Source organism: Coenobita brevimanus, chromosome 65 (genome assembly GCF_032717465.1).
Source record: "Coenobita brevimanus isolate Jiangsu-jjx chromosome 65, ASM3271746v2, whole genome shotgun sequence".
NCBI lineage: Eukaryota > Metazoa > Arthropoda > Malacostraca > Decapoda > Coenobitidae > Coenobita > Coenobita brevimanus.
In genome coordinates this window covers 41,321,950-41,466,128 of record NC_137018.1, presented here as the reverse complement: position 1 = coordinate 41,466,128, position 144,179 = coordinate 41,321,950, and the positions used below count along the sequence as shown (strand labels likewise).

Genomic DNA, 144,179 nt, shown 5'->3' with positions numbered 1-144,179 from the left:
AGGAAAAAAAGCGAATGAGAGGATATAATACGACACAAGCTGAAGAAAGTAAATAAGTACAGGTAAAATGGGCATCAGATCATTATTCAACAGTATGTCATGGGAAACGACGAGAACGCTATCATTACCGTATGCAACACTCTTATCACTCACCTCACTGGACAAGTACTGGTACAGAGAATCATTCACACTACTATGAAAATCAACTCTGGGTGTGGCATTGTGGGTATTCTTCTCATAAAGCGAGCGTTATCCTCTAGGGCTGGTTTAGGCAAGCCGGTAAACAAAAATATCCTGGCTTTGGTAATGCGTCCCAAACTATTTCAGACAACAGACTCGTCTTCATCTACAACTATATCTACCAAAACTAATCCAGCAAAGAAGTTATAATACCGCACTGTTTAGGATCTTACTGCACATCATCGTTATCAGTACCAAAGAACAGCCAAAACTAATCTCCAGTATGCACAAAAACAACTACACATAAGACTGAGCCGTGCAGTTCTCTCGTTCTCGCCACAGAACCTCACCCCACCCCATCTCTCACTCAAATCCTTTATATCAAAACTGAGAGCGCCAAGGTGTGAACAATCACCCAGATTTTGACGATAATTTCTGAAGCATGTGATGATACAACATACGGTATCTGACCTTTCTACTTGCCGTAAGGTGGGCCAAAGGCTGATTATATCTAGCAATTGCCGGCGTTCCATAAAAGATCGTCAAAAATTGGGGTCTCCTAATATTTTCGCGCACTCAAGTTTTACTAATAGTCACCTTACAATGTTCTCATACTCATCTCACCTTAAAAATCCTCTCTCACTCACTCACTTTTACTCAGATCTTATGACCCTAAAAATCTTTACAGGTCTACTCATATAGGAACAAAAATTACGGTACCTAACTCTTTCACCAGTAGCAACCCAGACTTACCGAACTTCATTTCACAACAGGCCTATTCCTCCCTCTGTCTTGCCTTACGCACTTCATTTTAGCACCACACTTTTCTTTATTAACAGTGCGATTAGGTTACTATAGTTGTATATAAGTTTATCTTCCTTTCTTGGTCTCTTAACATCCCAATCACTGTCGTTTCACATTTCTCGATACGTTCAATAATCATTCTATTCTATTTGTCTATTAATCCATCCGTTTACCCAACTACCTGTCATTATTATATTCATTAATCCATCCATCTGTTCAGTAATCCATCCATTTGTTAATCACGATATTATTCCACCTAGGCCTAAAACTTTTTCCCTTCCATGCCGTCAACAACTTCCCCTCCTCCCGCTTGTCTGCACTGTAGCCAGCACCCGTATCCTCTGATCCCTCATACTTCACTGATATCCTCTTACCCCACTCTCACTCACCATGCCTTCTCGTATTATAATACTAGCATGGCAAATGACTGATGTTGTTAACCCACTGAATCAGATGACGTCTTCAACTGATGTATTCTTTTAACCTCCAAACGATTTTAATTAATTTTGGGAACACCTTTTGTAGTGTAGGGATTATGTGAATGCCATAACTACCTACGGTTTGCCCTCCAGTTCGACGTCTCTTTAAAGTCACTAAATAAAACCGTCTGGAATAAACAAGCACGAAAACAGTCAAAATTACACCATCGCACAGACGATATTGGCCAAAGAGTACCCAGGACCCACACAATAACTTCAAGATAAATCTCTGACATGGGGGAGCCCACTTCATCTTTTTCTGTCCTCGTTACGATTCCTTTCTCATACACGATGGTCAGATCTTAGCAGAATTAGACTTTTCTTTTTTTCAACAGAGAACATTGTTAGGTGTCCATATGCCTCCTGTTATCTGTAATTCCTGTATAACCTAGTCCTACGTACTAGCTCACACCAGAAGAGAGTGAGAAGGCGGATATAGGAAGGTAGAAACAAAGCGCCATTTAGAATACCGGTATCTATCTTGATCACAAACGTTGCTATAACAAATGCCTTCTGTACTCTCAGATACACAGAAGCTGCAACAGGGTAAAAACTCTGAAAGGAACCAAACAGCCGTAGAAACAACAGCCAAACACCAGCTCAAAACACAAAGTCCACCTTCAGCATCTTGTTTCAGTAATACCCCGGCCTTCGGTCAGACTGGGAGAGCCATCAGGGCCAGAAGAAGCTTATAGAATTACCGCTAAACCTCCTCAAGCGGCAAGTGATTCGAATCCTCCTGGCCTGAGTCGTTCACCAACAGAGAGGGCCCGCCACTACCTGGAGGGCCGGAACCTGAAGTCAGTATTCGTGATACAAATAACACAATATTAGTGCGACTAAATATGCAAAATAAATCGCTAAAGAAGATGACCCAGTGAAGCTCCTACGTACAAAGAAACACAGCTCAAAACTCCCTAACAAGAACAACCATCCTGAAATATACACCATACTTATTCTACGTCCATGACCGCCCAAGAGAACAGAATTATCCCCATCCAAACACATTTACTACGAACATTAAACACGGCCAAATGAAAAATCGTCAGCGGTGTAAGTAGCCTAATTAAGAAGTTACGAGAAAGCATAGATACTTTACAATTTTACACTACAATATGCTGGAAAGTATTCACAGCTACAGTTAGAGCCCATGCTATACATATACCTCCGGGGATATTAACGCTCATAGGTAAAAGCTTCTCGTATCTTTCATTGTCAGAGAGAGAGAGAGAGAGAGATCGGACTAGGCTGTTCTGAAATGAGAGACAGAGGATGGAGGGAGGATCAAAGTTGGGATGGAGTGAATGGGATGAGATCAGGAGAGGATTGGGAGACTGGGAAGAGAAAGGGAGTGGAGTAAGAGGAGGGGGTGGAGTGGGAGGAAGGTTGAGAGGAGAAGGGGAGAGGGTGGATTGGAAGAAAGGGGTGGAATGGGAGGAAGGTTGAGAGGAGAAGGGGAGAGGGTGGATTGGAAGAAAGGGGTGGAGTGGGCGGAGAGGAGATGGAGTGGGAGGAGAGACAGGGTGGGTGGAGTGGCAGGAGAGAGGATGGAATGGGAGGAGAGGGGGTGTAGTGGGAAAGGAGGGGAGAGCGTGGAGTGAGAGAAAATAAGGTGAAGTAAGGTGGAAGAAGGGTGGAACGGGAGAACTGGGGAAGGAGCGCGTGGAGGTGGAGATGTGGAGAGAGGGGGATGAGAGGAAATAAAGACTGTGGAGTGGGAGGAGAATGGGGGAGGCATTTGTGGTCAGGGGGAGCTTTGTTGTTACTTGACACCACACACACACACACACACATATACACGGAAACACATACTTACATACTTGCACTAATATATACATGCACAAACACATATATATACTTTAACACATACACAAACATATAATCATCTCACAAATACACACACACACACACACACACACACACACACACACACACACACACACACACACACACGGAAACACAAACATACACAAACAATTATATATATTGATGCACGAAATACATACCGTATATACTTGAACACACACACACACACACACACACACACACACACACACACACATCCACATTTAACACTGACAATCACACTGGCCAAACAAACGTGCAAACATGGCCTAAACCTATACAAATACAAATAGGCCTACACACACACACACACACACACACACACACACACACACACACACACACACACACACACACACGCACACGCACACACACACACGTACACCACATACCTAACCGAAATTCAAGAGAACATGTCTTTTTTTCGCAACAGTGGCATGTAAATTTCGCACTAATATTGTTCTTTTTCCTCTTTGTTTCACTTTAAGCACTATGAGAGGAGAGGTTTTCAGAATCAAGCTAGGCTAAATAGAAATGTGACAGCTGAAGAAACCTAGATATATATACAAGGTGTCCACAAATTATCTTTACAACTTTAAAAAATATAAAAACTACAGATATTTAAATAATTTCAAGCGGTCTGTTGATACTAATGAAAAATAAAAAAAGAGAATTTAGTACACTTCTACGTGAGCACCATCAGTAGCACCAAACAAATGGTACATCTTTTCCAAACCAGCCTTTAGGAAATGTTATGTTTGAGACCTCACAACAGCCAGACCTCAGTGGTGTACCATCCTGCTTGAAGACGATGGTTGACGGCGGTGTTCAAAAGTGATAACAAAGCATCATTTAAAAGTGTCAAGCTAAACATCTGCTGCGTAGGTGTCAAGGTTTTTAATTTTGAGGACACCTTGTACACTTATGAGTACACACAACATACAGGCCTGTACCAGCAAACATATTGCTATAGCTTACCTATACCGGTACCGGTGCACATACACACACGATGGTAGCCTTGATACACAAAGCCTACAAGTACCCACGGTATATACAAACACGCAATAACTCTAACCAGATTACACATGCGCACTCTGAACTGGTGCACCATTTGCAATGTATGTATATATGTACTGTATGTATGCATGGCAGGAGGAAAGCAGACCTAACAAGAAGAAAGGTTACGATCGGTGACTAAATCTACCCGGCAATGGAATAGGATGACACAAGCGGGGCACAGACCAAGAAACGCTAAGAACGGCTAAGGTGGGTGAGAAAATACCCGCTAGCTATAGCTTATGGGAATTTGGATGCAGTGGCGGAAGAAGAAACGGGACACCAACAATGATGAGGAAAGCTAAGGGTGGATAAGTGAATATGAGGTACAGAGGAATGAGGATGGAGTGAAGAACCGCTGTCATGTTAGGTGTAAGGTTACCGTGCTTTTTTTTTTTTTTTTTTGTGGCGCGGTTGTCTTTGATCAAGCCTCAGAGATATCGCGTCAGAGAGAGAGAGAGAGAGAGAGAGAGAGAGAGAGACGACCACCAACTTGTCCTAGGCCTATCTACAAATTAAAACAAATCAGACAGGAGGCTATCAGTTTTAGATCCTGTCAAGATACACCTTATCCCTTGCATTCCGACCTGCTACCTTTCTATTTCATTCTGACTCGAGTTGTTGTTGGTGGTGTTGGTGTTGGTGGTGGCGGTGATGATTATTTGCTTTTTCTGACACTCTTTTTCTTTCACTTTATTCCGGTTATCCCCACACGATTTACTTGGGAAAAACTTGCTTCTGCATAAGTTTTCAGTGATCTTTAGTCAAACGCTTGGACTGTTAATTATCAGCTCTGTATTGTACTTGACTAACTCCGAACGATTTCATTCAGCTTACGAAAATTAGCCACTGCACAGGGTTTATCAGCTTCACTACGACGACAGAGTTTTCCATTCTCAGTACCGTTTAATGATTTGCATTCAGATGTTACTATGAGAAATAATGGAAAGGAAGGGATTAATGCAGTGTTTTTAAGTCCGACACTAAGAGAATAATGTAGTACGTCTGGTGGTAGCAAGACTAAAAATACACAGGCGTCTTCGTGCTGAACGGCTCAACAGCATCAAAACTATGAACAAAAGAACTAAACAACTATTCTTTCTCCTTCAATTGTACCGTCTCCAGGAACTTCTGTCCATCACGTCTTCATCACAGTTACCGGTACCTATCTCTCTCAGATCTCCACTCATCTTACTCTCTCCATCACTATACCAATCTCCCTCATACTTCTATCCATCTAAATTTCCTTTGATGCGTTTTTGTTTTGTTTTTTAACTTAAACTGTGTTTAACACTATTTGGATAAACTTGCGTCTCAACTCAAACAGCTATCATACACTTCTCAACCAAACTAGTGAATACTATATATATATATATATATATATATATATATATATATATATATATATATATATATATATATATATATATATATATATAAAATCACCACTGAAATATCTCAACATAAAATTTATCTCCCACAGAATCTCTCCGTAAAGACTATCTCCCTGCGAACCTTTGACCCTAACTATTATTACCCCTTTGCTTACTTGTACGAGTTAAGGGCCTAACCAGCTCATTAAGTCCCCTCACAGCCCTCCCTTCCAACCACACACTCCAGCACACAGACCACCACAACAAAAACACCAGCAGCAGCAGGACGTCCCAGAGAAGCACCTGTCACCACTGGTCACTTGGAGCCGTAACCATAAACTTTCTTAATCAGTTTTCAGAATACTGTACACTACTCTCCAAAGAAATTCGCAGTGATTTATTAGATATAGTTTCTTACTTTTTACAGCTTACTTACTCTAGTTTCCTTGTTTTGTGTGCCAGTCCTAGTTGTGTATGACTAATGACAAAAGCAGAAACCAGCAACCTTATACCAGCACATACAAGCTCAAGAAAGATCATAAATACTAGAGCTAGTCTATTCGCGGGTGGTGCGAGGGCGGAGGGGGAGGGGGAGATAGGCCTATAAAGATGAGATGGGGAGAGGATGAGGAGGTTGTGGGGGAAGGGGAGGGGGGTGGGATGGTGGACAGACGAGCCGCTGAGACATTCACAGTGGAAATTTAGGGCCGCTTTGCCTTAGGCCTGGACCCACTGGCACGTCTTAATTCCTTACCACCATACCATGTACTTCTGACTCCGGCAGGTTAATTTTCTGCTTAACATTATTTACGTAAAGTACTGTATGTCGCCAGGTAAGTACTAACTGTAAATATGACAACGGCAAGATTATAGTTATATAATAGGCGAGACGCATATGAGGAGCCCCTAGGCCCAAGGTCCAGACTTTTTTTTTTTTTTTTTAATGTGCCCGACTCTGGGCATTGGCTTCACAGCCTGCCCTCAAGGCCCAATAGTCCTCCTACATACAATACACCTCTACATGTCACCACTTCGGCGCTAACACCCACCGTCCATATTGAATACATGCTAGGGCTATCTCATACAGGACTGGTGTATTGGTATTAGCGGGGGTATTTTTACATGTCGGCGGGTCTTCTGGTAGATCAACAGAGTCTGATTTTAAGAATTCAAATCCTTCAACTGTTCCCTGCCCCAGCGGGGATTTGAACCTGGGTCCGATAGGACTGCAGGCCACCTCTCTACCGATTGAGCCACCGCTCAATTCTACACGGCACAGCCCAGGAGGCTTCGCGTTACCTATTCCTTAGTGAATTACTCTCTCGTACTGTATTCGTGACACAGCTACAAAGGGATGTTAAGGCACAACGAATATAAATCGCTCAGGAAGAACTGCTACGAAATCTCCACAGCCACTGACTGTACGACTCTACTGTACGCCTAAGTTATCGGTATTCATATGTGTATTCACATCGCACTTATACCGGTGCATATGTCACATGTTGCACACTACATACTGAATGCTGAGTTGTAACAACAGATTAATACTAGAATTTAATAACAGTCTCGAGGAAGTGCTGTGGACAGGAAATTGGGCCGTGGCATTATCCTCTTCTGACACTGAGTATGGCGTCTGGCTGTATAGACAGACAGCTGCGGGGGAAAACCGCTGCAAAAGGACGAAAATCTCGGCCAAGTCAGTGTGAAAGAACTATAGTTACACATATGACAAATACACTTACCGTACATCTACTATATAAATAGACTGCACACGTCAACACTCAAACAATGGAACACACACGTTGTACCGTAAGCAATAAAATCATCGATGACTATAAAATAAGAATACCGGTAGGCCACACTACGTGCTGGTATTTATCAACAAACACGTAGCGGTATGTGTGTATATACAGTATATATATATATATATATATATATATATATATATATATATATATATATATATATATATATATTCATTTATTTATTTATATCCATGATTATTAGGCTACACACAAAGTAACATGCATACTGTACACAGGCATAAGGTATTGGCATATACGAGTATAATATACTGTATATAACTTACGCATATAGCAATACAAGTCTTGGCGCGCGCGCACACGCACACACACACGTCACCTCGGTAACTCAAGGTTAAAACACGATCAAACATTTTTACACACTATGCATAAATTTCCATACACCTACACCCTTACAAGCACGTATACACACACACACACACACACACACCATACATGGATATGCACACAAGGCACCTGTATCCATATGCACACACACAAATAAACACATGACACTGGCCCAATATACGTTTACATGAAACTGAACACAACACTCATGAATATGAATACAGACCTATTCACAAAACACCTGCACCACACACACACACACACACACACACACACATGAGCAAAATGTACTACACGCACATAAAATAAAAAAAATATAAGGAATACAAGACAACTGGATTCACGTAATATATGTACCTACACGGCACTTACACCAACGTAGCCTACAGACATGACATGCAGACAAGGCTACACGAGAGAGAGAGAGAGAGAGAGAGAGAGAGAGAGAGAGAGAATTATCGCACCAAATTTTAAACTGCAGCATCACCGAAAATAACTAACGGACACCATAGCACTGCCTACATTATGTTACACCGGTTGATCTAAACTTAAAATTTATAGGAACCTTTGCTCTCATAGGAATTAAAACTTTTTTCAAATTAAGTACAATAACACGTAAACAAATAATAGTTTCTCTCTCTCTCTCTCTGAAGGTGAGGCAGTGGGGGGAGGCGAGAGACAGGGGAATCAGCGCCTTCCTTATCAATCATTAAAATATATCCTCGGGGGTCCAGACGGGTAACAAGGAATGCTGGTGGGCCCAAAGAATTAGCGGGAGATAAATTTTTCGACGTAGGGGGAATAAACTACTATCGCAGGTGAAGACAAAAGAAAAATTAAAAAAAAAAAAAAAAAAGTAAAGAAATACAGAAATTATTTAATGGCCGAAAAAATTTGTGGGAGCCGAATTTTCCAACGTAGGCGGAATAAATCAAGATCGTGGATGAAATGGACAACACAGGGAGGAATTAACCCTTTCCGGCTCCTTTGACTTACTCAACTGAATAAAATCGTCTGGCGTCGGTAGGAATGTACTAAAACTGTGCCCCCCATGCAAAGGGTAACTGGAGACCATATTAATACTTCCAGGTTCCTATCATTCACTCAGTTAAATAAAATCCTCTTGCGTGAGCTGGAATAGAATACCGATACTTGCATCGTCCCGACCATGAAAGTTTAAAAATTAGAGGAATAAATAACGGAAGAGTGTTATGATTATGGCTGACAAACAGGTTACGGTCGAAGAAATTGAAATACAAGGAGGAATTAAAAATAAATGGGGAAACGCAAAAAAAAGTACTAATTAGCCCTCTCACGGTGGTGTCAGCTCTAGTATTCTACGCCCACAAACGCCAGGGATTTTATTGCGAGTTGTAGGAGCGTCGGACAAGTTTAGTCAATGAGTCATCAGTGAGTCAGAATGTTAATGTCACCATTAAACCTTTCAACGTCGGGACAACTCCAGTATTCTATGGCCGCTAACGCCAGACTATCTCACTCACGCTAGTGAGTTACAGGAGCATTAGTGTTACGAAAGACGAAGTAAATAACCCATGTCGATGATGAAAGGGAGAAAAAAGTTAGGAAATACGAAAGAGGGGAATACAAAACTGAACAGCAGACCTATAATAATTAATACAGTATTAGGCGGAAAAGTCCGATTAAACACACACACACACACAAAAGAAAATTAATAAACTCCAGCGACTGAAGAACGTAAAAAAACAATGGAAGGGAAAACTGGCCCTGCACATATTAATCCCTTCAGTCTGATATTTTGTATTCTTGTCATCACCAGACGATTTTATTTAGCTCGAGACTCCTAACTAGAGAGGTTAGATACAGATACTCTGTACAACGATGTATGTCGTACGTTGGTATCAAGGGAAAAAGAAAATAAAGCCATCGAACTGAAGGGCTTCAAAGAAAATGTTAAATATATATATATATAAGGCCTTTACGTGGGACTGTAATGAATAAGAAGTGGTTAGGTAACACTGCAGTCTTTCGTCACTCCTCCCCTTCTGGTTGAGACTGGTTTTCAATGCCAATCCTGTCCCCCCCCCCTTTTTTTTTTATTCCGGCTACCTTCAGAAGATTATTTTTTATCTTGCTATTTTGACAAGAGGAAACCTGTCGCAGTGAAATTGAACACTCCATTAGAATACAATTAACCTCAACTCTCGTAGTGATGGGATTAACATTTTCCATCCAATGACACTTTTTTGCCCTCCACCTGACAAACACAGAGGATGGTGCTGTTATCACTGGGATCAAAAGGTGTCCGTCCGTAGAACTGGGGTGCACGGCGGCTGGCCGAGAGTAGAGATTTCGTTTCCGGGCGGCATATTCCCTGTCTATTGTTATTCGGAACTCGGAAAAATTAGAACCAATCAATGCCAGCAGTGAGTACAGGAGTGTTGGGGGGGGGAGGTCTAGTCAACTATACCCGCAAAAGCAAAGAAAACTGATTAAACGGGTAACTTGTTCCTTTAGTGGGCAGATATACCGTAGTAGGTTAGGTTAGGTTAGTGACTAGCTTACTGTAGTCGCGAACCTAACCTAACCTATTAGCGACTAGCCTAGTCACTAACCTAACATACTATATGTCCACAAAAGGTGCAAGTTACCCGTTAAATTATATTTCTTTACTTGTGCGGGGATGGCTGACTAGACCCACCCTACACCCCCGCACGCACTGCGTGTGCTGATTGGTTCTTAAGTTTTCCGGTTGCCGAATTGTAATAGACATCGGGAATATACTTCCGCGCCAGAACTCAGAAAGTATTGATTTTGTCATGAAATGTCAATTATGTGTCTTAGTGAGCTGATGCCTTTCGATGGGTAGAATGTTGTTTATTACTTTTTTTGTTTAATGAGAAAAAAAAAAAAGATTTCAACGCGACCTGCACAAGGAATCTGAAGGGCCCAGATTGTGTCTTCAAGGCGTTCTCCTTACACCCATCTTTGAAAGAAAAGATTGGTGGGGGAGGGGGCATTATGCGGTTGGTTAGGTGTGCAGGGAGTTCGAGGGGTCTGTGCTTGGTCAGAAAGAGTGTTGCAACAGCGTTTCGTTGCTTATGTTTTCTCCGTGTTATTACCAGACGATTTTATTCAACTTAAGGTAAGGGAAACGTCTTGCACTGAAGGGGTATTACAGGCTACAACTGACCCCTTTAGTTCTTATTCTCGCCTACGGTGAATAAAATTGTCTGGTAGCAAGAAAAAAAAAGGGGGGGGGGGATTACGTCACCGAACTGAAGGCCGAATTATTAAAATGAATAGACCAGAAATATAATTCCCGAAGTACAGTATACGAGCTGATTAGCCTACCCTCTCTACTGTATGCAGGCTGATCACAGCCAGCAGTTACAGATGTTTCATACATGGTTGTCTAAACATTGTGTCTGCCTGAGTGTCGCACTGTCACTTTTATTAACAGTACGGCCGTGACATCTAACCGAGGGTAAGTCAGGGACTTCTTGGCTTTGAAGCTTTCGTAACACTTTTTAATTTTTTACATACCTCAGTATTCTCTTGTATGTTGTTGATGCAAATTATGTACACATTAAAACAATTTAAATGACAATGTGAATGCTCTAATGTAACAAAAATAAATAAATCGCTGACGAAGAGGTGCAACGAAGCCTCCCTTGCCACATATAATACGGCCCTCACGATTCAACCAAGGGGCAATTTAGTGGCTTCAGGGGACAATTAAACCGGACATTCCTAGGGTGGGGCAAAACGACCTGGGTGAATATTGTTGCGTGGTATTAGGCAAGGGGCGGCCATTAACAGCTTCCTCTGGCCCCCACGTCGCCGCCTTAACCCCCCCCCCCTACCCTTGGAAATAACTTCGTTTTGTCGTATTTTTTCATTTTACTATTCACCCATTAGCTTTTGTTTGGTAGCCATACTGAATGACGATCAAAGTTTAACAATCAATCTTTAGCTCGGGACTTAGCAACACCGTCCCTAGTCTTTTTATCTCCCTGTTGTCATGGAGACAAAGGTAAGCTATGGACTTGTTCCCTGGCCGCAATCCTAAGTTATCCTTCATTGTCTTCCACTCACGTCGTGGTTAACCTCTTCAACCCCATGACGTATTAATTTCCACTTCATTCTTATTCACTACTTACTGACGACAAAATGTGGAGTAAGAAATATTTTTCGAACTGGAGGACTGAGATATCTCTTCCACTGTGTCACAGCAGAGGCACTCTCCTAAAACTGAATAAAATCATCTAGAGGTAGCCAGGGCAAAAGGTTAAAACGTCAGCGTATCGAAAAGGTTAAGGCCAAGGACTAATCGTTGTGGAAGTCCGGGCGAAACTTTCTGGGACGTTTGATGGAGTGGGGTTACCACGTGTCAAGGTATATGGGGGAGAGGGGCTATGGTCAAGACGGTATTTTTAGCATTTCCTGCCTAGGCCTCCTTCATGTAACCAGGATGTGAGCATCATCAAGAGAGGGGAAATGTTGAGGCGAGGAGATGCAACGGCAGACATGTGTGCGCTGGCGGGAGGAAGCTATCGCGCAATGACGGCAGCAAAAATGGCTAACACGTATACGCCTGCCATGTCCGAATGTATTTCGGCAGCATATGGTTGTACATTCGCTAACCGTATTTAGCATACCCCATTACGTGAAACGGTAAAAAAAGTTGAGTATTAATGCAACGGTGAATCAGTGAAACATGTTCAGCCCCTAATGCTCCTTGATATACATACGTAGGTGCCTAGGTGGGAAGTGATGCCACGCTAATGCATCAGGACAATCGCGCGCCAAAACTCAAGCTGTGAGAAATTGGCGGGAAACCAAAATAAACACGTCCATACCATACAATACACCGGAAACTACAACTCCTACACCACACAAGTCTACTGCACTGGAGATTCTTTATTAATGAAGGTAAAATGTAATGGACATGCACCAGTCTGACCGACAAGCTTGTGTTCCTGAAGTTTCCGACGTCAAGGTCAAACAGGGTGTCGGGGAAACATCATAAAAGTGAACATGGCTACTAAACCTCTAACATACGCCCTAAATCCCCTTCATCAAACCTATAATAACTTTCCCCATGTTATTTGAGCCAAGAGGAGTGTTGTGAGTGTAGGCAAGTGGGATGTTACGTAAAATATCTGGGGTTCTAAAAGCCACTGCCGAGCCTAGACTAGCCTAGCCCTCCTCAGCCTCCTAGCCTTGCCTCGCCCCCCTACCAAGCTGTTTGACTCACGGGCAGCATAGAGGCTCCTTGGGGTGGTGGTGCCTTCATTCGCCCGCCTCACAACGTCCGGGTGGGGTCAGGGGGGACATGATGGGGGGCGTGTAGTGTGGCCTCCCTCAGTCCCTTACGCCGGGGGAGCTGAAGATGTCGTCATATGGAGGGTCGCCGGCTAGCATGACGCACTGAAAACTGGTTGCTGCGTCGATTTATCACGTATATCATCTTTCTGCATTATTCGCAAACTACTTTTTGTTCAGATTATCCTTATCATTACCATTATCATCAAACCATATTTTTATCTGCATTCACATCATCTTCAGTAGCATATTTTTTTCAGATTATCATTCGTATAATTGTTTGCATTATTCTCGAGAAACTGCATTCATACCTTCAACATTATGCCATTCTGTGCACCATCACTATTGTCACAATGCTTGAATTACGAGCATCTTATTATTACATCCAAGTGACTGTTTGACATTCACTTTATTTCCATCATCTTACGTTGTTTTGTGGCGCCAAGAGAAGGTATGCAAACAACGGTTGGAATGCTCACACTCTCGTTGCTGCTGACAACTTTCACCGTCAACACTACTACCCCCACCCCCATCCCTTTCTTCGCTCACTCTCACTGCACCTCCCACCCCACTTCCTCTTCGCTGCACCCCTCACACCGCCTCACAGAACCCTGCTCTCAAATTACTCTCACAGATAAAACACACAGGGGTACTTTGGCGACTTTCACTGGTAAGGTTTTATTGCTGACCGCAAAAAAAGGACGAGTGACTTGCAAGTTTTTCCATTAACAGCATATTAATGTAAAGTGATATCGGATACTGGTTATTTTTTATAAAGTTATAAAGTACCGATGCACAATACCGATGTTGTTACTGTGTTTGTGCTGTGGTACCAAGACTCACAGCAGGCTCACTATTTACGAAAGTGTTGTAATTCCTTGGCAACACTAGCTAGCATCACTATCAACACTCCCGCGCGCTTATCACTCAGCCGCATTTCCTTTTCTTATCGCTGTTATCGTCATCCCCCGTACTGTCACTCCTCCGTTCCGCTCTCCACTGCTCCACCGGCGTCCTGGGCTTCCGTGGAATACCTCTTTATTGCGGAGCAATCGGGATTTGATATGCAAAGGGTAGATAAGCGGGGAGAGGGAGAGTGCAGCGTGGTGCCTTGCCGCGGGTCGAGTGGTGAGTGGCGGGACGGGCTGCTGGTGGTGGTGGTGGAGGAGGCTGTGAGGGTGGTGGTGGTGGTGGAGGAGGAGGCCGTGTCGGGTGAAGAGATAGAGAAGGCTTTGGCATTGGTTATTGTGTGCATAGGCTATGCAGAGAACTGCAATCATAAACTGAAAGCCTGTAGTACTGTATATCGCAACTAAGGATCAGAATGTATCGTTCAGAATCAGACTGAACAACTTCGTCTCAGAATGCATCATGAATGACCGTAATGAATAACAATATTAGGCACAGGGGATTACTGAGAGTTGATAGCAAAGGATATGAATGGGTAACTTAGGATTAGTAAATAAATGAGGATAAGAGCAAAGGAGACAAGAACGGCTCAGAATTTAGAATATTACTGATAGAAGTTTATTACAGCCAGATAATTTTGAGTGATTCAGTGTGTTGTAGGATGTTTGCTGAAGCCCTTGAGAACGAAAACTTCTTTTTATAATATTTAATTCTTAGTATCTTAGTTTTATTCACCCTAGGATAGATTTTCTAACTTGGAGGATATAGCCTTTCTTAAGACATTCACTCCTTGTAGTCCTTCCTATGCTGAATACAATCTGAATATAGCAAGAATAAAATAAAACAATCATCGTTTGGCGGAAGGAGTTAAGTACAGTCAGATTTGGCTTGCGATAACAGTGTGGATCAGGGTTATCATTTTGTGTGAGTTACCCCTCTCCTCCTTCTTTCAAAACACATGACACCTACCTGTATGTGTGGACGGGCAGCTGCTTCCTCACTCACCTGCAGTTTTGATATGCGTGTGTGATATCTTGGAGCGCCGGCATGGTTTGTGTATTGTTTTGTATTTTAACCCCATTACGACGATGAAACATATTTTCCTTTTATTCTTGGGTTTCAAAAGTGCCACTGTTCTTAAGCAATGTAAATTATGTTATTTCGAGGTTCTTGAGCGCTAGTGAGTTCTTTTAAAAACTAGGGCTTTTGAGGCACAACAAATCAACTACTGCTACTACCACTACTACTGCGACTGCATATAATAATAATAACAATAATAATAATAATAATACCACAACTACTACTACTACTACTACCACTTTACTACTACTACTGCTGCTATAGTACTATTATTATTACTTTTAGAGACTCCACTCCCTGAGGTCTTTCCCAGGTTGAAAAAAATCGTCCGGTGTGGCAATATTAAACCACAGATGGCTTAATCTGGCTGATGTTAACCTTAGTTTTTTACTTGCTGAATAAAATCGTCTGGCGTTGTCTGAAATGAAATACAAAAGTCCTTGATTTTCTCGTCCACAACATTAATCGAGTTAGTATTTAACCTTTTTGCTGCATTGGGTTTCTCTGAGCTGATTAAAATCGCCCGACATTAACCGGAACAAAATATAAACTTCTTTCGCGTCCAGACTTTCTGACTTGTTGACGGCAATGACCCTGAGCCGTATTTCAGATGGCTTTGGAGATTTCATAACACCTCTTCCTCGGCGATTTATTCTGGCCATCGCGCCTCAATACCAAATTGTATGTTAATGGTGCAAACTATGTCAATATTATGACGATATAAATAAACCAAAAGAAATATCAAGGTGTAACAGGCACAATAAACCTCTCAGAAGAATGTGCTATAAAGCCTACGGTGTTACTTTGAAGACAAGCCTAGGCTGACGAGTCAAGTGTCAGTCAGTCAGTCTGTTAACAGTTAGGCTCCTGTACACATGGAATCGTCTGGCGTTAGCTGGAACAGAATACCAGAGTTGTCCCGACCACAACAGAGTTAATCACCCACTATATTGAACTACGTGGAAACACACACACACACACACACACACACACACACACACCAGGCTACGTGGAAACAGAGAGAGAGAGAGAGGTTAGTTAAACAGCTCTTTCTATGCATGATTCGAGTACTGTGGATTTGACCCTTGTGTTCGAGAACATCTTAGAAGAAAACTGTCGTGTGGTTGTTGGAATGAATTAATGACGTCATCGTAGTGAAGGGAATGGTGGATATTTCTAACCCTTCTTTCCCAAAATGAAGAGAATTTGCTGGCCAAGATAGACAAGCAGTTTGGGTGGATGAGGCAGTAAGGATGGATTAAGCGTAGGGTTGATGAAGTTGTGTGAACAGCAAATGTAAGATGGATAGTAATGGATGTGGATAAAGTACTGTGGAAATGATAGTTTGGAAGGATAGTGTGGATAGCAATGAAGATGAAGTAGTAACGTGGACACCGAAATGTGGATGAATTAGGGAGGGTATAACAAAATGGATGTATGAAGCAAAATTAACCAAATGAAGCTGAGTGTAGAGTGGATGAGAGGGGTGGGGAGGATGAGTAACAGAGAGGTGGCTACAGTGACGTCCGCATCGTTGCCTCCATCTCATCCACTCTAGCTGGAGGGAGGGAAAGTGGTTAGCATGCCCCTCCACCCTCTCCCTCTCCATTCTACGCTCCTCTCCATCCCTCCACACTCCTCACTACCCCTCCACCCTCTCCACTCCTCTATACCTCTCCCCTCCCCTCCACCCCTCCTTATCGTCATACCGCCACATCTACTTAACTACCCTCCTCACCCTCCCCACCTCACCCATCATATTCTGCACTGTCTCTCTCCACACCCACTCCCCTCTTTTTTCCTCCTATCCTCACCTAGTACCCTTCTCTTCCCCTCCCTTTCCTCCCCTCCACATCCCACATCCTCTCTCAGCTCACCTTCCTTCTCCACTCATAACTCTTTGCCCTACTCTCTTCTCAACTCACTCACCGCCCTCTTTTTCTCCTCCACATCCCTCCAATCTATTGCTCATTCTCCCTTCCTCGTCTTCCCGAACTTCTCGCTCCTCTCCCCTCTCCACCTAATATCCAGTTTCTCCCCTTCTCTCGCCATCCACCCTCGGTCTCCCCGTGTCTACACTCCCCCCCTCCTCTCCCTAGTCTGCCATTCATCATCCCCCCTCCCTGTTTTCACCCCCACTCTCCTCACCGTTTTTTTCTGGGTTAACAGGAGAGATAAAAGGGCTGATTAAAGAAAAAAGAAGTGGAAATTTCCAGTTGCCCCGTCTTTTTTTTCTTTTGTGCTTTGTTTATTATTCATCAAGGGAGTTATAATGGCGGATTTTTCATTCTATAAACCCAGGCATGCAGAAGGCTTGTGTGTATGTGTTGACTCTTTGAAGATATTATAACGAAGACTAGTGCAAGCTAATCTACGGTATTTATATGATACTGTGGTGGCTCTGTGCTCCTTGGCAACCAGTTATATTATTGGTCTCAATTGTCTATATGGGTTTTTGATGTGATTATATTTAACAGCTTCACCAGACTCGAGATTTCACTATTTCGGTGTCACCTGCTAGATGCGTGGCTATGTGTCTCTCCCTTGGTAATTCAAGTTCTCTTGATATTACTAAAATTACTGACTAGTAGCCACAATAAATGATCTAAGTGACATCTTGGCATGCACTGAGTAAATATACTTTTAAATTCAATATTATTTACCACCGTTGCGTTTCTAGTTAGAAGGAAGTCACGTTGGTGCAATGTACCGTTTGTTATAACGAGCTGAGTGGTGTGGTGGACGTGATACAACGGCATGTTCAAACAAATGACTCCTTCAGGGGCCGAGAGGTCAGCCGTGAACGCAATAAAAAGTGCTGATGGCAGCACCACCCTGCAGGTGGATGGACTGTGATGTACTGGTGTTTATGCACACTGCCCGAACTATGACCTTAGAAGTTGCGTTCGTTCTATTTTCTCTGCTGTGCTCAGCTTATTAGTTTATAATCCTTTGTTTGTACTTTTATAATGTGGTAAAATCCACGCAGGTGGCATGTTCTTGTTGCTTCTGAGTCCATACTGATAACGACTGCGTGTGTTTGGTTTCATAGCCAAAGAACCAGTTTTGTCTAAGATGTACAATACAGTATCTTTCCTAGAACTTACTTTTGGGAGAAGATTCGATAACCTTTGAGATCAGGATATTATTTTCCTGGTTTGGGGACCCTCGTCATAGTTTAACCATTGTCTGACATCCAATCCTTCGTTACCAATGGTGACAAAAAAAAAAAAAAAAAAAAAAAAAAAAAAAAAACGCCATTCATCGCTACACACACGCACACACTCCAGGTCTCTCTTCAAACACCACTCCAGTCCATCTCACTGCTTCCTTCTCCTCTCCTTGTGTACCCACTGGATTTATTGCTATACACCTTTTCAATCTTCCATTTTCACTGTGTTCTGAGAGTCTCCAATAAGCTGAACCCCTTTCATCCACATAAATCAATCCAGTGACACTGCACTCATGTAGTATTTTAGGGAACAAACATGGAAGAATTGCACTGTATACGGTGAGATATTGGAATCCTCCAGCTGCCGGTACGACGACTAATGCAACCCTATCACTCATCACCCACCTCATCTTCCTTGTCTCACCATTACTGTCATTCATCCCATTTCCCTTCCCGTTCCACCTCAGTCTCTCCCCTCCCTGTCCATTACAGAGGTCCACCCTGCAACTTTCTCTTTTGAATACCAAGTGCACCGTCCACGCCAACATCTTGAGAACATTGGTGTGGATATTTCGTTCACCTACTCCAGGTGGACATCCATGGGGAAGAGCAATTGAAAAACGGAGCCTATTATACAAGGTTTTGTCTAACCTGTTAATTCCCAACCCAGTTTAGTCCAGTTGATGCCAAGTGTGCTTACAGTAGATCGGAGGGTTGATATGACTAGTATCCACTGAAACTCAGATCCTGTCTCGTACCAGTCTTGTCGAATTTCGTTAACCACAGCCTATAATTCAACTGTATAAGTGGCACAGTTGTATCTGGTGAAAACATCGTCTATAGGTCCGACAAGCCCAAGCCCTGCGTCTCCATCTTTTATTCACATCAAAGCTGAGAAAGTGTTTGCACGTAAATATTACTGGGCTCAGTTCAGTCTTTTTTTTACAGGTAATCAGAGCTCCAACTCACCACCACGAGTTCGCTGTAATTACATGTTGCCATCACCATTCCACCTCTTTATAGTCATCATCATCATCATGAGCCTGAATCACTGTACTGAAGGACATAGGCCTCTCCCAACTCATGCCCACCTAAAAAGATAACGTGAAGTAGAATCCGGAAACACTGGAGGGGAAAATGGGAGAACTAGCCACAAAATGCCCAGTGGCATGGGACACGGTCATTCACTCGCCTTTCAGGTCTTCGGAATCCTGGTTCCACCTCAGAAGCATACCCGTGTGTGTGTGTGTAAAATATATATATATATATATATATATATATATATATATATATATATATATATATATATATATATATATATATATATACACACACACACACACACTATACAATGTAGCACCACGTCAAGTGCAGCTTCTCGTAACGCATCGCCAACAACAAAAAACACAAAAGCAACCATAAAATACTTCATCTTTATTATAACAAAGAAAATAATGCATGACGACAGAACTGCCGGCAGTCTGTACAAGTCACTTACATAACAAAGTAAACAACATACATAAAATAAGCACACATGGAAGTAAAGCTGACCCCATTAGTCATCACAACACAGAAACTTGAAAATAATCTATGGACATGAAACTTTAAGTTTCGGCTAATACAAATACATACAGTCTCTGTACCTAAACTGTTAAGTAAAAACTTTGAAGAAAAATACTGTACTTTTCTTGGTGAAGAGGGAAAAAAAAGCGAAATGCAAATCACAGTTCATAAAACTCAGTGGTATTTAACAAAAAAAATTCGACAACTTAAAACAAGAAAATTACAGAAGGAGCAAGAGGATGAAAAATGTTACGTATCACCCCCCCCCCTCCTCATTGAGAGAGCGACTAGAGGTGGCCCAGGCACTACTCTCGCTGGCATAGGAAACTTCGTAGCGCTTCGGGATCAGCGATTTATTTTGCACATCACACCTTAGTATTCTCTTGTAGGTTGTTTATGCCATATTAACATCGACGTAGTAATGACAAATGGCTCAGGAAGAAATTCAACAAAGTCTGCCATGCCAACCAAAATGCGGCCCACTGTCTCACCATGAACATTATACAGCCACTTTATTGCGATACCAAGTAATTAATCTTATTCTCGCTACCACCAAACGATATTATTGAGCTAAGGCTTGACCTTTCTAAATGGAAGGGTTAAATACGGCCTTCACTAATCTCTTCAGTAAGAAAGTCTTTAGTAAGATGAATATATAATCGTGAGGAGGTGGCAAGAACAAAGCTTGAAAATAAAGTAAATGTACCGTACTGGAAAAGTGAATCGTTGACAGCAACAGAAGTGTTAGTACATTAATAACATTATATCCAAACATAACATATTGTTAGAAACTGCTTATGGCCAGGATTCACAAACTTACGATCCGTCTAACTGCTTTTTTCGCAAGAACAACAAAGAAGAGTCAGTGCAGAATCTTCACTAGTTTCCTGTTCTTCCTGAGCTGCGAAGAAATTTACTGTAGGTTTGATTTAGCAGGAAAAACAAGACATATGAAGACTGCATTCTCCTTCGCTCCCATTCCTGCAGAAATAATTCAGTTACAATATTGAACTAATCACAAATTTTTCTGAGTCTCATCCCTGATCACTAGATGTGGCTTCAATCTGACGTTTGTACATAAAAGGCACTAAATTCACACTTAGTTTGTAATTAAAACAAAAGCAGTTTATGTGACAAAGCTACAGTAACCCTTTCAGCCAGAGGGCTTTTTTTTTTTAATTTAAATTCTTATTACTGTCAGACTATTTAATTCAAATTAGAAACCTGAGTAATAAACGAATTGATGGAGACTATTAATCTCGTTCAGTTCGAAAAGTTTCTCCTATAAGAAAATTCGTCAGGTTAATCTTTTCACCGAGGGCACCGAGAGCCACTTTATTTTTTTCTTGTATGTTTGTTCCTCTCTTCCTTCCTTCCTCCTATGTCCTTCTTTCCATTCTTTCTTTCCTCTTCCTTCTGTCTACGGGTGACTCTACACTGAGTGACAAGCCAAATGGTTTCCTGTGCACCTGGAAACCATTTACTATGCTGGGTGGTAACCATATAACCAAACTACGGCGCCTGGTGATTTAATGGGTAATTAAGGGGCTCCAACTGGATCGAGCCGGTGTCGGCTTATATCCAAGGAATGGTTGGGGTTTTATGTTCACGTAATGCCACTTAGGGATGAGTGAGGCTGGTCACTCTCATCTTAAATGTCAGGACCAACTTGTCTAACCCCGGACCCCTACGCTCCTCATGGGGCAAAACAGGATTAGATATTGTATGCATGTATGTATGTTTTGTCTATTGGGCATCAACGTCCAGTCCATAAATAACATAAAAGACTATCAACGTCTTGTCTTCAAGAGAATAAAAATGGTAAGGAAGGGTCGGTCGTTTTACCGTGGGCCACCGAGAGCCACCTAACCTAACCTAACTTTGCCAGTGGCCCTCGGTGACAAGACAGAATTTGCTTGATGATAGCAAGAACAGAATACAAAAGTTGTCATTGTACTGAAGGGTTGCAAGGCGATTCAGACTGATTCTACAATATCTGCAACCTCGACTAAGCATTTAAGCTGCGTCAGGTACAAATAAGCCGACTATAACTCCTTCAGTTACGTCTTTTATATTTTCATTCTCGCTATCCAAGAAGTATTTTATTTAGATCAGGGTACCTGAAGTGTAAGAGAATGAACAACTTTTCGTCATATAGCAGACGTTCACCTTCAGTCCCATCATTTACTAAAACTGAATAAAAATTGCCTGATGGCAGAGAGAGAGAGAGATTACTGACCTGAATATAATTACAAGGTGGCATCAATAATGAAACGAGACGTCATCACATTGGCTGGGTTAATGGAAAAATAATGTGTGTGTGTGTGTGTGTGTGTGTGTGTGTGTGTGTGTGTGTGTGTGTGTGTGTGTGTGTGTGTGTGTGTGTGTGTGTGCGTGCGTGCGTGCGTGCGTGCGTGCGTGCGTGCGTGCGTGCGTGTGTGTGTGTGTGTGTGTGTGTGTGTGTGTGTGTGTGTGTGTGTCAGTTTACCTACTGCAGGTTTACCCATTCACTACAATGACATTTTACTAAACTATTCTTGTTTGCTCCAGGCGATTTTAATCAACTGTGGAATTATTTCCTGCACTTGAGGGCTTAGTGATGGCTATATATAACCCTTCCAGTTTGAAAAGCCGCCAATAAAATGAATAAAATTGTCTGGTGATAGAAGGAAAAAAAATCCTCCAACTGAGATTATCAGTGTTTTGTGACAAGATTACGACAAAGACCTTCCGAGTACTCTACAGTTTTGATCGGCATAAGGAAAAATTACACTCGGTCAAGACATACACACTTCCTCACCTAACCATACTCCCTCGCTCTTACCCCATCATCTATAACTATAGTTCTAATTTGGAATGAAGAGTAGTTACAGGTGATGGAGTTAGAGTGAAGGAGTACGAGCTGGTGTGGAAGGGTGTGGGTTGTGGTCGTCCGTAATTCTAATCTGGAATACTCTCGGATGGGTTTGTTTCCCCTTGTCCTGTCCACCTTCAGTACAAATGGTGCCTGGATGTACAACAGCTGCTGCGGGTTGTATTCTACAGGCAGATCTGGATTTTCAAAAGAAATTATTATCTGCCTCCTTTGTGCAGTCGATAGGCATTAATCCTTAACCTTTTCCCTGGATGTTAAACAGGTAATGCACTGAGGCTCGTAATCTAGGAGTGAATTTGGACTTGTAGAAAAATTAGTTACCTGACTTTATGACTCGATGTACTCGACTGACATCAATCCCAAGCCTTCTTGTCTTTCTCTTATGGACATCAAGACCGACAGTACGAGCGTTGTCAAAGTGGAACTGAGACCTTCAGTCCAAGTATGTCATACTCATTTCATTCTTATCTCCTAACGATTTTATTCACATTAGGAGATACTTCTAACTGAAGAGGTCAATTACGTCCCATATTAACCAGGGTGGCAAAAGCCCCTTCAGTGTGAATACCTTATATATTCTTGCTATCTCGCAATAGTTATCTTTTCCCCTTAGCAGAGAGTTTTCTAACTTGGGGTGTCACAGCCTTCATTACCCCCTTCACTACCGGGGGACTCTATTAATGTGCATATATCGTCTACTGGTAGCAAGAATATAATAAAAACTACGCCCTCCGACTGCAGAGGTTGTCTAACTTTAACTTAAGTAATTGTGGCATTTGCTGCCTTTTCCAACAGTTACTGCTTTCCATTATATAATAATTCTGGATTTCCAGAATATTTGGGTTTCATGACCGTTATGCTGAGCAAAATATCCCTTCCATCAAACATTATTCTATGTAACGCGATGCTATTATAACAGAATTCCTAACCACTTATGGAAGGTGTTCAACTCAAGGTTTTGGAGTTAAAGAATGAGATACATCACACACCCCAATAAAAAGGTGACATTAAACCCACTTTCTAGTAATACATAACCCCCGCAACATACTCATACGGACAGTAATAATAAGGCTACTGTTTAAAGGAACACCTCATTTACATCAAAAACTGTTCTGATGGCAGAGCGGTTTAGCACCTGCTGAGGATGACACAACAATTGTATCCACTGCAGGTATGCTGATTCAGTGAGAATGGGCGAGATCAGAACGCCTTCACACTTTGTAAACTCTGATTGATTTGCCCTAGAGGCAGCCACAATAAAATACCTAAGTGGGACAACGGATCTGCAAGAAATTAAGTCATTTCTCCTTATTATACTCCTACCGTGATGCAAGTTACAAGATAGTTACACCATAGTTAAAGATGCAGCTGATCAATATTGTATAGCTGTGCTGTAATTTATATCAGCGTTGTATTGAATTAATTCTAATTAGTGTTTATTACTCCCACCAGTCAAGCTTCTATAATTTTTCTCACTCTTCTCACACTATTCTAACTGTCCCTTGTGTTCATCTGGTCTTGCCAGACACGGTGCTGAAGGCATGGAAAGAGGAGTCAGGAGGAAAGGTGGATGCTGTGGATGGGATGGTGCGAACGCGAATACAGAGCACGGCGGTGAGGGCGGAGGACAGCACTAGGATGAGTAGTGACGTCACCAAGGCAGCCACGAAACCACCAACACTCACACACATCTCATCATCCGAGGAACCATCGCTCTTTTCTGTGGGGAGTGAAGCATGATTATAGATGATGCCATGCACGAGACGTGGATGGGGATTTTGTAGTTAACAACATTATTATATGTTTTTATCCATCCTGTGGGTGGAAGCTTAATAGTCATAATAACAGGTCCACGAACAAACCCAAAGAGATGTGATTAACAAATGACACTGTCAAAGGAATATTTCAGACATAAAAGTTAACAATTATTTGTATACTGCATGATAAGTGCTTTCATAATAAGCAAGTATGAACTCACAGAATCGTCTTTGAACACCACTGTGTAAGCTTATTACACATGCCTATATTTTCGTGACAGAAGGACCTCTAAATTTCTGTATTTTGCCCTACATTACATGATGCCATTATCTGTGAAAGGCTTTGCTGACTGAGTTTACATTTTGTAATTACTTTCATGCTAGAAATAGTTATAGCGACTTGTAACTTAGAGATTAATATACTACAGGTGATCAAATAATGTGATAAGAATGTGTATGGTAGCTCATCAGAGTTTGTGTGATTTCAACAGTGCTTAAGTATGGATTACTATGGGGTCTGGTTAGGGATCAGGGGTTGGATATACAGTATACTTGAGATCAAAAATAATACTATAAAAAGGAGTACAACAGTGGGATGGGAATGTGTGGGGATGGTCATCTGTGTCTGTGAGCATAAAAATGATCGAGGATGAGTTTTGTTAGGGATGAAGGTATTAGTACTTAAAATTTATTTTTTGTGCATTATAAGTTGGTTTCCTGTCTCTGAAGCTATTCTAACGAATCTGTGGTAGGTGGTTAAGCCCATCACCAACTCATTAGGTGTAATGCTACCTTCAGGTGATTCAACACCTTTCTGATAAGCCATATCATTTCATGTAGCCCAGGAAACTATTTATTACAATAAATGGTAACATATAATTAAACGGACATGACAGCATAAGAAAAGAGGATAACTACAGTAGGCCAGTTGGGTCATGCAAGGCAGCCCCTACAAGAGTGTGACTAAACTACTAAAATAAGACAAGGATGCTCGGTGCTCTAATTGGTTTAAGCAAACAACCGGATGTCGTCCACAAGGGTAACATCAGAGATGTGTTTGGGGCTCACTGCCTACGTAATTACCGCTCAGGACTTAGTGACAGGTTATTGTCTTATGTCTGAATTACTGTAAGTAGCCAAATGCAGCCCCTACACTTCTGACGGGGCAATAAAGAACTAAAAGATGGATATAGTAACTTACCAATCTGTCTATTTATAGACAGGGTGCCAAAGAAGTTAGTTGGGGAGTGAAAGATAAAAATGGTAGATTACTAGTGGAGAAGGGAGAAAAAGTGAGCAGATGGAGAGAACACTTTAATGAATTGTTGAACACAGAGAATGAGAGTAATGCGAGCATAACTGACTGGGGAATGGCTGGGAGAAGAAGGGATGTGAGAAGAGAGGAAGAAATCAGTAGGATGGAAGTCGTGGAAGCAATGAAGAAAGTTAAAATGGGGAAAGCCCCAGGAATTGATGGAGTGTGTGGTGAAATGTTGAACCACGGGGGAGAGACAGTAGTGGAACGGCTATGGGAGGAAGGTAGAGTCTCGGAGGATTGGAAGTCAGGTATACTTATTCCCTTGTACAAAGGAAAAGGGGAAAAAGAAGTGTGTGGTAATCATAGGGGCATTTGTCTTCTTAGTGTAATAGGAAAAGTATATGGTAGTATAATTACTGACAGAGTTCGTGAAATTTCAAAGGAATTAGTTGGAGAAGAACAAGGAGGTTTTAGGACGGGAAGAGGTTGTGTAGATCAGATATTCATTCTTGGAGCTTTAGTGGAAAAGTTTCTAGAGAAGGGAAAGAAGTTGTATGTGGCCTTCATGGATCTAGAGAATGCATATGACAGGGTGGATAGACAAGGATTGTGGAAAGTATTAAGAATATATGGAGTAGATGGGAAGTTGCTGAAGGCCATGAAGAGTATGTATGAGGGTGCTTAGACTGCAGTGCGTGTGGATAGTGAACTGAGTGAATTTTTCTATTTGAAGGTTGGATTGAAACAAGGATGTATCATGTCTCCATGGTTGTTCAATCTGTTTATGGATGGGGTTATAAATGATATACAAGGTTGGGCAGTGGATGTTGGAGCGGCTTTAATAAGAGAGGGCAGTGTTTGGAAACATCCTGTACTGTTCTTTGCAGATGATACTGTGCTGTTAAGTGAAGACGAAGGCGAGCTGCAAGGCTTGGTGGATGAGTATGGAAGAGTGTGTAAGAAACGGAATCTAAAGGTGAATGTTGTGAAGAGTAAAGTTATGGTCTTCGAGAGAAGTGTAGTCAGTGAATGTACATGAGGTTGGATGAGGAGGAAATGGATAATGTGAGTACGTTTAAGTGCTTGGAGAGTGTGATGAGTAAGGATGGAAGTTTAGAGGGTGACGTGCTTAAAAGGGTACAACAAGGAAGAAAGTTTGCTGGTTCTTGAAGACAGTGATAGGAAACAGGGAAGTGAGTATGGAAGTGAAAAAGCTACTACATGACAGTATTGTGATATCAACTTTAACGTATGGAAGCGAAGCTTGGACCTTGTTGGAGGGACAGAAGTCAAGAGTGACAGCAGCGGAAAGGAGTTATTTGAGAGGAGCATGTGGAGTCACATGGAGAGACAGACTGACAAATGAGGAAGTGAAGAAGCGTTGTGGTGTGGATGTGGATGTGATAGGAAGCGTTAGAAGAAATACACTGAGGTGGTTTGGCCATGTCGAGAGGATGGAGAGCGAGAGACTGACGAGGAGAGTGTACATGAGTGAGGTGGAGGGGGGAGAGGGAGGGAGAGGACAAGGATGAGAAGGAGGGATGGAGTGGAGAGGTATATGAGGGAGAGGGGTGTGAAATGGGAGCAGGGCAATGAAATGGCGGGGGACAGGGCGATATGGAGGCGATTTGTTTGTGGCCACCCCTTACGGGATTAAGGCGTCGGGCAACAGACAGATAGATAGATATATTAATTTATTTATTCAATATATGTTGGGATGCTAAAATAATGTGGAGAATAAAACAAGGGAGGAAAATTATGTACGTGGATAGTCATCTGGTCAGAAATGAGGGGCTGGTGATATCGGAAGGGAGAGTAAAACAGTACATGAAAGTTGTCTATGCAGATAGTAGCCGGAATTCATTAGATTATAGGGACAATGGGGTTAAATGTGGAACATGTGTGCTGTATTTGTATGGCAGGTTGGAATAAATGTAGGCCTTCTCAAAAAAAGTGTCTGGGATCGTGTTTTGCGTCGACCCTGCAGCCCACCATCGTCACTGAGGAGGGTGGAGAGAGCTTAGGGAAAGAAACTGGAAAACCAAACAACAGGACTCTATCTTGAATGCTGATCTGTAATAAGAGATTAACACTAAAATATGGTGCTAGTCTCGAAGAAGGACTAAGAAGAGGACGCTGAGCTGTAGATATCTTAAGCAGTCACCGAGCTACGGGAAATAAGCTGCAAAACGTCGAAAACAGCCATATTAAAATAAGTAAACTATAATAACGAAAGAACGAAGGCAACGGGGAAAACCAAAGCAGAGAACTCACTAGTAACGAGAGTGATGGGTGTATCTCGGACGATGGAAAAATCCTCGGGCGATATCACTCTGAGTTTCCTAGCCAGCCTCACTCCCTCCCCCACCGTGTCGTTCCTCCTCCTGCTCTTCCTCACTTCTTCTTCCTCATCCTCACTGCTCTTGTCCTCTTGGTTTCCCCTTACCGGCGTTGGTATGGCCCTCCTCCTACGACCTGCCTGCATGGGGAAGGGAGAGATTAAGGTAAGCAGCAAAAGGCAGTCCCATGCTACTCACTTCGAGGTTTAAGGGTCCAGGGCGAGGCTACCATAGTCCAATACATTTAAAGGCAGAGGATCAGACTACTTCCCTAGGTGACATTACATGACTGAAAAACCTCCACTAACCTGCTAGGAATCTACACTAATCAAAGCCGCCAGTGACTGGGGCGTTCTAACCACTAGACTATCTACCACCTAAATTTAACAGAAGACTGAGATGTTTCATGGCTGGAGCTGCTGTTTTGCTCAATCCCATCTCTCATTCTCTCAGCCTCACTGTTCGGTTAAAACACTAAGGTGGGTTGACTTAAAAAATAATGAAATCAATACAGATTGATAAAGAAGGCACATTCACAGGCACACGACAACGTTAATATCTCCCACTCTCTCTGGATAGGAAATATTATACATATATATATATATATATATATATATATATATATATATATATATCATCATCATCCGGACCTCCTTTTCTACCCTAGGGCAGGGTGAGGAGAAGTAATGTCCAGACAACCCAAATTTGCCCACTCCAATGGGCCACGCTTCCATTCATTCATCATTCAAGCCCCCGGAATCCTGGCTCTCTCGGATGCGCCAAAAACATTCACCACGTACTGTAGCTTCACATAAACGTATCCGACTGAGTCAATCCGGACGCGCTGCCACGTTAAAAAAGGGTGCCAAATTCCTGATCATGCACGTCTCTTCACAACATTCATCCAGCCAGCTCGATCATCTCTTGTCAGTTCCCTAGCCTCGCCAACTTCTAGACCTCTCTTCCTCACACACTCATCCATTATCTCTCCACCTTCTCCTTGGCCTACCTCGCCTCCTCCCTCCTTCAAATTCGCTCAGATACCTTTTCACCACTCTATTGTTATCCATTCTCTCCACATGACCATACCATCTCAGTACACTCTCTTCGATTCTGGTGTCCATCGACTTCCTCACTCCACACCTTTCACGAATCACATTATTCCGTATCCTATCCACCCTCTGTACTCCACATACATTCCTCAGCAGTCTCATCTCCACTGCTAGTACTCTTGACTTTTCATTTTCATGCTACACCATAGTCTCACATCCGTATGTTAAAATTGGCACTAACACTCCTTCACGTAAGCCTCGTGCAGCTGCAACACTCAAGCCTCTGTTTCATATCAAGGCCTTCATTGCCCCAGCCACCCTTCTTCCCTGTGCCACTCTCCTTTCAACTTCTTTTGTACATTTTCCTCTCTTTTCTATTACTGTACCCGGGTATCTTAACTCTTTCATCAATTCCAATCTCTCTCCATTCACTGTAACATCGCACTGGGAGTCACCTTCTCTCTCAACAACCATCACTTTACTGTACATCCATCCATCATCCAATCCTACATTGCCCCATGAGGAGCGTAGGAGCCCGGGGCTAAGCAGTTGGTCCTGACATTTAAGATAAGAGTGCTCTTTTCTATATTTACTGTCAAGGCACGACGCTCACAGACATCAGCAAAACTCTGCACTAGCCTACCAAGCTCTTGTCCGGTGCTTGCAAGCAGCACTGCATCATCAGCACACAACAAATTTTAGATGCTCCATCCATCACCATTCATTACCAACGCCATCCCTCTCTCCATTACTCGTGTTTTTACTTCTCTCATCACCCCATCCATATATATATTGAACAACCAAGGGGACATCACACAACCTTGTCGCACGCCCACACCGATCGTAAACCATTCACTTAGATGCCCATTAACCCTTACACATGCTTCACTACCATCTTAAAAACTCTTGAAGGCACCTAGCAGCTTACCATCTACACCGTACATGCGCAAAACTGTCCACAATCCTTCTCTATCTACTTTGTCGTATGTTTTTTCCAGATCCATGAATGCCATTAACACCTTATGGTCCTTCTCACAAGCCTTCTCTACTATCTGTCTCACTGCAAATATTTGATCCACACATCTTCTGCCACTCCTAAAGCCACCCTGTTCATCACTCACTAGGACTTCTGATATCTCTCTTACTTTCTCTATAATAATTCTTCCATATACCTTCCCTACCACACTCAATAGACTTATGCCACGATAATTCGTGCACCCACTTCGCTCACCTTTATTTTTGTACAGGGGTACAATCACAGCCTTTTTCCACTCTGCAGGCACAGTTTCACTCATCCATGCCTTCTTACATCTCTCCAACAAGCACTTCACTCCATTCTCTCCACTACACTTAAGCATCACTGCATACACCTCATCAACCCCAACTGCTTTCCCATTTTTCAGCCGCTTCACATCACTCTTCACCTGTGCGAGTGTCACATCACCTGGCACTGCATTCCTCCTCTGCACACCCCCAAAACCAATCATGTTTACAGCCCCTCTGCTCTCTCTATTCCCATTCATCAAACTTTCAAAATGTTCTTTCTATCTGGTCCTTACTTCATCCCCGTGGGTTAATAAACCACCACCTACATCCTTCACACCATCACATTTCTTTCCGCTTTCACTTCTACATTTCCGCACCTCTTTCCAGAATAACTTTCTAATTTCAGAGTAGTTCGCATTCATTTTTTTCCTAGATCATCATTTACCTCCTTTTTCCTCTTCACTGGTCTCTTTATGTGCTTCTTGCTCTCAATATATTCAGTTCTTATTTCACCTGAACCCCTGTCCTGTTACCACTTTAGCCACTTCTTCCTCTTTTTCTCCACCGCTCTCTTAACCTCATCCCACCATGCCATACCTTTCTTCTTTGTTGTTACTCTTGCCACACAAGACACCGCTTTAGCATTTAGAAATCCCTATTTGCATTCCACAGGCTGTCCAGATCCATTTCATTCCAATTCACTGATTCTAACTCCTCCTCTACTTTGGTCCTGTAATCATCTGCCATTTCTTTGATCCTCAGCTTCTCAACTTTCAGTCTTTCTCCCTGACTGCTCATTATATATATATATATATATATATAATGTACCAGGCATATAAAATGAGAGGTAGAGGAAAATTGTTTGGATGGAAGCTGATAATATACTGTGCAATATATATATATATATATATTTCCTTCTTTCTACTCACCCCATCCCCGGGACAGACAGGACAGGAGCGTGCACAAAGGTCCACTTGGCACTCTATGTATACATCAGTCTTGTCGGGGAACTTGAAGGCCTGCGGACAAAATACAGTATACCAGGTTGAGAAAACAAACAAACAAGCCCGTCACTGCACCTACTTTACACTTCAAGAGCATGTCCGACATATTCCTCCCTGATGCGTCGTATCACAGACAATCATCAACGAGCAGATATACATACCAAGCCTCACTCAGTTTAGGAAATCAGGAAGCTGATGAAAGTGAGACGCAGCCTAGATGAGGTGAAATATTACCCGAGTTTCTGTCCCTAACTGTACAGCAGGCTATATGTACAGTACTGACATGGAAGATGTGTACAAATAAAGAGAAGTATGGCTATTTTCACTTGGCTTTATATTTTGAAATATTAATTGAAAAGTTGTACATTGCTGTAATCTTTGTCCTATTTCAATATGAACACCGATTTTTTTTTTTTCACGCAATACTATAAAATAATGTAGGAGAAAAGGAACCGGGATGAAGGATAAATTCATGTAATAAAATTGTAAGATATTAAGTGAAGGATGGATAAGGGTAGAAGGAGAGAAAGTACAGGTAAGGACATGTAAATGCAGGAAGGGAGGGAGGTATGGTAGGTGCGATACTGTACATGTATGGATATAAGTAAATGCAGAGAAGAGAGGTAGGGTGGGAGGTAACTAGGCAGAGAAAGAAAAGATAAATATAGGTATGAAAATGAGAAAATGTACAGGACGGAGGGAGAGGGGTAATTGGGTAGAATGAGGAGTACTGTATTTGCAAGGATGATAGTTAAGTGTAAAGGAAAGGAGGGCTAGACAGGAAGGTAAGGAGGCAGGCAGGCAGGAAGAAAGAGGCGTGAAATGAGGGAGGGAGAGGAAGTGGGAGGTGGGAGGAGAGAAACATCACAATACATAGGGAATAGGGAAGTAGGAGGAGAGAAATATCAAAATGCGTCTGGAAACAGACAAAATTGTGGATTGAATAGAGGATACGGAAAAAGGTACGGAAGGCAGCAGGTATGTATAAGGAAGGTTGCGAGATGCATGAGAAGAAAGGAGGTGGGTAGGTAAAGAGATATAAGCCCAGAAAAATAAATAAATAAGTGTACAAGATGAGAGGCATAGGCAAGAGGGTACGAAGGGAGGCAAGTAAGAGGAAGATATAGTTATAAGGTACAGAAAAAGAGAAGGAGGGAGGAAGGAAGAGAGAAATAAAATAAACAGGAAGTGTAAAGGGAAGAAGGGACTAGCATGAATGTTAGGAAGGAAGTAGGTATGAAAAGGAGAAGGGAAAAATACGCAAGAAGACAAGGAAGCGGGTTAGACAGGAAGAAGGTAGAGGGACAAGCATATTACACTGTGAGCACACGCAAGGACGTGAATTACCTGGAAGTGTGAGAAGGCAATGACAGGAATACTTTGGCTTCCTGTATCCCTGGTCTTCTGCCACGAACCCAGCACCTTCTTGCGGCTCCCCAGCACACACCCATTCTGTGGGAGGAAGGGGGAGGGGGGCATTACAATCACATAGGAGAAATATTCCCCCAGGAAACATAATCATCGTCAGCCGTATCCTAACCCTATACACCTTTAACATATTGGGTAGGAACCTAAATAACCACTGCAGGAAACAATTAGTACATGAAATATCATCATCATCATGAATCATCATAAATCATCGTAAGTCATAAACTATCATCATGATCATCATAAATCATAAATTATCATTATGATCAAGATCATCATCATAATCATGATCATCATCATCATAAACCACAAATTATCATAAATCATCATGATCATGATCATCATCACTTTATCATCTGATTTCATCTATCACTACTATATTTTCTATCCTCCCTACCCATTTATTTTGACTGTATCATCTGATCTCAGAACAAATACTTAAGTTGGTATGATGTCTTACTCATTTATCCCTACTGCATCTTCTGACCTTAGCAGACGAACCCAGGGTTGCAACTCTCACTATAAATACTTCAACGACAAGTAAGCATCAATATCTATTCATACAAACTGCACCACGTGACCTCAGCAACAACTGTAGTTCTTTTACACAAACTTGACTCAGATTTTTGCCCATTTGTGGCTTACTTCACGTGGCTCACTGATAATATTTCGGCTCTGCTTTCATTCCACAGCACTTCTTTGTGACTAGTACCATACAAATAATTAATTAATTAATCTTTTATCACTCAGCATTCATGATGGAGAGAGGACAATTTTAGGCCAAGTTAGGGTAAAATGGGTTTGATTATCTGGCACCTGATCCGTGAGTTGGTATGAGGTGTCTGGGGTACCGTCGTGCGCCACACACTCCCGCACCAGCACGTCAGCACCGGTGGGCCCCTCCACACCCACCACCAACGTCATCAGCTCCCCGATCCGCACCAGGCCTGAGGCAGACGGCGCGAACGGCCCACGCCCAACCTGTACAGTTCACCCCACACGTCATCATCATCATCATCATTCGTACCTCATTTCCCACCTAAGGATGGGATGAGGTGACCAAACACTTTCTCTGCTTTAACCAGGTCAATCCAAACACTTTCCCTGCTTTAACCAGGTCAATCCAATGTCGTATTTTGGCTGGCACCAAACGATTTTATGCTACCTTGGACAAACCTCTGGTTGTGAAAGGATTAATGGAAATTATAACATCCCCTAGTTAGAAAAATCTCTCCAAAGCTGAATATAATCGTGTGGTAGTAGCAAGGCAAAAATGTCCCAGGAGTGACGTGGTTAATATTTGTGTTCATTCGTTTTCGTATTTATCTTAATCATCCCGACTTCTTTTCCCACCAAAGAATGGGGTGAGGTAGGGTCCATAAAGCAAGGAAAAGAGACACGGACTTATTAGCTGGAAGGTAACTCCGGTGGTTTGGTAGCTGTGTAGCTTACCGTGTTTGCCCTCCAATCACGTAGGCTGGAGTTTGATCCCATCCACAGGGAGGCATTTACTGTAAGGGTGGTTAGTAGTATGTCTTTACATGGCCACACCGTGCCCGGGTTCCCTTGATGATGAACACATATTTCCCCACAAACACTGTCATTCCCCCACAATACAGCAGCCGCCAGAATCCATGACCGACGTGAGAAACTCATGTGATCCATCAGGCAATGCAGTTAGGAAATGTATGGCCTCTAAGCTGTCATCGTGAAGTGAATAGTCCTTCAATGCACCCATTTTTTTCGGTGAATTTATTTTGTACAAGACACACACACACACACACACACACACACACACACACACACACACACACACACGCACACACACACTACATTACATTATCTCATTTCTTTACACGGAGGCATGATACCGTACAATGGTGATATGCTTGTACCTGTGGAAGATCAAAAAGTATAGTAAAACAAAAACTACTGTATACCATGTTCATAAAAATCAAACAATGTCACTGCTGAAGCGACCTGAAAATCAAGGCAAGCGGAAGCCTGTGTCTGCGCAAACAAAATGGAGTAAAACAAAAAATAGTTCAGATCAACATGGTACGAATTCCACAGCATATCCCTCAACGGACCTGAATATCCAGCGATGCGGAAGCTTGTGTCTGCGCTGAGAATGTGACCACCTGCTGATCCAACATGGCCACGTTGAGTGCTGCACTGACCCGCTGACTGCCGGCCCGTCCATCCAGGCCCAATCCGTTGATCCCGCCCTCGTACACGCATCTCACGCCCCGAGCTGTGTCCCATACCTGCGCCCACCGGTACATGTGTATAGTGATATCAACACTTAGGCCAGTATTTTATTTGGAGATTTCGTTACATCTCCTCCTCTGCAATTTACTTTGCTTGTCACAGTTTAGTAACCTTCTTTTATGTTATTGATGCAAACTATTTCGATACCAAAACTGTAAAACTAATATGTACAACAAGATTCAGGAGTTATATGCAAGTAAAATAGCTAAGAAAGAGGTACAATGAAACCTCCTATGCCACTTAAGAGCATAGGCCACGTAGGTCTTTCTCTTACCTGAATAATGTCCCCTAGAGTTAGCCATAATAATATATATAACTCAGCAAAATATGGTAGCCACCAAGAGGAATTATTTTCAAGTAGACCAATTCAAAAGTGTTATACTTTAGTTACAGACGGGTAAAAACAGCCTCGCATCACTCCTTATACCCAGGGATGTTCATTAAATTTGATTGTGGGCAATGCAAGGCAAACTTAATCAGCTCAGGAATAAATGACGTTCTCGAGGGAAGCGCATACTACAAAACAAGTCAAAACAATGGAAATGCTGTTAAAATAACTTTATAATATATATCACAGCAAACATGACCAAGTAATGATGCTTAACGTTAAGTATAAAATGCTTAACTGAAAAAGAGAACATAGCCTTAAGTATTAAAATGGGATTATTATTATTCTTTTGTCGAGCAATACTGTGTTACAACGAATAAATACCACACTATCCTGTCTGACCTATCATCACACCAGTACACGAGTCCCCACAATTTTACTAAGACCCTAACATACCATACGTCAGAAATCTGAGCTGTCGATAATTACAAGACACGCCGAAAAATATGGAGAATAGCAAAAATCCACTTTCAATGAACCTATGATTAACGATACTTCTTCTGTTCACTGTGCTGTAATTCATCTTCACCTCCAATACTGGATTATGAATGCAACTGGATTTTGAGTGCCACTAAGTATAACTACTTTGGGATTACACGTGCCAGTGGAATATGAAAGGAGTACGACTACCACAGGAATCTGGGTGGTTAGCGCAACATCCCACAATATAATTTGCCATATTTTACACTAAGAATAATACGGTAATACTGATATCGCTCATTCTGACTCCTGCTCTGCTGGCTACTTACATTATATACTGATACTTAGAAAACGATCAACAGTGTATCCGAATTTACATAACCCTTAAACTGATGTAGTCGAACTTTGCAATTTATTCAAGTTACAACTACATAATATTATATATATATATATATATATATATATATATATATATATATATATATATATATATATATATATATATATATATATATATGTGTGTGTGTGTGTGTGTTTGTTTCCGACTCTTGGCATAGGCTTTACAGTCTGCTATCAAGGCCCAGTAGTCCTCCTACATGCCATTCACCTCTTCATGTCACCTCTTCGGCGCTAACACCCACCGTCCATATTGAATACATGCTAGTGCTGTCTCATACAGGACTGGTGTAGTGGTATTAGCGGGGGTATTTTTACAACATGTCGGCGGGTCTTCTGGTAGATCAGTAAAGTCTGATTTACTGAAATTCAAATCCATAAACTGTTCCCTGCCCCAGCGGAAATATGAATCTGGGTCCGGTAGGACTGCAGGCCACCTCTCTACCGACTGAGCCACCGCCTCCCATATATATATATATATATATATATATATATATATATATATATATATATATATATATATATATATATATATACCGGTAATCAAATAATAAAAAGCGAATCTTAAGGGGTCTCGTTAGTACTTGGATGGGTGACCGCCTGGGAACACCAGATGCTGTTGGCATCCCTACATGTCAAGTGGGGTTGGTGGAGGATTAGTGCCCCTCCCTGTAAAACAATTAACTCTAAGCCACTGGCCACCCCGTCTGGGATACATGGCGTCTGGCAATGAATGAATGAAAAATGAATGAATCTTAAGGGACCCTCAGGCTTTTCTTGCCTTGCGCGATCTTTAAAAAATCGTTAAACTTTCAATGAATCTCATTCAATAGTAAAAGTATGTTGTCTCAGTGATACGTCTTTTCCTGTAGTTTGAAAAAATAACTTTGTGCGTGCAACTGTAGATCTTTACTGGACTTTAACTATTCATAAAAAATTAAACGTCCTTCATCAGCTTTTACTTATCTGGTAAAAAATCTGAAGAAAAAACTTTGAAGTGTTCTGTTTCACTTCTGGTTTATGATTAAATCAAGATCACTTTTTATTTTGGATGACTGAGCGATTATTTCTAGCATTATCCTTGGCACAGCGGCATGCAAGAGTAACTGACAAATGATTTAATAATTAACCAGAAATAAAATGGAATACTTAAAAAGCTTTCTGTTCTTTTGTATCAATAAGCGAATAATTAATTCCATCATTAACCTTGGCATATCGGCATGAGTGATTATTCATAAACCAGAGATGAAATGGAATATTTACAAAGTTTCCGATTCAGAGATTTTATCATATACAGTATCTCAGAATTCATAAATAGATTTTTTTTTTCCTCTCATTAGTTATTGTGCAGTAAAGATTTGTAAATGCAATGTAACTGTATGCACAACATTATTTCAGTTTCCAACTGCAGGAAAGAACAACACTGGTAGAGCTTATTCTTAGGTTTAAGAGACACATTCAGTGAAGGTTGAGTTATTTCTTAAATAAATTTTTAATGAGTGCATGGTATTAAAAGAAAACGGTGGGTCTCTTAAACTATTCTGTTCTACTGACCTCCTGTATACCAGGTTCGTTTTGTATGACCAGGACGGCCTGCAAATACGGTGGTTGTCCTGCGGCCTCTACATACTGCACTCCACACCGGCCCACTCCACCTCCTCCACCCACCGCCACGCCCCCCTCCACACGGAACTCCACCTCACGCCGCCCCGTCCCCGGCGACACGTAGCGGCAACTGGTGTCTCCGTAGTGGCCCTGAAAAAGACGGAGCGTGATAGCTACCACCAAAGGGCTACCACCACCGTTAAAAAAGAAAGAAAGAAAAAAAAAAACTTACATTGAACAGATAGCAGAATTGAACAGAACTTAATGGCAACAGTTGAAAATACTAACGTCGACACAGGCAAGACCGTAGAGGTGAGCGGAGAAATGGATAGCGACCAGCAAGTGATAGAATGCCAACCTCGTACAATGGACCATAAAATGAGGCAAGGGCCATGTAGACGCTAAACTCTGTGTAGAATAGACCGGGAAATGAGACGAGAGCCGTAGAAATGCTAACCTTGGCAGAGATTTGACTAAGAAATGGCAAAAACCCACGGAAATTATTAGTTTGGTGTAGATTAGACTAAGATGTTTGAACAGTAGTTAAAGCCTACCTTGGCATAAATAAGGCCGTAGAACTGAGAAGAGAAGTGTACAGTGACGAGCATGTGGTCTGGGAGGCAGGCCACGTCCAGCCCCACCAAGTTGGGCATTGTGGCACCAGGATCCTCAGGCAGCAGCTGACCCACCACACCTGCAGAAAGGAATATAATTTGGGCCGTATTCTAGGTGTGATTTTGCAACACATTATTTGGCGATTTATTCTGTACATCTGTTATCATCCTTTTATTATTAACTTAAACTATGACGATATTAATATGATATAAATAGCACGTAAGGGAATTCTAAGCCGTAATAAGCAAAATATATCGTTAAGGATGAGACGTTATGAAATTTCCAATGCAGCTTAACATACGAGTCACAGATCGATATATGAGGAAATGGTAAAAATGTGAAAATTGGAAAACATTAAAAGGAGAATTTTGTGAAAATTGGACAAAGAATATGAGATACTGAAAACGGGATAATTGGGTGGAGATACTGAAAACGGGATAGGATGAAAAGAGAGAGAGAGAGAGAGAGAGAGAGAGAGAGAGAGAGAGAGAGAGAGAGTGGACAAAAAATGGGAATGCCAATCGTGAAAAGAAGAAATTAGTGATTAAAGTACACTGAAAAGAGGAAAACGGTGAATGGGAAACAAAGAACGATAGTCGGCAAAATAAAATAATTTGTGATAATGGATAAGCCGGGGAAACGAGGGGGGGGTTGAAATTATTGTTGAAAAGGGGACAACATGACAGAATTGTAATATACTTAATGAAGAGGAAACCAGCAAAAATATGGAAATTAACAATGTAAAAATAAAGATTATACTGACAAAAAAAAAGCTACAAAAGGGAAACAGCGACAAAATGGAAATACAAAGCAAAAAGATAAAAATTAGTAAAATATGAAAAATGGAAAAGAAATGAGAGAATAATCAGCGACAACAGGAAAATACAGCTATAATAGGCAAAGAATGGGGATATCACTGAAATGGAAAAATAATTACTGGCAAGAGGAAATGGGACGAAGAAATTGAGAAATAATTAGTGATAAGGGGAAAATAGAGACAAAAAGTTACTACGCATTTTTTTTTTTTTCGACTCTGGGGTCAAACTTATGTTCGACGTGTCACAAACCATCACGTCACCACAATGACGCAAACAGCGTTTTTTTTTTTTTTTTTTATGACGTATTGGGCTCGCTTACCATCTACTCACCTCTAGTGCAATCATGAAGCGACTCTAAAGTCTAAACTGTCAAGCCAAACGGTTTCGTGTAATCCATGAAACCATTTACTAGTTGTGAGGTAATCATATCAACTAAATGACGCCTTGTGGTCTAATGAGTTAATGAGCTCTAACAGGATGGGACCTCTATACATCCGAGGAATGGTTCACTGGTTGGGGATTACTGCTCGCTTAATGCCACTCAGGGAAGGGGCAAACTGGTCACCCTCTCCTTCAATGCTGGGCCTGAGTAGCCTTGTCTCGGGCCTCTACGTTCCTGATGGGGCAAAAAGGAATTGGACGATGAATGGATAGCATTTTATGACATGCCGGTGGGTCTTGTGGAAGGAAAATAAAATACGTTAGCAAGAATAGTATGAAAGAGTCGTTAGGCCGCGAAGAGGTTAACCATAATCATCTAAAGAAGACGACGCTCCATGGAAATTACTGCAGATATCCTGGAATGCAGTGTGCAGGTCCTGGGAACGGGGGCCGGAAACTTTGGGGGGCCTAGGTTGCATTTATTTATTCACGCATTTATCCTGACTCGTACAGCTTCTTAACATTTCACAACCCACGGAGGTAACCGTACTGAAGGGAACGTTAAATACTACTACTTCCTCTTCTACTACTACTTCTGCCACCTAGTCAAGAGGCCCTAGAATCCAGTGAGCTAGTCCTGATACCTACCGAAATAAAGTTACTGGAAAATAAAATTCCGTTGACTAGGAGTTCAACCATAATCACCTAAAGATGACGACGGTGCTCCCTGGATGTTATTGGCAATGTCCTGGAATGGCGCGAGGGGTTCCTGGAATCCTGGTGGCCTGTGTCTGATGCCAGGGGCTGGGAGAACATATTGGCGAGCCTCTTCTTGCGGCAGGGCTATGTTGTCCTCCTCTATCACCACCTCACAAAACACCTGCAGTTCGGTATCAACACATTAACACTCAGGCTTATATCACTTCATGAACATACATAGGTTTCTATGACTGGTACCAACACATGAACACACTCAGGCACCTATAACACACTCTAAAGCTCTACTGAAGTCCTGTATCATCTTTTCACACAACATCTGTAATACGGTGCTATATAAACAGCCTACCCAGAGTAGGACAAGCCACTCCTACAATAAATACAATCGTCTGCCTGCTGGTATAGTTCATTCACTGTAAGTAGAGGTTTTCTTCCTTTTGTAGCTTATTTCATGTGGTTCAGTGGCAGAAAAAGACAATGCTAAAGCTCTACATAGTTCCCATAGCACTGCTTCGTGACTAGCATCATATTCTAGGGTTAATCTCTTGTTACAGCACAGGATTCAAGATGGGGATACAGTATATAAATTTTAGGCGCAGTTAAAATGAATTTAGTCACAGTAATGCAACCTAAAATTTCTGGCGCGACAGCAGTGTGTTAACACTCTCTGGGGATCTTACCGTCCTCTAACACACCTCACACACAAACACTTAGGCTCCTATAAAACTCAATAAATGTAAGCCACGTCTAACGTTAGATGGAACAGAAAACGAAAGTTGTCCTGAACATGAGGATTAGTGGTTTGTCCTCCACCACTATAATTATATATTCGTATAACACACACAACTACTGTAATACCATTCATCGTCATCTTAACGTTATGAAATTTTTATTATGGATATGTTTAGTTATCAAAAGCTTCAAACATCACTTCCCAAGGTAAATGATGTTACTACGAATGTCTGTCGTCACTGGCTTCCAGTATCAGCTATTTAAGGAAGTTGATGGTCTTTTTATCTGATGGGAATCCCTTTAGGTATTTAGCTTTGGTTACTACTGATTTTATCTGGCTGACAGAAGTCATGCCCTCTGTCGGGTTGGCAGCTATCTTAATTAACATTTTTCCCCCCGGCAGCGATAAGTTATCCTGACGATTCTAAAGTCGAATGCAGGCAGCCTAAGTGAAGTGCAAAGTTCGTAGCTGTTTATCAACATATGGGTTAATACTGGTGGTTTTCAAAACTCATGTTGCTCAGGGTTTCCCTGAGCCAAAGAAGATCGTTTGGTGACAGAGTAAAACTAAGAGTTTGTGGTCACACCCAAAGGGCTAACGGGCAAAATAACCTTAGAGATTAATTTTGGCAATACCCTAGCAATATTATCCAACCTTCCCGCTTATATTTGTTTCCCCTTCACACATTCTCTCACTATCTTCTTAACCCTTTCCATTCATCTTACCATCCTTACACCCAACTCCTGTTCCTCTCCTCCAACTGTATACTACTTTCACACCTTCAGATAACAGAGTAAAATTAGCTCTTTCTTATATCTGTGCTCTTTATGTACACTTGATTCACATCACATTATAACCGATATCAAGAAATCTTACGAAAACTTAAGCGTAGACTGACACCAATATGTTAACTTTGCTAGTCCTAGTGCGTATTTTCTGAAGTTACTCATAATACCTAACCAACTCGATGCGTTTTCACTTCCATTCAACTTCAGAAAACGTTCAGTTATGATAGACTACACTCTTCACAAGACACTGGAACTATAATGTTAACAATCGTCCACGAACATACTTTGCATTTTCTACTCACATCCACTAGACAATGACATTCATCCAGGGAGAACTTCCTGCTTGCGAAGAGGCTTTGAAAGACATCTAACCCATCCAGTCAGAAAAGCCTCTCCCTATTTTTTCCTTCTGTGACAAAGATTAATAAGGAAAATACGTCATCTGAGGTGAGATTAAAATTGTTGTTGCAGGTCAGTATAACAATTGCTATCTTAACCATCAATCCTGGCACAAACTGAGGCAAACTGCACACCAAAACTTTCAGACAGGAAGCACAATATCTTACACCGTTGTTCTGCGGTCGTGAATAAATTCTCTCATATATATATATATATATATATATATATATATATATATATATATAGATATATATATATATATATATATATAAAATTATCATCTCATCAGCCGTTTGAGTGTCCACTGCAGGACCGGCCTATCCCGACCGGAGTGGAGACAATACAATCAATGTATGTCTACCTTTACTCATTTTTTTTTTTTTTTTAATCAAGGCGAAGATGCACTTGACAGGTTGGTGATGATTGGCTGAATGCAACATTACTTCATACTCTCTTTATTCGCTAGCATTATTAATTGACAACATATATCTGAGGGGAAAATTTGAGTTAGTAAATGTTATTCGGCTATGTTGCATTCAGCCAGTCATCATCAACCTGTCAAGTGCATCTTCATCTCAATTAAAAAAAAAAAATGAGTGTAGCTTAGGCTGTTTGGTAGAGATTGTATGTTGGGTGAGTAGTGCTTGTAAGTGTAATTGTAGTGTTGGAGTAGCTTTGGATGTGTGTAGTCAGTCAACCAAGTGTAATCGGCCCGCGCAAGCCGACTGGGTGCAGGCATACTTTATATACTGTATAGTGTGCGACACTGGTTCAACCACAGCACCCCTTGTGTCCGCCAAAGTAGTACGTGGCCAGAAGAACGCTCCCAAAGTTTATTACACTGGCGGGACGCGAACCCTCGTCCTTCCCTGTGCGAAAACGCACACTTTACCATATATATATATATATATATATATATATATATATATATATATATATATATATATATATATATATATATATATTATTGGCGGCATGAACCACTAGATCCAGGATCGACGAGTTACTGACATGCTGTAATAATGGACATTTTCTTGCACCTGCTTTCTCACGAACAAAATTTTGCAGAAATATAAAAAAGTCTCATTATTCCGACAACGGCTAAGTTGGCGCTGGTGACTTATCCTTATGTAATCACCGGTAAGAATTTCGAGTCCAAGAAATGCTCTGTCGTCATAATCTAGTTCCAGTTCGGATCCCATCATATCAATGATATCCTTCCAAACCGAGTAATTTAATGTCTTCACTATGAGAGGTCAATCCTTATCTGAAAGAAATAGTCGAGCGGCAGAAATAAAAATATACAATGACGTCTAAGTAATGTACGTTGGAGAGGTTAGTGATGATTTTTTGCTTTCTTTCAGCCTGAGGTGGCCTCCCCCCTCCCTTGAACAAAACAATAAAGACTGGCAATACCATGGATTAGATAATGGATGGATGGATAAATAGATACCGCTAGACGATTCTGTTAAAACTGGCAGCGAAAAGAGCTAATGTGTGTGTCTAGGAGGGCTCGGCGGAGGAAGAAAGGGAAGGGAAACGTGCTGGCGTGCAGGCCAATACGCCACTGGACCACAGTGACAACAAATTAATTATTTTACCCAAGAAACAACCTATAATAGTGAAGGGGCTAAACAAAGATGTATGTAACTCTTCCCATTCGAAATATGCCTCCTGAACTGAATAAAACTACCTGAAGACAGTACGAATATACAGCAAGTATCGCCATGCATTTCACTTGCGGGATTAATCTAGTCACTATAATGGTGCCTTATTAGGTCACTGAACAGTCTCATTATTCCCATATGATTTTATGTAGCTAGAAAATGGTCGGTCGGGTCAGGTTAAACCCATTTCCACTAATTCTTAGATTAACTGTGCTTCCTGCTGGTTTGTACAAATGATCTCTGGGCATTTCTTTCGACCGATAAGAGGTCACGGGGATTTCTCAGATGAATTAATCATTAAGCGATAGCAACAACAATATATTATGTAAGTGACAACTGTGTGTGTGTGTGTGTGTGTGTGTGTGTGTGTGTGTGTGTGTGTGTGTGTGTGTGTGTGTGTGTGTGTGCTGATGTTTGAAAATGCTGTCTTACGTGCGTAACTGAAATATGATACAGCAGAAAATCGATGCTACAAATAATTCCTAATGAACTCAGACTGAACAATGATAACCAAATGTTACGACCCCCACGCCAAAATTATCATCATTTTCCCAATCCTAAAAGATGCAGTTAGGTAGGATCGCAAATAAAGGGAGAAAGCGTTTAACTTCCGGTGTATTTTTTTTTTTTACCCTTTGTTTGAGGATAACGGTGGATGAAAGTGCATTCCGAAAATATTGCACGTGTGTGTGTGTGTGTGTGTGTGTGTGTCCGAAATTATCGCTGACTATACCTGCATCATGTACTGTAGTCACTATTTTCATCTGATGGAACAGGGCCACTCCCAGAACTAAATACCAAGTCTCCGTTGCATATAAGTAGATGAGAGCTAAAGGGAAGGAATGAGCCTTCTTGGTTACCGGTCGAATCGACCCTCCAATATGACTAAAACTGGTCACCAACTGAGCTAAAAGGGGTTTGGGATTATTGTCAAATTAGACCACGGCACAGAAGACCGATTCTACGAAATACCTATACCCATCGAACTGAGAAAATGCAATTACTGGATGATATTACGTATATAAAAAAAGTGAACAAAGAATTACCGGTATTATGTATTCTTTTGTCTGAAGTTGCTTTGTTTGAAGACAATTCCATCAGTACGATGACGTCTTTTCTAAGTGAACCTCCACACCACAGCCGGAACCAGACTTATTCTGACACAAATTGTCTGATTTTGTACGTTCGGAGTAACGTTGCAATAAGAACACCTCGTTTCACTGGGTCACATTCTTATCATTATGCTTCTCACTATTCATGTCTAACAGTGAAAATGTATTGACCAGAACACAGCTAAATGAAAAGAATTGTTTGTAATCCACTTTTAATTCCGACCATAACGATCGGACAATTTTCGTCAGATTATCCAATGCCGACACTGGCGTGGCGTCGCCCTCAGTTTTTTCGCACTACTACTAGATTATTTTAGTCAGCTGCGGAGAGCCACCTTGTACTGATGGGATTAATGAAGGCCGTATCTAACCCCTCCAATATAATAAATCTATCCGGAAACGAAAACCATCCAGAGACAGCACGAACACAAGAATATGTCGTCCATGGGCTGAAGGGTGAGAAAAATAATCTTTATCCCCCGAGTGTGAGGTTCTTCCAAAATAAAATCGTCTTACAGGAGCCAGAAAAAAAACAGAAAAAATAAAAACAAAAGGTATCGGTTACACTTTCAGTTCAGTAACTAGTTTTATTTTCTCCTTATCCTCAGATAATTTTATTCAGCTTAGGAGCTATCTCTGGTTTTGAATGAGTTAGGAAACAAAACCCCATTAGCCCATTCAACATTTTTAATTCTTTTTAGGCATTCTCTCTCTCTCTCTCTCTCTCTCTCTCTCTCTCTCTCTCTCTCTCTCTCTCTCTGAATGATGCACTATAAATAGATCGAGCAAACCCTCAATACACAATGAACCGAAGATATTACACTAACAGGCACATCGTAAATACAGGAAAATAATGAACCGGAAGGATAAGGGCGTGAATAGAGAGAGAGAGAGAAGCGGAAGCCTGACACAGTTCCCGCTCATTTGCCTGACAAGTGGACTTACCGTCTCAGCTCCTTCACTGCGAGGACGCTTTCATTCTTGCTGACCTCAGACGATTTTATTCCGACCTAGCTTAAACCCCATCAGTGCTAGGACGTGTTTTTTTTCGTTCTAACTCCAGAAATTTTACACAGATGTAGTCTAAATCCCTCCAGTGCAAACACCTGCCATTGTATTCTTCCCACCCCAGACGTTGTAGGCCGACCTAACTTAAACCCCTTCACTGCTAAGACGTGCTGTTATTATTATTCTTCCTACCTCCGGACGCTATTACTCAATCCTCCTGCTTAAACCCCTACAATTACGAGGACGCGCTGTTGTTTTATCCCCCCCTCCCTCCCTGATGATTTTATTCACCTTCCAATACCTTACAAAAAAAAAAAAACTCCTTCAATCCATACAATATCAGGGCGTCACATATTCTTCCTACCCCTAGACTATTAAACCACCCAATTTGTTGACGCATTTTTCACTTCATTCTTAGTACTTATATACAGGGGAAAATATTCATCTTAAGGGAGAGCTTTTGTGCTGATGAATGATTTAAAAATATACCACACCCGCCAGGAATAAAAAAATTCTCACAAGTTTGCATAAATTTGTCTGAGGAATGGAAAACTGAAATGAAAACTGCGTTACCGGACTGAAGGTGCTAAATATAGAGTTCAAGACTCTTCGGTAACTGACAGGGTTCCATAATGTTCCCCTTAACTTTTTCAAGTAAATAAATTAATTAATTAATTAATAAAAAGGGAGCTCGTATTTCATGTTCTGTTTTTGTTAAACCATACGACACTATACTTCTTACGAAACCTTTCATACTGAAGGGGCTTCAAACTATCTCCATTGCCACTGAGGTTCCTATGACTTGCTCTCAGTTAAATAAAAATGTTTGGTATCAGCCGCAATGGTATACTAGTGCTGTTCCGATTATGAGAGGGGTAATGGTCACAATTTTATCACTCAGGCTCCTATGACTCACTCTCAGCTGAATATAATCGTCTGGCCTTAGGCTGGAAGAGAATGCTAGAGCTGTCCTAATCATAAGTGAAAATTCTTTCAATATAATGAGAGGGATAGTTATTTCTATTTTCTTACTCCCTCCAGATGATTCTTTTCAGCTTGCAGAAACATCACCTGCACTAAAAGGGTTAGGAGCACTCACTTTACCCCCCCCCCATTTCAGTAGATATTCTGACTACAAAACTCTCTCTCTCTCTATCTATCTCTCGTAACACACACATATACCTCCCTCTTCCCAATTCTTCCTTCAACACTCTGGCTGCCTGGATGGAACTTTGGTGTTTTATTTAGAATGCAACCAAACGAACCTATACCGCCGAGGTGCATTATGGTAGCTGAAGGGCTCAAAACTATCTTGATTACTACTTTGATTGGTATGGATTCACGTCGCCATTTCATTCAGACCTACATCGAATGATTATACATACTGAGGGAAATGTGAAAGTTTGAGTGTTAAGCTTCGGGGAGACGTCTCTTAGTGAAGGGGATCAGGGAGTCTGGCACTAACAAAGACTAAAGTTCCCGCGGGAAAAGTCAAATTTCAACCCATGGTTATTATCTTTTCATATGATGACACTGTAACCCCCCTAAACTAAAATATGGATTATTTGTATGTACACCTTCAAGTTTTCCCACGCTCATACGATTTTATTCATATCTGGCCATATGGCAGACCTTTCACGATGAAGGAAATATACTTTACTGCCTGATTCATCCCTAGAAGTCGCTCCTAAGATGAATAAAACTGTCCGGAAATGCCATAATTTACTAGAAAAAAAAAAAATCACAGTACTGAACGAGATAGATTATTACGGTGTAAATCTAAATATGGTGTATGTATGAACCGTGTGTATATATATATATATATATATATATATATATATATATATATATATATATATATATATATATATATATATAATAACATCTGAATGTTCATTAAAATATTCTGGAACGCATATTAACCACCTCATGTTCCCTTCACCTGTAGATTTTATTCCAGCTAATGTCGTACGAATTTATTCAGTTAATCATAAGAGCCTGAGTGTGTTGCAACTGATACCTCTAACACCTTTCCGATGTCATATCTCTAATTCTTGTCACATTACAACACGACGCTCAGTTCAACAAAATAATGATATTCGACTCGGGTATTCCAGTAATTAATCATTGCTTAATCCAACTCCTTGGGCTCGAAAAGGTCCCTCTAAGCTAAATAACATTGCTAGTAGATAGCATGAATAAAAAACACATCAACGGACTGAAAGACGGAATACTAGTATTTCATTAAACGCGACACTTATTGAACGGAAAGTGGGTCATAGGAGCCCGAGTATTACACTAGTACTGATAATATAAATTCTTGGAGGGAGGAGGGTTAAATACCTTAAAAGTATGACTAGGCATACATAACTAAGTGTATTGTGTGTGTGTGTGTGTGTGTGTGTGTGTGTGTGTGTGAGAGAGAGAGAGAGAGAGAGAGAGAGAGAGAGAGAGAGAGAGAGACAGCAGCACACAAGAGGGTAAACACAGCCCAGCTTCATAGGGATATCAGCTAAGTCGTGTCCATTAGTTCTGGGGGAGGCAGTGAACAAGCGGCTTACACGTTAATTATTAGAGAGAGAGAGAGAACTTGGAAACAGAGGACATAGGGTTAGACTAGACAATATAAATATTTAAAAGGAGAGAGAGAGAGAGAGAGAGAGAACTTGGAAACAAAGGACATAAGGTTAGACTAGACAATGTAAATATTTAAAAGGAGAGAGAGAGAGAGAGAGAGAGAGAGAGAGAGAGAGAGAGAGAGAGAACTTGGAAGCAAAGGACAAAGGGTTAGACTAGACAAAGTAAATATTTAAAAGAGAGAGAGAGAGAGAGAGAGAGAGAGAGAGTCACGGCATCCGGCACACTGACTTCCGCTACCTTATTAACTAGAAACACACTACCTCCCGTATGTCCAAACAGTTCCCTGAAGTCAGTGTTGTCGCCCACGTGTCTGTTTATGTCGATCACGTGTTACTTCGTCGGTCGCGTGTTACAGCTTATGTCGACCACGTGTTACTCTTCATGTTGATCACGTGTTAGTGTTATGTCGGCCGGCTGTTACAGTTGATGTCGACCATATTTTACTGTTTATGACGGTCGGGAGTTATCACATGTTGACCACGTGTTTTTGTTTACATCAGTCACGTGTTACTGTTAATATCGGTCGTGTTGCTGTTTATGTCGGCCACGCGTTATTGTGTTCGCCACATTCAATTGTCAATTTCACTCACGTCATTGTCCATATCGGCTGCGTGTTATGTTGAACATGTGCTTATGTCTTGTCATCCTATTTTGTCATGCAAGAATTACTATCTCATGGTCTTGCTCTCGCTTTTCACAAGTGTTATTGCATTCACCACGAGTTACGACGCAACACGTGTTCTCTCTCTTACCACGTGTTACTCCTGGCACATGTTCTGCCTCTAGTTTTTGTTACGGGCTCTTTCGCTAGTCTGCCACACGTAATCGCACGACTCGTAATCATCTTGTTTGTGTGTGTGTGTGTTAGTGTGTGTGTGTGTGTGTGTGTGTGTGTTAGTGTGTGTGTGTGTGTGTGTGTGTGTGTGTGTGTGTGTGTGTGTGTGTGTGTGTGTGTGTGTGTGTGTAATAATCAATCGTCATATAATTTTGGAGAAGAAATAAAATGAAGTCCTGTTTACTGAAGGTGTGGTAGGATGACGACTAACCTTTATTTCATAGTTTTCCGACAAATTATTTTCATCTTAAGCAAAAGGACTGATGTGGCCCACAGGGTTTGTCTACATCCAAGTGGTGGTTGGGGTTTATTTTCTCACATAATACGATTCACGGATAAGCAACGGGCCACTCTCTCCTTATATGTCAGGAATAAATATGTTAGGCCTGGGCCCCTACTCCTGATGGGGCAACAGAGGACTGGATGGTATACTGAAGCTACGTCCAGACTATTTCATCCAGATTAGGGGAGAACCTCTTGTAATAAAAACTTTTGTCACGATGTACGTCAGCTATACAAAATGGTTTTATGTTATTCTGAACAATGTACAGGCTATAGAAAGGACATATTACTAGCTCACTTAGGAGATTTCGCAACACTTCTTCCTTAGCAGTTTATTCTTCAAATTATACCTCAATATCATCAGGGAAGGTATGGATCCAAACTATATTGGTATTAACACGTGAGAAATAACGTAGAGAAGGATGTTATGGTCTAATATGTAAAATAAATCAGTAAGAAATAGGTGCTACGAATCCTCCTATGCCACGTATAATGAGGTCCTAAGAGGATTAACTTTCCATAAGACACCATAAAAACTAACCTTGCCATCACCTCATCATCTTATTCACCTCGAGATACTTTTTTTTTTTTTTAGAGATATCAGGAGCCTCCATTAACCCCTGTATGAAAGACTAAAATAATGTCGTGGGGCTGAATGGGTCAGTACTGTACTCCATGCCCTAGGGTTGGTGTGGGCGTCGTGACTGGCTTACAACTATACTTGGGTTGTCCTTACTGCTCTAGATTTTGACACGCTCTCTCTCTCTCTGACACGTTTTCTTCAGTCTACCACCTGCTGACTCTCTCTCTCTCTCTCTGACATGTTTTCTTCAGTCTGCCACCGGCTGATTCTCTCTCTCTCTCTCTCTCTCTCTCTCTCTCTCGACACGTTTTCTTGTTTGCCACCTGCTGATTCTCTCTCTCTCTCTCTCTCTCTCTCTCTCTCTCTCACGGGTTTTCTCCAGTCTGCCACCTGCCGAGAGACAGACAGACAGACAGACAGACAGACAGACAGAGGGGGGGGAGGAAAGGGGGAAGGGAAAATGGAAGATAAGGATGATAATGACTAAGACGAGAGGGAGAGAGCCAGAGAGGGATGAGTAGAGGGAAGGATGTAGGGAGAGAAATCAGGGAGGAAGGCAGATATGGGAGGTAAACTGCCACTGCGAAATAAACAAAAACATTCGCCAAAACCCCGTGACATCTGCCTAACGTAGACGACCAATAACTGTATTTACTTATTAGCCAAAGGATAGGCTACTTCAGGCATGGTGCCGTGCATCACAATTTGCGGACACCGTACCGGCATCTTAGTAATGTGTGATAAGTGCACTGTGATGAATAACGAATAATGAATGTGTGCTTTTGTTTTTGTGTGTGACGACAATGTGTAAAAAGTGATGAATAATAAATAATGTGTGTAGGTGTATGTAGGCGTATAGACAATAACACAAAAGGCAAGATACTGACCTGCAGAGCAACGTGCAGCAGAACCACCACCGTCACCACCAACATGACTTCTCCCTCACCACAACACACCACCTGCCGAAGAAAGTCCAACAGTGTACCCGCTGTCACATTTAGAATACTTCTCATAAAACAACAAATAACCAAAACAAATGAATTAATAATAATAATAAGAAGAAGAAGAAGAATACCACTGTTACTAATAATATATTATCAAAAATTATAGGAAAATGGGTTACTATAATTGTGATATAGTAGTGGTAGTAGCAGTTGTAATAATATCGGTGTCGTATGAGCAGTGACTTATGCTGGAAGTTACCGATCCCTTCTCTATTTACCCTAAATTAACCTAACCTAACCAAACCTAAACAAACCTTTCCCTAACCTAACCTAACCTGATCCTAGATCAACCTAACCTAAATAAACTAAACCAAACTAACCTTAATTCACGGAATGACTGATTCCACAGTCTGCCTGTAATATCCATATACCGTATATATTTATTTATATGTATCTATATATCGACCTATAGGAGCCTCTATGGTACACTGGGTCACAAAAGTATCGGTGCACAGGGGGTCCGATGCCCATCGAAAACATTCGAACAACTGCTGTACATTACCAACAACTCATTATGTATGAACAATGTCTGTTTATGTAAACACAACATTTGCAATATGTTTGGCGATATAGTTGGCGATATAATGACACCTCCCGACATCAGGGCTACAAGCGTATGGTAGGTCGGACATTGATATTTCAGTGACCTTCGTTCTGTTCCCAAATGTTTCACGTACATCATGCACCGATACTTTTGTGACCCATTGTACAGTGGTAAGGTGTGCGTTTTCGTACATTGGAGAACCAGGGTTCGCGCCCCGCCAGGGTAAGAAACTTTGGGAGTGTTCTCCCGGCCACTTACTGCCTTGATGGACATAAGCGGTGCTGTGGTTGAACCAGTGTCGCTTACTCTAAAGTATGCTTGCACCCACTCGGCTTGTGCGGGCCGATTACATTTGGCTCACAGACTACACACACATCCAAAGCCACTCCAATACTACACTCACAAGCACTTCTCATCCTACATACAATCTCTACCAGACAGCCTAGATACATTGGATGTATCGTCCCCAATTCGGTCGGGACAGGCTGGTCCCGCAGTGGACACTCAAACGGCTGATGATGATGATGATATGTCGACCTATAGTTACCTACAGGTCGATGAGACATCCAGCTATCTTCCTGACACATGCATTTCATAAAATGTTGATAAATGGCACAATGCATGAGATAACATTAGTATACTTTTAGAACAGCAGCCAAAAGGGCACTCGGCGCATGCGCATTGAGCGGAACGGTAACTTCCGGCATAAGTCATTCCGTGCCTAGGACACCAGAAGTATTTGCAGCAATAGCAGAACTTTAAGTATAGTAAAGCGAAGCGTTGTACATATATGCTTGTCTTCATAAGGTGTACGAGGTCTGTTCAGAAAGTATCCGACCCTAGGCTCTAAACAATAGCTAACCTGTCGGCCTAGGACACTAATCCCCCTCAAAGTAGGTCCCATGACTTGACACAGTCACCCCAACGTTCTTTCAACTGTCTGAAACATTTTTCAAAGTCGGTTTTCGGTATCTCCAGCAGGTGCTTCGTCGCATTTGTCATGAACTCTTCCCTCTGATGAACGTTGCTCAGTACATGCTGGAATGTGCAAATCGGGATCCAGACTTTCTGAACACCATTATCACTAGAGATGAGACGTGGGCGTCCGGGTACAACCCAGAAACCAAAGCACAGTCGTCCATGTGGAAGTATGTAGAGTCGCCTCGAGAGAAAGAGAGAGAGAGAGAGAGAGAGAAAGGTCCGCAGCAAGGTGAAATGCAATCGCACGATGATTTTACCACGACAACGACCCTGCCCATTCTTCTCAACTGATTCAGACATATTTGGCCAAGCACAGACATGGCTCCGTGCAATTTTTGGTTATTTTTCAAGCTCAAAACTCCGCTGAAGGGTTCCCGAATTGAGACCTGAGGAGAGATCATGAGGAACGCAACGAAGCACCTGCAGAAGATACCGAAAACCGACTTTCAAAAATGTTTCAGGTAGTAGAGGCAATGCTGGGCTACGTGTGTGAAGTCAAGTGGGGCCTACTTTGAGGGGAAGTAGTGTCCTAGCTCAACAGGTTAGCTATTTATTTTTTTTAGCAGCCTAATGTCGGATACTTTCTGATCAGACTTCGTACACTTAGCTATCGGCGTTCCTTCCTGTTTAATATCTAAATATCAATATGTACAAGTTCTACATTTACTACTGATACTATGTTTATAATAATAATAATTATTATTATTATATTATTATTATTATTACCGCATACTGAACATAATGTCTGGTGGGAGGTGTAGCCTGTTCACTGGACATTACTCCAAAAATTATTCTAATAACCTGCTACCACTAGTGGAAAATATACAAGAGCTCTAGAAAGTATGAAATAATAGTAATCTATCTATCTATCTATTGCCAGACGCCTCAATCCCGTTTGGGGTGGCCACAAACAAATCGCCTCCAAGTCGCCCTGTCCCCCGCCATTTCACTGCCCTGCTCCCAACTCACACCCCCCTCTCTCATACACCTCTCCACCCCATCCCTCCATCTCATCCTCGGCCTCCCCCTCCCTCTTCCCCCCTCCACCTCACTCACATACACTCTCTTCGTCAGTCTTTCACCCTCCATCCTCTCCACATGGCCAAACCACCTCAGTGTGTTCCTCATAACGCTTCCAATCACATCCACATCCACACCACAACGCTCCTTTATATCCTCATTCGTCAGCCTGTCTCTCCATGTGACTCCATAGGCTCCTCTTAAATAACTCATTTCCACTGCTCTCACTCTTGACTTGTGTCCTTCCAAGGCGTCTGGCAATGATACCATAATAAGTAATAAAACATAGTATAGCCAGTAACTAACATTAACAATAATGCTACTAATCTCTTCCCACTGTAAATATTCAAGCAGTCTAACAACTTAACTAAGGTATAATTATAAAAAAAATTCTTGTGGTTGCTTGGAACAAGAACGTGGACAAAACTAAGATTTCTTTTTCCAAAATGCTAGTAGTAGACAGCACCTTTTATCTGATCACAAGAAAACTCAACTAAAAAATGCACGAATCAAAATTATTTTACCTTATAACTACCCAACTTAAGCCAATATCGGTAATCACAGCAATATAATGGAAAGTACCGCCGTGTTCAGTATGCAAAAAATGTTATACGTTATATCAATATATTCAGATTATCATATTAACTGCTCATTATACTGCATAATAACTGCTCATTCTAATGCACGCTGCTTTCAGCTTCATGATTCACTCCGTATGCTCCACTGCACGCAATAAAAGTTCTTGTGTCCTCGGTTATGGTGAACTGCTCAGTTTACTCCAATGTATGTCAATAAACGAGGACTCATTCACAAGCAGAACATGTTAATTACCACCTATTAGTGTTACTGGGTGAGGCTCCATCCACCACCACCACCAGGTCCGACTTTCTCCTGGCCCTACATATGGCAACACTGGTGAAAGTCGGATCGGATTGCCAGATGTCATCCCGGCGTAATATTTCTTCCATCGTCCGTCGGAATACTGCCGTATTATAATCTCTAGCAGGTGTGCCATTATGGTTTTTGTGGACTTTTGCTAAGGTCAAATACATTCAATTATGAAGTCAGCGAGATTTTTAAGCACAACTGAACGATATGAGCAAGGGTAACACTTCCGTTCGGTAGGGTGGACACAAAATCCCCATTTTCTGCTCGGTTCTTCCCTTTTACTTTGTGTCCCACGTGTTTCCTCTGATAATGACGAGCTTCCTATGGTGGTGAATGTTGCTGGAAATCATTGTTTTCCTGCGCCGGAGGAGTCAATTTCTTGTTCCTGCTTCAGTCATTATGCTGCCAACATTTTTTCCCTCTAACTTTCATCTCCCCCCCCCCAAAAAAAAAAGGAGGCTGTATTTTCACTCCTCTGGTTTAGTGACGGGGGAAAAAAAAAAAATCTAAAACAAGCAGAAACCGATAGTCGTCAAACATTTGTGCAAAATACATATGCATAAAGAGAAAGTTTCTGTTCATAGACACCATTGTGTAGTATAGCCTATTCCATAAAGCCAACATGCAAGGTAATGATCTCTAAGAAAAAAATACAGTACAAAACGAAAGACAATGCATACAAACTGTAAACCTATACAATTAATGAATGCAAAATTAGCCTACGGAAAAAACATCATACAGTGTAACTTTGATTCAGTTACTAACAACTCATACAATGTCGATAAAAATACTGGGTTTATCATTGAGTTGAAAGTCGCAGCTCAAACGATGCATAAACAGACGACTTGTAAACAAACAAAATCAACAAAAACCACAACAAACCACACATGATATCACTGACCACTTTCCCCGCCCAAGGTATAGTCACTTGGAGAGAGGGAGGGAGGGAGGGATGGGGGGAGGAAGGGAGAGATGGAGGGAAGATCGGTGAGATGAGGTAAGAATGAAGCTCAGAGTTCAAGACGATGGGAAAGTGCGAAAGAGGGGAAGTGAAGAAAGGAAGGAGGAAGTATGAAAAGGCGGAGTAATTGAAGGAAGCTTGGAAGTAAGGAAAACGTTAGAGAGAGAGGGGGGGGAGGGACGGAAGTGAGGGAAGGCAAAATGGGAGAGAAAGATAAGAATGACGGACAACGAGGTGGGGAGATGGGAGGAAGGGAGACAAGAGACAGATAGGAAAGAAATTTAGAGATAAAGATTGGAGGGAAGAATGAAAGGAGGGTAAAGAGAGGAACGTTATGTCGGAGAAGAGGGCGAAGGTGTAAAATAGTGAGGAAAGGGATGCGCAAATTTGGTAATGGAAAGGGAGAGGAAGGGAATGGGAAGTGGAATGGAGAATGAATGGCGAATGAGAGAAAGAACAGGGAGATGAGGGACAAAAGGAATATGAAGAGTGAAGGAAGGAAAGGAAGAAAATAGTGGGAAAAGAAAGAAGAAATTTAGGGAGGCGCAAGAAAGAAAATGAGACGAAATGACAAAAGAAGGATGATGTGAATATGTGGATGGAAAGATGGAGAGAAGGACAGGAGAGCGGAGGAAGAGGTGAGAAAAACAAAAAGGAAAAGGATAATGGAAAAGAGGAGAGGGAGTGACAAGGGAGGGAAGGAAAAAGATGAGACAGGAAGAGAAAGAAAAGGAGAGAGAGAGAAGGTAAAAATGGGGAAGAGAAAGAAATGGAGAGAGGGAAGAGCAGGGAGCGGGAAGGAAAAATGAGGAGAAAGGAAAAGAAAGAGGGAAGTGCAGGAGGAGGGATGAAGTGAAAAGAGGGGAAAAGCGAAAAATAAAAATGAGGAAAGAACAATGAAGGAAAAATGATGGGCGTGAGAAAGTAAGAAGATGGAAGGAAAAAGGAAGGGAGGGAGAGAGAAAGCAGGGAGGAAAGGACGGTTACAAGGGGGAAATGAATGAGGGAGGAAGGGAGGGTCAACGGAAAGAAAGGGAGGGAGGGAAGGAGGGAGGGAACAGTGGATGGAGGGAGGGTCAAAGGGAAGAAGGGGAAGGAGGGTAGGGGGGAGGGAGCGGTGGATGGAGGAAGGGAGGGTCAACGGAAAGAGGGAGGGAAGGAGGGAAAGGAAAGAAGAGAAGGGAGGGAGGGAGGGAAGAGAGGAAAGAACCAAGGAGGGAAGGGAGGAGAGTGGTGGGTGAAGGGAGTGTCAATGAATGGAAAAATGATGAGAGGGGAGGGAGCGGTGAAGGGACAACAATGCCAGTCTTTCTTTGCTAACTTAATGGGTACAGCCAGCTCAGACTTTCTCTCCTAAACATACAAAAAGTGAATACACAAACATCCCTAATGTGCCAAACGTTAGTTATAAGAAAAAGGCAACAAAAAGTACTCCAGTCCTGTACTAACACCACGTAACCTTCACCATACAACTACCGGTATATTCTATCAATGCCGTCTCTTCCACCTACCATACCGTTTTGACGAGCACTCTTCTCCTCCTACCTACCAACCACCTGATATATCTATCTATCTCACTTTGTGTGTGTGTGTGTGTGTGTGTGTGTGTGTGTGTGTGTGTGTGTGTGTGTGTGTGTGTGTGTGTGTAAAAGAGGAAAGAAAGGGAAGGGAGGAATATCCGTGGAGGAAGGGAAGAAAGGGTGTGAAGAAGGAGGAAGGGATCTTATTAATTATTTATTTATCTTTCTACTTATCTTTAAAGTGATACGGATCCAGTCTGTATCATGCATAATTATTCACCCTATGCATTTGCGTTTTTGTTTGGCTTAGTCATGACGATATCCATACACCTTGCAATATTTCTTAATTCAGTTTTTGTGACTAAGCAACTTCTCTCAGAAAAAGAAACAGGTTGGAATGTGTTCCTACTCCAAAATATTGTTGATGTCGACCTTAAGGAATGATCATTTTGAGGGCTAACCTAATGGAATTCACCTCCAGTATCATTCGATGTGCATAGTTTACAGGCTACATTAACTTCATCAACACTGAATATTCTTAATGTGAAGTCATATAATGATTTCTGCATCGCACCGAAATTTTTGTCATTATAATTCAGTCTTTGTAACTCACAGATAGTAGATACTATTCCATTGTACAGTTTTCTTTGAAGTCTCACCGCCAATTCTGGTCCTGTTCTGCCTGCCATTTCTGATAATAGTAATCATTTACTCGCAGCGTAACAGCGTAATGTAATTTCTGGAGAACATATCCCCTTCATACAGCCACTACTCGGTGTGACCCGTACAATTGAAGAAATATATCCTACAGTGATAACCCATACAGTTGGAAATTTTTACATTATGTACGACGGAGGAAGGGAAGGAAAGACGGAAGAAGGGGAGAAGGCAGGAGAAACGAAAGGAGGGAAAGATATGAGGAAATGGGAAAGACGGAAGAAGGGGGGGAATACAGGAGAAACGAAAGGAGGGAAAGCTGGAGAGGAAAAGGGTAAGACGGAAGGAGAAAGGGAAAAAAGGGATGATGGAGAGGAAACGAGACAATGATGAACACAAAGAGGGAAAGATGGAGACAAAGATAAGAAAAGAAATAAGATAGAAAGGAAACAGTGTAATCTATGAAGAGGAAGAGACTGGAAGGAGGGAAAGAACGAGAGATGAATCTATGAGGAGGAAGCTAATGGAGGAAGATAAAGATAAAAAGCTCTATGAGGAGGAAGAGACTGCAGGGATGGAGGGAGGAACTCAAAAGGGGAAAAAAAAAAAAGGTATGTCAAGAGGGAAAGAGACGGTTCAGAGGGTCGGATGGAGGGAAGGAGGGATAGAAGGAGGGAGAGGGGAAAGGTGATGGTGGAGAGGGAAGGAGGAAGGAGTAATGGAAGGGAAGAAGTAAGTAGGTAGGTAGGGAGGTATGGAGGGTGGGGAGGGGAGGGAGAGGAAAGGAGGGATGGTATGTGTGCATGAATGAATGTATGTATATAGGCTACATATGTTGGTTGTTAGGTTGGACGCAAAGCAGGCACGATGGGGAGGAGAGGGAGGGATGGTTCGTAGGTAAGTGGGTAGGCAGAGATCGATAAGCTGGCAGGCAGGCAGGCAGGTAGGCAGGCAGCCATGAAGGTGGGAGGGAGAGAGGAGGGGAAAGGTGGGAGAGAGGAAGGAAGGGGAGAGATGGTGGGTAGGTTGGTGGGACGGTGGGCAGGAAGAAGGAAGAGGACTGATGGTGGGCAGGAAGGGTACGTGGGGAGGGAGAGGAGGGATGCAGTGAGGCAAGTCGGCAGGGGCGGAGGGAGAAAGTGCACGAGGGAGAGACAGAAAAAAAATGGAGGGATGGGGCTGAGAAGGAGGGAGGGAGAGAGGGAGGGAGGAGCAGAATTAGGGAAAGAGAAAGTGGTGGAATTGTTGAGAGAGAGAGAGAGAGAGAGAGAGAGAGAGATGGATGGAATTGGGAAGGAAACACGAAAGGGAGAATCTGGGAGAAAGAAAAGTGCAGGTGGTAGACAGAGATGGACGGAGACTGAAAGTGAGGTAAAAAGAACGCAGAGCGGGGGAGAGGCACGGAGGAAGCCGGGGAGAGAGGAAGAAAAGAAATTTTGGAAGACAAAAAAAAAAATAATAATAATACCTTAAAATTTTATGCTCCTTCACTTACATGTATTTTATTGGTTTTTCATACTATCTCCTGACGATTTTATTCACTTTAAGTTAAACTTTTCGGAGAAAGGGTTGAATATAGTCATTAACCCATCACATACGAGGTGGATTATAATTTCAGTAAAATCGTCCGGAGAAACCAAAAATTACATAGAAAATAGCTACGTCATCATATAAACAGGTTAGCGAGGTAGACAGAAATCAAAGAATACAAAAAATGAGAGAGGAGAAAGCTGAGTGAAAGGAATGACTGAAGGAAAGGTGGGAGGGAGGGATGCACCACATCGTTAGAAAGGAGAGTGAAGAGCAAAGGAGGCAGGGATGGAGAGGAGGATAAAAGGTAGGCGGAAACATTAACGGAAAAGGGGGATAAAACTAAGATAGCCTAAGTGGGATTGTGGTGGTTGGGAAGCCTACACCACACGACCATATTCTAACACTAGTTTCTGTTTCACCTACCGTATATTTTTAACCAAATCTCTTCGCTTCTCACTAAATAAAAAACTGGGAGGGATATGAAGAAAATGGAGTGAGTAAGGACTAGATGGAGATGGCGGAACGGGAGGGATGAAGGTGGCAAGGGAGGTAGGCTAGTGAGGGAGGGATGGAGTCAGGAAGGTAGGGGAGAAGGAATGAATGGAGAAGGAGGAGGGGGGGAAGTAATGTATGGATGGGAGGCAGGGAAAGATAGGGGTAGAGGAGAGGAAGGAGGCATGAGCAGAGGACGACGGGGAGGAAGGAAGGGAGAGAGGAATGGATGGGGGTAGGTGGGTAGGGAGGGAGAAAAGAGCTAGAGGGATGGAAAGTAGTGATGGAGGAATGGAGTGGAGCGAGGGAGGGGGGTTGGCAGACAGGCCAGACGAGGCAAGTTTTCACTCTCACACATTTCCTGCCCACACTCTCCATTTTTATCACTGGCACAGTATTACGTATTTTCCTCTTAATCTCTCCACCACGATGACACCTTTTGTTTCACTCTTGCCACCGCCAGACATATTTTACACAGCTCAGGAGAGACTTGTAGTGAAGTCACTTATCTTGTGCCAAGTGCAATAAATTAAAACAACAACAATAATAATAATAATAATAATAATAACACCGTCATGGGGACGTGATCGCAGAGCAAACCGATTCTCTCCCGTCATCTTTAACATTATGTTCCACGAAAATTGCATGGCTATCGTAATACTGAAACACAGGCACAAAAACTGTGTGGCGGAATGGGAAGATTACACAGGAGAAACTGCGGTAAAAAAAAAAAAAAAAAAAAAAAGTATGACGGTAGAGCGTTGTCGTTGTTGCGGAAACACTGTACAGTACGCGTTATACTGGTACCCGTATATTCTTAATTTATGTGCATTCCTCTTAACCCTTTCAGCCTGAGGTGATCTGTTATAAGTTTAATAAAATCGTTTGGTGGTAGCAAAAAAGACGCTGAAAGGGTCACTGGAGATGGTTTTTAACCCATTCAGCCAGTCTCACCGAAGCTGATTGAAAGTCTGGTGGTAGTGATAGTGAAAAAAAGGAAATAAAGAAAAGAAAAAAAGGAAGTTCTCAACTTGAAGAGTCTGAGCTAAATGCACTACTCAGACCTATCGTAGCTGAGATACCTGGCACTGTTTAGCAGGATAAAAAGAATACTTCTATTGCTTAATTGTGATTTGTCAGGATATCCTGATAATACGAGACCTAATAATTTCATTGGGCCACCCGTATCGTGCAATGTCTGCAATAATGTCTGTGCTAAAAGTAAAAGCATATGATACATCACATTCACTTGATAATGCGTATGTGAAATTTTCAGCAGTATACTTAGAATAAATTATGTTGCTTCGGTTTGGGGGGGTCTGAGTTATGTTAGAACTTATAGGTTGATTTGGTTTTGTTGCTTCAGTCTGGGGGGCTTGAGTTAAGTGTTCGAACATATAGGCTGATTTGGTTCTGCTGCTTAAATTGGAGGGAGGGGGGTTGAGTTAAGTATTCGAACATAAAGGTTGATTTAGTTTGTTGCTTCCGTTTCGGGGGGGGGGGGGTTAAGTGTTTGAACATCTAGGTTGATTTGGTTTTGCTGCTTAAGTTGGGGGGTTTGAGTTAAGTGTTCGAACACAGACTGATTTGGGGGGGTGAGTTAAGTGTTTGAACGTATAGGTTGATTTGGCTTTGTTACTTAGGTTGGAAGGGTTTAAATTAAGTGTTCGAACATATAGGATAATTTGGTTTTTGTCGCTTCAGGTTGGGGGCCTGAGTGAGTTGCTTGTGTCTATTCTGAGTGGGTCTTGGCATTTCCCACTGAGATTTCAAATTGGAAGGAGGGTTGTTTTTATTTTCCTTGCGACTTTCATTACTTTCTTTCTCAATACTGTCCTAGTTTATATTAATTACCAAGCCATTGCGGATAATATATTACAACTTAAGTACAGTACCTGATGATGGCCAGAGGTGGGCCGAAAATTCGTTAGTCGTTATGTTTCCCCCTTCTTATTATTTTAGAAATATAATTGCTCTTACATCCACGTGCAATTCTGTGGCAAAGCAAACTAAATCAGGGTTAATGAATCTGATACTGCTCGGAACGGAACGCACAAGATTAACATAACTGTACATCAGACTGCACACAAATCACCGGCTGAGGCCCCGTAGATTGGGGTGTAAAGAGAGCAAATTAGAGAGGGATTTGTATGGTTAGTGGGACAGAGGCAGCGGGGCGGAAATGTCGTCACGGTTTCTCTCATCTGCATAATTGGCGGGAAGGGGAAGAAAAGAGTGCAGGAGTGGCGGGAGAGACGGGACGAATATATTTTGTTTATTTACTTTTTCGCAGTTAGATGTGCAGTTTCTACTTCTGGGGGTTATTGTTGGTTGTAGAATCACCTGCAACACTGAATCTTAAAGGCATACAGGTGAAGAGGAGCCTAAAACATTTTTCTGTTATTTTTCGCAGTCTGTCCTGTGGTACCCATTTTTGACTGACAGTTGTCAGAAGGACCACACTGTCGGATAGGTGTGTGTGATACCATATGTGGAATAACTTTCTATCTATCTTGTGGAGCCAGGATTCTTGGGGGCTTGAATGGTGAGTGAATGAGGGTATGGTCCTTTCAGCTGGGCAAGCTTTGATTAGTATCTCATTCTAATAACTAGATCTTTCTGGCCCTCTGGACCCCTCCCTACCGCATCCCTGGGTGAGAAGGCAGGTCTGGATGGAGATAATGTTCTGTGGTTCAAGAGATAATTATTGACAAATATTCTGCAACAATGATGTTATGGTTTATGATAATGAAAATGAAATTATTTGCACATAGTATGGACTGCAATTATTTTTTTTAAATGAAGGTCTGAATGAAGTAATTTGAAGGCTAGCCAAACGAGTATGGAAAAGGAAGGAAGGAAGGAATAATAATGAACTAGCACCAAACTAGAAAAAACCCATGTGGCACCACGGTAAAAGATGACAAATGATATTACATGCAAATATGAAGATACATTCGGCGTTGACAGACTCGGCATTGGCAGAATTAGAGCAGACCTACGTCGGAGACCCTATCTAAAGGGCAGAGGGATTCCCAGGACCCATCACATCCTCTTTTTTTGGTCGCCTCTTAGGACACTTACTAAATACAGGGTAGTATTGTATTCTTCTTTCAGTGTACCCAGGGGATCCCCCTACTCCTGGGGAGACGAGTTTGATAAAGTACCGTAGTTTAACCATATGGTATGTTCCTTCCACAGAACAGCCCACCCTATAAATTTTTGTTCATTAATCTGTTAGGCAGGGACGCGTGATAAGGTTATTAAGTAAAAGCTGGTTTTCCTCTCGCGTCAGATCACAAGCTTTTTTTTTTTTTTTTATGGGAACAAGATTTCGAAGTGCTGTTAGACTGTAATCTACATCTATGGTTTCTCTTTGCTTATGGATCCTACCTCACCCTGTCTATTAGGTTGGAATTAGAGTGATGATGATGATGATGATAGCTAGATTCTCCTCTCGCTCTGTATCTTACATTCAGTCCCCCCCCTATTACTTCCTGAGCCAATGATAAAATAATAAATTACCAATAACGAATGAATACATCCTACAAGCTCGGTTAACGATCCTCAAAGTACCAGAACGGATTTATCTTCACAAGTACGCACCGGTATCTTAGTAGTTTTGACAAGTGTTGCTGTATACATGTGATTTTACAAAATATACGGCAGTTGAGACATACTTGCGGTACTTTCGCATATGTAGGCCTAAAGAGATTTGCTATTGGTTAACCTTAGAAATACGTAGTCGAGTGCTATTAACCCCTTCACTGTCATGTCCTATGTTTATTCTTCCAACCTCCAGACGGTATTATTCGGTTTAGGAGAGGCGTTTCAAACCGTCTGAGTCAGATATAGCCTTCATTAACCCCTGTGCTATTAGAGATCCTTCATGCCTTGGTAATAATTCATATGCCGATAGCCTCAGTAAAGTGAATAATACGTCACCGAAGAGAAGGGGTTGTCTGTTTTAGAGGTCTATAGAAACAAAAATACCATGAAAGAGGTAAATACAGGATAAAGAAAGTGCACGAAAATTTATAACATTAGCTCTTCTAACAATTTAAAGACCGTTAAATGAATATTTTTAATTCCCACTAAACATGCCCGCACTGAGCCATCAATATGGTGTCTTATAAGTAAATGGATTAACCTAGAAACGTAAGGCTAATGGCAGGTAAATAATGTGATGGTTGTAAAACGTACAGGTAAGCTTCCAACATAAAGCCATTTGAGGACGATGGGATGAATCAACTTGGGTACGATTTCTCAATAGCTATTCTAGGTAGTGATGGGGACTTGAGGACCTATGGGGTTTTACCACACGCACACATACACACACACACACACACACACACACACACACACACACACACACACAACCACATTGGCAATTTCCATCACACACTCATACACATAAAACGGTCATATAAACACACTGCACGTGACAAAACAAACACAACCACAATAGCAAACATCGCTCGTGTGCATGTACATTTTAAAACGCGCGCGTGACTGTATAAGTAAATACATCTAGCCTACATAAACATAGGCCTATACATACCGGTAGTATAGTACTCGTTCACATAGGTTACGTGCACCAGGACATACATACACAGAACGGCTAAGCAAGTACTCTACACACTACGTGAATGACGCAAAATTCTCTCTCTCTCTCTCTCTCTCTCTCTCTCTCACACACACACACACACACACACAGTCGGCATACACTTGACACGCTTGAACAACAAAGTCATACATTTTAGTTACATACAATGATCACACAAGCTTGAACAAACTACACGAGTAAATTACACACACACACACACACACACACACACACACACGAAAATACGAGTGGCAGTCACAGAAGTCATGATTTGAGACTGGCACAAGGATAACGTAATACTACAATACTGTTTGCAACGATTTTCACCCAACTGTCAGTCTAATAGAGTAAATAATTTTAAGTTGTTTTTAGGACATTCTCTCTCTCTCTCTCTCTCTCTCTCTCTCTCTCTGAATGTGTGTGTGTGTGTGTGTGTGTGTGGAGAAAAATTGCCAAATATGAGTTCCAATTATTCCTGCAAAAGCTGATTTTAGTTTGTTCCATCTGACTTCTGCAATTAAATGAAAACAATCGTGGTTTTCGAACATCCTTGATAACGAGGCTGTCATATCTAAGAATACTTGAATATGCTCCACAAATCACACCTACGCAAATATTTTTTTTTCTTTATATTACCTTCGCTTATACATACATACATACATACATACATGCATACACACACACACACACACACACACACACACACATATATATATATATATATATATATATATATATATATATGCAAAAAATACAGTACTCACCTAATTCAAATTTTGCACTTAATTACGCCCAGTTGGTCCCTGTAGTGCACGACACCGATTTTCCTTCGTTTATTGGGTTTCTTAAACTCGTTATATAATTTGAACTTTTATAAAGACCACGTGTTTGGCAAGAGAAAGGAGAGAATGCTCATCCTCCCCTCTTGATGTCTGATGGAACACTGACTCACTTCTGCAACTCTCACTGAAGCAACAAGCCGCCCTCCACCATCCTCCCGCCTCCATCCACCTACTCCTCCCCCGCTGCCCTCCATCTACAGGCTGTTTTCTCTCCGATGTTTTCCCTCCTGTCCCGTGTTTATTCACCTCCCTCTTCCGCTTTCTTCCCATTGTTGCGGCTAAGGTAATCTGATCGTTTTCTGAAAAATTTTTCTCACAGTTCTCTGGCAAATTTTCTGTGATTTCCCACTTTTTTCCCTAGCTATGTGTACCCTATCATAATTCACATTTTTTTTTATATATATTTTTCAGATTGTGAATAAATAAATGACTAAGACATGATAACAGTTTCCTTTCCATTACACAGAAACAAAGGATAATAACAATTAGATATTCATTCTATTGCTCTGTCTTTTGCGTGATATGAACAGTGCAGATAGGCTACATAGTGGCATAGTGTAAGTAAAAGTGTTGATGTTCATGTAACTTAAGTGGTGCCAGAAACGTTAGTTTTGGTATGAGTGAAAAGGTTTTATTTTAATGTAGGTTGTAACGTGAATAATATTCCTGTCGTAACTTATGAATCTAGCAGTCTCAGTGCTGGTGTAAATGTTGGTACAACATAGAGCTAGAGTTTATTACTGTGTACAAGAGGTGGCAAAAACGCGAATGTTAATACTGTGTTACACATGTTAATACATGTGTTTCGTAAGTGCAATCTGTTATTCGTGTCACTGCTTGTATGACCTTCTGCCTGTATTAATTCATTAAAACCGACGAAAATATTACTGGTATCAGCCGCAGAGTAATTAACATCTGAGTATTAGACTCAGGCCACAGGCTGTTGCTGTTAATTTCACCGTAATAAATTTTACTGAGAGTGAGAAATCGGGCTAGCTATTACTACAGATAAAATGAAAGACAAGGCTGAACGTGGAAATCCTGCCCGTGTAAAATAGTGAGTTTCCAACGCCAGTGCTAACTTTGTCCTGTGCTAAGTAAAGGAAGTTGTGTTAAAGAGGATTGCGGTTCTATGCCCGAGGAGTTAGGAGACTTCGTCCTACCTTTTTCCTTAGCCATAAAATTTGCGTCTCTCACATTATTATTCAGTTGTCACTTATTTTTGCAAGATATGTCGATATTAGGACCCTATAACGTATGACACTTATGATTAGTAGGTCCCTGGTCATTGAGCTCTATCATATGCAGGGGCTCAGGGTTGCCAAGTCTCCTGAGTAAGCCATTACCAAACCCGTCATGAATTATTACCAAATTTAAAGTTTCATTATCAAATTTCCTGTATATATATATATATATATATATATATATATATATATATATATATATATATATATATATATATATATATTTAAAGAACATTCGTTCATGCTTAGTTCTAGCATCACGTAATCACTTTAAGTACTTTATAATACATACTGTAGTGTAAAATCAAGATTAAGATTATGTCTACGACAGGAATAATGATTCATAAACGAAAACCACATATTGTACATGAAAATAATAAATACTGGTCGACACTAGTGTCTACATATAAATGGTATAATTGGAATAAGGAATTATATGATTTTGTGTGTGTTGCTAGGTGATATTCGCTGGCGACAGCGAAGTAGTGAGGAATCAACTCTGAATTAACTGTCCTCTGTCCCTTGTATATCGCCCGTATCGGATATAATTGAAAGTGTGATGAATCTACAAAGTAGTGAATACTGAGAAATGAAAAGTATACTTCTAACATACCAGGTTTCTTTATCACCAAATTTGGCCCTCCCATTACCAGAATACCAAATCACAATTTTCCATTACCAAGCTGTTTCTTCATTACCATTTTTTTGTTTTCCAATTTGGTGATGCAGATTATCAGTTGGCAACTCAGAGGCTTCTTCATGGGTAGCGCCTCGTAGTTTGTGTGTCCTCCGCCAGGGGCCCAGGGCGGCGCTGATGTAGTGGAAGCCATGTTTATGCACCTCACCCGTTGCAAGCACCTTTAGAAATCAGCCAATTAATCCGGAAACTATAGTGCCATGGTCCACTCCGCAGCTTACGGAAGCAACAGCGAAACAGAGACAACAAGCTAAGAACAATGTTCCAGTTGCATTATCATGGCGGAGGTGACGAGTGCGGTGTTTCAATATGGCAGCCAAAGTCACAAGCTCGCTGCGAAGATACAGGTAACCCCTTCATACTACAGAGCTCAGTGGTCCCTGATACCATTGTTCTAACGATTCGTACTTTAATGACTACCTTTATGTTATGAAAATTGTGTCAATATTCCGAAGATATAATAACAAAAATATTTTGCTGAGGAGGCTCCCTAGGTCTACTTTCTATGGACTTATTATGCATAGTGTATATTAATAAGCTAATATTTTTCAGACTAATAATACTAATAATAAAATTTATAAGTAATGTACAAAAACATTAATGACCCAAAACAAAAACAAAAGAGAGAGAGAGAGAGAGAGAGAGATGCAACGAAGCCTACAAGCTGGCAAGAGTATAACCCACGTCTCGGCTTTCAAACTCTTCACTATACCCCTTTTACTCTAACCTGACCAATATTTTCGTCTTTTTGTTGCTTGTTCCATGTAACTCAGTGGTAACGATAATGTTACAGCTCTACATCCTTTTCATAACACTTCGTGACCAGCACTATATTCTAGTGTAAATTTATTGTTGCAACTCAACATTCATGATAAAGAGATGACAATTTTAGGCCAAGTTAGAGTAAAAAAGGTATTGTTTATTTTTGTATGTCACACACTAATATTCTCTTGTATGTTATCTGTGAAGCTTATACCGATATTAAAACTGCATTCTTTTGAAAATATAAATAACACAGTTGAATAATGAGGTGTGATATTCAAGATATTTCGCTATTAAATAGGTGCTAGAAAGCCTCCTAAGCTGACAAGAATACGCGCCATGGAATATATCAGTGATGATACAGTAGCCTACGTTAACCCAGGTTGCGATTCAGACTCAATGATCATAACTAAGACTTCTTTATTTTACTTTTATACTTTATTTATGTTTTTATCTATTCTGCAAAAAAAAAAACAGGAAGACGGGAAAAATTTGCACTTTCCATCTCCCTCTTACAGCAAATCATACTTGCGACAAGGAAGCGATCGTAAGTTTGTGGATCCCAGCCCATGATAACAGTGCTTCAGCATGGCGTTAACGTAGATGTGTAACTATGGCAGTTGGCCAGCTATTTGTTTATGAAAATATCGTAAACAGAACTGTTGACCCGAATTATTGTACACCAGTTGATACCTTAATGTAAGAAGCAAAGGAAAAGAAAGACAAATGAGCATTTGTTAACGGTTACTTTCAATTATTATTTTTTTTCATTGACTTCTTGGTCAACTGTCACTCTTCAGGCCGTACTTGAGGTGACATAGGAGGCTTCATAGCACCTCATACTGACTGATTTTCCGCATTGCTACTGTACATTCCCCTGTTTGTGAGTTATATCGTTTTAATAATATCAACATAATTTGTATCAACAAAATAGGATTGAGCCGGTGAAGGTTTATATCCAAGGGATGGTTGGGGTTGATTGCTCATGTAGTGCCACTCAGGGATGAGTGAGGTTGGTCACTCTCATCTTAAATGTCGGGACCAACTGTCTAGCCCCGGGCTCCTACACTCCTCATGGGACAATGTAGGATTGGATGATGGATGGATGGATGGATAAAATAAAAGTTGATACTGTGGCTGCAATGTACAGAATGGATCGCTAAGAAATTTCGAGGCGTTACTATACTCTGTCCAAGTTGGTTTGAAGGTAAATGCTCCACGTCTGGGATTTGACGTCAAAATCGCTCCACCTACAGTCCACTATGATTGGGTGGTGGGGTCACACACACACACACACACACACACACACACACACACACACACACACACACACACACACACACACACACACACACACACTTCAGACTGAATCAGGTCGTGTCTTGCCCTGACTCAATGCTCTCACCTTCATATTTATACTCTGTACAATATCTATGAAAAACAATATAATAAATTTCTCACTCTCTCTCTCTCTCTCAAGCGAGCGAGCGAGCGAAAAAAGGAAACATAAGAGAGGTACTGACAAAAGATCTGATGTGAAATAAGTTTCATAATACATAAGAAAGAGGGAAGTTAAAATGAAAGGCAACCAAGAGGCTCACACTGCTCTCACGTCCCAGAGGATTTTCATGGAGGGCTGAAGGGAATCACAGGTCGCAAGATCCACTTGTCCAGACTTGGCACTCCTAAACTCCTTTCTTCCCTCCGTTGCTCTCTTTCTCTTGCCCGGATTCTCGTTGGTTAAGGAAACATCCCTAACATCCCATACTAAGGTATTTATATTCCCTATCACACCTTACTATCCTCGTCTGTGTTATTTAAATCATTCTAACATTGCCATACTCTGCACAGTTAACGTACAGAAGGATACTAGCCATACTTATACAAAAATAAATTGCTTAGGAAGAGGTGCTAGGGAACCACCTTAACAGACGTGAATACGGTCTTAAATCTCCAAAGCCGCTTAGAGTCTGAACTTTAATCCTTAAGCCCGTGGACATTATAGACGTCTGGTAATGAAGAGGCTAGTGAAGGATTTATTTAACCCTACTAGTTTCGAAAAATCTCCACTAAACTGAATAAAATCGTCAGGAAATAAGAACTGTGTGAAAAATGGCATCGTAGTGAAGGGGTTAACACCAACTGAAACTCCGAATATTAAGGTTTTGTATTTTTGTGTAATCTTGGCCACCCTGTACTCGCTGACATAGTAGCAGGCAGCTGACAATTTCTCCACCACACCGTTGTAGCGTGTATGGATATGTGTGAAAGTAACTTGGCCATGTAAGAAAGGTGTAGGTGTGGATTTAGTCATGAAAGTGTGTGGGTGTGGGTGTGGGTTTGGGTGTAGGTGTAAGCACAGAGGCTTGTGGGTCTGGCTGAGAGTGTGTGTGAAGGGTGCGTAGGTTCAGGTGTAGGTATGGAGATGTGTGAAAATGATTGTGTGTATGGGAAAGGTGTGTGTGTGTGTGTGTGTGTGTGTGTGTGTGTGTGTGTGTGAGAGGGGTGTAGGTATGGAGATGTGTGAAAGTGACTACGTAGGAAAGGTGTGTTATGTAAGGGTGTGTGTGTATGTGGGTGTACATGTAGGTATGGAAATATATGTATGAAAGTGACTATGTGGGAAAGATGTGTGTGTGTGTGTGTGTGTGTGTGTGTGTGTGTGTGTGTGTGTGTGTGTGTGTGTGTGTGTGTGTGTGAAAGTGTGGGTGTAGGTAAGCAGATCATGGGTGTGGATATGAAAGTATAGGTGTGGGTGTAGATGTGAAAACGTGGATGTGGATGCGAAAATCTGGGTGAGGGGGGGGAAAAGGGATGTGGATGTGAATATGTGGGTGTGGGTGAAGAAAACGGGTGTAGATATAAAAACTTTGGTGTGGGTGTGAGAGCGTGGGTGTGGATGTAAAAATGTGAGTGTGGGTGTAAAAACGTTGGGGTGGGTGTAAAAACTGTGGGTGTGGTGTGGAAAACGTGGATATAAGAACATGGGCGTGGGTGTGGGTGTAAGAACGTGGGTGTGGGTGCAGATATGTGGGCGTGGATGTGAAAGTGTGGATGTGGGAGCTGGCGTGTGTGTGCAAAAATCCATGAGTGTTTGCCTTGGGACTCGCGAACTGTGTACAATGGATGTGTTGAACAATAATATCAATACAGGGCCAGTTGGGTCTCTCTCTCTCTCTCTCTCTCTCAGCATTTATAAAATATCCGACCTGGCCAATTGTTTATCAATGTTCAACATCACTAACGGTTTGCGAGCAAAACGCAGCCTACAAGTGTGTATGATGGTGATGCTGATAAAATGTGTAATTGTGGGAGATGGATAATGTTGATGATGATGATGACAATGATGATGATGATCATCATCATCATTATCATCATCATTATCATTATCATCATCATTATCATCATCATCATCATTATCATCATCATCATCATCATCATCTCATTTTCCTTTACAAACCGGCGGAGACTAACCGAATGATCATCTTAACAGACGAATTACCCGACTACTCTTTAATTATAGCTAATTCGGTACCCTGGCATGCAACAACTTGATTTTCTTGTGTCCTCCTCTGTCGAAGCTATCACCCTTACCAACATGCGTGGCCTACCCCTTCCTAGTAGAGATCCGGCCTTGTACTCGTAGTGAACCAGTCCCAGGTAGAGTTATGATGTAGAAAACAGTGAGAGATCGTCTATTAATTATTAGGCTCCTATGACCCATTACTAGCTAACTAAATCGTTTAGCATTAGCTGGAGTACAATACTAGAGCTGTCCTACCCATGACAGAGTTAATGATGGCTGTAACAACTATAATAAGCTCTTGACAATTCATCATCATCATCATTATCATCATCCTCTGTACTGAGTTAGACCCGGGTATCTCCTGACATGCCCTATGCAACGGACTCGCTCTCAGGAATATAAGCTGTCTGGTGTTAGCTAAAAAAAAAAAAAAAAAAAAAAAATGTTAAAGAAGACGGGACCACGAAAGACCTAACATATATTAAACAAGCACTCGGTAAAACCGGTTTAAACTTTTCAGGAGATACAGTGAACCTATTGCCAACGATCTGACTAGTTTGACATAAGACTATACGGTAGAGACAGGCACTCAACTCTGTCAACTCCTCTGACTCATTTTCAGCTGATTAAAAGCGTCCTTCGTTAGCTGGAATAGAATACTACAGTCATCTCCTGACCATGAGAGGGTTAATGGTACCAGTATTAACACCCCCAGGCTCCTATACTCTCAACCACAATGCTCTCAACAGTGTACACTTGATTGGTGTTTGTAAAATTCAACTAGCAGAGTTCATAAAGCATGTACTTCTGTCACAATGAGGTGTTAATTCTCTTTTTATCTTTATGGTGCTATCTAATTTGTTTACCCGGGAGAAGGGGATGATTTTTTTCCATTGAGAAATTAAATATATAAAAGTGTCACATAGATTTTCAGCAAACACATCCTTTAGAATCTGAGCTTACATGGTACGGCTAGCTAGATTTAACAACTTGATGCCAGATGAAACCCCCCTTTCATAGTTTCCAGTGATCTAATATTAAATCTGGCATTTCGATATCTTAGAACATTTTTGGCACAGGTTTTTGAGTGTTGGCATATTTGTATAATTTGCGAGAGTAGCAGGAAACAAAATCTAAATTATTAGTGACTTCATTTCATATACGTCCCCCTTCTCCCACCTTGACGATTTCCTGGATACGCGGCCTGTCTGCCTAAATTTAAAAAAAACAGGGTACAGACTTTGAACTGCCACTGTGTCCTTCTCTTTTGGTGTACTTTCTCCAAGTGTAATCACTTCAGCATTGGGACAGTATGAACACTCCCATAAATTTTCATCATTAGACTTTTATTTTTTCATTTTTCTCGTACAGACAGCTAAACAAATTAACTCACGGGGATGAAAACAGCTACCGTCCACTTTTCTTGGCGGAAATACTGTACCGTAATTATGAAATGTCAAAAGTCAGGGCCATTACTGATGAAGAATTTACAGGGAGATAGCTAATGGCCGTGTAATTAAAAATGAGTACGCTAAGGTGTAAGTAAACCCCCAATTATTGACGGTCATTTATCGAACACATGTAATTGTTAGATATGATTAGCCTGCATCCCACATAACGAAGTGTAGTTAGCAACGATATAGAAGGGTCAGACATTACGTGCTTCAGATATTATTATAAAAGAGGGGGGGGGGTCTTGTCCACAGGTCTGCGCTCTCGGTTTTAGTAATAGAGCCCTAATATTTTCCTAAGAGATAATTTGTAGAGCATGTAAAAGCGACGGTGACTGTTAACTGTGACATGAACTGAGGTTGATTTCACATGAGTACACTTCAAGTTCACTGATCCATCAAAACCACCGACATTGACACTAGGGCCTGGCTTCACACACACACACACACACACACACACACACACACACACACAAATCCTTGTCGCAATTTGGATTTGCTTTTGCGGGAAGAACCAGAGACGGTAAAATTCTACGCTATTCTCTTCCTGCCCTACTTGCTAAACATAAATAACTTACGATGTTTTTTTTTCCTCGTGACTAATATCTAGTTTTGCAAGAAACACAAAGGTCATGGGAATATTCTATACTCGCCTTGTCCTTTTGTCAAAACACGCAAAAACAAGTAATAGTTACGGTGGGGAAATTAATGATAATAATAATGATAATAATACAGTAATAACTTTTTTTACAGGCACTCACGTCGTAAGGAGTTTTTGGTGTTTTTTTTTTTCTTTATGTATACGGTATATTTTTATGAGAACTTCCGTCTCTAATCACTTTTAATTACCTGAGGATGTTAGTCTTTGTTGTTGATGCGTTTGTTTACGTTGTAAATGACGTCCTTCATGGATGTCGCCCAGGGCAAGAGGGAGGAAGCAGGGGGTCACGAGGAACAACTGGAGGCTGTTTGGAGGCCAGAACAAAGAGAGGGCAACATGGACAAAGCTCCAATTTAGCACGTGTGGCTTCCTTGAACAGAAATGTCTGTCTGTCTCTGTGTGTGTCTCTGTCTTGCCTTTATCGCAAAGTGGATCACGTCGCGCATATTCTGCGTCAAAATAATGGTAATAACCAAACCTGGTATCCTTAATATCTCACCTCATTTTATCATCAACATCATCGTTATCATTATCACCATCAGCAGCAACAACGTCGGTGGCAGCGCCTTCAGTAGCAACAACAACAACAACAACAACAATCTGAGACAAACCGGTACAAGACGAAACCCATATTTCTCTACCCTGACTCAATCCGGTGTATCATTAAATCGTGAGGTCCGTGAAAACCTGAGGACGAGGGCACCAGGCACAGTCCAAAAATTCTCTTCTCGGCTAATTTTCACCATTCATAAGTGTATTCATCGCCATAAAACCTACATCATCGTATTTGTCGATGTTTTTTCCAGCTGATAAGCATGAAAAAAAGGGGGGGAAATCAAATACTAGCACCTTAAGAGTTAGGAGGTACACCGTAATGAAAAACCTTTTCAAATTTAGAATGTCTCTTCCTTTTTCCTTATTTTCTCTGCAACTACTCGTCATACAACAATGAGATTGGTCTCATTAGAAAGCTGATAACTCTATCGATATATGTCCTAACATTATAGGGTGTCCTAGAAAACTTTCGAGCTGTGACGTTGGGAATTCATTTAACTGTGCGTGAGTATATATTTTCCTCCCCGTAAGGTGCTGGTATTTGATTTCCCCCCCCCCTTTTTTTCATGCTTATCAGCTGGAAAAAACATCGACAAAGACGATGATGTAGGTTTTATGGCGATGAATACACTTATGAATGGTGAAAATTAGCCGAGAAGAGAATTTTTGGAGTGTACCTGGTGCCCTCGTCCTCAGGTTTTCACGATCCTCACGATTTAATGATACACTGGGTGGCAGCCTCTTCTATCCACTCCCAGCATATCTACATATTTCGTCTTTTTATTTTGTTTAGTTTATTTTTCCCTTTCACTTTACCTCCGAGTTGTCACCTCGATTCCCTGACTGTCAGTATTTTCTTAACTTTTACAAAAGACCTAAACTGTTCAAGTCCATTTTTTTTTTTTTTTCTGTTCCGTAGTTATGCATTCTAATGTAGTCTGTTCTCTCGTCCGAGTTCGGGTGTATTTTGTACCAACTGAAAATATACTTAAGTACCACGTATGTCAAATCTTAATGGCCGTTGATTCTAAGCAAATCTGAGCTGAGAATTTACAGTGAGTGGCGTTTGAGATTTGGCGCCACTTTCACCACCGTTTCTAAACAAGTGAGAAGCGAGCGGCGAGACCTGCTGCCCCTCTGTCCATAAAACTTTCTCTCATTTATTCCAGTGAGGCTCCAGGATTTTTCAGTTAGGGTTTTTGTGCTGGTGATAAGTGGATGCCGTACTGAGATAGAGATTTATGATACCGACATTAATGGTATTGATAACAGTAACATTATTCATTTAATGATTAACATAATACAGTTGAAAGCTCTCCATGAACTTCATACCATGACTTGGAATAAACTGAAGGAACGAGAAGGAGCACTCAGACATTGCCACGCCCGAGCTCTGCAATTGATCTAAGGACTAGACATTTCAATTTGCCTTTAGATTGACTGTTCTCAAAATCAAGTAACTTCATCTTTGCCATACCTTCAACCTTCCCACCAAGCTTGGTCCAAAACGTTTCATAATTCCTCAGGTTAACCTTTCCCACTGACCTTCACCTTTGACTTCTTGCTCTCAAAATCGAATCTATCCTTAGGTCACTCAGCACTTTCACCAAGTTTGGTCGAAATCAAGTCAAAACGAACTCTAACTGGAACTTTGTTCTAAAATTTGACCCACTTCATCCCAGCCTAATCCTTTACCATTTCATTAAGTCTGGTTTAAATGGGATAAAAACTGCTCGAGTTGACCTCAATGTGAGACCTAGACCTTTGACCTACTTTTTTGCAGGACTGAGATGGCAAAGATGGTACACGTATTTCCAGCCTGCTATTTCTTCTGCAAATACAAATGCTAATTAAGACGGGGAATTCATCGTAAATCTATTTGTATATGTCGGCCCTGATCTTTACCTCTTTTGTTTGCTTCATTGGTGTAGATTTGAATTTATTTGGTGTGTGTGTGTGTGTGTGTGTGTGTGTGTGTGTGTGTGTGTGTGTGTGTGTGTGTGTGTGTGTGTGTGTGTGTGTGTGTGTCTGTGTCTGTGTGTGTGTGTGTGTCTGTGTCTGTGTATGTATGTGTGTGTGTATTCTAATTTGCTTCTAACAATTAGGGTATATTTCAATCTTAACTTAGTTCTTTCCGGTTGTTCACTTAACATCTACCTGTTGTTACTTGCCGAATAAAGCATTATGAAGACGAAAGCTCCAGTTCTGACTTTCTGAACTACCATCTTGGGCATTCGCTTCCCCCTTTGCTTTGGATCTTGGAATCCCTCGTTATACTGACGAAGCTTCTGTGTGACAGAGAATGCTCTGAAGCCTGCATCTGCTCCTTGCACTCATTGTGACACATTTTACCTTCCTTTGATGTATCTAACTTAGTAGGGAATGTATTTTTTTTTTTTCCTGAATGAACTTGAGCATTTCCACAATTTGAAATTCGAGCCTACTTAAATGTTGAAATGTGTGTCTTTGGTTGCCCGTCAAACTGCTGCCCCAGCCTTACTACGCTTGGCCATCAACCGAGTTACACGGGATCAGCTATGTTTGTCAGATTAAGACAAACGTACCATAATTATTCCGTTCTCCAGTGCCAGCCAGTTATTTACTATTATTATTGTTTTTTATTCACCAACAGACGGAGCTCTGCGCGTCACCTCGCATTTCGATGAACCAACTTGGATATATCTTGCTTACCGACTGGGGAATCCCATTCAGTACTGCCAGCAGTGAGGATGTTTTTATGACATGTGAGAGAACGAAAACTGATACAACAAAATGTGGGTCGTGTTTCAGGAGGTTTCGTAGCACTGCTTCCTAAGTGACTTATTATGCATATTACGCTTTTTATAGTCTTTTTTATGGTGTTTATATATTTCTTTTATCAATATGATTTCCCTCGGTATAGTACCACAGGATAAACAGGTGTTATATGTACAAAGCTTCGGTGAGGAATAGGTATTGTACCTATGTTGCCCAGGCCGCGACCACACGTGCCCCACTTCACATGAGGGAAAATGTTACATATAATAATAACTCCAATATCACGAAGGAGTCAAGCAAACACTTAACTTAACCTAACCTAATCTACACTAACCTAATTCAACCAAGCATCCTAATCTAGCCTACCCAAACCTAACAACGTAACAGCCTAACGGACCGTAACAAACCTGGCTAACCCAAGCCTACCTATATGTAACCTATCTTAGCCTACCTACATACTCTAATGCAGACGAACTTAGTTTACCTTAACGTAATTCATCCGAAGCTTAATCTAATATACACTAACCTAGTTCAACCCAACTGCCTAACCTGGGCTGCTTTACCGAAATTTGACCTAGCAACATTAACTAATCCTTTCCCTGATATCATTACCTACCAACCTAAATGCAGATCAGTCGAGCTTAACCTAAACTACTCCACCAAACCGTAACCTATTTAATCTACAAACCCTACACTTACTCAGTTTAACCTGACCTAACCTAAACCTGATTCAGCAAAACCTAACCTAATTTTGACAACATGAACTGCACAGCACAGCACGATCAACAGCACCCATAAGCTTTCCTGCGTATAAGAATACCCATGAATTAACCTGGCGTCAAAAAATTTTCCCGCATTTCACATTCTGTAACATTATCTGATCTCATTTTAGCCTGACTTAACAAGCCTAACCTAATCTAACCTAACTCACCCCGACATCAGCAGCATGATCAGCAACGACAGTGAAATTTTTTTCCTGACATATTAATTCTTTCCCTGCACCCCGCATGCTGTTTTGATCTAAACTAACCTAACCTGATAACCTAACCAAACCATGCCTAGCCCAACCTAACCTAACCTATAACCTCAATAATAATGACAGGATGAGCAGCAACTGGCGTAATCTTTTCTCCCAGCATAATAATACTTTCTCTACCCCTCACACGCTCTCCACCAAGCGTGATTTGCATGGCCGTCAGTAAACACCGGTGAAAGGGAAACACTGGCTGGTGCAAGAGAAAATGTCTAGGCGTTATGAGAAAGTGACTATATTATGGAAGTGTGTGAATGTTACAGAAGAATATATCTGGATGTTCAGGAAATGTTTAGGTGTTAGAAGAAAATGTGTGTGTTGTGAGAAAATGTTTGATATAATGGAAGTATTTGGGTGTCTCGGAAGCGAATCTGGATGTTACGGATGGAAGAGTGTCTGATTCTTATAGAAGTGCTTGAATGTTATGGAAGTGTGTGGAAGTTAAGGGAAAATGTATGGATGTTACGATGCAGTGTCTAGATGTTATGGAACTGTGTGGATATGAGAACTTTAACTGTGTGAAAAGTGGATGTTATGAGAATGTTTAGGAGTTATGAGAAAATAGATATTACAGTATGAAAAAATGTTTCCGTAATCTGATGGCATGTTTGGATACAGTGAAAATGAGAAAATGTTCAGTATTTGCGTGATATATTCATCCATCCATCCATCATCCATTCCTACGTCGCCCCACGAGGAGCGTAGGAGCCCGGGGCTAGGCAGTTGGTCCTGACATTTAAGATGAGAGTGACCAACCTCACTCATCTCTGAGTGGCATTACGTGAGCAATAAACCCCAACCATCCCTTGGATATAAACCTTCACCGGCTCAGTCCGTTTGGAACACAATAATTACCCACTAAACCACCAAGTTCTAAAATTTGGTTATATGGTTACCACCCAGCGTAGTAAATGGTTTCCTGGTGTACAGGAAACCATTTGGCTTGTCACTCAGTGTAGAGTCACCCATAGGCAGAAGGAAGAGGAAAGAATGAAGGGATGAAAGACAGAAGAGGGAGTGTAAAGTCACCCTTAGGCAGAAGGACGAGGAAAGAATGAAGGAAAGAAAGATAGAAGAAGATGGAAGGAAAAAAAGGATGGAGGAGAGGACAGGGCAGACACCCGAGAGCAGCACTACATTAAGTGAGTGGATGGTGAGTGCCCCCACCTACCACACTTGGGTGATATACAGTAGAATCTGAATAATAAAGAGAATGTTATGGAAGTGTCTGTCTTGTACGGAAGAGAGTATTAATGCTATGGGACTGTTTGGTTGTTACTCGAAATTATCTGGATGGATGTTAAAAGAAAATGTGCTATAGGGGTTGTTTGGATTAGTGAAACAGGTTGATCTGTGAGAATTTCATGTTGCAAACGAAAAGTAATATTAATATGTACAGTACATACAGCGAGTAAGGAGGAAATACATATTTCTCTACTCTTTCTTAATAATGTTTCAGAGAAGACTGAGAAACACTCAAAGATAAATATACTGTCACTTATTCTCAGATTAAATCCTGGTTCATTAATAAAATTGATTATATATATATATATATATATATATATATATATATATATATATACTGTATATATATGTATGTATGTATGTATATATATATGCTGTCTGCTGACTACCCTTTGTTCTTAAATTGTTTATGAACATACGTCCTAATTGCCGCACATGGTATGCCGGAAGCACTATACAAACTTTCAAGCTGTGGATCAACGAGCGAAGAGATCACTCGTGCGGCCCTCCACATTCAGTGGTAAGTAAACACTTATATCATTGCAGCGTTTCTGAAGGGTTTCTATATAAAAGATTCATGAACAAATAAGAATATCAGAATATTTGAATCAGTTCGCTTTTTTAAACACAAGCTTGCCCTAAATAGCTGTCAGTCAGTTGTATCTTAAATATTTTGTGTAGTTCTCTCAATGATTTTAACTTTTTTTGTTTTACTTTTTATTTTCCACTGTATGATGAACTAGTGTCCAACTGCTTTTTTTTTTTTTTTTTAGGACTTCATCACCTTACGAGGCTTTTTTTTTTTTTTTTTTTTTTTTACGAGCCACAAAAGTTGACCTAACCGAACATTTCGAAACGTCCGGACAAAAAAAAAAAAAAAAAAATGAAATTTGTTTCCACGTCAATATTGCTTTTCCTCGGCAAGTTTGTCTGGATTTATAGAAAGCGCATGGATGTTGGAAGGAAATGCCTCAATGTTATGAGGGATAATGTTTATGAAAAAGTGTTTGGATATAACGAAAGTGGTTGGATGTTACAGGAAAATGTTCGAGTGTAATGATAGAGTGTCTGGATGTCGTGGAAGATAATCTGGATGTTAAGGGAAAATGCTTAAGTGTTATGAAAGTCTGGATGTTATGCAAAAGTGTCTGGATGGTAAAAGAAATGTCCCAGTGTTTTGAGAAAGAGTTTGGTTATAACTAAAGTCCCTGTATGCCTAAGGGTTCTGAAAAAGTGTTTGGCTACGATGGAAGTGTTTGGACGTTATGAAAAAAAAAAAATGTGCATGTTAAGGGAAGCTGTAATCGTGTGACGAAAGAAATTCGAGATGTTATGGGAGAGATTAAGAATGTTATAGAAAAGTGAGGATGTTACAGAAGACGTAAGGATATTATAGGAAAGACAACGGGTGCTATGGGAGAGAGTAAGATTTTGAGAGTGTGGATGATATGGAAAAAAGTGAGCGTCAGGATGTTATGAACTGAGTGTCTAGATGTTATACAAGGATGTGAGTGTGTAGGCTATGGAAGGAGTGTGGATGTTTGGCTATGGAAAGAGTGTGGATGTTTGGTTATGGAAGGAGTATGGAAGTTTGGCTATGGAGGGAATGTGGATGTTTGGCTATGGAAGGAGTGTGGATGTTTGGCTATGGAAGGAGTATGGAAGTTTGGCTATGGAAGGAGTGTGGCCGTTTGGCTATGGAAGGAGTATGGAAGTTTGGCTATGGAAAGAGTGTGGGTGTTTGGTTATGGAAGTAATGTAAGTGTCTGGCTATGGAAGGAGTGTGGATGTTAGGTTATGGAAGGAGTATGGATGTTTGGCCATGTAAAATTGTGGATGTTATTAAAGGACGCCGTCTGGGTGTTAAGGAAGAGCTAGGAGTACCTCTCAAACGAAGTTGCTTTCATTCCCTTGTAATATTTATTTTTATTATTGGTACTACTTAATTTTATTCACGTTGCGAAAAAAAAAAAAAAATCTAAGTGAAGGGGAATGAAACCGGTCTCCGTTAACCCGTCCAGCAGAACGAAATTATTATTATTATTATTGTTGTTGTTGTTGTTGTTGTTGTTGTTATATTTATATATTTACTTTTGCTACCACCGGATCATTTTAGGAGGGAGTTCTCGTGATAAACAGGTTGATGGAGACTGTTGCCAACCCCTTCACCAAGAAAGGCGTCCCATAAGCTTCATGAAATCGTCGGCTGCTTGCAATGACACAGTTAAAAAGATGTCATTGTGCTAAAGAGGTTACGCTCTCGTATGGGGTCTTTCTTATACTGATTCTTGCTACCGGGAGACGACTTCACCAGGTTTAGGTGTTTTTTTTTTTTTTTCTCGTAGTGAAGGGGCCAGCGTCTACCCTAACCCTTTCAGTCCGACGTAATATTTTTTTTTTTTTCTGCCACCTGACGATATTACTTAGCCTTGGGGAGACCTTTCTTGGTGGAGGAATTTTATCCCTCGAAGCCAATGACGTATCTTCTTCTTCTTCTTTTTTTTTTTTTGTTACCGAGGGAATTTATGTACTTAAGATCACCCTGTAGTTCATTTATTTTAACTTGGCGGAGAATTTCGTCCTTTTGCAACTTATTTTCCGTATCTCAGCAGCTGAGTAAGAAAATACTATGGCTAAACATCCTTTCCATAAAACTTCTTCGTGATTAGCATCATAGTCTAGTGTAAATCCATGGTAAAATGTAAACGCTCAAAGATGGAGAGATGATAACTTTACGCCCAGCTTAAAGTGAATAAAATGTAGCACGTGAACGTTGCTTCTAAGATCTCCAGTTCGAAAAGTCTCTCACGAAAAACATGTATTACACCGCCTGTAGATAGCATGGATTAAGGGAAAGTATGTCGTCGGATTGGAGGGATTAAATGAGATTGTTTTAAGCATTCCACTGCCGGAAATTTTTCATAAGTTGAATAAACTCGCCTGAAAATAGCAGGAAAAAAAAAAAAACAGTACGGCCGTGAAGGGGCTAAGGCCATTATCTCCCTCCCGTGTTATCTCAATCTGTTCAGTATGATGACTTTTTCATTATAATCTACATACCAACAAGAGATTTTATTCATCAGTTTAATTCAACTCAAATATTTCGAAGGTGTTAAGAGACTTTTGCGATGTAAGGATGGGGCTGGAGTGTACTGGTGTTGTGAAGAGGTGAGGTAGACTGAGATGGTCTGGGCTTGTGGTGAGGATGGGGGATGACAACTGGGTGCAGAAACTGAGAGATGTAAAACGCCGGGGTAGAGTTGCGAGAGACGGACCGAAAAAGACCCGGGACGAGGTCATGGATCGAGGACTGAATAGGTAGGTTGCCAGAGATCGAGCAGCATGGAAAGCCGCTTTCATGTGACCAAGGCCGACGCATGCAAGCAAGATGGAGCCTTTAAAAACGAAACGAAAACAAGCGAAATTAAAGGCATATCTAACCCTCCACTTTGAAAACATCCTCGCCACATAAAATCGCATAGAACAATAGTGCATTAGCTTTACGTTCAGTGACCCTCCCAACAAAGGACTGTGTTCTAAGTAGCATAGGAAGGTTAGGAGCACTCATTCTTAGCGCTTTATTTTGCATACACCTTACCATTCGTTTGTACGTTAGTTATATACATTTAACATCGATGGTGTATAAGGAGTGCACAGGAGAATTTTTAAAAGTGTAATATGCAAAATAAACTACTTAGGAAAAGCCGTTACTAATTCTCCAAAGTCATCAAGAATCGTTCCCAAAATGCGATCTCCTCCATGACTCCCTTTACATCTTGTGTGAAGAAACAAACAGCTCATCGTCACTCGAATAAGCATGTTGGATTGGAATTCAAACAGTTCCGGTAATTAAAACTAGTGATCCGGTGTTTGCACATTAAAAAAAAAAAAAAAAGAAGGTAAAGTTGACACTTCATTTTTGCGTCAAATTTGGACATCAGTGGCTAGGTCACAAGAAGGGTACAGCAGAGGTGATATTACACGTGGTGCTAATTACACAATTTTGAGTATTGATATCCGTTGCACTGAAAAACTACACTTAACTGAGCAAGGTAGCAAGAATAATAATATCGCCCGTGTAACCAATTTCTTGATGATGGCGTAGCAATCCATTCTCATTCAAACTCCATCAAGCTCCCCTCTCCCAATATGTCGTTGTTAAATTAATCGTTTCAGAATTCCAATAACTCATATTGCTGCCATGAATACTTTCGACGAGAACGTTGACAGACAATGAACTCCTCACGAATTTTGCTTCGGGAAAATGATAATGGAGTTTTCAAGGATTCCAGATACATTTAATTAGCTCCATGGCCACTCAGGGAAAAACGCAATGCTCCATGCTCCGTAAACCACTGGTCTAGAGATAGCACGAGTTAAACGATAGAAAAAAGAAAAAGCAGACGTCGACGTTGTAAAGAGGTGACTTCATGTTTATTCTTGCTACCACCAGATGCTTTTATGTAAGGAAAGATATATTGTATATTTTTTCAAACTGGAGGACTTAAATGTAGCCTCAGTTAACCCATTCAGTATGCCACACACTACTGAAGGGGTTTATCACTCATATAGTCCTCTGTCTGTCTGTCTGCCTCTCTCTCTCTCTCTCTCTCTCTCTCTCTCTGTTAAATCTCTATATTTTTTTGTTATTCTCAGCTACACATCACAGCACCGTTACACTCTCACTGTGTGTGTGTGTGTGTGTGTGTGTGTGTGTGTTCCTTATGGATATTCCTTCCATACTTCTCATATTTGCTTTTCTCTCGTTTTCTTTCCTCTTCCTATTTTCTTTTACACATGTCCTCCCTCTCTCTCGCTCTCTCTCTCTCTCTCTCTCTCTCTCTCTCTTCCTTTGTTTCACGTGGATCTATATTCCTTCCCCTCTTCTTTTCCCCGTCTCTCTCTCTCTCTCTCTCTCTCTCTCTCTCTCTCTCTTTCTGGTTCCAATGAGTAATAAGTTACACAGCCTATCCTTTTAAAACAACACAGTAACGTCTTGTGGATGTCTTGTATTTAATTATTTTTACAAGACGTTACGTACAAGGATAAGTAGTATCTCAGAATGTCCTGCAGCTCATACCAAGCAGATACTATGAATAAGGTTACCAGGTTCAGACTACCTTTATTTTTTCCTACTTGAGGAGACTTTTCGTATTAAAGGGATTAGCAACGACAAGTTTTAACCCTTTCAGTAGAACGACGTAAATCTCTTTTAGGGCTGTATTTTATTGGTGGAGGTGGACGCCATCAAGTGGTAGCACTGACATAACTGGGCGGTGGAGCTGCCTGGTTACACAAATGTCCCTCGTCTCCACATCCCCTAAAAGGAGGATGCAAAATTTCCTAACACCAATCCTGTAACGATTTATTCGGCTCATTGCTCAACAGCCTCCTCCTAAGGGTATGCTACTGATGCAACCCCTGTCGACATTAAAAGGATGTAAATAACATACAAAAGAAAGGTAAGGTGTTCTATGCAAAATAATCGCAAAGAAGTGGCCAAGTGTCGTTAAACTGGATGGTTAAGCTGGCTGGTAATCAAGGAGACTTATTCGCATCTCATAAACTCATCGAATTTCAGGTATCCACGATTTAGTATTCAGATTGTAAGGGTCCAGTTCCGTCATATGAAAGCAAACCAGCTCTACGAAGCTTCTTACACTACCCAGAACACGGCCAGATTCACTATAAAATTTTCGATAATTTCTCTAGTAAACTCAGTCAGATTTGTATTTCCGGCAAGAACAAGTCTCGAGAGTGATCTTCACTCCCTTGTCTTTGTTCCTGTAAATAAATATAATGGGTTAGAACTAATCCTCCTCTCAGCTAAATTTGTTTTATTTACTTATTTATCTATTTAATTATTTCTTTATGCATGGAGAAAGAACAAGAGACGTGAGATTTTATACTCTGCCCTTTCTTCCTGTAAAAATCAATCACATTTTAGGGCAGGGAGTTAATCGCCGATTTCCAATTAAGTGGGATTGCAGGCTTCGTAGCACCTCTTCATCCGCAGTTTATATTGCTTTATTATTATACATGAACATTCTCTTGTATGCCACTCGTTTAGTTTTGATATTGATATAGTTTGCATCTGTAACACACAAGGGGATACTGAGGTGGTATGTTGCAGAATACCAAGGAAGAGGCGTTACGAAATAATCTTGAATGCCACCTAGAAATGACCCATTGAGACAATGCGCAAAACACATAATCTTCACCCAACACATAATAATGTCCTAACGTAACAAAGATCCCTGACCTATCTGAGCTCTGCCGGTGGCTAAGTGTAGTAGCATTAGAGGGTCGACTTTATTCAAACCAAAGTGACCCATTCCTATCTCTTAACTAGTGGTCGGATGTTTAATTCTGAAACTGAGAAGTCGAATGCAAAGCTCCGTTACGGAACGATTATATCTGACATGCAAGACGAGGGGGGAATGTGGTCTTCCTGTTACATTGCTGACTGTATTCTGTACTGTAGGATACAGGCTGACCATACCTAATAACCACAGTCATTCCATAAATGACCCTTGAATGAATCACAAGCTTACATTCCACCTTGGAGTTTAAAGAAGACGATCCTTGGGCTAATCGAAATTCGTGCAACCACTTCGCATTCAAGCAGTGGGAGCGGCCCATTCCTGTCAGATGAAAACAAAGCGACATGATGTTATAGCATAATAATAATAGGCAAAGGATTACTGGAAGGCAATGAGTATTTTATGGAGGCGTGCAAATATAGCCGTGAAATGCAAAATGCCTGTTCAGACGTTTGCATCCCTGTTAACATTCTTATGGTTGGGACAGCTCTAGTGTCCTCATTCTGCTAACGCCAGACACTGTAATAGAAGCCTGCCTGTTCCTACTGTCATTAACTCCCTCGCGATCAGGACGACTGTATTATTCTATCCCAGCTAAAGCCAGACGATTTTATTTAGTTGAGAGAAAAGCAGAGGACCATGAGAGACAGGTTTGGTGTTACTGCTAAATACTAAAAACTGATTTACTAATAAACCACGCTGCCAGAGCGTTGGTAATTGCTGACAGCCAATACTATAATGACTATGCAACATCTCACTAGAAATATGTATGATCTCACTCCCACACTAAGGTAGAAAAATCTGTTCAAGATGAGATCGTTTGTACCATTAAATATATATATATTTTTTATTGTTTTCTTTTTAGCTTCCCTTTTATTGTTACCGTCTTCACTCTTTATGTTTTCTATTTTCTCTCCTCGATCTTACTTTATATTTAAGTGAGTCAAAGGCTTGGAATATTATCATGATGATAAAACGTGTTGGACGTTGTGTTTATTTCTTTAGTTAAAAATCTTTGTCATGTAGTGTACGTTTCTTATCTCGTACTTAAAAAGTCTATTGATGGGATTAGCTTAGGTTAGGAAGAAAGAACAAATATAACCTCCAAAGGACCTGAAATCCTTTATAGCACTGAAAATTTGGGAAAGAAACTGCAATGAAAAAGAATGTTATAAGCTATTCTTTAGTAGGTTCTTCCTAATTTCTCCTTCACATAACCCTAGCTGCAGTTTGTTCTACCCTTCCTTATTCCTCTTTCACATATTGCTTTTCTTCACACATTCCTTCTCTCTCTCCCGCCATCCACCCTAACCTTCCTTTCTTCTCTGTCAGCCACCCTCTCTCTCACTTCCTTTCCTCCCCTCCTAATCTTTTCTATCTCCCTCGCTCTCACCCTCTCCCCTCCAACCGTCCATTTCCTCCCTTCCTCTCTCCCTCCGTCCCTCCCTACCGCGTTCCCGTGTTCCTTCTCCCTCCCTCTGACTTCCTCTCCCACCTGACTTCCCTTGAAAATGCAGCTGCTCCTCATTTATGATGATATGAACTTGAGTTTATTGTAACCTTTAACTGAACCCAAGAATGTGAAATATTATCAGTGTGAAATTAATTGACTAATAATATACAATGTCTTTTCATTCTGTGCTGCTTTGCTTAAATGCACCACAGGATAATGCATTTTTTCTCTTATTTACAGTACATATTTTCGTGAGATATTCATGAAGTTATTAACACATTAATACAACGCACTTTTCTTGCATTCCCTTTTTTTTTTTTGCTACGGAAAATTTTAATTAATTGATGTTACCTAGGTTCCTCAGGTCTCGCAGCTTATTGCACGTACATGGAGTACATTTAAGCTACCACATTTCATACATCACCTTTTCTAAGAATTATTTTATTCAACGCATGCGTTGAGAACTAAAGTGGAGAGATCCATCCTTTTTTTTTTTTTTTTTTTTTTTTTATCGTGCAGACTACAGGTGAAAAAACAAAATATCGTGACTAATGTATTGTGAACGGACCACAGTAAAAACATTCAGATAATTCTGTTTTTCATGCTTTAATTCCTAAATAAACATTCCCATGAAAATGTAAAAATATTTGTAGTTGCCGAGTTGGGGCAATCCCGGCAGTTATGGATACAGTTTAATAAAAATCAGAAAAGAGGAAATAATTTTTAAAATAATAGACTCTTTGGTAGGAAAACGAAATTGGCATTAATAAAATTTGTTCAAACTTTTTTATTTTGGCAATTGTTCGAGAACACCACTAAAATATCCATGCTTATTTCTCATGCCCTCAGTGGCGTGGGTGCGAGACGCATGCGCGGCCAAGATGGCGACGTGAAGGAAGTTCCCGCTGCTCCTCGCTCTCTGCTACTCGTTTCTCCTCCAGTAAGTCAGCGTTATCAGTCATTTTATATACAGCTTTCTGGTGTAGGAAGTGTAGAATGTTTTGATATAAGTGGTGACTCTGAGAGTGAAGCGATCGGGGTGTGAGAGAGGAGGACAGGTGAGGCCCGCGCCAGGGTGAGGCGGGGCTTTGTGTTCAGGCGTCCCTTCTCGGGGTGGTGATGCAGCCTCACCCTGCCTCCCTGCCTGCCCCGCCCTGTGTCACCCTACCGCACTCTCCCTGTCTTCTACTACACTTGCGTGAGTCTTGTTGTCGTTAAAGGTCTAAGTGTGTCCATTGCGTTATTCGAGTAATATAAACGATTTGTGTGCGTGGGGTTTGCATGGTGAGCCTTTGGTGAGTTTTTTTTTTTTTTTTTTTTGCGTGGGGTTTGTATGGTGAGCCTTTTGGTGTTTTTTTTTTTTTTTTTTTTTTTTTTTTTTTTTTACGGTAGCAAGGAATGTCAGCCATATTTACTGCTTTCTTGCTGTCTCACATGTAGAAACCTAAGCCAGCATGTGTAGTGTTTGTGTTATGTATTATTTTGCCTCTCTGATCACTGCTCAGTTATACTAGTATTTGTTAATCATTTGGTACTGAATTTGCTCATTGTAGATTTGATGTAAGCACCGAAAACAATATTGATATTTCTTTACCAAATGGGTGTGCCAGTTCTACCTACATTAAAACAGACTCTATCTCAAGGTAACTGTTTTGGGTACAAATGCAACACAGATAATTAGCTGCAGAATTGTGACTGCAGGAAGTGATTGAAGAAAGACAAAATACTGTATACCTGTTTTTTGGTGTTTAAGGAAGCGGCCAGGTCGCCCATGTCATGTCTGTTTATAATCTCTCAGACTGCCCGTGTTGTTTACCAGCCATTGCTTCGACTGGACACTTCGGTGTATCAAACATACTCAAAACATGCGCCAAAGAAAATTAATAAGTGTCAAAGCTATTGAAAGTGATTTAACCTAATCTAATGGCCTAAACTAATGACCCTCCATACTTTCAACCTAACTTAACCTAATCCATCATAACCAAACCTTACTGTGCCTGAAGTTGGGATTTCTGTGAAATATTTCATTGAAGATCCAAAACCTTCAGGGCAAAGTTCAACTCTGTAAGAACCTTAAAGAAAAAAAGAGAGGATCTTACCTTAATATGCAGGAGAACAAAGAGCATCTGCAGCCAGTAGGAACTTGAATGCCATTTCTTGCAGTTGTATCCTTGATTAGCAAATGGCTGAGTATTAACGGAAGCAGTTGATGTAAATCACTGCAAATAACACACTTCCACTTAAGTAATCGTACATTCTGGACAAGCCATTTGGAAATCGTGCCAAAAGTAAAATGTGCATTCACAGCGCTTGACATCCAGTGATGGATATGGTGATGGTGGAATATTTACAGATTCAGAATCCTAAATAACATCTTTCTGAGGTAAGTTAAAAAAAAAAATCCCCAGTAGGTTTGGTAATCCAGAAGAGATGCCAATTACCTTTATTTCAATAGAAAATGTGGAGAGGTTGAACACGTTTGGTAAAGAAGTAATATTTACTATCGCCATGCAGGCATTTACAAAGACATAAAGTTCTTCATTTAACTTTGAGTTGTTATCTTTAAAAATATACTGGAATTGTTATAATGTATGCTATAATATATTAAATTTCCTTTGGTTTGATGGATAATCCATTAGAACTCTGTCACAATTTCCCTAAGGTGAATTTTGCAAACTCACTCTGAAAAGTGTAGTTGTAGTTTTTTCATCCTTATGAATGGGACTTTCTCAGTTGGTGCAAACTGCTTGGTGTTGTATGTCTTTAAGATGAAGGAATTATTGTCAGGTGCGTCTTCACGAGGAATGCTCGTGCAGCCAGAAATCTGCTCAAAAAGTTTGTACAATGAAGCTGAAGTTACTACTGCCTTGAGTGTAAGGGCTTTAGGCTCGGCACTTCTAATCCAAAATATTTAATTAACTACTTGCAAACCTTTGGTCACAAGGAGGTTGAAAGTAGCTATTTGTAGCCAGGCACATGTGTAAGGGGTGGCCACAAACAAATCACCTCACATGTCCCCTGCCATTTTGCTGCCTTCCTCCCGACTTACACCCCCCTCTCTCACATAACTCTCCCTCCCTCCATCTCATCCTCAGTCTTCCCCTCCACCTCCCTCTCACTCTTAATTTGCTTTATTCCATTCTCTCCACATGGCCAAACTGCCTGAGTCTATTTCTCATAATGCTTTCAATCACATCCACGCTACAACACTCCATCACTTCCTTATTTGTCAGTCAGTCTCTATGGAACTCCACATTCCCCTTTCAAGTAACTCATTTCCACTGCAGTCACACTTGACGTTTCTTTCCAAGATGGTCCAAGCTTCACTTCTGTACATTAGAGTGGGGATCACTATTGTCATTTGTCATGCAGCCCCCCCCCCCCCACTCCCATGCTCACTTCCCTATTGCTTATGCTGCTTTCCTGGAACCATTTTTCCCTGTTGTGCCCTTTCAGTCACTTCACCCATGAAACTTCCGTCCGTACTCATCACAACCCAAGTACTTAAATCTGCTCAACGTTTTCCATTTAGCTACCCCTTATCCAGCCTCACTATGCATTCAGTGACTTCATATCTTGTGAAGACTTTGATAATATTTGTAGTGCAATATTAGTACAAATTGCATGCAAATATGATGTGAAAGGTTTGATGTAATTTTAAGTATATAGCTACTTGCTAAGCAATGGTATGTTTCAGCTTGGCCATAAGTAAGGAAAGTATAATCTGAAAGCCTGTCCATCTTTTCAGAGTGTTTTAGTAGTTGCCTGTTATTTTCTGTACACCTGAATCAAAGTATGACATTGTTCAGCAGGTACTTAACTGTCTGAGGCACGTTGATGCGAATCGCATTGTTTGTGGTTTGGTATATAAATGCATGTATATGCGAATCGCGTTAAGAAAAAAAAAAAAACTCCGTCAAAAGGAAAGTTTTCGGCCAATTTGCGTCAAATTTTGGTGCTATCTAGTGGGTGCGTCTCTTCTAAGGTAAACACTTGGCAACACTGTGACTGCTCTGATGAGACAATGTGCAGCAGAAAAACCTCAGTATCTCACGACCAGCAGGGCTGAAGGGTAGCGTTGCTGTCAGTCGTCCCTTAAATCCGCCATTTTCCCCATCCCACCCGAGGCAGAAGCCATTATTGAAATATTGTGATTGTACAGTGTTTTTTAGTATAATGTGAAGTGATTGTGTCTATGGAACATAGATACAGTATATTGTTTGTAAAGCATTAGGGCCCGTTATCGGCTGTTAGGCCTAGAGGCAGGAGTGTGGTTTGTTGTAACTGGGGTTCCACTCTGCTTCACCCTGCCTGTAAATGATGAGTATTTTACCTTTATAGTAAAGCCAATACTTAAATTTTGTGAAACATACTGTGCCTGGATTAGTGAAATAACTGACCTACCATAGCAGGCATGATGTATGCCATAGAGATATGCCCTAGTCCTAAGGAAACAAGCGGTCACGTATGCCATAGAGTCAGGAGGGGAATAACAGAGGAGGTTGGGATGGAATCATGTGATAGTGTTTTATATTGCGTATGGCTTAGTGTGAAATATACACATAAAATATGAAATATACACATAAAATAGTGCAGCGAGTGTTCGTCGAGAAATATTGCGTGCATTGACTGACTTAGCTCAAACCTAGCGAAAGTATCGGAGACAACAAATGTGTCACACAATCACAGACTTCAGTGAAAAGGTATTGTACCAATCTCAGACAGTGCTACATTGCGTATGGTTTAGTGTGAAACATACGTACAAAATAATGCCGCGAGTGTTCACCGAGAAATAATGCACACATTGACTGACTTAGCAAAAACCTAACACAAGGATAAGAGACAAGAAATATGTCACACGTATGTATGTCGTGCAGCGAATGTTCGTGGAGAAATCTATTGTGTGCATCGCATTTGTTAGGCAAATGTAGTGCAAGGAGGAGAGAAAAAAGTACGACACACACACACACACACACACACACACACACACACACACACACACACACACACACACACACCGAGAAATATTGCACACATTGTCTGACTTAGCAAAAACCTAACACAAGGATAAGAGACAAGAAATATGTCACACGTATGTATGTCGTGCAGCAAATGTTCGTGGAGAAATCTATTGTGTGCATCGCATTTGTTAGGCAAATGTAGTGCAAGGAGGAGAGAAAAAAGTACGACACACACACACACGCGCACACACACACACACACACACACACACACGGTAGAGGTTGAGGAGGATCGTAAAATACTGCAGGAGGATTTGGTTAGGATACACGATTGGAGCCGGACGTGGGAAATGAAATTTAATGTAAAGAAATGTAAAATATTGGAAATGGGTAAAAGTACCAGGAGGCCATCACTGAATTATTTGTTGGGTAATGAATTAATCACAAAAAGGAGAGAAGAGAAAGATTTGGGAGTGCTGGTCCAAGATAGTTTGTCACCAGAAAAGCACATTAACAAGATAGTTGGAGAGACTTGTAAACTCTTGACTAACATAAGAGTAGCATTTCATTATATGGATGAGGAGATGATGAAAAAATTGATAGTGGCCATGAATCGCCCTAGGTTAGAATATGCAGCGGTAGTGTGGTCCCCACACAAAAAGAAAGATATAAACAAGATTGAGAGAATACAAAGAACAGCAACCAAGATGGTCCCCAGTCTGATAGACCTGTCATACAGAGAGAGGCTGGAAAAATTGGATTTGCCTTCCTTAGAGGAAAGGAGAAAGAGGGGAGACATGATTGCAGTGTTCAGGACCATGGTGGGAGTAGATAAAATTGACAAAGAAGATCTGTTTGTATGGGATAAGAGAGCAACAAGAGGACACGGAATGAAATTGAAAAAGTCAAGCTGCTTGAAGGATATCAAGAAATATAGCTTTCCTTACAGAAGTATAGACTTATGGAATAGCCTGGACAAAGATCGTTCAGTCTAAAAACTTAAACGAGTTTAAAGCTAAATTTGACTTATTGAGGAACAGCGACGGAAACCCACAAGCATAGTACATTCCGTGTATACCACAATTAGATATACAGTATTAGGTAAATACTTAAATATTTGGAACGACTTAGAGGTGGTGCATGAGAAAAACATTCATGTGGGTAAAGGTAGACTTGATAAATGTGGATATGGAGACAGGACAACACGAGCATTGCTCAATTCCTGTATACTACAAATAGGTAAATACACACATACACAAAGATCTGTTTTTATGGGATAAGAGAGCAACAAGAGGACACGGAATGAAATTGAAAAAGTCAAGCTGCTTGAAGGATATCAAGAAATATAGCTTTCCTTACAGAAGTATAGACTTGTGGAAGAGCCTGGACAGAGAGATCGTCCAGTCTAAAAACTTAAACGAGTTTAAAGCTAAATTTGACTTACTGAGAAACAGTGACGGGAACCCACGAGCATAGCACATTTCCTGTGTATCACAATTAGGTATATTAGGTAAATACATAAGTATTTGGAACGACTTAGACGAAAAGGTTGCGCAGGAGAAAAACATTCATGTGTGTAAAGGTAGACTAGGTAAATGTGGATATGGAGACAGGACAACACAAGCATTGCTCAATTCCTGTATACTACAAATAGGTAAATACACACACACACACGCAGACTACGGTACATAACTCCTCGTCTTCAAACCCTTCAAGGTCCTGCCAACATCTCAACACCTCTGGAGGAAGTGATTTATCCGTATTTTGTTGATTTGTATATTGACCTATTTCTATGTTTTTTACACAAGTATTGTTTTTTACATTGACACATATGAGATAGAAAAAAGTTCAGCTTCAATATCACTACCTAGCAAAAAAGACTGGTCGTCATGTTGAGTTTCTGAGAGCCCTATCAAAAAGCTTATGATATTTTACGTGTTTTCTTTGAGTAAAAAAAGAAAATAATAAAACCTAATGAGCGAAGATATGTAGGTGTGGGTGAGGCAGGGAAAGGAAGTGTTTTTTATCTAGCTTGCCGGCGAGGAGGAGTATTCTACATTGTCGTCCATTTACTCGAAAACTATTGGACGTATCGATTTCCTTTAAGAACCTTGATAAAGATAGTGAATTCTATATATGTGCAGGACATAACAATGTAATATCTGTGATGAAAAGTCGTTGTTAGGTAGGCGGGAATACAGTAGAAGTCCTATTTTTCGGCATCTATGGGACCAGACAAGTGCCGAAATATCAAAATTGCCGAATTATCAAAAACCCTACCCACTCAGTACCTTATATGTTTTGGTGAACATTGTCATCACTACTCATATCATTACAAATGTGTCTGGAGAGAGTACTGTATACTGTTTGATACTGTACAATACTATAATGAATACAGTACTATACATGAATATGAAAAATAAAGAAATTAGTGAACATACTCTATATACAGTACACCCTCATTATCGACTTTTTTTAATTGACGGATTTGATTATCGACGGTTTTTTTGTCTCCTGGGAGTTAAATTATTATTATTAAAAAAATAAAAAAATAAAGAATTGTATTGGCACCTCCTAGCAAGTTTGCGCGCCATCCTGCCAGGTGTCTCTGGCTGCTCGCAGCATGTTCCCGCCGACCCAACAAACAACAGCATCAGTACACGTTTGTCTGTTGTTCTCATATCGTGTTCGGCCACATCTATCGTGCTTTCGCGATCATCAAGGCTCCGAAGCGCCCTTGTAACACTCCAACTGGAAATAAGGCAGCTAAGAGAGCAAGGAAAGTACTTACCTTGGAAGTAAAGAACTAAATATTACAAAAACTTAGAAGTGGAATGAGCTATGCAGCGGTTGGTCGCGAGTATGGCATGAATGAGTCCAGTGTTCGTGGCATAAAATGGAGAGAAAAAGACATTAAAGATGCTCTGGCTTCATGCACACCAGGATCGGCTAAAGTAACGATGCATGTGAGAGATGATGCCTTGGTGAAGGTGGAAAAGGCACTGAATATTTGTACTGAGGACTTAAACCGTCGACACGTGCCGCTAGACTCCCAGTTCATCAGAAACAAAGCAAAACAACTCTACGCTCGGTTTGCTGGTGAAAGCAGTGGTGTTGGTGAAGATAATGGTGATGAAAGTGAGGCAGGTGAAAATAGTGATGATGGTGATGAAAGTAATGACGATGGTGATAGGCCTAGTAATGTTGGTGCTTCTAGGCAAAAGAAATTTGCAGCCAGCAAGGGCTGGTTCGAGAATTTTAAGAAAAGGTATGGCCTACATAACATTAGGATGACTGGTGTAGCAGCTTCAGCAGATCAGATAGCAGGAGAATCGTACCCACGTGACTTTGCTGAACTTATAAGGGAGAAAGGGTACAGGCATGAACAAGTGTTTAATGCGGACGAAACACGCCTGTGGTGGAAGAAAGTGCCTAAAAGAACGTACATTTCGAAGGAGGAGAAAAGTGCGCCAGGCTTTAAAGCAGCAAAAGATCGTGTGTCTGTGCTGTTGTGTGGTAATGCAGAAGGACATATGATAAAACCCATGCTCCTGTATCATTTGTTATAATGTTAAAGACGAGTTGGATTTTTTGTCAATAAAGGATATTTCTTGCAAAAGTTAGGCAGAGATTAAATATGAAATATACGAGCATAAGGAGAGTTGAATTTTCCTAAAAGAAGATCCTAGCGAAAGCTAGGCTAAGATTCATCTTTGATAGCATAAACTGCCATACAGTCGTGAAAATTTAGGTCTGGGAGAAATGGAATATCAAGAATGAAAGGAAGCTCTTGAGAATGAAAGTAAATAGGAGAGCGTGGTCTCTCTGGTATGAGCTAGCAGCACTGGCGTGTGTTGTGAAGATCGGTGCGAACAGCTGATCTAACGTAACACTTGCCCCACACTCTCAGTTATTAGAACGTATGAATGACCACCACTGCTGCTTTCGTTTTTTTTTTTTTTTTTTTACACGGTTATGTAAACATATGGATGGCTACAACTGCTGGTTTCGCCTTTTATTTTTAGATGAAGTGAGGTGTAAGTGGAGAGAGAAGTGATGATACAGCAGCCATTACAAGTTGAGGTCCAGTGTACGACCACTATGCATCAACATCAGAGATTATGCTATTTTTTCCATAATTCTTTACTTAATATAAGTAGTTTTATTATGATATTCAGTTTTTCAATTGCCTAACTAATTTATTTCTAAGAAACACTAAAACTAAACTCCATATTACATACGAGTGATTGAAGGGATATTAAAATATACTGTATAAATAAAGGGTACCTGACCAGACGAAAATCGGTATCGACGGTTTTAGGCATCGATGGGTATCTTAGGTACCTATCCCCCGTCGATAATGAGGGTGTACTGTAAATGTAATGATACAGTAGGCCTACAAGTTCACATGCACTTACCTAAACTTATAGTCGGTTCCTTAATTACATATGTACAATAGAAGGGGTTGATTGGAGTCTGCTACTGCTGGAAGAAGTCCCCAGCAGTAGAGGGGACGAAAAAAATCGGAAAATCTGCCGAATGATCAGAGATTTTCGTAAATGGGACTATTTCTCAAAACTGCCGAAATGGCAGATTTGCCGGGGAATTGGATGCCGAAGAATTGGACTTTTACTGTATAAAGGTTATTGTGCGTGCATGACGAAAGCGCAGCACGGCTGTGAGTACCCAGAAGTTAGTTGCGATTTACTCGGAAACTATGAGGCCTATCAAAAATCGGCGGGCCCATTAGAAAGCTAATGAAATTCTACACAAGATTATGAAATAAAAACATAATGTGTGCGAGAAAACTTTTGCGGTAGAGCTCCCTGCACAAAAAGCAGTCCCCCCCAAAAAAAAAGGGCTTTCAGTTTTTGGCTGTTTTCTAGAAAACTACAAATCATATCACAACCAGACTTTCTCATTAGAAAGCTGATGAAATTCTCTATCAAAACTTCTAATAACATTTTTCTGTATGATGGAAAACATTTGAACTAGGATGTTGGGAAGTGAGAGTGATGTTCGGAAATGTTTATTCATGGTGGCCTGATGTACTTTTTCTTTTTCTTTTTTCTTTTATTTTTTGTTTATCGGCTAGAACAAATCGGTGAATGAGAGATGTAGGTTTCATGCCAATATATAGAGGTTTGGGTGGCGAGAATATGTGTTTTAAGCGGCACGTGGGTGGGCTGGCAGGGACGGGGGTGGAGTAAAATCGTGTGTCGGCAAAACTTATAAAACTTATGCATGCACGAGAGGGTTAACACTTTTGCAATCAGACCCCCCTGCAGCCAGCAGAACCCTTCCACTTTCCCCCCCCTCCTCCCGTCAAGCACTTTAGTTTTTTCTTTTCTGATCATTTTTTCACCCCAAAATATTTGGATTGGCAGATTTGTTTTTATACTGTCAGAAAGCTGAGACTTTGTAGAATAAGATGAAAGAAAAAAAGTTATTGCATGAAGTACAATTATTATGATGAGTATAAGTTGAAAGAGGACATAAGAATGTTTATACCACTTCTTTCTAAGCATTTTTTTGGTTACCTTTTCAAATTTTTCCATGAATGAAAATTGTATCACCAAACTGGAAATTCAATCAGGCTAACATGAGACCAAATTTCAGGACAGTAGATGCAGTTCCTGATTTATGGTGAATATTTATTTGTCTGGATGTGGGTCAGTATCCAAAGAGCTGTTTGGATACTTTCAGGTTGGACACGGATCTGCATCCAAAGAGCTGGGTGGACACTTTCAGGTTGGACACGGATCTGTGTCCAAAGACCGCAAAAGTGTTATTATATTAAAGCTCATTTCACAATATTTTTCTTTTTAAAACATAATTAATGCTGTTATCAAAATTATCATTGTTGATACTTTCACCTACCTTGTAGCCCCAAGCGTGTAAGTTGCCATTTCATTATCCCTGGTACAGTAAACTCTCAGTTACGGTATCCGGTGTAATTCAACCACGCCCTACGCTGTTTAAAGCAAAATGCTGGATATTACATAGTACCCCCCCTCCCCAGTGGCTCAGTATTCAGTGTTGAGCCGGTTATTGCATTACTATCCATCTCGAACCCCAATCCTATACTCTTTCCCATGAGTAAATGATGAAAATTAAGCCTAAAATACAATAAATGATACAGTACAGTAATACAGCGCTGGTTGGCTACTGTTTACGAGCTGGTTGATACACCTTAACCCATGGATTGTGCAATTCCTTTTTTTTTTTTTTTTTTTTTTAACCCCGTGGTGTGCAAAAAATGATTTTTTTTTTTTTAAATATAAACTTGAAGATAAACATCCAGGGGGCGGATTCTGAAAGCTCAAAAATCCTCTCAAATCCACCGTCTTTGGGTGTAAGAGCAATTTTTCACTTAAGTGCATATTCTGGAGCCCTAGAAAACGAGCGTAAACCCTATGCAGCGTTGTCAATTCTCCTCGTAGAGTTGCGCCATGTGAGGGGCAGCCCTAAGTACATCGTAAACCTTATAACTCTCCTATTTTTACAAATGTTGTAGCTCAGACATCCTCCAAATCCTCAGAAATAAATCATGCATCAATTAATCCTTAAGTGCATACAACTGTTGGGATTTTTCTAAAAATAATAAGTACAAGTGGCAGCAGATCGTCGTAGAAGATGCCAGAATACTATAACGGAGCAAGTACTACTTCAACATAAGTGGTAAAACTAGCATTGTCGGCCAATATTGCCTTTACTGCAAACAAATTACAACCTAATGATATAATATTCACAAAAATTCAATTAAACAAGCCAGTGTAAAGAAGAAACTTGTCTAAAATATGGTTATAGCCTACATGACACAATGTCGAAAAAATCATGAATCAGCGCACTTATTTCTTCCTCTGAGAAGTTCACTGCCCTTCTATACATAATATTTTGGTGGTCCTCCACTGCTTCAATACCGTCGTGGAAATTATGACTGGCAGTGTGGAAACATCGTTTGCTACCACTATGATGTCATACTCTGGTGTACTGTGATTGGTTACTCAGGTTTAAATAGAGAAACCTTCCGCTCCTTGATTGGTCAACACTTGCACTGGCACAACCTGGTGTTGGTCTTAAGATTGTCGTACAGCATTCTCCAGAATACCACATCACAACCGAGTCATGCCTCACCTGTTCGAATGCCGTGTCGGCTGAAGGATACGACGTTATCACAGTCAAGAGTAAACGCTGTAATCAAGTACATTTGGCAATGCACTAGTGCCTAAAATTAGGGCAGGGTGTGAAACAGGCTGTGGTAATATGCCATACTGATCCGACCGTTTGTTTCGCAGATGTTTGCGAAAAACGATGGGTCAAGGCCCCTGAAACGCATAGTAGGTATAGCGAAGCTGGTATTGTTCATTGTGGCCCGCTCACAAGTGGTTTTCTTTCAGGGAACAGGTAGACAAACTCATGGTATATCCAATAATTTTCTAACCAGTATGCAATAAACAGTATCAGCTCCTGTATTGCACTTACTATATATCACTTATATGCACTTGTAGAACTTATAAAATACATATCTTAGCATAGACTTATATCTTAGCACTTTCTATAATTCACTTACAGTATCACACATTTCACTCATTTATGAAAATACACAAACTTCTGCACTGCTGTACACTATTTACACTTCCCCACACACCTGCTCAGTATTCATACCACTCCTGAAGGGCCTGGTTGTGGAGATTCTGCCCTTGAAGTGGTAGGCTGAGGTGTGGGGGAGTGCTGGAGGAAGATACGTCGGCAAGCAGGCGGCAAGAGTGTGGGGGAAATGACGCTGTGGCGTATTTTTCTGCAGATGACCGCCAGGTCTGCGGTCACTTTCCCAATGTCCTGGGTCATATTGCGCCTCCTCATCGCCGAAATCATCACTCTTGTAGATTGTCTCTTCCTCCTGGAGAAGTCGGAGAGCGAATAGGGGTTCGAGGGCGAGAGGTCTCGCTCTCCACATGGTAGCTTTTTTTTTTTTTTCCCTCCTTGGAGGATGTACTCATGCTGATTGTATGAGAGGAGACGGTATGGTCAATGGCATGTCCTATGGTACTATCACTAAGCTCTGTACCTAGCACTAAGGGCTGAACTTTCGTGGGGGTTGATGAGGCAGTCGGCCCTTTGTGCGGTGGGATGGAATCAGACGATGTCAAGGAAGATGACATGGCTCCTCTCGCTACCATTGCCGAGTACAAACAGAACCGCGCAACCGCGGTGTACCTGGGGGTCGTACCTACCCTGTAGGTATCACAGAAAATGGGCCCAAGCTCAAACAGTGACGGGAAGGTGAGTGCGGTATATTAAGTCAACCGGCATCCCTCTGTGTCCTGAATCTTGTCGTGCTTACACGTCAGCCAGCGGATAGGGGTTAAGCTTCGAGGGGTGTGGATACTTGGGAGGAAGCGGTACTTTTGACAGGTTAAACTTGGACTTCCTGTAGTCACGAAGACCCGGCATCAGTCTGACAGCAGAAAGCAGGTTTTCATAGTCTATGCCGAGGAGGTAGCCTTCTAAGAAATTCAGACGGAAAGCAAAATGTCTGGCTTCAACAAACTTGGCAGTGGCACGAGGCTTACGATGGGTAATGTGCTGTTGCAACACCTGAAAGTCAAGGAAGTCCTGTTCCATGCGTATAACCTCATTCCCACCATGCACAGCTGCTTCAATCACATCACAATAGCTATCAGAGTGATAAATTTTACCCACACTGTGGATTGCTTTTTCAATGTTTCCAAAGGCATGATCACATGCTGTGAAACTATGACCAGGAATGATAAGGAAATGGTCAATTTGTTGCAAACAGCCACTGTGCAACTCAGAAAGGTAATTTAACACCACATTAAGATTTTTATTTTGTCCCCTGCAATTATCACTGAACACCACAAATTTCCCGAAATCACCTTTTGCGTACTTCACCTCAACCCACTTCCTCAAGCATGTTGCACTCTCACATGAACCACGCCCCCCAGTCACCTCATCCCAGTCATATAGAATGTAGGCTTACCAGCTTTCATGTCAAAAATGCATAAGTTATACATCCATATTTTTCTCTTGTAGTAAGCTACATTAGTTGCAAGCATAGGAATAGGGAGTGTCTGTTGCAAGTCCACACACACTACACACATGTCGTTGTCTCCATGCTGAGCTACCTCCTTCTTTAACGCCTGTCCTATTCCTGATTGATCCTTGTGGGTCTGGAGCTTTTCCTGCAGCGCACGACAAGCGTCGTCATCACCCTGATCCTTAGCTGCCTTAACAGCTGTAGTAAGTTGATCACCCTTTGATCATGTATCTGTCTTGGGTGGTCTGAAAGACAGGCTAAAGTCACTGTTGAAGACCTTGTGGTAATAACTTTCCTTAACACATTCTTCCTGTGGGTGTTCACGCTTCATCCACGAGACATACATCCTATACATCTTGTTCACACTCAGATTAGTGTCAAGATACCGCCAGTAAGGACTCTTAGCCCGTGTGTAGTGGCTTGAGACAGTCAGAAGTGATGCTATGTGCTTCTTCACATGTGCAAGTTTGTCTCTAGTGATCCATCTTGCTTGGGGGTGTCTGCCACGTTGGTCACCTGTAGGGGTTCCAGATCCTGTTATAGCCTTGAGAGCTGTATCAATACATCCCTTCTTGATAGCCAGTACATTAAGGAACCCCTGCTTACACACAGGATACGATATACTGCTATATGTCAGCAGACACTGAAGGGTGTACGAATGTGCCTTGCCGGGATTGTCGGGTTTTTGTTTTTGTGTGACATTTCACTGGCATTTTTGTGACGTGTTTCTGGATGAACGTGTTCTGCAGCACAAAATCACCAAGTTCCCAGAATTCCTTGTGAATTGCTTGACGTACAGGTGCAGGAATCTTGTCGTAGCAGCCATCAGAGCAAGGTGGGCCCTTAAATTTAGCAGGCACCTGTTGCCCAGTACTCCTGCTTGTGTACTGCAGGCCGCGAATCCTCCTCATCTTCGCAACATTCTGCTTCCACTTCTCAGGATGGCGGCCTCTCTTCCTCCCTCTGGATGGTCATGCATCATCACTGGCACTACTGGTATGTGCCATAATAACGGGGAATGCTGATTTCCCAAGAAAATATCACTCAAAATCATCCAGGTGATGAGTACATCCAGGGCCAGGTGTAAACACGGAACTGAAGAGTGCACCGTCTCACACGGTCTGTGATTGGCCGAGAGCAGCCTACACGGTACACAATGTGTCATGCGTCACGCCATTGGCTTGCTCAGCCAGTCACGACGGCCGCTGATGTGGAGGCACTTAGCCAAATTTGTGGCCAACAATCGGAACGCTGGGGAGTGGCGAGGCAGTAATGCCACTAGAAAATGTGCCTGTATTGGATTTTCGACCTTATGACCGTAGGCATAGTTAGTCTAGCCTTCTGTCTCGATGATGGAGACTGCTTGCTGAATCATGTCCCACTAACTTAGCAACCATGCCATTCATTGGGCAACATTAGCCAAGTGTGTAGAAAAAAAGGTGAGGTCGCGATATGGACTACCACCACTACCTTTATAGAAATGCTATTTTCGACCTTCTGCTGGCTGCATATTCAGTCAGACTGTGTTCCACCGGATACTAGGATGGTGACTCAATTTTGAGAAAAGTGGGGCTTGACCAACTCTGTGAACAGGGGCCTCATATAACTAATGCCAGGGTAAATTTTTTTTTTCCTTTACACAAAACTTATTTCAGAAAAAAAAAATAAATTAATAAATTATCTATCTATCTATTGCCAGACGCCTCAGTCCCGTTTGGGGTGGCCACAAACAAATCGCCTCCAAGTCGCCCTGTCCCCCGCCATTTCACTGCCCTGCTCCCAACTCACACCCCCCTCTCTCATATACCTCTCCACCTTATCCCTCCATCTCATCCTTGGCCCCCCCCCCCACCTCACACACACACTTCCCCCGTCAGCCCCCCACCCCCCACCCCCTCCACACAGCCAAACCACCCCAGCGTGCTCCTCACAACGCTTCCCATCACATCCACATCCACACCACAACGCTCCTTTACATCCTCATTCGTCAGCCTGTCTCTCCACGTGACTCCACAGGCTTCTCTCAAATAACTCATTTCCACTGCTCTCACTCCCGACTTGTGTCCCTCCAACAATGTCCAAGCTTCACTTCCGTACGCTAGAGTCGTTATCACAATACTGTCATGCAGTAACTTTTTCACTTCCATGCTCACTTCCCTGTTTCTTATCACTGCTTTCAAGGAACCAGCAACCCTTCTTCCCTGCTGCACCCTTTCAAGCACTTCACCCTCCAAACCTCCATCCTTACTCATCACACTATCCAAATACTTAAACGTAATCACATTTTCCAATTCCTCACCATCCAACCTCGCTGTACTTTCACTAACTTCACCTCTCTCAAAGACCATCACTTTACTCTTCCCTACATTCACCTTTAGGTTCCGTTTCTTACACACTCTCTCAAACTCATCCACCAAGCCTTGCAGCTCCCCTTCGTCTTCACTCAACAACACAGTATCATCTGCAAACAACAGTACAGGGAGTTTCCAAACACTATCCTCTCTCACCAGGGACACTCCAACATCCACTACCCTACCTTGTACCTCTTTTATTACCCCATCCATGTACAGATTGAACAGCCATGGAGACATGACACATCCCTGTTTCAAACCAACTTTCAAAGAGAAAAATTCACTTAGTTCACCATCCACACGCACTGCATCCTTCGCACCATCGTACATACTCTTCACAGCATTCAACAACTTCCCATCTACTCCATATATTCTTAACACTTTCCACAATCCTTGTCTATCCACCCTGTCATATGCTTTCTCCAAATCCATGAAAGCTGCATACAACTTCTTTCCCTTCTCTAGAAACTTTTCCACTAAAGATCTAAGAATGAATATCTGATCTACACAACCTCTTCCCTTCCTAAAGCCTCCCTGTTCTTCTCCAACTAATTTCTCTGTTCTTTCTCTAACTCTGTCTATAAGTATCCTACCATACACTTTTCCTATTATACTAAGAAGACAAATGCCCCTATGATTACCACACACTTCTTTTTCCCCTTTTCCTTTGTACAAGGGAATAATTATACCTGACTTCCAATCCTCCGGGACTCTACCTTCCTCCCAGGCCAATCTGCACATCTTCCACATCCATTCTACTACTATCTCTCCCCCATGCTTCAGCATTTCACCACACACTCCATCAATTCCTTGGGCTTTCCCCGATTTAACTTTCTTCATTGCTTCCACAACTTCTATCCTACTGATTTCTTCCTGTCTTCTCACCTCCTTCTCCCAGCCATTCCCCAGCCACTTATACTCGCATTACTTCCATCCTCTGCGTTCAACAATTCCTTAAAGTGTTCTCTCCATCTGCTCACTTTTTCTCCCTTCTCCACTAGTAATCTACCATTTTTATCTTTCACTCCCCTGCTAACTTCACTTCCACCCTGTCTTACTCTTTTCACTTCTCTCCAGAACATTTTCTTACAGTCCCTCCACTTTACACTCAAATTCCTTCCAAATTCCTCATCCACTCTCTTCTTACTCTCTCTTACTAATGTTTTCACCTCTCTCTTTCTTTCCACATATAACTCTCTCTTCCGCCTCTCAACTTCTTCCACGCCCCTGTTTCTCATCCATTCATTGTATGCTTTCTTCTTTTGTGCCACAGCCTGTTTCACCTCTTCAGTCCACCACGCTGTTCCTTGCACCCCCCTCCGTCTTCTCTTCCTTCTACACACCACATCACATGCTGCACATATTTCTTCTGTAAATATCTTACACACACCTTCCACGTCTCCCATCTGCTCCAATTCATATTTGCCCAATCGTTCCTCCACTTCTCTCTTATACTCTGCCTTTTTCTCATCCTCTTGTAACCTCTCCACTCTCCTTGCAACTACTCCTTCCTCTCGTCTTTCCCTTCTTCTATTCCTCTATCTTGCTTGCATCCTAATTCTGGCCACCACCAAGTAGTGGTCAGAAAGTCCACTTCCCCAACCTCTATACACTCTTGCATCCTTTACACATCTTCGCATCCTTTCATCCACACACGCATAATCAATCATTGCCTTCCTTTCATTCAGTTCACCACCCACCCTTCTCATCACTCGCCATGTGTACCTGTGGATCATTTTATGCCTGAAGAGGGTATTGGCTATCACCAACCCCCTCCCAGCACAAATGTCCACTAACGCACTCTCATTCTCATCTATCTCAGCAGGCACACCCCACTCACCAACTATTCCATCCACCTTCACATTACCAACTTTACCATTCATATCACCAATCAAAAACACTCTCTCATTCCTTCCAAACTTTTCCATGCACACTTCCACATTTGTCCAGAACTCTTCTCTCACTCTTCTAGCACGATCTTGCGTTGGCGCATACACACACACAATCGCCCACATTTGTATTCCAACTTTGAACTTTACCCACACAATCCTTGACCCAACTGATCCATACTGTCTTATGCTCTTCTTCCATCTTTTACTCACAACTATACATACTCCTTCCTTTGCCCTCTCATTCTCATCTACTCCTGCACATATACCCCATCCATACTCCCATTCTCTCACACTTCATAATTCTAAGCAAATTTTTATTGGTCAGCCTGCAGGAGATATTGATTAAACCATTTACAACAGATTAATATAGCACACTCAATTTTTACCAAAATTACTGCCTACTTCTTCCTTAGCCTTTATCATTCTTTTTCTGTGCCTGCCCTCCTGTCTTCCTATTTCTCCCATCTTTCCTGTCACTACTTGCTTTTCTTTCCATTACAGGTGGCTTTACATTGAGTGACAAGCCAAATGGTTTCCTGTAAGCCAAGAAACCATTTACAACCCTGGGTGGTAACCATATAATCAAACCACATGTGCTCCCTACGTGTCAAGTGGGTTGGTGGAGGGTTAGTGGCCCTCCCTGTAAAACAAATAACTCAGAGTCAAAAGGCCACCCCATGAGGGATTATGGCGTCTGGCAATAGATAGATAGATAGACTAAAAATTATACTTACCGGTACCTAACAAGATATAATTAGAAATGTTATGTTTGCCATTAAAGCAAGCTACGGTTATTTTCTGTAACCTTAGCCTAACCATAATACAGTATCTTATTTTGTGTGGGATGGACACTGGGAAATGGCAGTCTGTGATTATGACAGCATCATGTCCAGTGTAAACTCACATGAATATTTTAAGGGAGTTTAAATTGCTCTCTGGGGTATGTTTATAAATTAAAAGTTCAAGTATACTGTTTTCTTCTGTTTTGAGTTTGGTGTATAGATAAAATATCAGTGCTTTTGGTAAAGTTTCATTAACCCCTTCAGGCCAAAGAAGTTTTTAATTCGACTAGTGCTGTATTGTTTTATGTTGCTGGTGGTTTTAAATAGGAACAGTTAGCACTGTATGATTATTCATGTAAGGTTAGAAATACTCGATATCTCCATTGAATCAAGTACCGATATGTGTTTTGTGTATTCTGGGTAGCACCATACAGATTAATTTTGGATTAAAACCCCAATAACCTCTTAAGCTTTTGTGTCATATTATGGCTACAAGCAGGTGAATATATTCAGCTTTTATAAAATGTCTGTGCTCTACAGATTAAGAGTACTGGAACAGGAGACCACATATGCTCCTGATAGCATTCATAACACAAGAAGTGAGGATAACTGCAGTAGGCTAGTTGGCCCTTGCTAGGCAGCTCCTACAAGCGTGTGGCTGAACTCCAAGAATAAGATTAAATTTCAGTCACCTTTTGAAGATAAAAACTTAAGGTGCAAGAGCCTGCTGTCAGGTGTCCTGACGACTTGTGGACTTATTGATTTATTTGTTTTTTACCGTACAGATCCAAGAGCGAGATGGAGGACGGACTTCTATCCTTAAAGTGGAACAACCACAGATCCACTTTCTTCCACATATTAGGTGAAGTTCGGGGTAAAGTAAGTATCTGACCTTGTACTTGATTATTGTCTTTATATACAGTATCTACCATAATGTCTAATGGGATCCTCACCTTACTTTTATATTTGACTGATCGTCTTGAAGTGTGATAAGTTGTAGGACGTGTTATGTAATTTTTGTTCTTTACAAGTTTTCACCAGAATATCATCAGTAGTTTTTATAGAAATGAAAAACAGAAACTTTAAGCATTTAATGACCTACTTCAAACACTTACATCATGCTTTATTTATTTATTTATTTGTTTATTTTTTTTACTACAGGTTTATTCTGTATTTGCATGTGGGGGGAAAAAAAAAAAAAAAAAAAAAAAAGTACTCTGTGAGGTTGGGATTTAAATTGGATTCACTTGTGAAATTTATGAAAAGCCCCATTTAACATAGCTTCACCATATTCATTTCAGTCAAGAAAGAATGGCCATTGTCACTAGAAATGACTTTCCAGTGGTTGAAACTTTAAATTACAGTAAACTCTCAATTATCCATTGTAATTCAGCCAATCCCTACTCCAAATAACTTGAAATGCCAGATATTGCATATCCAGTGCAAGATTCACCTCACCTTTCTTTTACACTTCTCTGATCATCTTGAAATGTAATGAGTTGTAGGACCTGGTGTGTAATTCTTGTGCTGAGCAAGTTTTCATCAAAATATCACCAGTAGTTTTAACAGAAATGATAAATGGAAAATATAGCATTTAGTGACCTACTGTACTTTAAATGCTTATATCATGCTATATTTTATTTTTTCCACAGGGTCACTTTATATTCACTCAAATATCAGGACCAACTTACCTAGCCTCAGGCTCTTATGCTCCTCTTGGGGCAATATAAGATTGGATGATGGATGGATGGTTGCTTTATGTGTACATGCATGTAAAAAAAAAAAAAAAAAAAATGGTGCTCTGGGGTTGGGATTTAATGTAAATAGGAAGCACTTGAGAAAGTTATGAAAAACCCACCTGAACGTAGCTTCACCACATTCATTTCTTTCATCCAAGAAAGAATGGCCAGTTCACTAGAAATGTCTTTCCAGTGGTTGGAACTTTAAATTACAGTAAACTCTCAATAGTCTGTTGTAATGTAGCTGAGCCCTACGCCAAATAATGCGAAAGGCTTGATACTACATAGCTGGTGCAACATTCAGCTTTTAGCTGGATGTTGTGATTCTGTCCGTTTCGACCCTCTGTCCTAAAAACTTTACAATGAGTAAAAGGTCAAAACTGATCATATGCTGTAATGTCGTGATTTAAGACCAAAACAAAACAACGATCTTACAATAACACGGGCATTTAATTTCTCCCATAATTAATAGCTTGGTAATACCTCTCAGTTGCAGAAGAGAACCGGGAAATGGGTGCGTTTAGGTATTGGATATCCAGATACAACTCGTGTGTTATGCTTTTGTCGGTCACTGATGCGTTTAGGTATTGGATATCCAGATACAGCTCGTGTGTTGTACTTTTGTCGGTCACTGATTGGCTTCCTCGACCCGACCCAACCCACGTGACCCATGTCCCATACCACCTGCCATAGCCTGCCTCAGTGTTGTGTAGTTGGTTGCTGTGATGGGAAGTTTTATAGGTTATTTCCTTGCTCCTCATTTCCCCTCAGAACTCAGGATATGGTTCCAAAGTAACTTTAGTTATGCCTAAACACCCTGAAAGTGCTATGAACACGAGAAAAGCATTTATTCTAAATGGAAATGTAAAATTGTCGGATGAAGTGACGTGTGGTGTGGGAGCTTAAATGCAAATTATCAGATATGAGTCAGGTGTGTTTACGTTGTGGATAGTTTTTGTTGTTGGAAAAAAAAGGTAATGATGAAGGAGCACCAAAATTCATGTTTTCGCCTTTAATGCAACTTGGGGAGGGGGGAGAAAAAAAAAAAAAAGGTGCCCGATGTTTGTCATGAACTGACGGTCTTTTGTCGAGAAAATTCTGATCTTACGATATGTTACGACACGTTTTGACATACACAGTTAGTTAAGATAATTTTGTGAGTTCAGTTTTTGTGAATTATACTGTCATATAAATTTTACTGCTTGGCTGACTTGCTTATTTTTCACAGTTACTGCATTTGTGTGTGTCGGAAGTGAGAAATATGCAGTCACTCCATTCTGACGACTTCTTTATAGCATTTTTTTTTCTTTCTTGTTGATGACTAATGGCTTGCAAAAATAGTTTCATACTGTTTTTAACCCTTTAACCGCGGGCTTGTTTTGCTTTTTCTTGCGGCTCCCGCGGGCATATTCGCTCTTCGATAGACTCTCTAAAAATATTTGCCAAAAATCAGTTATTAGTCCTAGTATATTAAAATCTTATATGCTTATGGCACATACCTTTAGCTTTCTCCTAGGGTGTTTGTTGAGCCTTCGTCGAGTACCATAGGACTTGTGGAGACCTCTGAAGTTGGGTAACAAAGTCTCCACTTTACACTTCCCGACAACCCGTAATATGATTACCACAGTCTGATATTATCTCTAGAAACACTATTCTATGATTCTCAAATAGTTTGGAATCCATACTGAAAAAAAAAACACTGTGTAAGCAATGAAAATTACGAGGGCGTATGACCTTCCCACTTGCGCTAGTTCGCCGCTGGTGTTCTGTCATTTATTATTCATAAAAACACAGTTTATATTTCTATTACTATATAACACTTATATATATCTACAGTCTTTATCCATGAGTTTCCTTCAGTATTAGTAGTTTATTGTCACTGTAGGCATTCAATTTCTTTCAGTAAAATACGAAGCATTCACTTTCTCGTCCTGTATACTAGCATTGAGAGTGAATGTCACTTTCACCTTCACTCTCATAACTCATAGTATTCATACATGCTAGAGTGAAACTTTCACTTTCATTACTCGTAGGGTATATACTCGTATTCTTATAATACTACTCATTTACATTTCTAGTTACGTTCTCTATTTTCTATCTATCTATCTATCTATTGCCAGACACCTCAATCCCGTTTGGGGTGGCCACAAACAAATCGCCTCCAAGTCGCCCTGTCCCCCGCCATTTCACTGCCCTGCTCCCAACTCACACCCCCCTCTCTCATATACCTCTCCACCCCATCCCTCCATCTCATCCTCGGCCTCCCCCTCCCTCTTCCCCCCTCCACCTCACTCACATACACTCTCTTCGTCAGTCTTTCACCCTCCATCCTCTCCATATGGCCAAACCACATCATTGTGTTCCTCATAACGCTTCCTATCACATCCACATCCACACCACAACGCTCCTTTATATCCTCATTCGTCAGCCTGTCTCTCCACGTGACTCCACAGGCTCCTCTTAAATAACTCATTTCCACTGCTCTCACTCTCGACTTGTGTCCTTCCAACAATGTCCAAGCTTCACTTCCGTACGTTAGAGTCGTTATCACAATACTGTCATGTAGTAACTTTTTCACTTCCATGCTCACTTCCCTGTTTCTTATCACTGCTTTCAAGGAACCTGCAACCTTTCTTCCCTGCTGTACCCTTTCAAGCACTTCACCCTCCAAACCTCCATCCTTACTCATCACACTACCCAAATACTTAAATGTACTCACATTTTCCAATTCCTCACCATCCAACCTCGCTGTACATTCACTAACTTCACCTCTCTCAAAGACCATCACTTTACTCTTCCCTACATTCACCTTTAGGTTCCATTTCTTACACACTCTCTCAAAGTCATCCACCAAGCCTTGCAGCTCCCCTTCGTCTTCACTCAACAACACAGTATCATCTGCAAACAACAGTACAGGGAGCTTCCAAACACTATCCTCTCTCACCAGGGCCACTCCAACATCCACTACCCTACCTTGTACCTCTTTTATTACCCCATCCATGTACAGATTGAACAACCATGGAGACATGACACATCCCTGTTTCAAACCAACTTTCAAAGAGAAAAATTCACTTAGTTCACCATCCACACGCACTGCATCCTTCGCACCATCGTACATACTCTTCACAGCATTCAACAACTTCCCATCTACTCCATATATTCTTAACACTTTCCACAATCCTTGTCTATCCACCCTGTCATATGCTTTCTCCAAATCCATGAAAGCTGCATACAACTTCTTTCCCTTCTCTAGAAACTTTTCCACTAAAGATCTAAGAATGAATATCTGATCTACACAACCTCTTCCCTTCCTAAAGCCTCCCTGTTCTTCTCCAACTAATTTCTCTGTTCTTTCTCTAACTCTGTCTATAAGTATCCTACCATACACTTTTCCTATTATACTAAGAAGACAAATGCCCCTATGATTACCACACACTTCTTTTTCCCCTTTTCCTTTGTACAAGGGAATAATTATACCTGACTTCCAATCCTCCGGGACTCTACCTTCCTCCCAGGCCAATCTGCACATCTTCCACATCCATTCTACTACTATCTCTCCCCCATGCTTCAGCATTTCACCACACACTCCATCAATTCCTTGGGCTTTCCCCGATTTAACTTTCTTCATTGCTTCCACAACTTCTATCCTACTGATTTCTTCCTGTCTTCTCACCTCCCTCCTTCTCCCAGCCATTCCCCAGCCACTTATACTCGCATTACTTCCATCCTCTACGTTCAACAATTCCTTATAGTGTTCTCTCCATCTGCTCACTTTTTCTCCCTTCTCCACTAGTAATCTACCATTTTTATCTTTCACTCCCCTGCTAACTTCACTTCCACCCTGTCTTACTCTTTTCACTTCTCTCCAGAACATTTTCTTACAGTCCCTCCACTTTACACTCAAATTCCTTCCAAATTCCTCATCCACTCTCTTCTTACTCTCTCTTACTAGTCTTTTCACCTCTCTCTTCCTTTCCACATATAATCTCTCTTCCGCCTCTCAACTTCTTCCACGCCCCTATTTCTCATCCATTCATTGTATGCTTTCTTCTTTTGTGCCACAGCCTGTTTCACCTCTTCAGTCCACCACGCTGTTCCTTGCACCCCCCTCCGTCTTCTCCTCCTCCTACACACCACATCACATGCTGCACATATTTCTTCTGTAAATATCTTACACACACCTTCCACGTCTCCCATCTGCTCCAATTCATATTTGCCCAATCGTTCCTCCACTTCTCTCTTATACTCTGCCTTTTTCTCATCCTCTTGTAACCTCTCCACTCTCCTTGCAACTACTCCTTCCTCTCGTCTTTCCCTTCTTCTATTCCTCCATCTTACTTGCGTCCTAATTCTGGCCACCACCAAGTAGTGGTCAGAAAGTCCACTTCCCCAACCTCTATACACTCTTGCATCCTTTACACATCTTCGCATCCTTTCATCCACACACACATAATCAATCATTGCCTTCCTTTCATTCAGTTCACCACCCACCCTTCTCATCACTCGCCATGTGTACCTGTGGATCATTTTATGCCTGAAGAGGGTATTGGCTATCACCAACCCCCTCCCAGCACAAATGTCCACTAACGCACTCCCATTCTCATCTATCTCAGCAGGCACACCCCACTCACCAACTATTCCATCCACCTTCACATTACCAACTTTACCATTCATATCACCAATCAAAAACACTCTCTCATTCCTTCCAAACTTTTCCATGCACACTTCCACATTTGTCCAGAACTCTTCTCTCACTCTTCTAGCATGATCTTGCGTTGGCGCATACACACACACAATCGCCCACATTTGTATTCCAACTTTCAACTTTACCCACACAATCCTTGACCCAACTGATCCATACTGTCTTATGCTCTTCTTCCATCTTTTACTCACAACTATACATACTCCCTCCTTTGCCCTCTCATTCTCATCTACTCCTGCACATATACCCCATTTTATTTACATTATTTACATTTTTATTTCATTTACACTGTGTTATGCTCTGTCACTTGAAGTAATAAAACTATTTTCCACTGTTCACGTATATTTACATTCATTGCTCTCACTTGCTGTTTACACATTATATACACATTATTTACAATGCCACTTGCACTGTTTTACTCAACAGAAAGATCGTAGTCACTCTTTTATCAGTTGTCAGCCCTTTACCTCTTTCCACACGAGGTTTAGTAGGGGATAAAGGTCACAGGGCCCTTTTGCATGGGGCTGAAAAACGGCGGAAGTTAGCAGGAGCAAATCAGACATACCTCCACTTTGAAAGACGACAGTGAACTGATAGTGGTGGCCTCCTGCCGCCTGGCTTGGGTGGGTGCAATACTACCAACTTTAGCCTTGTGAGACCTGCTAATATATAGCAATGAAATGATTGGCAGGAAACCAAGACAATACATAGTAAATTAGGTAGTTCCAGGTGAATGTAAATATCACTTAGGCTTCTCCCATCCCTCCTTATATGTATATTTATTACGAAAATAGATTATATGGCATATTTCAAGGGGAAATAAACCGAAAATTAGCGAACGAGTGCACGTGATGTGTTGTCAGGTGATAATTAGCCAATTCCAGGTGTATGGCACTATCACTTACCTTATTTCTTTTTTGTATATATTATTTGGTATAAGAGTAGGGCATAGGGCTTATTTCAATGGATGAAATCAGTGGAAAATTCCAGGGAAGATTTACTTAGCGTAGAATACAGTGTGGTGGCCTGCAATAATTAGGTAGTTCCAGGTGAATGTAAATATCACTTAGGCTTCTCCCTTCCTTTCTTATATATATTTTTATTACAAAAATAGATTATACAGCATATTTCAAGGGGAAATAAACAACGAAAATTAGCGAACGAGTGCACGTGAGGTATTGTCAGGTGATAATTAGCCAATTCTAGGTGTATGGTACTCTCACTTACCTTATTTCTTTCTTGTATATGTTATTTGGTATAAGAATAGGGCATAGGGCTTATTTCAATGGATGAAATCAGTGAAAAATTCCAGGGAAGATTTACTTAGCGTAGCACGGCCGGGCAGACGAGAGGATAGGGTAATGGAGTGGTAGGGAGGGGAGTCAAGAATGGGGAGAAATGGCTAAATTGTCAACAATGGATGGGAGTACAGATGAGATTAGGAGTGCTGACTAGTGTTGAACATAGGCAGTACTGATAGATGATACAAGCCACCACTTGAAAGCCCAGGTGAATTCAAAATAACACAGAATCACAAAAGTGACGCCCCACGGTATGATCCCTTGCTCCCAAGCGTCTCGAAAGTGACGCCCCGCGGTTAAGGGGTTAATGAACTGAAAGTAATTCTTGGCGAAAGATGCCTAATGCTGGGCGGCCATTATTCACATGTTGCTTAGGTAAAAGTTTTTTGCTTGATTGGTAATGAGGAATTTCAAGAGGCCTAGTGGCAATCCTTGGTGATTAAAATTTTTATGGCGAGTATTAGGTGCAAAGCTAAGCGGTTAGGTTAGAATGCAGTATGCACTGATGTGTCCAGTCGGTGAGATCATATCTAAACACTGTCTTGAGTATCTTAAGGTGGACATATTTGTGATTATTTATAATATTTTAAAAAATCTAAGGCTCCTAGAACCTAACCCCCTATTTTACATGTAAATATATGTCATGTTTTAGCTCGAATTTGATTTTGCAAGTGGTTCTGCATAATCTGTCTCATGTTGTATGACTACTGTACTTTGAAAAAGTACAGTAATGATACAGTACTGTACATAGTGTACTATTGTCTGTACTCACCAATTGTTGGTGGAGGGTAGAGTTGCACTCTGTGCAGTACAGTACTGTACTGTTCAGTACACATAATCCCACATGGGCTAATGGCAAATGTATCCCCCAAAGATTACTCCAGCTCCACCACCTCATGGTCGATCTCTGCCAAGGGTGCAGGAATAGGTAGTGGAGATGGAGTGGCAGAGGGAGTGAGGTAGAGCTCCAGAGAGGCCTCTGAGGGGAGACCTCAAATGGAGAGAGAGTAGTCCGTGGGGCTGATAGTGGTTCCATGGCAGAGGTAAGAAGTGGCTGTGATGGTGTCAGCAGGACCTGCACCAACAAGGGTACCACCACAAAAGCCACAAATGCAGCCATCATGCACAACTAGAAACGAGCAGTTTCAGGCCACAGGTGAGGCACATCAGGAGAAACAGCAAGGGGGTGTAGTAGGAGAATTAGCACAGTGGGGGTAAGAGAAACAGCACTGGGGGGATAGGAGAATCAGTGCTGGGGGATAGGAGAAGCAGCATTGGCGGGTTGGAGAAATAGCACCAGGGGTTAGCACTCAGACTTGTAAACAGTACAGTACACAATAATTTTTCAGTAACAGTAGAACACTATAGTCACGGCGCGTGACTCTGAGGTTGTTATTATCGTGCCCTGGCAACCTACCATTCAGAAGTGCGTCTGATTTCGTGTATGATATGAGACGCATGTCATTCGTGTATAATAATATTCGTGTATGATGTATTCATGCATAATAATATGATTCATTTATAATATGATACGAAATCGGACGCACTTTTGAATGATAGATTGCCAGAGTATGATAATGACAGCCTCAGAGTCATGCGTCGCGATTATAGTATATGATCACTGACAGGCCATTAGCTTTGCTTTACAATACAGTACACTACCTTGAACATAGGATGCCACAGTGTCAGTAACAGCACCAGGGTTATGCGACCTTGTGGTCAGAAGAGCAGAGGGCACAGGTACATCTTGACAACATCCACAGGCAAGAACAAGAGTGCAGAGGTATTTTTGGTGTGCCTGCGAGGGATTCTTATTGGCTGGCATGTAGCTGGCATTTCCATTGACTCCCAAGTTTCGGGGTTTCCCCTGGTGCAGGTTGGCTACTGCTTACTAGCTGGTTGGGACGCCTCAATGCCAGATATTGCATTGGACTGTCGGTTATGTCTAGTTTCAGCATTGGATGTTTCTTAATTTAGCCTGATATTGCTTTAATAGAGCCAAGATAGCTGTGCTGGATATTGCGATGACGGATAATGGAGAGTTAACAGTATAAAATTTTCAAGAGATTCTGCTGACAAGTAACAATGGACTCCATCCAAGAGATTAAAATCCTGCATGTGGGCATTAACACTTGAGAAAAGTAATCAGATACTGGTCTGCAAATTTTTTTTTTTGTGTAGGAAAGTTCACCATGAAATATTGCATCCTCTAACACTCCCTGATGTTAAAAATTTTGACAAAAATTGGGGGCACTGTTATAACTCTTTGAGTACAGATGACTGCCTTTTTAGTTGTTTCACTTCAACTAACTCAGGAAAGATGTCTGGTACTGAAGGGGTTTATTAACCCTTTGAGATTCCAATGACTATTTCGATCGTCATTTCAAATCCAACCTCAGAGATTCGGATGACGCTTTTAATCGTCATTTTAAAAAACTTTTGTAAAATATTCACCATAAATCGCATTTACGCATCACACCAAAGAGGCTCGAGCATGAGGTCACAGAATGGTTGCTCTATGTGTGGCGGTACTACACAGCTGAATCTGACTCATGGCTTTGTTTCTTCATAACTTTATTCTTGGTGAATATTTTTCTACCGCAAGGTATATAATTATTGCTTTTCGCCTAACTTCAACTCATCATTGTGACATTTTATTTTCTTTGTTCTCCTTTTTTTAACATACTTTGATAAAGTACAACTATTCAGCTTTAAAATGACACCAAAACCAACATTCTATCACGAAAAGTGTATTGACACAGAGCGATCAAAGTAAAATACCGGGCCGCGAAAATGTGGGTCAGCGTGAGTGGCTGACTCTGGCACAGACAAAATCTGCCCGGCCCCAAAACATCAAAGGGTTAATGCCATATCTGACTCCATTTCCAGATGTCTGTCATAAGTAGAATAAAAGCACCAGGTGATAGCAGGATTAAAATGAAGGAAGCATTCCTGGGTTTAAAGAGTTTAGCTGGGGGAGGTGGTGGTTAAGTGGTTAAAGTACGGTAGTCTGTTAGTTTGAAAATTACATTAGTTCAATCCCAATGTGAGGCAGGAAAATTTTTTGAGTGTATTAAGCCACAGTTTACTGATTTTCGGTAAGATCACATCTTTTATAAAAACCACCAGCTGACATAACACTAGTCCTGAATAAGACAGCTAGCATGTATTCAGTGTAGATGGTGGGTATTGGCCCTAGTAATGTGAAGGTGTGTGAGCTGTAGGAGGGCCGTTGGTTTGAAGGGAATGTGTAATCAGGTCGATCTTTGGCCAGAGGTGTCCATCCATCATCCAATCCTACGTTGCCCCATGAGGAGCGTAGGAGCCCGGGGCTAGGCAAGTTGGTCCTGATATTTAAGGTGAGAGTGACCAGTCTCACTCATCCTTAAGTGGCATTATGTGGGCAATTATCCCCAACCACCCCTTGGATATAAACCTTCACCGGCTCAGTCTGATTGGAGCGCCATAATTACCCACGAAACCACCAGGCATCAAAATTTGGTTATATGGTTACCACCCAGCATTGTAAATGGTTTCCTGGTGTACAGGAAACCATTTGGCTTGTCGCTCAGTGTAGTCACCCACAGGCAGAAGGAAGAGGAAAGAATGAAGGAAAGAAAGCCAGAAGAGGGAGTTTAAAGTCACCTGCAGGCAGAAGGACGGGGAAAGAAAGAAGAGGATAGAGGAGAGGAAAGGGCAGACACCCGAGAGCAGCACGACACATGAGTTGATGGTGAGCGTCCCCACCTACCACAGAGTTGTGAAGATTAAACATGCGGGGAAAAAAATCTGCATGTAGAACGACTGTTGAATCATGCAGAGCTTGTATTCAGACCTCTACCCAAAGGCAGACACACTGAAGACAGCTGTCAGTTTAACTGGCAACTTTCAGAATGCCAAACTTAATTATCAGTTATAGCTGGTAACATAGAATCTATTTCATCATTTAACTGGTAGCTAATGAGAATCTACCATAGTCCTTATTTAACTGGTACCTTTTCTGTAGAAACTAGTCTCAGTACAGGCATACCCTGGTTTAACAGCGCAGTTGGTTAACCCCTAAACCGTGGGCTTGTTTTGCTTTGACTTGCTTGTCCCACGGGCATATTCGCGCTCCGACAGACTCTCTAAAAATACTGTATTTGCCAAAAATCAGTTATTAGTCTTAGAATATTAAAATTACATATGAATATGGCACATACCTTCAGCTTTCTCCTGGGATGTTTGTTGAGCCTTCGTCGAGTACCGTAGGACTTGTGGAGACCTCTGAAGTTGGGTAACGAAGTCTTCATTTTACACTTCCCGACAGCCCGTAATATGGTTACCACAGCCTGATATTATCACTAGAAACACTATTCTATTTAAAAAAAAAAAAAAAAAAAAGCAATGAAAATTACGAGTGCGTATAACCTTCCCACGTCCGATCGTTCTCCGGTGGTGTTCTGTCATTTATTATTCATAAAAACACTATATTTCTATTACTATATAACTAGGGTCACATGTTGCTGTGGATGGAAGAATAGATTCAGCTGTGAAGTTAAGAATAAATGAAGTAGGAAACGTGCTGGGAGGAATGAAAAAGTGTTTAGGTGTCGTTCGCTTAGAATGGATGTAAGGAGAAGGCTGTATGAGGGTGTTGTGGTACCAACTGCATTAGATGGGGCTGAAACATGGAATATGGGTGTAGCAGAGAGGAAAAGTTTGAATGTAATGAAGATGAGGTGTCTGAGGAGAATTTGTGGAGTGATGCGTATGGATCGAGTGCGAAATGATGAAGTGCGAAGGAGAACTGGAGTTGTTCGGGAGATGGATGGTAGAGTTGAGCAGAGGGTGTTGCGATGGTTTGGGCATATGGAGAGAATGGATAATGAGCGATTGGTGAAAAAGATAAGTAGATCTGATGTGAGAGGTGTAAGGCTGAGAGGAAGACCACGAATAGGATGGATGGACATGTGAAGAGAGCGCTGGATGCGAGAGGGATGTCTGTTGAGCAAGGAAGAGTGGCTGTGCGTGACAGAAATAAATGGAGAGAAATTGTGAATGAATAAGTGATGACGCAGCCCTGAGGGGATATTCTCCCGCATTTGGTCTGATCAGCTAGTCAGGTCAGGTGCGGGTAAGGGGATGAGTCTGTTATGATGTGGCAGGGGTAAACCAGCTCTGCTGTCGGGCCCTGCTGCGGATGTTACTGATTGCATTGTGCAGTTGACCCTTGTGTGGTATGGTGTGGTGAGGATCTGTCTGTTCTCACCTTTGGGGCTAAGATGCAAATGAATGTGTTTGAATGGATGAGTAAATGGGGAGTGTGTCGTCCTGTCTCGGCTACCTCCCTTTTCTTCGGGGAAGCAGCCTAGGTATATGGATGGATGGATATAACATATATATCTACAGTCTTTATCCATAAGTTTCTTTCAGTAATAGTAGTTTATTGTCACTGTAGGTATTCAATTTCTCTTTCAGTAAAATACGTAGCATTCACTTTCTCGTCCTGTATACTAGCGTTGAGAGTGAGTCTGTCACTTTCACCTTCACTTTCATAACTCATAGTATTCATACATGCTAGAGTGAAACTTTCGCTTTCATTACTCCTAGTATATATACTCATATTCGTATATTACTACTCATTTACATTTCTATTTACATTATTTTATTTACACTGTTATGCATTGTCACTTGCAGTAACTTATAAAACTATTTTCCACTGTTCACTTATATGTACATTCATTGTTTTCACTTACTGTCTACACATTATGTACATTTCCACTTGCACTGTTTTGCTCACCAGAAAGATTGTAGTCACTCTCTATCATTTTCATTGATAAATTAGCCAGTTGACGTTCCACAGCAGTCACTTATCCCTTTACCGCTTTCCACATGAGGTTTAGTAGGGGGTAGAGGTCACAGGGCCCTTTGCATGGGGCTAAAAATTGGTGGAATTTGACAGGCGCGAATCCGAAGTGGTTTCACCTTGAAAGATGACAGTATACTGAATACAGTGTGGACAGTGGTGGCCTGCCTAGGGGGAGTGCAGTGCTGCCAATCTCAGCCTGGTGACAGCTGCTAGTATATACGTTATGAAATGATTGGCAGGAAATTTAGACAATACATAATAAATTAGGTAGTTCCAGGTGAATGTAAATATCACTTAGGCTTCTCCCTTCCCTCCTTATGTATATTTTTATTACGAGAACAGATTATACGGCATATTTCAAGGGGAAATAAACAGCGGAAATTAGCGAACGAGTGCATTTGAGGTATTGTCAGGTGATAATTAGCCAATTCCAGGTGTATGGCAGTATCACATTAATTTTACTGCTCCTTCATCATTTAATTTTTTTTTTCCAACAAAGAAACTATTACATTGTAAACATATCTGACTCATTTTATCTGTCTGATCGTTTACATTTAAACTCCTACACCACATGCCACTTCGTCCAACAGTTTTACGTTTTCATTGGGAATAAATGCTTTTCTTGTGTTCATAGCACTTTTAGAGCGCTTAGACATAGCGAAAGTTAGTTTGGAACCATGTGCTCAGAGTTCTGAGAGGAAATGAGGAGCAAGGAAATAAGCAAGTAAATGCTTCTCATCACAGTGACCATTCACTGGATCACACAACACTGATGCATGCAGTGGCAGGTGGCATGGGACATGGGTCACGTGGGTTGGGTCGGGTCAAGGAAGGCAATCAGTGACCGACAAAAGCATAACATGAGAGTTGTAAACAAACGCAGTCATCTGGAAATAAAAGTGAGTTTTACGCTAGGTACCCTTTTTTTGGATAAGGGCTAAGACGTTGCCCCTGGGTAGAGGACTTTGGTTTGGAGCGTGTAGCATTTTATGACCGGATTCCCTTCCTGATGTCTACCAATGACCCTTGGGTGGATTCGATCCTCCGACCCTTCGGTCAGAGCGGAGCGCTCTAACCCACTGAGCCACGGCTGAAATCCAATACCTAAATCCATCCTCTTCCCACACAGTTTCTCTTGTTCAATTGAGTGAAATTATCGTGCTATTAAGTAATTATAGGAGAAATTATATGCCCGTGTTATTGTAAGATCATTGTTTCTTTTTGTCGTAAATCGCGACTGTACTGTACTTCAATAAAATTATTTTTTCAACCTTTGTCTTCATTTATTTATTTGTGGATTTTTGTTGTTTATAGATTGTTTTCTTGGTGTCTAGCATGATACTGGATATTCCCATGTATGTTTTGATGTCTAAATAACTGAAAGACCAAAGAACACTTCCACAGTTAGGTGGAGTCCTGTCCATTTAGGTTGGGTATTGGTAGGTAGGATGTTGCTCTGTATCCAGATTTAGTCCATATTGAGATACACAGATGGCTCTATTACGTCGGATAATCGAGGGATTGCTGTTTTGGTATACAGTAATTCTTCCAGTACTGTATACTGAAGTGATCTATATAAGAAATATGGAAGAAAGCTTGATGTGTGGGCTATACCAAAATACTGGAATGTTGTGTGATTGTATGTTTATGTAATAGTAATGATGACTGGGGAACACACACATCTTTAAATTATCCTTTGCAATATTGTAACGGTGTATGGTAGATTAGTAATAAAATATTGACAAGTAATCAGAAAATCTTGTGGGATTTTTAAAGAGTAGTTTCTAGAGTGCTTAAAGCATGGATCAGATACTGACTGCTCAGTAAAACGGATAAGACTAATGGATAAAGTGTAGGAGGTTGGCATTTATCTTTATGGAGACGATTTCCTGGGAAGTGCATGTAGTTATTTCTTTATGCTGGGTAAATCCTGTATGGAACGAAATGTCTAAACTTTTTTTTTTTTTTTTTTCCAAGTTTGAGTGGTAAGTAGTTATTTGTAGATTCTTATTAATTTTAGTTCTTTCTCTTTGCAGAACACATACACAGATGCTACTTTAGCGTGTGAGGGGAAGTTCTTCCCAGTGCACAAACTTGTGATGTCAACATGTAGTGATTATTTTGCGGAAATATTTGAAAAGACTCCATGTAAAAATCCTGTAGTAGTGCTCAAAGACATAAGAAAGTCAGATTTAGAGGCCTTGTTAGACTATATGTACATAGGTGAAGTGGATGTGAGGCAGAGTGAATTAGCGGGACTTATCAAGGCTGCTGAGTGCTTAAGAATTAAAGGTCTTGCTGTTCCTGATGAAGACCCTACCAAGGCCCAGAAAAAGGTGCCTGTCAATGTACCTGAGAGGCGGGAGGATAGTCCCCCTGCCAAACGAAAAAGACGGGATTCTGGAGGGGAGCGTGGGAGGGCCCCTTCACCCCCCGTCCCCCGGGGGTCCTCCCAGTCTTCCTCTTCCCACTCCTCTTCCACATCATCAGTGCCTAGTCAAGCACCCCCACAACTCTCCAACGTACCTGAGTCACATGTGCCATCCCAGTCCATGCCCCCTCCCCCTAGCTTATCCCAGGAAGGAGGGCGGAGTCGAGTGGAACCCCATGCACCTTCGCAGCACCAGTCACAGCTGCCAGGGGTGCGAGGGGGTAATGACCCAGCATCCCTCCGTTCCCCAGAGTCTTCTCACCCTTCTAACACTACTTCTCCCCGAGCGGGAGACCCTTCTATCATACCAGTACAGACTATTAAAGTGGAGGTGGATGAATCGGGGGGGAGCAAGGAGGGTCAGGGTGATCGGGAGGAGGGAGGCAGTGAAATAGATGGGGATGAGGAGGGGGGCACCAGCAACGATTTTGAATACCAGAGCCATCCAGGCGAGATTGAGAAGGAAGAGCATGACCAAATGGACTACTCTGCTGATCAACTGCCTGGGCCCTCTGGCCTCCAGGGGGTGAGCTTTTACAGTTTTTTACTCCAGTTCATTGTTCACTTCATTCTGATTGTGAAAGTACAGTAGGTGTATACTGTACTAGTGTAGTTATCATGAGTGGGAGTTAGCATGGTTGAATTTGTAGTTCGGGAAATCAAATTTGTGAAATGTAATAGTGTTGATTTTTCTATACATTTTCCCTGCCTGACCCATATCCACCTGACAGCTTTGCACCTGTCAGCATCACTTGACAAACTGTAATTAATATTAACAGTTGCAAATCTAAGTTAACTGTAAACTTATATATCTGATAGTGATATTTGCCACTTTATACTTTTTAAATGGTTCATATGAAAGGCAGTTGCCCTTTTTGTACCTTAATATTTGCAGCAATGAATATGGCTTAAAGCAAGGTTAAATACAAATGTTCTTCTGTGTGTACGATGTTGGTATGTGGCACTACATTTTAACTTCTGTGGCTTTATCCTGCACATACAGGGAGGTCTGCTGTACGAAGGTTTATATTTTTTAGATCCTTCTTTCAGATTTGTCTGAAGTATTTAATGCATACAGAATTCATGGGACTCAGTAACCTTATTAGAATTGTAAGTCATGGGAAGAGAATACAAGGGTGCCTTTCTGGAAGTTTATATATGATTGTTTCCTTGATAGGGTCCTCCAGTGTTGAGCTGGGGTGAGGAGGGTGAGGGTGGGTTCCCCCACAATCTATTCAGCGGTGACGACGCAGCGGCCCAGCAAGCGGTGAGTGTTACCTTCACATTCAACCCAGTTGGGGTGGGGTCACCTGCTGTGTGGTTGACTGCTCCCTGTCACTCAGTGACACTGTTGCCTCCCTGTCATAGCTGTAGTAGTTACATTTATTTGGGGGGGGGGGATGAAGATATTACTGAAAAGCTAGCTGCGGCGTTAACATTCTTACGAAAGTGCTGTGTTTATTAACTGTAGAACTTGTCATGAACAGATACAGAGGCAGTATAATACTGTAATTGCTAGATCAAAGAATCATGGACCTTGAGGATTTTAATCATTTCAGCTGTGTCCCATGGTTGTAACAAGAAAAGGAAAACTTTGATTGAGTAAATTGGCAGTATTAGTTAGCTCCAGGTATTTTGCCAAGATGTAGACATTAAATTTTAGAAAAAATGTATAAATAAAAAACTAGTGTCATTTTGATTGGGGAGTTATTTCTCTTAAGAGTTATCCAGATTTTCAGCTTGCTGCTTTAGTTAACCAAATTGAATAAAGCACAATGTAAATGAAGATCCTGAAGTTACTATGAAGTTGATGTACTTTGTGATTCCAGCAATTCAGACTAATGATTTATTGAAAAGTCTTTTGTATTGATGTGTTTTGTCGTATTTGCCATTGCCTATCATTGTAGTGGCCTGTCGTTAAGTTTGGTTATTTAGTGTTCGTTAACCCCTTGCATTTGTAACTCTACTCAAAAAATAGTTTTGCTATCTTGTTATATTGAGTTTCTTCAAAATCGAGGTAGTACATGTAACCTCTAAGAGCACTTTGACTAAATGATGACTACGGCTTTGAGTCAAATCATCTGGTGTTAGCAAGAATAAAATACAAAAGATCTCATCACAGTATTGCAAAAAGATGGAATGGGATTGCTATAGCTATCTTCAGTTCTTTGAGAATCGTTCATATAATGATTCAGGCAAAAATGCTAAGTAAAGGACGTGAAATTTTTGTATGCAATCTGAAGATTGCTGGTATCATGTAACTTTTGATTCAGTGAAGATAGGGAGGCTCACATATACTAGTTGTACATTACAGTTGGAGAATAGTACCAGTTATCTTGGACAGAGTTTGATATAAACTAAAAGTTACCTTAATTCAGCACATAAGGGAGCATTTATAAGAAGCCAAAGGCCATGACCTCACACCAAAGGGTACTGTTCTTGGTAAACCTTACAGCAGTTGTATGTAACCATTGCTAAATTTCCTTCTCTTGTAGTTACCTTTGCCTGTTTTACCGTGACCCCTTCTTCTTATGCTACCTTGAGCATTAAGTAGCCCTTCATGGATCTTGCAAATTATCATACTGTCTTGGTGGGCTTAAGGTGTAGCATTATGTGGTACAGTAAGTATATTGAGTATATGTTAAACATAGTACTCCATTAGTTTATGCAGGGCTGTAATCTGTTTCAATAAGATTTTGTGTGACCGTTCCAGAGTGGTAATTATGATGTACAGTAATTAAACTATCGTATATCAGCACATAAAGGACTACCACAAGTAGTGGGTTATTCTCACATGTGTTTAAAATTGTGATTTTTTTCCACTTAAATATAATCAGGTCTCTGTATTATTTAAAATATGAGTGCAGTTATTTCAGCTTATTAACGTGAGGTGCGGGGTGTCATCTAGTGCTGATGTTCATTTTGCGTTGGTTGGTACAAATTAGGTGGCTCTGTCTTTAGGATAGCCATGTTTAAGCCTTAAGATTTGCAAGAGGCTCAACCCTCCAAGTGTGAGAGGTCTCATGTGTGATTAATCCATTTGTTGTTTGGAATAGCTAGAATGTGTCAGTGCAGGGTTTGGTGGAGATATTTTTCAGTTGTGGAGCCTAGTAGCTAGTTCTTGATTTTTGCTAGTGGCCAGGAGAGTTTTTGTTAGTGGTCATTAAATTCTAGGAGTTAAAGATTAGGTCCACTGTCATGGAGACTGATAAAAATCATGAGAGAGGTTATGCAAGCTGCTTAAGTAATAGGCCTAGTCTATGTAAATGTTATAATGCTTCTTTTGCTTGAAGTCTATTAAACTCAGTAATTTGAGAAAATAATTTTTAAAGAGGAACTTCAGTACTGTACAATATTTCAGGTTATCCATAAGTTTGTACAGTATTTCAGTATATCCTTAGTTACATGTTGCATATGCAATGTTTACTTTCATATAAAGATCATTTAATCATTTTTCTTTTGTATTTGCACATAAAGCTGATCTTAATGAAATGTATTTTGATTATGTTGTAAAACCAGAAGAGCATTGTAAGGTTTACTGCTTGTACATAATTACTTCTTTCAGTTTTCAAGCCCAGGAGAGACTTGTTTTGGAAGTTTATCAATTGATGGGGCTGTTATATATAACCCCTTGGCTGCGCCTTTTGTGGCAAGAGCGATACCCCAGTTACGGCAGTCCACACAAAAGTTACCCATTTTCAGTGCAATAATTTTCTTATCAATACACAAGATTTTAAAAAATAAAACACGGACAAGAAAGCAAAACCATTCTTCTTACCTGTGAGCACATCAGTGAGTGTTTAGATGCTCGTATGATGCCATAGAAGGAGGTGGAAGCAACGGCTTTTTGGGGGGATGGGGTGGGGCTGTAGCTGTCTCGTCACGCACCACCACCCACGCTGCCTCCCACCACACTTCATTTTCTGACCACGCACCACTATACACATCACTTTCGTTGCATTATCTTGAGTGGTTCACTTGGCACTTCAGAATCATTATTTTACAAACGATATAAAATAGTATGATTCTAATCTGTGAAAGACTACTCAGTAATAGTAAATACAGCGAACGCACACATGAAGCAGGAATATTGTACCCGGAGGGTCCCTCTTTATGAGAATTCCGCGTTATGGGGCCGTATGTCTACATGTTAAAGGGTTTCATGGTACCTAAACTAGCCCCAACCTCACCTTTTGGGTCAGTTTTCAGAGTTTTTTTTTACAGGACATTTACCTACATAATAGAGACTTTATTACATACAGACACTGGAGGTATCCTCACCTCGAATGGAAGAGGTTGTGGGCTTGCTGGGGGGAGGTGAAGTGGGGTTCTGGGGGGGGGGGGGAATCGCATAGAGCATGCGTGCAACCAGAGCAAGGGGAGAAGGTAGGTTCAACTGGGGCAGGAATGCTCAGTGGACTATGATGACACCCTGCACAGACTTGTTATAGCAGTACGTCATAGGCTGTTGCAAACTACTCTATGACTATCACTGGCAGTGTTGTGTGTTCCCACCACATTATGACCCTACTTTGCCACGTTATGATTGAACCATAATTTGGGGCCTCTTGCTGCATTATGTCTATTGTCGCCATATAGTGTGGTGTTAAAAAAATGGGGAGCTTCCTCTGCTCACATAATGTCTATCATTTTCGAGGTTACAACATTTGGACATCAGATTCTGCCTCAAGTTTTATGTGAGTTTTGCACAATAGGATCGCACAGTATGCAAGTACTCGCTGTAATGCTAAACTCAGTGAAAGATATTTACATAGGTTACACCAGACACTTTCATTTTCCTTATATTTTAGTCACACTTATTTTCTATCACTTATTTACATTTGTTCAGTCACTTTTCCAGGGGGACTAGAAGTTGATGAGTGTGTGAAAGTCACAGTGGTGTAACATAGGTGGGTTGGCGCTTTGAGCGTGATGTGCTGGCATGTTTTTTTCTGTGGTTTTACAGCATACTCCACACTAGAATTGCTGTCACTAGTTAGTGCATACTTACTTTTGTGTGGAATACAACCTTTAGCACCTCTTTTCTTGGTAACACCATGCGAAGTTTAGGGCTGGGGTGAACGTGACAGGCTACGTGTAGACGCCATGGATTCATGAAGCAAACTGGGCTCATGTGGTTGCGTGATGTGGTGTGGAGGATGCTAAAAGGACGAGCTGGCAACCCCAAGTGTGGGCAGATGAATACACAAAGTACTCGCCTCAAAATACAGGGCGCTAATTTTGAAATTGATTTGTGGATTTTAAAAGGAACATCGCATTTTGTCGATTGGACCTTTTAAAAGGAACTTCGCAGCCAAGGGGTTAAGAAGGATTCTGAGTAAGTCCTCCCCCAAGTTTTTTGAATTAAGCATTTTTACATAGGTTCATGAGAGTTCCTATTAGGAGTTTGGAAAGCTTTACCGGTATTTTTTAACTGCTTTAATGTTGTAGTTTTGTTTCTGCCATTTGATGATCATAAAATACTGTATTGGAGAGGCATCTTATAGTGAAGGTGAACGAATGCAATTCCCAGATTTGCGTCTGTTAACCCTTTTATTAGTCTTATGTGTTGATATACGGTATTTGACTATGTAAAAAGTTGTTCTTTATTGCTGTATGAAGTTTTGCTATTTGTGTCTTGCATCTCTAAAATCTTTATGCCTAATAAGGTATTTGTGTTTGAATTAGGTATTTCAGATACATTATTTCATGAACAGCCTCTTTAAATATTTAGAAGTCAGCATTTATATTACCATTCAGTTTAATGTGCGAACAAGCATTTTATCACAGTTGCTGAGAATCTGCTTACACCATTACTTATGCTCAAGTCTTGTGTGAATATAACATTATTATTATTATTTAATTTTTTTTGCTTAAAATTGACATTGAAGGGCCAACTGTTTTAAGGTCAAGGTAACTAAATTTTGTTTTAAAATGAGGTGCAGTGAATTGGAATTATTGAAATGGACAACAAGTTTGAAAAAATCTTGGTACATTTAGGTTTCATATTACTGGACACTCTTTAGAAGCCAAGTAATGATGAAAACTGAAAATGATGAAGTAGGATCCAGTTTCAGTACGGTAGCAAATAGCCTAATGATATTCTTGAAAAGGATGCCTCCAAGAATTTTAATTCACTGAGGAAATATGTGCAGCCTGTCACCCTCATCAGATGGGAAGACTAAGCTAGATACAGTACAGTTCACTGAGGAGAAAATGTTATGAATATGAAGTAGGCAGTTGAAATGCATATGAAACTAGGTACTTCTTGGAATTTCTCTTGTACTGTAGTAGGAATGAATACAGTACTGTACAGTATCAGGTTTTTAAGTTCATTGGTGTTTTGACACCAGTCTTGCATATTTTGCATTGACCCTTATATCATAGCTTAACATTTCATTGATCAAAGGATTGCTTGCCATTAGTAGTTTTTAATGACAGTACGGTAATTTGAGGTAATACCAGAATTAATAAAATAGATTATATATTGAGAGAATAGGAGGCAGAGGCCACAAAATAAGTGTAGGATTGGATGGCCTCTTAATGATCATATTATTTGAAGTTGGACAACTCTAGACAATTGGTAAAAATAGGGTAATTTCGCCATGATGCCAGTAGTTCCAGTTAGAAGGCCTATAGCTCCCAAACTATTCCATGGATTCGTCATCTGTTGGGCTTCGGTTTTAGAGGAATGGTGACCTAACAAGGTTATGTGAAGTTTTGATCCATTGTGCAAAAACATGGCATTGGAGAAGTGATATTGTTTACCTAAAATGTTCAGCATTTATTGCATCAATAAAAACTTAAAAAAAAAAAACATTGTATTTGCCCATTGTTTACGTGTTTCAGGTTAAAAGTGGTTCAGAACTTTGCATTGCTCTCTCTCTCTCTCTCTCTCTCTCTCTCTCTCTCTCTCTCTCTCTCTCTCTCTCTCTCTCTCTCTCTCTCTCTCTCTCTCTCTCTCTCTCTCTCTCTCTCTCTCTCTCTCTCTCTCTCTCTCTCTCTCTCTCTCTCTCTCTCTCTCTCTCTCTCTCTCTCTCTCTCTCTCTCTCTCTCTCTCTCTCTCTCTCTTTCTCTCTCTCTCTCTCTCTCTCTCTCTCTCTCTCTCTCTCTCTCTCTCTCTCTCTCTCTCTCTCTCTCTCTCTCTCTCTCTCTCTCTCTCTCTCTCTCTCTCTCTCTCTCTCTCTCTCTCTCTCTCTCTCATGCCATGGGAGTCTCCACTTAACAATCAATGAGACAATGATGAATGCCATCAGTGTAATGTTAGCCCAATACATTGCATAGGCCTTACTGTATGGTAGCCTGAGCTACCTAAGCCTAGTTATAATCAAGTGTGTATGATATGTAGTGTGGTATTATAACAATAATAACAATAAATATTGTAGCTATAACAGCGATCAGGTTGTGGCAGAATTACTCCATCGGGTGGGATAATTTAATCGCGAGACGCCTTTTTAAAAAAAATCTGTGGAGTTAGCCTTTGGGGGGGAGGATGATTGTAGGTATCTTTAGCAGAAGGGCTGAATGTATAGATAAAACAATAAAAAAGTCAATATTCCATATGTGGCAGTTTGTATTTAGCAACAACCACTGTTCACAGCGAAATTACCCTGTTTTACCCTATATAAGTATCCATATATTAATTACATTGTATTTATTTTGGAAGGTAATGCAGGTAAGCAATTCAGGCCCAGTGTTAGTAATTTAATAAGTTAAAAGTTACACTTTCTTCATGTGAATTGCAGCAAGGGAGTCTTTCTCATACAGCTAAAGTAGAAAGCTTGTCCAACTATGAATTTTTCCTGTATATTTCACTTCCTACACACTGGAACACATAGCACAACTTAGAATATATATAAAATGTAGTGAAATTTGTAGATATTGAAACAGCTGCTGTAAGGCATGATATTCTATGATGCATGTAAAGAGATCTCAGTTACTGCAAATCCAGGAAATTAGAAACTAACCAGCTTTAACAGTTCCCTTCAGCGACGTTGACATTGGTACTGCATCACTTTATAATCCTGAGATCTGTTTTCATGACTGAGATTTGATTAACAAGGGTAATGTTAATGACTACACACATCTAGTTGATGTAGAAGCTCATCTTCCTAACCTTGTAAGGTGATAAAGAATTTCAAACAGAATTGATAAAAGCTGTAGTCATTTGCATATTCCTGGATGCCTGCCTCACTTCAGTCACTATTTTTCAGTGCAAGACCTCTCAGACCATTCATTCACAGTAAAGCTATGAATTTGCTTTGATTTAGATTTTAATTCATTAGTTGGATGAGATTTTGCCCTAGAAATATGGAGGCTGGAGTTCCTTGAGTGTTTGTCCTAACCTAGTTCCAAGGCATGTGATAGTATCTAGTGTATCAAGGTCGTGTTTGGCCGCTTAGTTGCGTGCCTGTATGAGGGCAGGGACGCCATGGAGCTATGATATGCCTTGGAGTCCTCGAGCTCTTTGTTTTTCAATGTGAATTTCTTGGATCGATGAGGAAGAAAAATTACTTCCCCGTATATGAACAGTGAAACAGAAGGGATGCTGCAAGCTATGATAAGTGAACATTTTAAAATTGTAGTCATGTTCCAGTTGATTCTTACCGTAATACTGACAAATCATTCTGTGAGCATATAAGACCCTGGGTCTGTGTTATGTGCTTCCAGACATGAAAGTGGCATCCCTTCCTCAACAAAGGAAAGCTTCCAATGACCCAGAGAAAGAAAATATATATATATATATATATATATATATATATATATATATATATATATATATATATATATATATATATATATATATATATATATATATATATATATATATATTATATATATATATATATTTGTATCTGTATGCTAAAAGCTAAACGCACTTTATGTACAGTATATGGTTTCCCAACAAGTGAATAGCTCATGTATATGCGTTTTTGTCATATAAATGTCCTTTACCATTTCAAGGAAAAGATGCAGTTATTCACTGTAATGTTTACAATAAACACTGTAAAGACTATTATGAACATTATTTACAGCAGGGGTTTATATAAGTTGCATAAGTTTTTGCAAATGATATTCACTGTCTTCAGTACTTTCTGAAACAGGTGTGTGAATATAACTTTTTTCTCCCCCACCCCGCCATATCTTGTGGATATCTTTGCTTTATGATACTGGTCGTTAAAATTGCTTGGTGGACATGTAAAGATTGAGACCGTGTTCCTCATTGCAGGGAGAGGCTGGCCCACTGCTAATGGCCGACTGCGGTTATGTGCTGGGCCGAGCTACCCCTGGCCTGGGTGCCCAGGTGAAGCTTGGGTCCACCTGTAGTTTAGGACAGTTAGGGTCGTTGGCCAACCACACTGAGATGAAAGTCTGTCATATTTGTGGACGAAAATGCCGGTCTGCCTCCGAGTTGCAGAGGCACCACATGACTCACACTGGGGAGAAGCCATACAAATGTCCACACTGCCCTTATAGTTCTGCATTAAAGACTAATGTTAAGAGACACATGATTTGTCTGCATAACTCCGATCAGCCTGTCATTCATTGCCCGGTTAATAAAGATAGCACAAAATTCCATAATGATGGGGCACATGCAGTGTAACTTTTAACATTGTCATGCTTTGAAGTCAATGTAAGACCAAGTAAATTTTTGGGAATTATTATTTTTTTTCCTTTCATAGAACATATGAAGATACTTTACTAGTGTGATACATCTACTCTTTGACTGCTTTGTGGCAGCTACTGCTGTTCATTTTCTGACTCTCTCAGTACCGTGGTATTATTACAAGGTAATGATGCTGCTGTAACAGGACTTTAATAAAATGTTATGCATTATTTAAATTCATTTGTGCCTCAACCATATTTGCATAAAATTGGAGAACCTTTCCATGTCACATAAGTGATATAATAACTTGGTATACATGGTAGCTTCATAACTGAAGGGATGAGAAGCGAGGGCAGTTGTTCATTGAAGTTGCTGTATGATGGATGTCAATCATTCGAGCAAGCTAGAAGTTCGTCTTGAATTCTTTTGAAGCAAGAAGTCCTGTACAAAGTTGCATATTAACACCAGTTGAACCCAGTGAGGCATATATTTCTGAGCTAATCTGTTCAGTACTGTACCATTCTGAGTGTTTTAAGGTGGGAGGGAACAGATGTTGACTGGAGTGTCTCATGTTCTTTGTAGGGTGGCGGAGGGAGGAAGAGTCGAGCTAGGTGGGGGACGGTGTACCACTGCCCATTTTGCGGCAAACTCTTCCGCGACAAGACCAAGTGGAGCCGTCATTGTCGTGTCCATACTGGGGACAAACCGTTTGTGTGCGGCTCGTGTGGGAAGGCCTTCTCCCGCAAGGACAGGTTGCACGCACACCTCAGAGATGCTCACCTGCACCTCAGAGAGCCACAGAACCACATAGCTGTTTAGTTCAGTTGCAGTGAGTTTATCTAAAGATCGTTTTTATTTTCACTTGATTAATTTTGTCATGTTTGCTCATAAGCAGCAGCAACAGCTGAAGAAAATTTGGTTCAAATGGATTTTAGATCTCACGTGACACTGCATTGTGGAAATGCACTGTTGTAAATGCTGATTACCAAGCTTAAATTTAGATGTACGTGGTGGATTTTGGCTGTTGCTTAGTTCCGTAGACTTGATAATTTCTGTTGTACAGTATGTGGAGCTGAGTAATGCTTTTAAATTTGTAGTGTCTTTCCACATCTTGGTACCTTTTGCTGTAGGAGTAAGAGGCAAGGTTGGTTTAGGTGTAGAGCGACCTGGTAGCTGCCATCCGTAGCCCGCTTCTTATTGCTGGTGTTTCTTTATAGGATGGCGAGTTGCGAGCTGCGGTGGAGGTGGTGATGGGGGTAGCAGGGGGGGAAGATGAGGACTCGCTTCCCATTCATAGCCCCCCATCTGGTCAGGAAAGGGGCTCATCTGAGTCCAAGTCCTCACGGAAAAACAGAGCCAGGCGAGGTACAGCAAACTATGCTTGCCCGTTTTGTGCCAAACTGTTCCTGGACAAGTCCAAGTGGAGTCGGCACTTGTATGCACACACTGGTGAGAAGCCATTTTTGTGTGCTATATGTGCTCGCAGGTTCTCTCGTAAAGACAACTTACAGACTCACATGAAAGATAAGCATAGGATTTTTAAGGTTCAGTTTTAATCATTAGGTCACTGAGATCTTGGTGCTCTGCATTGGCCTCTAAATGAAAGGACCTTTGCCAGTATTAACTTAAGTACACAGCTGTTGCATTCCAGGCTAAGGCCCTTTGACAGATTCTTTGGTTTTGAAGGGGAGTGATTCATCTAGAGAGTTGAAGTTGCTTGTGTGATGCAAGCTGCTTCTAAGCTGTTGGTATTGATTGTAGCAAGGTAGTTCTAGAAGGTGTTGGTAATTTTAAAAGCTTTTGATGAAATCGTTGCTTCTTGATCATGCCATTAGGGTTGAAGTTTAATTTGGTCCTTTATGGTCTTGTAGTTTGTTATCCTGGGATCCAATAACCAGTGAAATGGTAATGGTGCTGAAAGTTGCTCAGTTTGTGTTGTTGTGGTGCAAGGTTTTGTAATGACTGTGACTGCGTGTGATAAATTGTTATTAAGAGGTTATGTGTTGAGGGAACTCAGTATCTTGTCATTCCAGTCTACTCAGTACCAATCAGTATTGCAATATTGATGTACATGACATGGCACTAGAATGTCTGATAGCAGTGTTTTCAGTACTTTTTAAATTGTAGTTTTATTACATCGGTGAGAGAGATTCAGTTAGCTAGCGCTGTGGATGGCACAAGTGGGAAGAGATATTCAGCTTTAGACACAGTCATTGATGGACTAACAGAATATAACCTAAAGCACAATCGACATAATTCTTTCATACATGGAGTACAGACTTCATCTTTTGAGAACAGGTAAATGCTGTATAGGGAAATTTGTGTTCTGGGAAGTTAATAGAACACTGAAAGACTACGTGTAAAATAGCTGTTATGTGAGAGTGAGAAACACGGATATTTGAGTTGCATATACCTTAAAAAGTATGACATTGATATTTGTATACCTGTGCCAGAGGTACTTTGAAGAAGTGATGGTGTTGTACCTTTTGGCAGGGTATATGAAAGCATTGGAAGATAAATTGATTGTATGGTTGGGATTGAATGAAGACAGTCATAATGAAGTTGTGTGGTTGTTTGGGAAGACCAAATGAAACGAGCCATTTGAAAAATAAGAACCTTTGGCTTCATGGGAAAAGAATTCAGTGGATGGATATAAGGAGGAAAATTGTGTAGATCCTCTTCATCAAGGGTGGTGGTAGAGAGATTGGTAGAGTGTTTTTGACTGGATAAAGTTTGCTATCTATCCATTCATCATCCAATCCTACATTTCCCCGTGAAGAGCGTAGGAGCCCGGGGCTAGGCAAGTCGGTCCAGACATTTAAGATGAGAGTGACCAGCCTCTGTCATCCTTGAGTGGCATTATGTGAGCAATAAACCCCAACCATCCCTTGGACGTAAACCTTCACTGACTCAATCCGATTGGAGCGCCTTAATTACCCACTAAACCACCAGGTGCCATAATTTGGTTATATGGTTACCACCCAGCCTAGTAAATGGTTTCCTGGTGTACAGGAAACCATTTGGCTTGTCACTCTGTGTAGAACCACCCATAGGCTGAAGGAAGAGGAAAGAATGAAGGAAACAAAGACAGAAGTGGGAATGTAAAGTCACCCGTAGGCAGGAGGGCATGGAAAAATATGTAAAGAAAGACAGAAGAGGAAGAAAGGAAAGAAAGAAGGAGCAGAGGAACAGGTAGACACCCAAGAGCAGCACTATATTGAGTGAGTGGATGGTGAGTGCCCCCAGCTACTACCAATAAAGTTTACAACCTAGCATTATTCTGGTATGAAGTATTGTACTTGCCCCACTTAATGCCCAGTTATCAAAGAGAGGCTGGTGTTTGTCTTGAAATTGCTCCCCCCTAAACAGTGCTTTCCACATCAAACAACTGCCTTCTGTCCATGTTTCTATAGCAGAAGGGGTGGGCATAGTTTTCCATGTAATGAAGAACTTAACCCCATTAGTCTGATGTTTGCTACCACCAGACAGAAACAACTTGGAGCTTAGAATTGTGTGATAAAGCTTTCATTAACCCATCCAGACAAGGTATCTGCCCTGTTGGGTAAACTCTGGCAGTATAAAGAAAAAAAGTGAAGTACCTGTATATCATCAAATTGAAGGGGTAAAATAGCAGTGACTGTGATTGTATGGCATGTGAACTGATAAATCAGCCAAACTCGTTGTATAGTTTTACATTTTTATTGGGGTATCCTAATATAGTTTCATTCAGTTTAGTGATGAGATTTAGGTTACATTCAGCTCCTCCAATATGAAATTCTTCTCAAGCTGGGGGGGTGGGGGAGGTGAATGCATGGTGATAGGAGTGAAGTACAAAATACGTACAATAGTTGAAGTGAAGAGATTAATGCTTGTTATCGAGAGTATTAATGTAGATTGTGGTTTTCTTAAAAAAATAAAAAAGTATGGAAAGGCCGATAAATAATAAGTTAATATGAAAGTGTGATGGCAGTTGCCAAATTGTGAGTATGTTAATTATTAAGCTGGTGAGAGGTATAGTCAGTGTTTCATTTGTATTTATAATTAATTGCTAATTTCATGACAACTACCAAGTGTGGGAAGGTTAATTGATTGAACTAGTAACCAATAGCAAGTGTATTAGAGATTTCCTTATTAAGTGAAATAGGAGGGTGAAATGTGTTCTAATGCCTTGCTGAATCACGTTCTTATCTGCATCATCTTGTATATTAGTTTGTCCCAGTTGGAAATGTCCCTAACCCCCCCTGCCCCTCCCCCCATTTCCCCCCCCCCCCCCCCCCTTCATAGAGTGATATTCTTTTTGGTAAGCAGTACCAAGTCAATGATGTTTTGAGTTTGTACAGACAGTTGGAAACTTCTTTCTGCTGAACAAGCACTAGAGCTTACTGTGGACAGGTTTTAAGTGACTTTTCCCCTTTTTATTTATTTATTTATCTTTTACATGTACATGCATGTTTAAGCAGCGTAAAACGTGAACATGCATTCATAAGACGTACATGTTTTGGAATGCCTAAGGGAGTGAAAGTTCTCACTGTGCTGGATTCACTTCTCTCAGCATTCCCCAACTTCTGACTGAGTTATATTTACTTGATTGTTGAGCTTTAGAGGGATTCACTAACAAACTTATGATTATTTTGGTCATACTCAAGCTTTGTTAAAGACACAGGAAAATACTGTTGTCTTTCCTTGTCTAATTTTTAATTATTTTTGTCAAAAGATATTAAATGTGAAAAGTTTTCACTGTCCTTTTCTTGTCCTTCCTGCAGAAGCAAATCATAATTATGACAGAAAGGATGTAAGTTTACTAGTGAATCTAGCCCCTTATGTTGTGTTTTATGGACCAAAAACAGGTACCATTTTATGCAGTTGCCCAGCTGTTAGTTTACAGCAAGTTTACAGTGTCACTACTCTGTACGTTCCGTTGATATTAGCAAGGTACTCTTACCTATTACTTAATACAGTAGTTTAATTTTTATATTGACTTTTTAAATAAATTTTGGCAAGTTGTTCAGTGTTTCATACCTTAAAGAGTAGAGCTCGTAACCCATGTGCTACCTGGCAGCAAAGACATTAATAAAAGTTGTACTAACGATTTAATGTTCACTGACACTTCCCTGCCGACTCTGTTAATAGAATGTATGACGTGAAGTACTAATGTGAAAGTAATATGAAGCACAATTATGAAAATGAAAGTACTCTCAGGCACGATGGGAGGAATGAATATGGACAGCAAAACAGTGCTTGCAGTTTAATTTATTATGGTACCTTGTGATTATTACTAATCTGTTTTTACTTGAGCAGTATGTGGTGTTGGTGGATATGGATTTTAAAAAGTTGACGTTATTTAGCTGATTATTAATCCCTTACCCACTGACCGTCACTACTGTGATGCTCGTTATGTAAGTACCATAACGTTGGGCGTCAATTCTGTGATCCAGGGATTTTTTTAAATCGCCCGAGCTTTCAAGTGCGGTCTTGTATCATCTATCAGTACTGCCAGTGTGTAGCTGCAGGCAGCGCTGCTAATACCACTAGTACTTGCATTCAGTGTTACCAATTTAGCCATTTTTCTATTTGCCTCGCCTCCACCTCCCCTCCTTTACCCCCTCCCCACCTAGCTACAGCCTGGCTGTGCAGTGCAACTCCCGGCCGGTTTTTTTTCCATTCACTTTTTCCATTGAAATGTGCCCCGTGCCCTATTCTCATACTAAAAAATATAAAAAAAATAGGTAAAAGGCTACTTGATACTGCCATTGACCATGAAGTAGCTAATTTATCACCTGGCAACACCCCACGTTCACTTGGTCGCTAATTTCCCCTGTTCATTACCCATTGAAATGCCCCTTATGACCTATTCTTATCCTTAAGGAAAAGACTAAGTGATACGTCCATTGATCTGGAAGTAGCTAATTATCGTGTACTGTCTAGATTTCCTGCTATCCCTGCGGGAGGGGCGTGGCACGGTCAAGCCATCCCTGCAGGTAAGGGTACCGTACATTTGGATTTGGATATGATGAAATGTATTCCGCAGCAATGTACCATACCTAATTAAGATGTATAAATGATCTTAATTGTAACTTGTTTTCCATGCAAGTCGTACATTGATGTACCTTCTTAAGTCCATTGATGTATTCTGTTGGTTAGATTCTTGTTACTTCCAGATGATGTTACTTTACCTTTATATACATATTGGTATGGAAAGTACCACACATAGACATGGATAGATTAATAGAAATTGATGGAAAGATCACAGTAAGTAAGAAACACCCACCATAGAGACTCTTGAGATGGGCTTGAGGTGAGGGATTCTAAGGCTTCCGGGTGGAGTAAATGATTTCCACCACCTGAAATTAACTCCTTGAATAGGTCCTCAGCTTTGAATCCCTCAAAGCCATGAGAAACCACTGCATCAAAAGTGTTGGGAGAAACCATCTCAAGCTTTGTGCTAGTGATGTTTTTGAACTGAGTACAGTAGAACCCTGGAATTCGTACACAATTTGTTCCTGGAGGCTGTACGAGTTGCAAATTGTTTGAAAACCGAATCATTTTTTTCCCATAAACAATGTATTTTGCATTAATCTGTTCTTTAGTATGGATGAAACGGTAAATTTCGCCATACCGTGATGAATGACAAAATCGGAGACACGGGTTTCACTTTCAAACTTTGCAATGAGTTCTTTCAGGTCAGTTGTTGTTCTCACTGCTTTTCTGTTAGCTCCAGCTGACTGACTAATCTTCTTAGGGCCTATGATCATGTACAGTTTTTTAACGAAAATATGTAATTTATCACAAAGTTTAATGGATCCTGTATGACTGATGCGTAGCTGGCGTAAGACAAAGCGGGACTGGCGACCACGTGGCACTTATGATGCTGTGTCTCTTAGTGCGAATAGCGGGTTGCCGTACGAAAACTGGAGCGATTTTTGGACGAAAAAAAATGTACGAAAACCGAGTTGTACGAGTAAAGAGGCGTACGAATTCTGGGCTTCCACTGTGTATACTATAATGACAGGAGTGCAGGTTTTCATCTTGCATTGATAAAAACCACCATAACCAAGGAATCACTATATATATATATATATATATATACAGTATATCTGTGTTGAATGAAAGAGATGTTAGGAGGACCCAGACACCTGTGATGTACAGTAGTTCTTTTCAGTGAAGCTGGAAGAGTTGCAAGAAATAATCTGTAGTGTTACTAATCGTAAAGGTGAATGACAGCGTGAAGGTTCGAATTTACAGATATCACTAAACATTAAAACTGCTAGAATATTGCAAAGAAAAAAAAAAAAAACTTGCAGAAAAAGTATTAAAGTCCCACACATCACTGAAGCAATAAATCTCTTGAAAATTGCCAGTGCTTATGTGGCTGGAGATGAAAAATTATCAAGTGGAAGTTTGTAGATAGTGGAAAAGTGTTAAATTGGCATTAGTGAGTGAAGATTGAGCTGTACACATGTGAGTACAAAATGCTAGACTTAATTTCTTGGTACCTAAAACAAAACAACAGTTGTGGCTCAAGCCATTTTCTTGTAAACCCACACCCTTAAGGAAAGAATTTTAGTACTAGATGCATCACAAGTGATTAACAATTAATTTACAAACAAAATATACTATACCCATTTTGTTAACCCCTAACCACCAGCTGATGTGTATAGCCGTCACAATTTTGGGCACGGAGCAATGCCGGTTGACATGTATAGCCGCAAGCGTCTTCCTGCCACCCTTTGAACTTTAACTTATCCTTACTCATTGACGAGACCACCTGCAGATGTGGGGATACTTTCATTTGAAAGAGGAAGAGTTGGTGAGTCTTATGTATCTTTAATTTTTTCTCTAGCTGTTATAATTTGGCAGATACTAGGGTTTGAAGTAAGGGTATTTTTTTTCCGTCACGGATATCTCCCATAGGGAGAAGCATGCGACACTGGAAAACCCCTCGGCATGTAGGGGATAAAGAAAGCCACCTGTATGCCCTGGACATTGTGTTTGCTGCTGGTCCTGCTGACAGGGCACAACGTTCGTACACGAAACAAACTCGGGTGTACACAATTTAAGAAAGAAAGCCTAATGAGAGGCATTGATACCAAACTGGGGGCTTTTCCCTCAAAACCTCCTGTGATTATAACTTACAGTATGCAAACTAAAATATGCATTAAGTACAACATGCACCAAAACAGTATCAAGCATAAGAATGTTCGATAATCATCACATGACTATGGGATGGAGAAGGAATATGTGAGCATAAAGCAAATCTTTATATACTTCAGACTGGAGAAATCCATTAAAATGTGATACAGGTTAGCAAAGCAATGCCTGGTAATTAGACTCTCCGTAGTCTATAAAATCTAAGATACACATATACACTATAAAGTGTAGTAATGGAACACCCTGTTTACAAGCATTTTTAAGAATAGAAAAGATAAAGCCCACAGTATATGCTAATCTGTGAAAAATAACAGGACCCTGTCAACACTTCATTCCAATAGGAAATTTGGAAATACCATGTGACGATTTGTTTTAATATTTTATATGACTTGTTATGTTTTAATAATTTCTTATACAGGTATTTGGTTATTAAGTAAAATGAACGTAAGATACATTATGACATTGCTGATGGAAATATAGATTAAAGTCTTATTGGCAAAAACATTATTTGATCATGAGTTTACCAGTCAGCAATTTTGTTTATGTTGTAGAAAGGAACAGTCTTTTGATTATTGTCTAGAATAAAGTAAGCAGGCAAGCAAAAAATTAACCAGGAAGTAGCCATTGATATACGTTTTTCAAAAGTACAGTCTTTGTTGAGAAATCAGTTATTTAATGAAAACATGTTTAGTTTCAGTGGGATATATTTTTTATGAAGTTCATTAATAACCATCTAGCAGCCATTGTTTCTTGTTTAATTATAGGACAGTAATGAAGTACAGTACACCTTCGATATCTCAAACTAATTGGTACCAGACCTTTCACCGTAAAGCTGAACACCCTGCTGTTCGGTAAATCCCAGGTATCATGGATTTTGCAGAATAAAGATCGTTAAGTATAAAGCCTCGTTTGGCCATACAGTTTTACGCAATAACATACAGCTAGGTCTAAATGGCTCTTTTTTTCAGTAAATGCTTTATTTTTGGCTCCTCTGTCAATGCTGTTCACCCAGAGACCAATGCAGCATTCTGTGGGATGCGGAGGAGCGTGCACATGTGTATAGTGACGCCACACTGGTCGGTGTTTCCCATGTGCCCATTCTTTGACCAGAAAAAATTCGTTAAATGAACATAATGTTCGGCCAGCTCAAGGTGGTCGTTAAAACTGAAATTCGTTGAAAGAGGGTTCGGTATATTGATGGTTTACTGTGTACACCACACCTCCATCAAAATGCAGAAGATTTGCAAATAAGTTTCTAGCGTGTACTGTAGGTTGTAGGAGCTGTTATTGGGGACTCAGACACTGTTTTGTTGACCATTTGAGCTTAATTACATAAAAATGGTACTAGAGCATGGAAGTTATTTGAGAGCCTTTAAGGCAGCCACTGTATTGAAGAATTGTTCATTCAAAGGGAAGCGTTTGAACTAGCTGCAGCAGAACATGGCAGTTGGTGGTGGCGACCATCATTCACTCACTTGATGTAGTGCTGCCTACTTTTTCCTTCCCCTCTATTATTCTATCTGTGTCTACTCTCCTCTCACCATACTTCTCCCATTCCTTCCTGTCACTTCCCCCCCCCCCCACTCAAGGTGGCTTTACACTTGGTGACTATCCTAGTGGTTTCCTGTGACAGTGCTGGGTGGTAACCATATTACTGGGTGAAGTGGAACACTGTTAACTGGGTAGAGAGATTCAAATGCAAAGTCCAACTTGGAACCAAACCTCCACACTATTCCCCGTGCCTTGCTATAGTTCTGTGGCTAGGCACTGTCAGCCACAGGGGGACATCAGCTTACTGCACAAGACGGGCCTGCGGGGGTGGTTCTTGCCTGCGGTTGATGGGTCTGCGCAGCTAGACAGACTGATCAACAGCTTAACTGAACATTGTAGGTGTAATGTAAAATTTAAAAATAAGCAGAGAATCTTGGTCTGTTACTGTGTCTCAAGATAGAGGGAGAATCTGATCCTGTGGAAACAAGCTAACTTATTTGTATTAGGCAACAATGCTAGTATAGTTTGCTCCCTGAGAATAAGTAATTTCTGATCAGAGTAGAAATTAAGCCACACCAGAAGCTGTAGATTCATGATGATGTGAGCCCCTTCAGCCTGGGATTATTATTGTCCCCCCTCCCTGCCTCCCCCCCCCCTTTTTTTTTTTTTTATAGACAACAGTTTGCCGTGGCAGTCTGATTAAATTAGAGTTTATGAAAGTTTAGTAGTGTCTGTTTTAGCAGAGTTCACTTGATCAAACTGTTCCCATCTTCAGCTTGGAATTGAACTTTAGTAGTAGAAGTAGTAGTAGTGCTGCTCACGGGTGCCTGCACTTTCCTCTCTTCCTTCATTCCATCCTTCCACTTGTCTTTCTTTCCTTCATTCTTTCCTCTTCCTTCTGTCTGTGGATGACTCTACACTGAGTGACAAGCCAAATGGTTTCTTGTTCTCCAGGAAACCATTTACTACTTTGGGTGGTAACCATATAACCAGATTATGGCGCCTGGTGATTTAGTGGGTAATTAAGACACTCCAGTTGACGTGGCAAGTAATTCCATCTTGTGCAGTGTTTGTGGTAATTGAGTGCTTAAGAGATGTAATGGTATTAGAGGTGCACTGCAAGATAATGCTGGTTTTATGTGTGTGGCGTGTTGGGGAGAGCAGGTGGAGATTGTCAGGATTGAACTTGCTGGTGAGTCTCTTGAGTGGGTGGAAGAGTTTTATTATTTAGGAGACATGTTATGTGCTGGAGGTGGGGCTGGAGTTTGCTCTGTGGCATGGGTGAGAAGAGGTTGGAAGTTCAGGGAGCTATTGCCTCTCCTGGCATTGAGAGGGCTGTCCCTGTGTGCTAAGGGATCTTTGTGCGCACCATGTGTTAGGAGTGTAATGCTGTATGGTAGTGAGACCTGGGCAATAAAGGAAGAAGATATTCGCAGGCTGAAACGTGCAGAATTGAGTGTGATTAGGTGGATGTGTAGTGTGTCCTTGTGTGCAAGGCCTGTGGGGGCTATGTTTACAATGGAAGAGTTGAAAGGTAGGATGGGACTGGAGTGTATTGGTGTTGTAATAATGAGGGGTAGATTGAGGTGGTTTGGGAATGTGGAGACGATTGGAGATGATAATTGGGTGCAGAAAGTAAGAAGTGTTAATACTGGGGGTGGAGTCGCGAGGGGTAGACTGAAAAATTCGTTGGACGAGGTAAGTAACCCTTTGAGATTCAAATGACGATTTTGATAGTCATTTCAAATCCAATCTCAGAGATTCCGATGACGCTTTAAATCATCATTTAAAGAAACTTTTGTAAAATATTCACCATAAATCGCGTTTACACATCATAACAAAGAAACACGAGCATGATGTCATGGAATGGTTGTGCTGTGTGTGGCGGTTCCCACACAGCTGGTCTGACTCATGGCTTTGTTTCTTTATCACCTTATTCTTGGTAAATACTTTTCTACAGCAAGGGTATAAAATTTTTGGATATTGTTTAACTTTAACTCGTCACTTTGACCTCGTTTTTTTTTTTTTTTTTTTTTTTTTTTTTTTTTTTTTCCCATACTACGATGAAGTACAACTATTCAGCTTCAAAATAACACTACATCCAGCATCCTATCGTAAAAAGTGTATTTACACTGACCGATCAAAGAAGATTGCAATGTGAATATGAGGCTGAGACTAAAAATTGCGTCTCTTTCCTTTCGCTATACCGCGCAATAAAATGCAAAAATTACAATAATCTATATATTGTAAAGGTAATTTACTAGTTTTGCATGGTTTAAACCAGATTTACATTTCTTTATGTTTTATTTTATTATTTTTTTTTTTTGCCGAATATTTGTCTACAGTATGGCAAGGTATAAAATATTTGCTTTTTGCCTAACTTCAACTCGTCATTATGACATTTTATTTTCTTAGTTCTCCTTTTTTGAACATGCTACGATAAAGTACAACTATTCAGCTTTAAAGTGACACCAAAATCAACATTTTATCATGAAAGGTGTATTTACACAACGATCAAAGAAAAATATTGGGCCGCGAAGATGTGGGTCAGCG

At 40.9% G+C, this 144,179-nt stretch overlaps 2 protein-coding genes across 2 annotated transcripts; one reads left to right on the top strand and one right to left on the bottom strand.

The window, feature by feature from the left end:
• Nucleotides 1-24,301: 24,301 nt before the first annotated feature.
• Nucleotides 24,302-102,242, bottom strand: LOC145404982 (uncharacterized). Its single transcript, XM_080276485.1, has 13 exons — nt 102,054-102,242; nt 101,676-101,929; nt 100,618-100,950; nt 97,971-98,034; nt 40,497-40,671; nt 38,532-38,671; nt 37,927-38,127; nt 34,988-35,164; nt 33,714-33,878; nt 32,817-32,921; nt 31,395-31,484; nt 28,083-28,287; nt 24,302-24,513 (listed from the first exon to the last, which is right to left on the bottom strand). The coding sequence occupies exons 1-13, from the start codon at nt 102,240-102,242 to the stop codon at nt 24,302-24,304; spliced, it is 2,310 nt and encodes a 769-aa protein (XP_080132611.1).
• Nucleotides 88,187-136,935, top strand: LOC145404833 (uncharacterized). The gene is made up of 6 exons (XM_080276330.1): nt 88,187-88,250; nt 107,142-107,235; nt 121,986-122,906; nt 123,558-123,647; nt 132,570-132,816; nt 133,205-136,935. The coding sequence occupies exons 2-5, from the start codon at nt 107,155-107,157 to the stop codon at nt 132,804-132,806; spliced, it is 1,329 nt and encodes a 442-aa protein (XP_080132456.1). The 5' UTR covers nt 88,187-88,250; nt 107,142-107,154; the 3' UTR covers nt 132,807-132,816; nt 133,205-136,935.
• Nucleotides 136,936-144,179: the final 7,244 nt, after the last annotated feature.

Coding starts and splice junctions, on each gene's coding strand:
- LOC145404982 (XM_080276485.1), bottom strand. CDS start 102,242: ATGAGGAGGATTCGCGGCCTGCAGTACACAAGCAGGAGTACTGGGCAA. Junction 101,930..102,053: donor ACACGTTCATCCAGAAACAC/GTCACAAAAATG, acceptor GTGTGTAAGCAG/GGGTTCCTTAATGTACTGGC. Junction 38,672..40,496: donor AGCACCGTCGTCATCTTTAG/GTGATTATGGTT, acceptor TCCTTTCTGCAG/GTGTGGTGGGTCAGCTGCTG.
- LOC145404833 (XM_080276330.1), top strand. CDS start 107,155: ATGGAGGACGGACTTCTATCCTTAAAGTGGAACAACCACAGATCCACT. Junction 122,907..123,557: donor GGCCCTCTGGCCTCCAGGGG/GTGAGCTTTTAC, acceptor TTTCCTTGATAG/GGTCCTCCAGTGTTGAGCTG. Junction 123,648..132,569: donor ACGCAGCGGCCCAGCAAGCG/GTGAGTGTTACC, acceptor TGTTCTTTGTAG/GGTGGCGGAGGGAGGAAGAG.